We start from the raw sequence: 101,120 nt of genomic DNA on the forward strand, positions 1-101,120 counted from the left end.
AACTCATGGAGTTCATGCAATTCTGGGTGAGAGTCCTGGCTTCATCAGAGTGAGGGGACCAGTGCTTGCACCTCACTCCCGGGAGTAATCCTTCTGAAATGCTCAGTGTGCACACACCAGCAAATTAAAAACAAATGGGAATCATTCATCTGCCAACTTTCCACTTCCCCAAGTACGTTCACTTAAAAAATTGATCATGTAGAATGGCTATTTTAACACCAAAGAGATATGAAGGTCATCATTTTAGGATAAAAGGATAAAACCTTTAAATGGAACAAATTTAACTCAGTGAGCACCTGGCCATTCTGCCCATATAGTTATCGTTTCACCAGCGACAGGTGAACGCTGCGTCCAAGGTCCATGGTGTGGGCAGGTTTGTCACGTCCTGGGTGGGGGGCAGGGGCAGGACCAGGGCCACGACTTTCAGCGGGCTCTTTCTGGGCTCTCGGATCAGAGGGGGCCTGAGTGGCCCCGAGGGGGGCACACGCTTGATTAACAACATCTCTCCCGGGCAGGTGGTGAGACAGTCGGTAACACTGAGACCTCATGATTCTCAGGAGAGGAGAAAACACCTACAAAAATAGGCTGTCTGCCGACAGGCAGGGTAAGTGGAATCAGGAGTGTGAAAGTGTCACGTAGTTCCTGAGATCTGCAGACTCCTCTCTCTCCCCACCCCTCTGTGGCCACCACCAGCGCCGCCGCACCCTGAGGCCAGGGATTGACCCATCGGCCACATGCCAGAGGCCCCCTGGCCCATGCCCCAGCTCTGTGCCACCCAGCAAGAGAATTCTCTTTTTCGTCATTTTTTTTTTCAATCAACCAGCATGCCCCAAACACTGATGCATGTGTGTCAGGGACAGGCAGGTGGAAAATTAGTCCCCTGCCATGGGGAAGGCACCCACCAGGGGAACAGTTGCCTGTGGCAGAGATGCAGAAACACCCCAACGTCAGCAAGGGGCATGCTGTGAAGCGCTGAATGAGCAGTGGTAGTAGCAGCCCCTCACAGGCACAGCCCCGTACAGTTTATAAAGAGCCCTCACCTGCCTGCGACCGTAGACCCTCACAACAGCCTGGTGTAGAGGGTATGATCCAGCCCATCTTGCAGACTAGTAAACTGAGGGCCAGAAATAGCAGTGTGGTCGAGTGGGATGGGCTGAGGGCCGTGAGCAGAGCGGTTAGAGGGGAGTTTCGGCTGAGACCAGGTACTGGAGTAAGTTGTGCTGCAGACGGCCCAGCGGGACTTGCAGAAAGCAGGTGGCAGAGAACATGCTAGATGCCGTTTACACCCTCCCTCACAGAGTTGGGAGTAGGGATTGAGAGTGGATTTGGGGAGAGAACATTTAGAGGGACCTGAGCCGGTGTGCGGACAAGGAGGATGTGTTCTTGTTCACCTAAGACAAGGCAGAGAGGGTGGCTTTAAGGAGACTGCTGGGAGACATTCATACGCATGCCCTGCGTAGTGCACCTGCCAGATTCCTGAGCTGGCGAGGAGTTTTGTTGGGGGCCACTCAGGAGGGAGACCCCCAGAGATGGGGGGCATCTCCACAGAGCCTGTGAAACCCCCTTGCAGAGAAGTCAGCCCGACCCTGCCAGCCTCGGGGAGGGTGCTGCAGCTTGCAACCGCCCCAGGCGGTACACGTTCCCGCCCCTTCCTCTCCTCCCCTGTCATCCAGCTTGGAGAGGCAGAAGGCACAGGTAGCCAGCTGGGAGGAAGAGGGGAAGTGGTGGGAGAAGGGAGGGAAGCCCACCAAGCACCCTCTCACCTGCCATGTGCCTGGGCTGAGAACCGAGGTGCCCAAATCAAGTTAAACGGTACACAAGATTGGGCTGTCGAATTACTAAACCCGGGCTGTTTGTCTTGCGCGAGAGCAGGGAGAAAAGCGATGGGACTGCCCCGGTTTTGTCCTCCTGTGAGATTTACAAGAGGTAATGCCCATCTCAGATCCTAGCAACAGGGCCTGGAATGCAGGAGGCATCTGGTACTTTTAGCTTCTATTATTGTTAAGAACCTTATGGGGTAGGTACTATTATTGCTCCCATTTTGCAGATGAGGAAACTGAGTTTGGGACATTCAGCAATAGGCTGCCCCAGAGGCCAAGGCTGAGCTGCCCCCGGCAGCCAGGACTTGTCTCGTGAACGTCTCTGGGCATCACCTGCATTCACCAGGAGCCAGAAGCGGCTTTGTTTATTCACATGTTGGAGCTGCGGCCTGGGGAGTGTCACCACCCAGAAGAGAGAGGCTCTAAGGAGGGTGTTTTGGACAAAATTCACACAAGCACATCTGGTGGGGGGGCTGTACATCTGCACATCTGGGAGGAGGCAGCTTTGCTTAGCGGTTAAGCTGTAGGCGCTGTGTTAGCCTGGTAAGAATCCACCCTATTATTCCGCCTGCTGCGTGACTTTGGGTGAGTTGCTTAACCTCTCTGGACCTCAGTGTCCTCCTAGGTCAGATGGGTGGCTGTGGGTTTGGTGGGCTGCTCCAGGCTTTGAGGATGCCCCATCTACCTCCCCCACCTGTAGCTGTGCTCCCCCACCCCCTGTTTTGGGCTCCGGCAGGAATTCCCTCCTTCTGTTTAAGTCCCACCCCATGGCATCCACCGGGCTGGATGCTGCGGCCAGGAGCCCTGGCTGGGCCCCTCCAATCTCAGCCCCTCCAGGACGGCCCAGAGCTGCCCCACAGGCCTGAGAGGATGCAACAGACGCCACCACGTGGTGGAGGAGACAGGCCTCCCTGGTCCCTGCACCCTCTAGACCAGGCCACTCCTACCACCTGGCCCTCGGCAGGGTCCCCTCCACCCCACTCTGCTGCCCACTCCCTGCCGAAGGCTGGGGAGAAGGGACAGCCCTTCCCTTTCCTGAGCCTCTGTTTCCCCATCTGTAAATGAGGGGCGAGTCCATATTTGCCCCTAAGCTCCTTCTCAGTTGAGAAGCCCTGCCCGGTCCTTCTCCTCTTTCAGAGAAGGGACGGGCTGGCCGCCTCTTCTGGGTGGGGCTTGCCTTTCTGCCCGACACAGTGCTGGGAGGAGCGGGGGCCAGACTCCATTGCCCCGGGAGGGAGGTTAGGGCCCCAGGGTGTCTGGGGATGCCTGAGTCATCTCAGCCACTGGCTCTGACGACAGAAGACAGGTGGCTGTCCTTTACCACCCCCCCAATTCCCCCCGGCCAGGCCAGGGTCCCCGAGTGGCAGTTCCCTGTCAGGGGTGGCCAGGAGTTCAGACAGCCCTGGGAGCCGTCCTGTCCCTCTTGGTGCCAGGTGGGGGGCACCTGCCGGGGCGGGGGGGGGTGGTCTCTGCCACAGGGATCCAAGTGTCCCTGCCCCATTTCCCCTGTGGTGCCCGGGGGGCGGGCGGGCCGGGCTGACCTCCCCGCAGGGCATCAGGTACTCACCGGGCCGCTGTGCCGCTCAGCTGCGCCCGCCCGCTGCCTCTGCTCTCCCGTGGCCGCTGCTCCTGAGTTCACAGGTTTGCAGGTGAAAACCCCGCTGTTCGTGTGGGGCTTGGAAACCCGCTCTGCTTGCCAGCTGCCGCCTCTGGGAAGTTCTCGGGTCCCTCCCGGCTCTGAGGCCATGAGGGGGCCAGGAAGCTGCCCCAGGACCCACTGGCGTCCCGGCCACAGGGGCCCCATGAAAGCGTCCAATTCCCTTCTCTCAATCTACAGAAGGGGAAACTGAGGCCCTAAGAGGGTAGTGGCCTGCTGGGGTCCCCCCTTCAGTGTCGGAGCTGAGGTGGGGATCCACACGGGCCTTCACTCACCCCCTGCCGCTGGGGAGGGAAGCTCTGAGAGCACCCGGGGCAGCCTGTCTTCCTCCCATGGCGCTGGGCCAGCGTTGGAGGGGAGGGGCAGGGAGCGGAGCGTGTGCGCACGCACATGTGTGTGGACACGTGTGAGTGCGTGTGAGTGTGTGCATGCGTTTTTATGCACGCAGAGTGGTATGCAGGTGGTGTACGTACGTGGAAAAATTTGTACCTCAGCTTCTGGGGTCAGGTTCTCACCAAATAGCCCCGAGGCCTCCGTGCAAAGTCAGGGAGACGGCACAGGACCTGTGGGCTCAAGACGGCTTGGGGAGTCATCTGGAAGGGCACAGCCTGGGCCAGCTCTCGGCTAAGCCAGGGTTGAGGGGTTGCAGTTAGGGCTGAAGTCTCTTTTCACAAATCCTTGACGCTGGGCTGCCTTGTGACTTCCTTTGCCACCGGGCTGAGGCAGAAGTGGGCATGTGTCAGCTCTGACCCGAGGCCTCAGGGGGCCTTGCCTGCTCTGCCCCACCTTGGGGCTCTGCGGCCACGCGGACCATGCCTGGGTGCACCTGCCGGCGGGGGGTGGGGGGTGAGGAGACACGTGGAGCCCGGCCTGGCCGTCCCGGCTGTCCCCGCTGAGGCCCCACACTGCAGCCAAGGCCTGCAGCGTTAGCACGTGAATTTGTACATGGGAAGAGAAAGATTGCTCACACAAAGATTAGGATAGAAAGAAGTGAAAGGTTTTATTTTACTTTCTCCTAATGAGAAAGGGCTTGACACAAGGAAGGAAGAACGGGGTGTTGGCCCTGAAGTCAAGGGAAGGCTGTAAAGGGGCAGAGGAAATTTATTGCTGTGGGCTGATTAGCAGGAGACAGCTGCGAAACTGCTGCGTTTGCTTTTTCCCTTTTTTCTGTACCGCAGGCTGATAACACAAGCGGCTGGCGGCCATCTCTCCTATTCTCAGGGAGACCGGTTTGTCCTTGGAATGTGGTTTTTGTTGGCTTAGGGGTCTTCAAAGCTGTGAAAACAAACTCCTCTTAGACAGAAGATGTTAAGCCCCGGGTGGTGGATCAATCCAAACAAAGGGCAGTTTCGTTGTGAGTTTACCCCTCTTACTTTCTGCTAGACGGTTCATGTTTCTCTGTTAGCTAGTTAGTGAGGCTGGCCTTTCACACAGGGCCTCCTAGCTGGCCTCAGCCGAATGCAAACGCGTGGGTGAGTCCGGCCAAGCCCAGATCAGACCAGGACTGCCCAGGCCACCGATACACTCGTGAGCAAAAGCACATGCTTCTTTGTGGCGTGCCACTGAGGTTTCACAGTTGTTTCGTAGTACTTCTGTGGCCACAGCTGAGTGAAGCGATCCGTTTCTTTACGGTGGCTTTATCCTTTCTCACATCAGCCACCCCACAGGCCTGAGACCAAACAGGCCATGCTGAAATGTAAGAGCCAGGAACAGCTGGAAAAATGGGAACACCAGACTCCAAGCCCAGCTCTAGGCCCTCCCGCTCCTTGCCTGCCCCAGTGCCATCCTGTTGCCCTATTTATCCCTTTCCTTGTCTTCCCTTTTGGGAATGCTGATTCTTTCCTAGTGTTTGCCAGTTTTCAGAATCTCAGGTGTGCCCTAGCAATATCCAAAGATGATCAAAGATTTTTTTTGTTTGTTTTTGGTATTGTTACGAGGCCACCTGTTTCAATCCGTTGCAGGTGTTGATGGTGTTACGACCGTGATGTCCAAATTTGTTCCTTTTATGGCTATGATTTTGTCTTCACGAGAATATCATATAAATGGAACCATACAGTGTGCAACTCTTTGAGATTGGCTTTTTCACTTGTGATAATGCCCTTGAGGTCCAAATTGTGTGTATTGAAAGGAAACTAGAATATATCACCCCTAAATATGCCAAATTATTTTGAGCCGGAGGTAATTAAGAAGCAGCAAATGCAGGAAAATCCCCCCCTACCCCCACCGTTTTCTGCCTAAAGACAGGATGTAAATTCTCCTTAACTGGGGAAGACTCTAGACTCTGATGAGCCCAGAGAGGGCACTGGAGGAGTCTGCAAACAAGCCCTCCATTAGTTTCCTTCCATATATTTGCCTTCCCACAGTTTCCCATCCTTGGAAGCCTAAAACTATTTTCCTTTGTCCTGTCATTTCTCTACAATGTCGTTCTTTGTCGAAGCTGCTGCATAAACCAGAGTTCTAAGCCACCACTTGGAGTTACTTTTCGCTGAGGTTTCTCCTGGGTGATGTGGGCTGCCTAGTTAATAAACTGTTTTTCTCTTGTTAATCTGTCTTTCTGTCAAAGAGCCGCAGCTGAAAACCTGCGATGGGTAGAGGTACAGTCTTCCCTCCCCTACAGCATCAATAGCATGTTCCTTTTCATTGCTGAGAAGTATTCTATTTCATGGATGTAGTGCAGTTTGTTTTTATATCATTCATCCAGTGAAGGGCATTTGGGCTGTTTCCAGTTTTTGGCTAAGGACATTTGGGTACAGGTTTTGTGTTAGAGTAAGTCACATTTTCTCTAGGAGAAATACCCAGGAGCAAGATTGCTGAGTCATAGGGTAGGAACATTTTTACTTTATAATAATCTGCCAAATTGTTTTCCAGAGTGGCAGTGCCGTGGACATGCCCAAGAGCCGGGCCAGAGGCTTCCAGTTGCCCTGCATCCTCACCAGCACTTGGTATTGTCAGCACTTTTTATTTTAGCCATTCTAATAGGTGTGTAGTGATAGTTCATCATAGTTTAACAGCTAACGAACGATGTTGAACATCTTTTCATGTGTTTATTTGCAACCTTCCATTCTCTTTGCTAAAGTGTCTGTTCAAGTCTTTTGGCCATTTTGTAATTAGATTGTTTTCTTATTATTGAGTTTAGAGTGTTCTTTAAATATTCTGGAAACATGTCTTTTTCAGATATATGATTTGCAAGTATGTTCTCCCAGTCTATGACTTTTCATCTTCTTAATAGGGTCTTTCACAGAGCAAATGTTTTTTTCATTTTGATTAAGTCCAATTTATTGATTTTGTTTTCTTCTGTAAATTGTATTTTTGGTGTCATGGCTAAGATCTCTTCACCTTACTCTAGGTCACAAAGATTTTCTCCTACGTTTTCTTCTAAAAAGTTTTAAGTTCTGTTTTAAATTTAGATCTATGATTAATTTAGAGTTAATTTTTGTATAAGGTATTAGGTTTAGATTGAGATTTTATTTTTTGGCCTATGAATGCCTGATTTTAGACAACAATTGGTTAAAAAGACTATCCTTCCTCCATTGGGTTGCTTTTGCACCTTTGTCAAAAATCAGCTGGTGTACTTGTGTGGGTCTATTTCCAGACACTCTCTTTTCCACTGATTTATGCCAATACTATGCTATCTTGATCACTATAGCTATATAATGTCTTAAAATCAGATAGAGTGATTCCTCCAACTTATTTTTATTTTTCAAAATTGTTTTGGATATTTAAGTTCCTTTGCCTTTTCATATATATTTTAGAGCTAGTTTGCCTATATCTACAAGGAATCCTGCTGGTATTTTTATAAGAATTGCATTCAACCTATATACGAATTGGGGAGAATTGACGTCTTTGCTATGCCCACATGCTACATCTCTGTTATTCATGTCTCCTTTTGGTTTAGCCTTCCTTTGTTTCTATTTGAAAATATAAGCTTGTGTGTATGTATAATAGCTGTAAGAGTACACAAAATTTATATTTTTCCCTTTCTCATACAAAAGTAGCATGCTGTATATATTATTCAGTACATTGCTTTTTTTTTGTTTGTTTTTTTGCTATTTTTCATTTACAAACCTATCCTGCAGATCACTCTCAGCAGACATAGAGATCATCCTCGTTCCTCTTTATAGCTGCCCAGGACTCTGTATGCGGGTGTACCACGGCTTTAGTCAGTGCCCTAGTTCTCTACTGAGGGAAATTTTGGATGTTTCCAATTTTATTTTGTGTGCTGTCTAATTTTGTGCAGTTATTAATAATGGTGCAATCAATTAGCTGAGTGGGTCCTAATAGGATTGAATGGGAAGGTCACTGCCCTGGGGCTCCCGGAGGTGGGAGCATCAGTGTGGGGTGGGTGTGCCTAGTGAGCACCGTTTCACAGCCCTCACATGTGAGTGTGTGCACGCGTGTGCGCGCGCGTGTGTGTGCGCGTCTGTGTGTGAATGTGTGTGTGTTTATGCAAGTGTGAGAGTACGTGTGAGAGTGTGTGTGTGAACATGAGTGCGTAAGAGTGTGAGTGTGTGTGAATGAGAGTATGTGTGTGTGAGAGTGTGTGTGTGCGAGTGTAAGAGGCACTGCCACCCTCTCGCGTGGCGCCAGGCATGTGGCTCCCATCATCCCAACGATGTGGCCTGTTGTCAGCTGGAGCCAGACGTCGGAGGAGGGCAGAGGGACAGAGAGAGAGGAGGGCGGGAGATGGGGGGGTGCTCTCTGTAGCTGGCTCTGTGGGCTGAAAGGTACATGCAGGGGGCGCTGCTGGTCCGTAGGGCACCTTTGTGGGAGTGAGGACAGGTACCCTTTCCCTAAGTAATAGTATCATTTAAGTGCCATTGCACAACCTGATCAGCTCCCTGTCTGGGGCGTGGGTGGGGCACGCCTTTTGCAACCCCCACCCCACACCCAGGAATGCTGGGCCACATGCACCACCAGCCGGCACCGTGCACACTCTGCACTGCTCTCCCGCCTTCTTGGGGGGAACCGTGTCAGACTTAGAGTTGGGGGCAGGGCAGGAGTCGGACCTCCACAAATTCCACGGCCCAGGCACTGATTTAGAACTGGTTTCTCAATACTGAGCACACACTAGGAGCCACGAAACAAAAACGCACCCTGCGGTTCACCCAGGTTAAAAGAAACTGAGAGCCAAGTGGAAATTATTTATGAATTTAAAAAAAAGGCATCAATAATGAACAAAAATGAAGCTTAGTAGTGAAGGGGACGGAAATGGTTGTTCGTTTCAGCCTCGCAACAGCTGTAGCGGCATGGTCACGGGGTTTCGGGGAGTAGGAAAGGTTCTGCTGCAGTGGCTCCTCCGTGTTATCAAGGCAGGCATCGCGTGTCATCTATCTCTGGGCAAAATTAGCTCTATGTTGGTATATGGGTTGAGGGAGTACATTGTTGGTGTAGATTGGGTTGGCAGGGCTGGTGGTAGCATCAACAGGGCCAGTGGTAGTGTAGACAGGGCTGCTGGTAACATAGACAGGGCCAGTGGTAGTGTAGACAGGGCCAGTGGTAGGGTTGACAGGGCTGGCAGTAGCATTGACAGGGCTGGCGGAAGGGTTGAAGGGGCCCGTGGTAGCATTGGCTGGGTTGACACCGAACACGTTTGAAAACGCCGTTGTGTTCTGAAAGACAAAGGACATGAGGCCATCATCTTCCTCTGTAGTGAACTGCAAGAATGGCCACAAAGTCTTCCCCTTCCTGTTTCCATATCCTTGGGTAGACCCTCCCTCCCTGATGTGGGACTGGGTCAAGTGACTTTCTTTGGGCAAGGGAACGATGGCAAATGTGACACAAGCAGAGATCTGCAAAATGTTTTCCTGCTGGGGCTTGCTCTCTTGTTGTTCTTTCGAACACTGAACATAGAGAAGCCTGGGCTGGCCCCCTACATAGTGCGAGACAAGTGGCCCGGTTGTCTCTGTTGACAGCCAGCTTGCCAAAGGCCAACATGCAAGTGAGACCATCCCCGATCATCCAGCCTGGGCAACTCAGAACCAACTTCAGACTCATGGCGAGCCCAGCAGAGGTGAGCAGACCCAGAGAGTCTTGAGCTGAGTAAGTGGTCATTGTGTGAGCCGTTAAGCGCTGGGTTGTTTGATATGCACCAGAAGCTAATTGACACAGAAATTGGTAGTTAGAAGTGGGGTAACAAAAATCCAACACAGGCATTGGTTTTGGGACTGGGTAGCAGGTGGGGCTGGAGAAGCCGTGAGCAAGGCCCTAGCAAAGGCTGGAAAAATGGTCATTTCACTGCTGGAAAAGGCCAGAAAAGGGGAGAGGAAACCGCCCCGGCAGTCGGGAGCAATGGTCACCCAAGCTGTGTAGTGGGGGAGCACTGTCCCATTTGGAAGACAAAACAATCTATCTAATTGCTTTTGGATTTGGCTAAGGACATGGTCGGGCAGAATCATGGAAATGTCACTTGGGTGCTCCTAGCTGCATATGATAAAGTACTGAAAGAGAGAGAGCAGATAATGAAGGAATGAATTAGTTTTTTTAGTAGAGGGACTATAAAAGGTCCAGGACTTGATTAGTTAAAAAACAAGATTGTCTATTATTTCCAAGGTCCCCAACAGATAAATGATATTTGAAGTAAAACTAGGCCTGAGAACAAAGATCAAACCAAAGATGTGTCTATACAAACTTTTGTCAAGACTTTTTTTTTTTTTTTTTTTTTTGAGATAGAGTCTCACTCTGTTGCCTGGGCTAGAGTGCCGTGGCATCAGCCTAGCTCACAGCAACCTCAAACTCCAGGGCTCAAGGGATCCTCCTGCCTCAGCCTCCCGAGTAGCTGGGACTACAGGCATGTGCCACCATGCCCGGCTAATTTTTTCTATTTTTAGTAGAGACGTGGTCTCGCTCTTGCTCAGGTTGGTCTTGAACTCGTGAGCTCGAAGGATCCCCCACCTTAGCCTTCCAGAGTGCTAGGATTATTGGTGTGGGCCACCATACCTGGCCTTTCAAGACTTTTGAAAGCTACAAGGTAGTGCCTGTTAGATCCTGACAGCTAGACAGAAAGAATTCTGAGAATCTAATGAGTTTGATCCCATAGAAGCCTAATCCCAAAATAGGTGGTAGATTTAGAGAGAGGGGCATGTCTAGAACACAGTCTCAGGAGTGGCTTTTGTCAGATGGTGAGAGCCATAATCTGATATATTAAACACCCTCGGAGTTTTTAAGGAAATTGTATCAGCAAAAGGACTACCAACTTAGACCAAACATGACTGAAATTGCTTAAATTGCAAAAAGACTTTTGGGTCCCACTTTCTTAATACAGGAAGTAGGTTGAGAGAACTACTTATCTTTTTCAAGATGGAAAAGATGGGAAAAATTTCTTTCATTCTTCTTTTTTTTTTTTCTCTGAGAGACAGGTTTCCTCTTTGTTGCCCAGGCTGGAGTGCAGTGGTGCCATCATAGCTTACTGCAACCTAAAACTTCTGGGCTCAAGGGATCCTCCCACCTCAGTCTCCTGAGAAGCTGGGACTACTGGCATATACCACCGTGCCCAGTTAATTTTTTTTTCTCTATTTTTAGAGATGGGGGTCTCACAACATAGTCCAGGCTGGTCTTGAACTCCTGATCTCAAGCAATCTTCCCAGCTTGGCCTCCCAAGGTGCTAGGATTATAGGTGGGAGCCACCGTACCCAGCCTGATGGGACATTTCTTATGGAGAAAAAAAAGAAATAGTTCTGAGGGTGGAGACAAGAGGATAGAGTCAAGATGTTGGAGAACAATGGATTAGGGATCCCCTCCCAGGAAGCAGTGGAGAATAGTGGTCTGGGTAGACTTTTCTAGAGAGGCAGATTGACCCGTAATCAACAAATACTCCTGCCCCCAGGGTAGGACAATATTTGCCCCCTAGGATTTCAGAATTATGGAGCAGTGACTGTCCCGTGCTTCCTGTTCTTCCTCTTATTGAATGGGAGGGTGTACTGCAGTTACCCTGTTTTTGTCTCACTAAAGCATGTTGGATACATGGAGCATGGAACTTGTTTTTAGTTCATAGCTTTCTGGATCCATAAGACTCACATCCCCAAATACTCAGTCACATCTGGACCTGATTTGGGTCCTGGACGTCGAGCCTGACGCCATAATTGGATGGGATGTTTGAGCATCCTGGGATGGGGGTGAGTGTGTTTTACATGTTGGATAGGTGTGAGTACAACGATCAAAAATTGCGGTCTGGGGGAAGACCGTCATAGACTGCAGTACTGGCCAGACATCCTGATGTTCATGAGCCTTTGCTGGGTGGCTTTGTAGCTCCTCTCCTCAAGAGGTAGAGCTGTTTCTCCACTCATGGAGTCTAGGCTTGGCCATGTGACTGGCTTTGGCCAGCGAGACAATAGAAGTGTGACACAAGCAGGGACTTCAAGCTGCTGGCCTGTCAGGGCTTGCCATGTCTTGCTGCTCTCCTCCCAGCCCCGCGCGAGGAAGCTCAGGCTAGGGAACTGGAGGATATGATGACACATGGAGCAGAGGGGACCTATTCCACTAAGGCCCCTTTAGGCCACCCAAGCCCAAGCCTACTTGCGGCTGGATGCACATGCAAGAGTGAGTCCATCTGAGACCAGCAGAAGAGCTGCCCACCCGTCATAACCCCAACTGATGATGCTCAGAATCAACAGCTAAATAATTGGTTGCTGTTTTAGGTGGCTAAGTTTTGGGGTAGTTTGTTATGCAGAAAACACTGAGACACCCTCTTTCAGGCCTCACTTCTCCCCATCTGTGGGCACCTCTTGCTACAGCCCCTCAGAGCACGCTCTGATTCCTGGAACAGAGCCCAACACTTACCCCAAATTTCTTGCAGCAGACAGCCTGGCACCCAAAATGTGAGACCACACATGTGAGGATGAACTCCAGGAGGGCGAAGGGGAGGAGACCACCAGGAATTGCCTTTACATGCACCTAGAGGCAGAGAGGAATAGGAGGCTTTTTGTCCTTGGGTTTGACTGTCTGGGTGACAGTTCACATGTGGAGGGGTCCTCTTAGGCAAGCACCACATGTCTCATCTGGAAGGCCCGAGACCCTCTTGGCATGGGGCACCTTGGGGCAGATGCTAGGGGCGTCCCTCTCATACGCCCTGGCCTCACCCCCTTAGTGCACACTGGCCTGACTTCCTGCTGCCAGCACCTGCATTTCTCTGCTGTAGGGCTCTCTCTGGACTCTGGGGCACACTCCGGTGTTGGCACAACAGATTTGAAATTCCAGGGAATCAATGCCCCATGAGAGCAGCCTCTATCCATGCCTGTCAGGGTTTGGAGTGTCAATACCCCAACTCCCTTCCCTCTTAGGCTGGTGTATGCTTGCCCTCCAAAGTTAACTCCCAAAGTCTGCTTCTGGGAGGAAGCCAAACCAAGACACACCTCAACAAGCACACTAGCCAGGTAACTGTGTGTGAGGGGCTGGGTATCCTCAGCTGGGGTCAGGGGATGGCCCCCACTGGGGTCAGCATCATTGGCTCTGCCAGCCTCCTGCGATCTTGCCTGGTGCTGCCCCTTGGCAGCTTGGGAATGGGGGCCTCCAAGTGTCAGGGGCTTCTGCCATGACGGGAGCCAAGGCAGGACGGAAGGGGCCCCACAGAGCCCAGTGTGCTCCAGGCCTGGGCCCCACCCACAGTAGGCTGGGAGGTTCGGGGAGATCCCTTCCTCATCCCATATGTGCACCCTTGCTCTCTGCAGCAGAGGGTGGGGAGCGCGACGTTTGGACCAGTGCCTGTTGCAATCCAAAGCACGAATGCTACACTACACTCACATGCTCCTTCGTGACAGGGGGCCTGACTGCCGAATGACCACTTTTAGGATTTGTAGCTGTTGCTGCTCTTGATTCCCCATGACCACAATCCACCCCTTGTTGGGACACTTGGTTGCATCATGCTGGACTCCAGAGGCCAGCGCCTTGCCTGGGTTTGTGGTTTGCTGCCATGTCATCTAGACCCTGTTATACTGGGTGGATCAGGCTTCTTCTCAGGGCCTGCAGGGAGCTCTCCCCTTGGGGACAGCCCTCACCCCTGTAGACAGGTCTAAGACCCTGTGCCCTGCCAGCCTTCCCCGGCCTGCTTGGTTAGTCCTGAGCTAACGGTGGAGCAAGTTACTCTTGATCTTGTTCTTCAGGTCTCCTCAAACCTGTGTCAATGTTCCAGATGTCCTTCCCGTCTTTCCCTGCGTGCTGCCTGACTTTCAGCTGCGTCACTTTGCCTGGGGCCGCAGAAGGCTGCTTTGCCCACAAACACTGCAGACTGGGAGCTCATGCCTCTCGGGGGAGTTTTCGCTGAACGACTGAGGGAGTCGATGGACAAATACCCCAGCTCCCCTGCCCCGGCAGAGCGCAGGCTAAGGCGCGTATTGTTCACTGTCTGCCAGGGGCCAGCAGGATGAAGCTCCAGCGGTAACTTGCTTGTTGAAACCCTTTAGCATGTGGCCTCGACCCCTTGCTTGCCTGGCGTCCTCCCTCCTCTGCTGGGTCTCCTGGGATAACCTCTGAAACACGTGGCACCTGACTCCTCATCTCTGCGTCTCTTCTGGGGGCCCCAGAATAGGGAAACAACCGAGCACCAGCACCTCCTGTCTGGGTGAAAGGCTGTTCCTCCACAGTTTCCTGGGGTAGGTGATCTTGCGACTTTGAGAGTGGCGGCTGCTCAGGCTGCTGACCTGGGCGCCTGCTGCCTCCGAGCAGGAAATAGAGTAGGTATGAGGAGGGGTCAGACAGCGTCACCTCCCCGAGCCTTGGTGTCCTCACTGAGAAATGCGTTTATCATGGCTGCCTCGGAGGTCACTGGGTTTTGATAAGGGTTAAATAATTTATGGACACGGTGGTTGTCACAGGGGGATGGAATTCTGCAGCAATTCCTTCCTGCCCTGGAGCCTCATAAGCCCTCCCGGACCTTCGGAAGCATGGGGCCCTGGCAGTCGTGGATGCTCACCATCTCCAGGTGGATAGCCAGATCCGCAATGGTGAGGAGGATCCCGGCCAGGGACGTGAGCGCGCTGATGATGTTGGTGGCGATGCTGCCATTCACCTGGAGGAGACGGAGGGAGAGGAACCGGTGAGCTGAGTCTGCAACCGGCTTGTGGGGACCCCAGGAAGTCAGAGAAGAGGGACACAAGGGCAGAAAAGAGATGGTCAGGCAGGAGGAGAAGCCAGGGCAGTGAGGTGAGAAGGTAATATTTCACTCACCGTGCAGAGTCCTTTTAGGGCAGGAGCTGGATTTGTTTGAGGAAATACCTTGCTAAGCAGCGGAGGGGTAAGAAATGAGATTGAGAAGGTTGCACTGGGAAGAGACAAGGCAAGGGTGCTGAACTGCTCGGCAGAAGAAATGAGCAGGGATTCCAGGCTTGCCTTGGGAGAAGGGAGTCGGGGAGACTTGGTCCCGTGGTGGCAGGCTGGGCCCTGGGCAGGATTGGCTGGGGAAGGTTTTCAGACCCAGAATGCCTAATATTCAATTTTAAGGGATCTTTTGCTCAGTGTTGAGAGCCTGAAATCCTCCAATTACCGACTCTCCATTTCCTGCTCAAGCTGGTTCTCTTTAGGGGGGTTAAGGAGAGGGAGACAGGGAGAAAACGAAGAATAAGGGACCATGCCCCCCGTTTGGGCTGAGGCCAGGGCAGCTATAAGACACAGAGTGAGACTGAAGTTTAAGGTCCGAGCAAAAGAGGGCTAGGAGACCCCCAGGGATCGGCTGGCATCTTGCAGAGGGCATTGGACTTCCCAGAGGATGTGGAACAGGGCTTGACCCAGTCTTGTTGGGACATTAGGGACAGTGTGAGCTGAGCTGACATTGGAGTGCCAGGAGGTTTCTGCTCCTACCTAGGGGGCTGAGGTAAGGAAGACTGTGGGGCCACAGACATTTGCCTTGCAGACTGGGGATTGGTAATTGGGAACCCCTAACCCTGTCAGACAACCCAGGCCGTGGCTGACCCATGACTTTGCAATGGAAAGGCAGAAGAGAGATGAGAAGCCATGCAGAGCAGGTGCAGAGAGGGAAGAGGGACATGAGAAGGAGGGAGATGAGAGTAGGGCCACCACGGAGCTCAAAATCTATCCCAGAGCTTCTTAGAGGCTGCAGCAAAAACCAAAACATGAACACATATTAATACCATGCTGGATGTTGACACAGTGAATGACATTCCCAAGGGGCAAGAGAGCCCTGGGCCCTGTGCCCTTCACTGGGACTCTAAATTGTTCAAGGCAAATATTTCTCTCACTTTTCTAGATCTAGCCAAAGCGGAGGGTGAGAAATACCTTAAAGATGTGGCTGAAATGCAAACACATTTCTGCGTGGCCCAGGCTTGGCTTTCTGCTTAATTCAGAGCACCCATAAGTCATCGAGCTGTGGATACTCATGAGTATCCCAAAGGCTGAGTTTTTGAGTAGTAGAATGCAATAGGTAAACAGAGAACAGCTTTGGAAGCAGAGAGCTCTGGGTTCAAATCCTGGCTCTGCCATGTGCTCACTGTGTGATCTTGGGCAAGCCACCTGACCTCTCTGTTCCTCAGTGCTCTCATTTGCAGAATGGGGATAGAATTTCATAGAGTTGTGGGCACTGGATAGAATAAAGTATGTAAAAGCACTGAGCTCAGGGCCAGAGCCAGGCCACACAGCTACCTCTTTTCTCATGTTTGGTAGAGAGCCACATTCTAATATTCAGGGACCATCAAAGATGGTATTGTGACTCACCATGCAAGTGCTCTTGTCCTTTTCAGCCCATATGGAGAGGGATCCAGATATAATAAACTACATAGACAAAAACAAAACAAAACAAGAGTGAGCAGTTGTGCAGAGTGTTAAAAAAGACAACCACCTCTTCAGAGATGCATTTCTCAATCTTTAAGTTCCATACACCTTGTCTCACAAAGTGTGCAAATGTGTTTGTCTTCTCAACGTCTTTACTGTCTCGATGGTTAGGCACCCAATATACTAAATACTGTGACACTCCAACTCCTGTGTGTCTAGGCTAACACCATTCTTCCCCCTAAAAACCTGACTTTTGTTCCAGGATGCCGTAAGTCTCATTAGTATTATTTTTCGACTGACCCCTTCGAGCCCACTGCCTGGGCATATCATTGCCAGACTCACTTATGGCTGATCGGGCCTCACACTGCCCTGCGCTCCACTGTGATCACGGCAAACCAGGGCCAGGGGAGGGTGGTGGGTAGAGCCTTGGGAGGTAGGAGACCTGGGCTCCTGCTCTGCCTTTGCTGCTTGCTATGGTCCTGGACCCAGGCTGGGGGACCTAACTAGCACTTGATGCTGTGAGGCAGGTGATGGGCACGTGAACACCAGAGGCAGTAAGAACTCGGTCCTGTCATGAGAGCCCTGAGCTGAGGGGTCTGGGCATGAGACCTTCCTCCAGCACTTTCTGGCTATGAGGATGCAGTCGTAGTACCTCATCTAACCTCAGTTTGGCAAATAGGCATAGATAATGATGCCTGCCCTCTCTACCTGCAAGAGTGCCACACAGTTCAAGTGGGAGAATAAGGGTGGCATTTTCAATGGGGAGGACAGGGACACTCAGGGGTCTTACTAGCTCTCTTGAGCTGTCCCTCAAAGGAACTCATTTCCTCTGTCATTGCAGAATCCTAGAAGGCAGTAAGGCTTGGGCAGAAAGGGCAGACTTGGGGCTTGCTGGGAAGCTGCCCCAGGGCTCTTGGCAGAGGATGGGAGCAAGAGGCTGCTGTGATTGTCACACCATGTGGCTGTAGCTCAGCCCTCCAGCTGTGATTTTTTTGCCCATAGATGGGACTTGATTGTGTTCAAGGTGTCTCCCCAAGGGACAGGTATTCTTATCACTATTGTGTGGGAAAAACAATAGACCTCCAAGCCCAGGTCACCAGGGTGATAAGTTAGTTTAAGATCTGGCCAAATGTAACAAAATCTTACATTTTAAGGGCAATATTGAAAACTCCAAGTCTGTAGTCAAGGAAAAGCATATTTTATGGACCTGATCTGAATTTATCGTACTTGTGAATTTATGTTTTATATGTTAATCTTCCTAGGGCAAGATATTTGACATCTTTTGCATCTTTTTAGTCAACCAAGTATGTAGCAATCAACAGGTTTGTCAAATGAACTTCAGAAATATCAGGTCTTAAAATTACCCAATGGATTAAGGCAGTTAGTTGACATATCTGATGAACTTGTGACAGTGCTGGAGACCCAAGACATCAAAGCTGAAATTGATCTGGGGTACGTGTGGAAGGCCACCTGTCCAGGCACCGCTGCCCTGCTTTCTAGCCAGGCAATCTCCTTGAGTTACTACTATTGAAGCTGCTTCAACCTCCTCATTTGTAAAATGACCAAAGTATTAGCTCCTACTTATACTACTTTTTGTTGGGATCATTGAGATGCTGTATGAGAAATATTTGTAAATGGTGAGGTGCTTTAAAAACCTGCATTGTGATTGACCCATGTCCATTTGGAAGGGATCTTTGAACTGGATGATATGAAATCCTAAAAATGATTACCTAATCTCAGATGGCTGAGTCCAGGGGACTTAAAATTTGGCTGAAATCTATTAATGCAGGAAGTGGAGTATTAGCCAGTACGATAAGATAAGGAAACAAAATAAAAACATAGAAGGATTAAAAAGGAAGAAACGACAAGGTTATTATTAGTAGGTGATGTGATAGTCTGCACAGAAATTCCGAAAGATCCTATAAGCAAATCACTAGAATTAAGAAGAAAGATTGACAGTTTAACTAGACATAAGATCAATGTGCAAGCATTAATTGCATTTTCACACACCAGGAGTGAGCATTTTGAAAACATAATTTTGAAATATATTTACAAAAGCAAGAAGAACAAAAAAATTTAGGGAAGAATCTAAAAAAACATACATACATTGTTTATGAAGGATTTGACCGAACTTTGTTGAAAGACATTAAAGCAGACCTTAGATGGAATGACAGGCCATATTTATAGATCAGAAGAGTCAATATCACAAAGATGTGAATTCTTCCTAAATTGATATGTTGATTCAGAATGAGTTCAATCAAAACTCGATGCGATTTTTTATGGGACATGAAATTTAGATGGATGATCAAAGGCCAAGTTGAGTTTAGACACTCCTGACTGAAAAGTAAAGAATTAAAGGAAATTCTAGATACCAAGATTTGCTGTAAAGACATAGCATTTAAAACAGTGTAACATAGTTGTGGGGACAGAGAAGGAAACACATGGAACAGAATGGAGATCTTGGAAACAGACTGACACATCTACAGATCTCTGACATGTGACTGGTGGCTTTGTAGGTAAGTGGAGAAAGGACAGACCAGTTGATAAATGACACCAGGACAATTGCTTATTCACAGAGAAAAAAAACCCTGGACTTTCACTTCATAATATAAACCAGAATCAACCCCTTATAGATTAAGAATATAAATATAAAAAGAAAACTTTAAAAATTTTAGAAGAAAATATAGAAGAATATCTTTATGACTTTGAATAGGAGAAGATTTCTTAAGACACAAAAAAGATTAAACCATAACAGTTTTGACAAATTAGACTACATTAAAATTATGATTTTTCTGTTCATCAAAAAATCAAAAGATACCATAAAGAAAGTAAAAGGAGAAGTCAAAAAACTGGAAGAAGACATTTGCAGCACATAACTAACAAGGGAGAAACATGAATTATTGATGAAGAACCCCAAAGAATACAATAGAAAAAGACAAGGAACCCAATAGAAAAATGAGCAAAGAAGCAAACTGGCATTTGATAGAAAAGAAAGAGGAATGGTCAATGGATACATGAAAAGATGCTTAACTCATTGACAACCAGAGAGATGAAAGTTCAAACCACAGTGTTACACTCACCAGATTAGTGGATGTTTATAAGTTGGACAATATCAGATTTGAGGCAGCCTGTGGAGCAGTAAGAACTCATACTGCTGATGAGAATGTCGATTTCTATGAACTCTTTGGAGGACAATTGACTCTACCTAGCACAGCTGAACTGTACAAATCCCATACCCGGCCATGCTACCCTTAATGGCAGTCTAGAGAAGTACTTCTCAAACTTTAAAGCATACAAGAATCCCCTGGAGATCTTGCTAAAATTCACATTCAATGGGCAAGATTCTGCATGCCTCACAAGCTGTCAGGTGAGGCTGCTGGTCCAAGGACCACACTTTGAGTAGCGAGGGTTGGTCGACCTGTGCTTGTTTATCTTTTTCACAAATAGATTTCCTTACAGCCGCCCTCCTAGGAGCTCCAGGGAAGTCTCCATGCAGTTAGATGCAACTGACAGGGGAGTTCTGGTTTCCTCAAGCCCCACCTGGCTGTGGCATGGTATCTCAGGGCACACCTAGGGCCACGCACCGCATGCTAGCCTGGGTGGTCCTGCCCACATGGTCTAGGAAGCACACGCGAGCAGTCACAGGGGCATAGTCTGTATTGCACAAAACTACAGGCAATCCAAATGTTGGTCAACAGGAGAATGGATAAATACATTATAGTGTGATACTATATGTTAGTGAAAACGAATGAACAGCTGCTTGCAGCACAGATGAATCTCCCAAATGAAATGTCCAGTGGAGGAAAAAGCTAGCGGCATACAGATATAGCATGATTCCATTTATATGAGTTTGCAAATATGCACAACCAAGCCATGCATTGTGTAGTGTTGTATGTGGTTGGACTACAAGAAAAGGCAAGGGAATGATGAACACAAACTTGAAAATAGTGGTTGCCTCGGGGCAGGGAGAGGATACTCTTACAGATTTTATTTATATAACTGTTGGTGTTGCATTGTTTTTTAAGTTAGGTGCTGGATACTGGATGCTCATTTTTTAAAAATTTAATTTTTTATTATTTTTATTATTCATTTATTTATTTTTGAGACAGAGTCTCACTTTGTTGCCCAGGCTAGAGTGAGTGCCGGGGCATCAGCCTAGCTCACAGCAACCTCAAACTCCTGGGCTCAAGCAATCCTCCTGCCTCAGCCTCCCGAGTAGCTGGGACTACAGGCATGTGCCACCATGCCCGGCTAATTTTTTTCTATATATTTTTCTATATATATTAGTTAGCCAATTAATTTCTTTCTATTTATAGTAGAGACGGGGTCTTGCTGTTGCTCAGGCTGGTTTCGAACTCCTGACCTTGAGCAATCCACCCACCTCGGCCTCCCAGAGTGCTAGGATTACAGGCGTGAGCCACCACGCCTGGCCAATTTTTTATTATTTTTAATTGCGGTAAAATACAACATAAAACTTACCATTCACCTTCGGGTGTGCAGTGCACTGGCACCAAGCAAATTCACATTGCTCTGCGATACCACCACCATCCTCCTCCAAAATGCCTTTCATTGTCCCAGACTGAAACTCTGTCCCCATTAAACACTAACTCCCCACTACCCCCTTTCCCCAGTCCCTGGGAAAACCACCGTGCTACTTTCTGTCGCTATGAATTTGACTATTCTAGGTACCTCATCTAAGTGGCATCATACGCGTGGGTGTTCATTTTATTATTGTTATTTAAACTCTACAACATTATACACACCCAGTGGTGTGCCAACAAACATTTAACACCCACCTTGTGAGGCGGCAGGGGTTCAGGGAAAGGCCCTGATTCGGAGCATTTGTTAATTTTCACAGTGTATACATACCCAGGATGGCCAGTTTCCTGCTACCAAATGGCTTGACAGCCCTTTTACATGATGCCTGAAAATGTTATAATTAGCTCTCATGCGTGGTAGGTAGATGCTGTCTCTAGCACACAACTTTATGCACTCTGAGTTGCATACGTGCTGTTTCATAAAAAGAGAACCCAGAGAGAGTGGAATAGTTAAAGCACAGGGTTCCGAATGGGCTGGGGGGTGCAGCCAGGGCACGGGGTGGCGGTCGGGTCCTTGACCCTTTGCTACACCTGCAGAGTGAGGTGGCTCTAGGCTATGCCGGTCATATTACTGGGAATGGGATCCCATGCTCCTTATTCCTCTGCTTTCTTTGAGTCCCCTGCTGGTGCCCCAGGAAGGAGACCACATGGCCTTGTACTCACGGACAGTCCTCCCCAGACCGGGTACCCCGACATCCCAGTCATCGTTCGATTGATATACAACGCAGGGTTGATCGCAGCGAAAAAGTGCGTCAGGCCGATGAGGATCTGGACAGCCTGCCGGGGAGAAAAGTCACCGTGAGAGAACAGACGCGGGTGGGGGCCGGAGGGCTGTGCAGCTGCACTCTGCAGCCCCAGATGCACCCCAGAATCTCCCCAGGTGTGACTGGATTGGGACTGCCCGCAGACCAACTGGGTCAAAATCTCTGGGGGTGGGGTCCCTGCCTGGGTCTCTTCCTAAAGCTGCACAGGTGGCGCTGATGTGCACTCAGGGTCGACAACCACAGGCAAGTGGAAAAGGGGTGACTGTTTAGCACGCAGGAAGAAAGAAACATCTGCCCCTCAAACCGATCCCACAGGCGTGCAGAGATAGGCCGGGCTGGGGCACCAAGCCTGGGCATTGGCGGCAAACCACTTGCGTCCTGGCTGCGGCGCTGGCCGGCCGTGTGGCCTCCGGTGAACGCCCTCTCTGTGTTGTAGTCTCTCTGTTTGCAAGTTGGCGATCCCAGCATCTGGCTCGCAGGGGCGTCGCAGAGATCAGGACTGTGTGTGAAGCTTGGAGGCCAGTTCCTGGCGTGTGGCAGGTGTTTCGATGCCCTCCATGACACCACTGCTGTCCCCACACCCCATGTCCTCTTTTCTACCCTCCTTGCAATGTGCCCACAGTGCCCCTTTGCAATGGGCACAGTAGGGGGTGCTTTGTCCCCTTCAGGGCCTGTGTCCTTCCTCCTCCCTCTGTGCTTTTCCTCCACTGCTACCTGTGTCTGAAATCTACTTATTTTACTCTCATCCTGCTGAAGTCCTATTTTCCCCTTAAGGATCAGCCAAAGCCTCTTCCTGACCTCCTCCCCATTCAAGCTGAATCCCTTCCTGTTTGGAGTCCCTACAGAATTTGCTGTCCCTGAGACCTTGGGGGTGGCATTTGGATTCTCTGGGCCTCAGTTTCTTCAGGAGTCACACGACCAGAGTAGAGAAGATGAGTTCATCTCACCTGGTCTGTGAGTCCCTGAGTTGGTGACACACCTGGATTCCACACGAGCATCCCTTCCTGAGACAACGTGCTCGATTTTGTCTGCAGGCCGCTTTGTCTGTATCCTAAGAGGCAGGCATAGTTTCCTCCCCAAAATGAAATTGTAATTCACTAAAGGTGGTCTACACTTTTGGCTTTGCATTGTGTTTGACTGGACTCCCCAGGCACTTGTGACTTAAAATAGTTGTTTTGAGAAATATTCAAATCTTTCCAAAATGCCTTAAAATAATTGGGAGCCAAAGTTAACAAGCATTTACTCAGTATTAACGCCAAAGCTAGTATTCATAATAAAAAATGGTAATACGAAATTACTATGTAACATCACATACTATCCTTACCTTTTGTAGCATTTGCACACACATTTATAATCTCCCTTGATGGTTGTGACCAGGATTTCTGTGCTTGGGACTGTTTTATAGAATTTAGTCCAAGATTTGATTTTGGTCAGTTTGGGATGCAAACAATGCCTTGTTTTTTTTGTGCCATTTCCTTGTCTATTCCTGAAGGGTCACAAGGAGGGATAGGTTGGGATGTTGGTAAGTGTGCCCCATTCCTGAATCCGTTCTCATCCTCCCGCCTCTATGAGGGAGGCTCTGTAGCGTCTCAAGGAAGCTGGTCAACTTGCACTCTTTGGGCACCCACAGCGACTTGTGCATACGACTTATGGCTATTGCCAGAAGGTTTTTTTTTTTTTTTTTTTTTTTTTTGAGACAGAGTCTCACTTTGTTGCCCAGGCTAGAGTGAGTGCCGTGGCGTCAGCCTCGCTCACAGCAACCTCAAACTCCTGGGCTCGAGTGATCCTTCTGCCTCAGCCTCCCGAGTAGCTGGGACTACAGGCATGCGCCACCATGCCCGGCTAATTTTTTATATATATATCAGTTGGCCAATTAATTTCTTTTTATTTTATAGTAGAGACGGGGTCTCGCTCTTGCTCAGGCTGGTTTCGAACTCCTGACCTTGAGCAATCCGCCCGCCTCGGCCTCCCAAGAGCTAGGATTACAGGCGTGAGCCACAGCGCCCGGCCTGCCAGAAGGTTTTGTAATTATGGCAGCTGCTACAAAATGAAGAACCTCTGTGGTCTTCAGGGATGGTACCTTGGGCACTCCTGGCAGGGTGCCTGCCATGTCGGATGGTGACTGCACGTGGATCCGGCACCTGTTGCAGGCCAGTCCCCATGCTAGGGGTGGGCCGGGTGTCCGGTGGGGCACAGGGCCGATCTGGTTTCTGCCTCAAAACTGGAACTGAATTGAGCTTTGTGAGGTGCCAAATAAAACTGGAGGAGGCAGGAAAGAGGCAGGAGCCTCCTTGGCTGAAGAAGAAATGACAAGACCCCAGAGCTGGAAGCTAGAAGGAATTTAAGAAAGAGCTTGCTAGATCTTCTCATTCTGAAGAGGAGGAAATTGAGGCCCAGAGAGGGGAGGGGATGTCCCTGAAGCCATTCAGCAAGCCTCGCGGGCCCTGAGACCTGGATCACCTGACTTCCTGGTCCCTGGTCCTTTTAGTGAAACTGCTGTTGACCTCTGGCTCTGACAGCTAGGTGGGGGCGGTTTCAGGGAGTTGGCATCCATGGGGTTGAGCTAGGCCCAGCCTCCAGAAAGTGCCTTTTGTCCTTTGCCCTCTCTATCTGTTCGCTTCCTCCTCTAAGAGCACGAGAGTTGGGCTTATGAAGTAGCCCAAACTGGAGAGAAGAAGAAATCATACTCACCCCCAATGTTTTGACCTCCTCATTTATGAACTTCTTGGGATCGAATATAGGAAATGATCCAAATGACATGTTCCATTGGAATGGGTTTGAGGTGTGTGTCGGCCCAGGGAAGACGTCCGGAGGATTCTGAGGACCTCCAGGAAGGGCCTGGAGGTTCGCTGTGCCCTGTGTGTATTGCATCCCTCCAGGTGGAGGCTGCAGACCGGCCATTCCCACTGGCTTCTGGTTCACCACGAGTGGGCTCTGTAGGTTTGCTCTTCCTGTGTCACGCTGGGGCACCGGTGATGAGGCTGGGTGAGTGGTCACCCCCAAAGGCTGCTTGTGGCTTTCAGAGTCCCCAGGGTCCTTGCACTGGATGACATGGACATTACTGGGGGCAGTGATGCCAGGCACATTGTTGGCTTTAATCGCCTGTTCGGTCATGGTGTACAGCTGCTGCAAAACACAAGAGAATGTCCATTCCTTCCTCTGACGAAACAAATCATCCATCTTATCTCACTCTTATTTTTAGTTTCATCTTCCTGAAAATAAAAACCACCTACCATGATACCATACAAAATAAGCTTCTTGCCTTCCTTGTGGTCCATGTCCTTGGGACATGCTGTTTTCTTCTTATGGGTTTGGATTTGCAAGACTAGGTTTCCTGAGGCTACTTAGCTCCTTGTAGAGCCTTTGCTGACTATCTGGGTAGTGACTTTCTTTAGGCCCCTGCAGCTGGCATTTCAATCCGCCCGCCTTGAGTTTGCTGAGTGGGCGCAGGCTACCTCCCCTCCCTGCTCCCTGTCCTGGCCATGGCTGATGGGTTTGTGGCTGGACAATTGAGCCCAGGTGGGCTGGTAGACTTTTCTTCCTGGGCATTGGAACTGGACCCAAGGACTATTGTGGGATGGGAGGCTGTGCAGAGCTGGAGGGGTCATATTTATATCGTGGGCAGGGGAATAGAGAAAACCAGTTGAAAGGGTGAAAGGAAGAAGGCTGATGAGAGTTGGGGGGGTGAGAGAAATAAAGAGGAGGAGAGAGAAAGAGAGGGAGAGGGAGAGAAGGAGGGAGAGGGGAGGGCCAGTGAGGGAGGGAGAGGGAGAGAGAGAGCCACCTTGGTTCTTGATGCTGTTTTGATTCTTGGTTCCAGGTTCTCATTAGCCCTGGCTATACTTCTGCCCTTGAAGTCTATAACTAGTTAACTAGCTTATGGATTTAATTTAATTAAGCTAGTGTGTGTGTGTGTGTGTGTGTGTGTGACTTTTCAACATTAATTGGTTTCAGAGAGAAAAAAGACTCAGCATTGCCTTTCCCAGGTTACGTGGGTACCTGTGAGATCGCAGGGGGACCGTGAACCCAGTGGACTGGGAATGACTTTCGTTTCTGACCTCTTTATAAGTCTTGTCCGTGTTGGTGTTGGGATCAGGACCAGTAGGAATTTTGCTGAATTCTGTGTGTTCATGCTTAAACCATTGTGGTTCAAGGTACTGGAGATTATGATAGTGATGAAACCCTTAAGAGCATGTGGAGTCTACGGAATCTGGAACGTTAGAGACCATTAGTAAGGGCATCACTTGGAGTAAGACCTGGGAAGTGGTCCTGATTTGACCTCTGATAAGCTGGACTTGGAGAATATCTTAATTTTTCTGTGCTGTCGAGCAAGGATGCAAGGGAGGAGGTAGATATGTAGCCTCCTCAGAAAACTGAGGACATTGTGGAAAGAGATCCCACCCAGACAAGAGGACAGATTACTTGTTAATTATTATGGCTGGTGGTCTCATCTCTCCACCTGCATTATACTTACTGGCAGGAAACCAAATCCTATGGCACAAAATAACACGGACTGGATTCCAGAAGGATGCTGTAGGAGGCTCTCTGCCCCCTCTAAGTCACAGGTATAAAGTGGACCCGTCACATTGCCCGCACTGTCCCACCTGCTTCCGGAATGAGAGAAACACCCTGAACTGTCAACAGCCAGCTTGGGTTTGGTGCTGGCTGATGCATCGGCACTAGTTAGCATTAATCATCTAGAAAATAAACTCAAAAGCGAGACAGTGTCAGGGCTAAGAGATTAGGCAGCCCTGAGTCTGTTTCTCAGTTTCATTTATTAGTCGTACGACCTTGACCAAGTTGCTCGAGCTCTCAGTTTCCTGTCTATAGAAGGCAGATGATAACAGCACCTTCCCCAAAGGGTGTTCGGCAGATTAAGTGAGAAAACTTGCACAAAGTCTGGCACAGAGGAAGCACTCAGTTAACATTTGCTCTTTGTTGAAGGGTAGAGACCATCCCTAAGAGAAGGGCCATTTGTTTTGAACATATTTCTTAGTTGGCCCCCAACTATTTTGTTTGTAGTATTAACACTAACAGCAATGGCTCTCAAAGCATGATCTCTAGACCAAGTACTGATATCACACAGAACTTGTCGGAAAAGCAAATTCTTGGTTCCCCTCCCCAGACACTTACTGAATCGGAAATGCTGGGGGTGGGAGTTTTAACCTGTTTTCCAGGTGATTCTGATGCTGCTAAACTTTGAGAACCGCTGCTGTCCAGAAATGCCCTATACTTCTCCTTGGTGGTTTCACTTTCCTTTCCTTGGACCCCAACAGTTAAAAATATTGGCTATACAGAACTTCCAGAAATTCCTAGGCTTCTCTTTCTTTTAAAAATATAGTTGGTCTCCAAGTCGCCTTTCTGAAGGTGGAATGACTTGCCTATGATTATGCAAATCACAGTGGTATCTCTGAGACTCGGGTTTATCTTCTGACTGCTCTTTGTATTTCTCTGTGTTTTCTTTTCCCAGAAGGAATGTTCTATCTGCCAGTGACATGAATGGCAGAATGTTCAGCAGCGTAAACAGAGACTGTAGCAGGCAGCAGGAGTCACTTCTGCCTTAGACCTTGAGCATTCCTTGCTTTCTCAGAGGAACAGCAGGTCTCTAGGGGGATGGTTTACAATAACAGCTACAGAGACCATGGATGCTCATGCCTCACAGCCTGGTAGATATAAGGCAATTCCTTCAGTGACATACGATTATTATTTTTCCAGTGATATGTTATTGCCATTGCCATGAGCATTTTGCAAAAGGAACTGAGGCTCAGAGAGGTTAAGCAACTTTACTGTAGTCACACAGCTAGGAAATGCTGAAGCTAAGACTTGAATTACAAGAATCGAAAGTCTGTCTGCCTTCAATTTCCATAATGAATGCTGGGCTAAATGTTACATCCTGCTTCATGATACAAAAAATGGATTATTTCTATTTTCCTTTTTTCAGAGCAGGCTTCCTTCTGTGTGTGAAAACAATACAACTATAGACCCGACAACAGGCACAGACAGCTGGATCTTGTGATGGTGCTCTTGAGACCCCGTGAGTTCTACCTCCTACCAGAAAAATGTCAGCAACAAAGAAGGCGGTTTGGTCAGAAGCCTTTCTACCTACCGGTTCTAGGTTGAGGTCCTAAATAAACTAATCACAGCATGCCTATTGCTAGACTCAGGGACAGCGTCAGACAGAAGATGCCCTGCAGAGTCCCCAGCCTTCTGTGTTAAGATTGCTGTGCCCATGCAGAGGAGTGAGCTAGTTTCCGAAATCTTCAGTTACCTCCCAGCTGGCCAAACTGTGCATTTGCGAGGGTGGGTTGCTGCAAACCCTGTCTTGCTGAAGTGCAAGTCTGCATACGGACCCCTGACTCCCTGCTGTGCCCAAGGGACACTTCCCAAGGCCTGTCTAGGTCCCACATCTCTCTGGGGTGAACTGGTCACTATCAGTCTTGCAGAGGAATTCACAGAAGCCTTACCTTACAGTCCTGGCCAGCCTTTGGATGCTCTTTCTTTAGGCTCTGTAGGTTTCTGCAGCCTGGTGTAGAAATTTCCAATGAGGTACGAAAAATTAGGTTTCTCTTTCAAGCTCCAAAGTCCTCCTTGCAGTTTCATCTAGAGTTCGTTAGTGAATCTATTGTCTTGCTCCCACACGGAGCTTGTTTGCCCCTCAGAGTATTTATGGCCCTGGTTAAAATAGGCTTTCACAGGACTCCTTCCAAAGCCATTAGTGAATGTTTCTTATCCCGTGTGTGCTGGTTAGTATGCTGGAATACCAGGCGCTTTAGACTTTACAGTGAGTTGGCAAGACACAATATGACCATTGTTGGATAATTTTAGCACAGATATGGCCAGTGACAAACAGCCCCCCCGTGATGACATAGTTGGGGAGATGTGTCACAGAGCTGGGAAGTCGAGGTGGACATCCACTCAGGTTGAACATTGAGAGGAGGATCGGATTCAAGCTGCGTACTCGGCACAGCACGTTCCATAGCAACCCATCCTTCACCCATCCGTGAGGACGCCCTAGAACTTTCCATTGAAAACAATCTCTTTGAAACCCATTGTCTCAAATGTGAGCCACCAGGGGTTGGGTGGGGGACATGTGTGTCCCCAGTTCTCCCAGCCTTACAGGACTGATCACCCTTTCCTGTAGTTTCTCTTGGACTATTTAACGCCCTCGTCCTACACACAGTGGCCCTACTCCCAGCAGCCCAGAGGATTTTTGGTTGTGAATTGTGCTTTCTCAGTCATCTCTTGCTCCAATTTCCTGCTTCCTGTGCATTCCTGCCTCACTCACATCTCACCTGTCACGGCTGTTTGTTCCCCAACATGGGCTCGGTCACGGAACGTAACTCCCACAATGGGTTGACTTATCGGTCCCTCCCCAGAAAGACATGTTGGAGTCCCAGCCTCTTAGCCAGTACCTCAGAATGGGATCTTATTTGGAGATAGGGTCATTACAAAAGTAAATAAGTTAAAATGAGGTTATTAGGATGGGCCTGAATTCAATAAAAAGGGGGAAATTTGGACACAGAAACAAACGCGGAGAGCCAGCATGATGCAGCTACAAGCCAAGGAGCGCCACAGATTGCCATAAACCACTGGAAGCTAAGAGGGGACAGGGAACAGATTCTCCGTCATGGCCCTCACAAGGTCCCAACCCCGCCCACACCTCCACCTCACACTTCCAGCCTCCAAAACTGTGAGATGGTAAATTAAGTTAACAAGCCACTCAGTTTGTGGCACTTTGTCATGGCAGCCCTAGAAGACTAACAAAGCTCCCTTCCTGGATTTTCCTAAAACTTCGCTCACACAAAGCAATTCTGAGTAGTGGAATTTTACTAAAAGTAGGGGTCACAGGTGTTGGCGAAGGTGGCAGGGCAGCAAAGCAGAGGGAGTCACTGAAAATTGAGTATTGGATGTCTCTGATCTTAGCTCCTTGCCCACTCCTGCCACAGAGAGCTTAAGCCTGGCACTATCTTTTCCTGGACCCTGGTTCTCCTCCCCTCACTTTCCTTTTCTTCCCATTCCACAGCCTCCTCCTTGGCCTCTGCAGGGATACCACCCCCTCATCCCCCCCAATTTACAGACTCTTCCCACATTATATGCAGAGCACTTAGCTTTCTCTGTTTTAGCTGCCCCATCCTGGCCAGTCCTTGGGGTGGGAGGAGGGCTTCATTTTCCATGCTCCTAAAGATCCAAAGATCGTAGTCCACTAAGGAAATCTTCTGCCACTTGAAAAAAAATAAATGTTTGCTCCCTTTGCGGCATCCTTTTCCAAACTCCCCTAGCATTTTATTTGGACTGCTCTTGTGTTCTTACAGCGATGTTATCTGTGCACTTGTGCATCCTTCCTTATGAGTCTCTGAGCCCCTAAGGGTTGGGATCCAGGTTCTTACCTGCAGGGGCAGGTTCTTGGCGTTTGATGAACGAATGAAGCCTGAAGTTGGTGAGCTCAAGGCAGGAGTCACTGACAGACTGGCTGGAGGACTGGGATTTGGACACGGTGGGAAGAGGGATTGAAGTGGGAACAGGCTGTGAATGCTATGATCAGGAATTTAACCTTATTCTGTCAGTGCTGGGAGCTCTCTCGGGGCTTTGAGAAGGGAAATTTTCACTTGAAAGCTCACATTTTTATCATTGATAACAAAAACTGTCAATTGTCTTTCTTGAAGTGACATGCTCACTTTGTTCATTTTCAAGAAAACACCTGCCAAATATCTAAGTCTGAATAACCATAGTTTATCTGTCAGTCATTCTTTCCAATAAAAATGGTGTTGCTTGAAAAAAATGGTGAGTTCAGTTGCACGAGTGCTTTTTCTTAGGACCGCCATTGATCGTATTTCAACATGTGGCAGAAGTGCTTTGCAAGCACGTCCCATTTCATCACACAGAAGATTAAGGTGAGTACTTAAGAGTCAAGATTTACTACAACAAACAACTTTTATTGCTTGATCAAGGACATTGCTAAGTGAAACTGCATTCCACCCCCCTGCCCAGTCCCGTGCCTGCATAGTGGTGAAGAGTATAACGACTATGGGTATAGTTTGGTGGCAAAGCCTTGGTTCTCACTCAAGTCCCAGCAGTTTTCTCCACCACTGCTTTTGTACCATCAGTGCAAATGTCAACACACTGAAAAAGGCAAAAAGCGTCTTAGTATTATTATGAAAATAGTCTTGATCTGTGGATCTCCGGATAGGTCAAGGACTCTCAGGGATTGTGTCAACCACACTTTGAGAAGTTCTGGTGTAGACACAGGTGCTTCCCCCTGTAGAAGAACTGTTTGTACGGGGAGCCCAGCACATTTGCTCTGCACCAGAGGAAAGTGGTGCCACTCTCTTCTTGTAGCACAGTAGTCAGGTGGCCCTTTAAATAGCCAACTCGTTTGGTTCATTATGATACTTCTCTGGTTAATCGAAAATGTGTTCATGCCTCTTTTTGGGGACTGGTTCAATATATGACCTTAGTTCTTGAGCTTCCAAGTTCCTCCGGGAAATGGCATGACCAGTCTAGACTCCCTGACCTCCATCCGAGGCACGGGTGACAGATGTGGGGGAACATTGGACCCAGGGGACCTGGATCCAGTCTGTGTCTCTTTAATAATCTTGCTTTTTAGTATCCCAATGTGGAGGTGAGATTAGATTCATTTTTTAATCATCAACAAATATGAATTGAGTGCTTACTGTGTGGTGAAGATCACTCTAGATTCTGGGACTGTATTAGTGAACAAAATTGGAAAAACGTAGCCTTGCCTTTGTGGAGTTTTTACTTTAGCTAGGGGAGACAGATAACAAATGAGTAAATAAAAAATATGCAGTATCTCAGATGTTAAAAAAAAAAATACTACGGAGAAAAACAAAACTAGGAAGGAGGGCAGTAGTGCATGGATAGCTGTGGTGGTGGTGGTGGTTTGCAGTTTTAAAAAGGTGGCCAGGGAAGGCCCCGAAAAGAAAGTCACATTGGACCAGGGACAGAGGATGGTGAGGGAGGGAGCCTTGTGGCACAGGGGAGGAGACTCCCGGAGAAGGAGCTGGGAGTGGAAAGGCCTCCCTGGGGGCAGCGGGAACAGCCAGCCAGGGGCCAGGGTCAGGTTATGCAGGAGAGCAGCAGGGGAAGAGGTCAGAGATCTGGCGCTGTAGGGACTTATGCAGCATTTGAAGGTCTTTGCATTTTACTTGGAATGAATGGGGAGATTTTAGCAGAGGCTGTTGAGGAGAGGAGTGATATGGTTCGACTTAGGTTAGATAAAGATTGAATCTGGCTGATGGATTTAATGTGGGAGGGGCAAAACAGGGGGCTATTGCAATAATCCAGGAGGTGAAAGCAGTGGCTGGGGCCAGGGTGGTAGGTGTGAAGTGGCTGTTCTGAAAATATGTTGAAGGTAGAGCCCATGAAATTTCTTGGCCAATTGGATGGGAGAAAGAGATGAGTCCGAAATGATGCCAGTGCCTTTGGTTGGAGCACCTGGCAGGATGGGGTTGCCTGGAAGAGCGGGAAGACCATGGCAGGATTTACAGCCAATTTGCTCCCCCCTGGAGTGAGCAGCTTGTAACCTCATGGTACACAAAGGATGACTTTGTCATCATCACCACCATCATGTGCTTTCTTTTTGTCCTGTGGCCAGCATTGTGGACATCACAGGATGCGATGGCAAAGAACATGGGTTTTGGAGGGAAGGGACATGGATTAAAATCCATCTCCCCCAAATACTAGCAGTGTGGATGTGGGCAAATTACTTATCCTCTCTGAGCCCCAGATTTTCCCTGTTTCTTGTTCTCAAAGCATAGATAATTCCACTCTGTGTTGTGAGAATATGAGATGAGACCATACGGGTGAAAAGGCATTGAACAGAATAACTAGGTAGATCTTGAGGACTCAATAAATGTTAATTACTTCTTTTTTTCAGAAGATTGTGTTCATTCAACAGGCCTGTGTGAAGCACCTGCAGCTCCCTGCCAAGCTCACTGAGTGTTCAATAGTGGAGGGTGGGAAGTGTTCCTCGACCACATGAAGCCCCCTGGCAGTCTTTGGACCGGCCCAGTGGTTTATCTGTCATGGTGTTTTATTGCCCTTCTACCTGACTGAAGTGTAATTTTGCTGCTCTCGCCTTTATTGCCCTCTGTATCTGCACAGCCTCTATTTGCTCCTGGTTGTTGATTTAACTTTATGAGGCACACAGAGTGTGCTTGGTAACAGCCTTACCTGAGTGGGAAGAGGGAGATGCATTGGCCAAAGGGGAGGGCAGGGGAGGGACTTGGCCCATTAGAGCCTGGCAGGAAGTAGATGGGCTGGGGCTGAGTCTTCTTTGATACTCTGATTCCTGAAGTCTGAAGGAGAAGGGTCTTTGTTATCTCCCACATCCTAACTTCAGGGGTGTCTTATCTGCATTTTCACTTTTACTTAGTTCACTCTCAGGAGGAGCTCAGTAGAGTCATCTAATGATGGCGTCGGCTGTCTTGAGCAACACCATCATGATATGCACCCTATTAGAAGGTGCTCAAAATGTGAAAAAGCAGTCATTTGAAAAGATACTGTTGCACAACAGAATCACCTGGCAGGCTTGTTAAAACAGAGATTGCTAGACCCAGCCCCACAGTTTCTAATTCAGTGAGTCTGGGATGGGGCCGAAGAATGTGCATGGTTAACAGGCTCCCAGGTCTTGATTTTTCCTCCTGGGAATTTGGAACTGGACCCAAGGACTGTTGTGGGATGGGAGGCTATGCAGAACTGGAGGGGTCTGATCTCTTGATCTCTACAAGATCTCCCTGATCTTGTAAGTCCAGGGGAATTATAGAGGATACCCAAGCACTAGGTGCAGGTTAGACTATATTTTCTTTCAGCTTTTGGCCACCTCTGAAATTCTATGCTTCTATAAGTTCTTGAGCCATATGTTACTAAAATCTTGGGTTTTGTCTTGGAAACATTTTCTACTCCAGCTTTCTCCATCTCAGTAAATGATTGTCACCCAGTTACTTGACCCAGAAACCTTGGCATTGTCCTCAATTTCTGCCTCTTCCTTAGCTCCTCCTTCACAATTCAATCCATTCCCTAGAGATCACACCTCCAAACCAGGTCCCAAACCTGCCCCTCTGTTGCCACCATCACCACCTAGTTCAGGCATCCAACAGCTCTGGGCTGGGCTCCTACATCCCTATGCACTTCCCCAACCATGACCGTGTTTTTGCAGAAATTGGTTTCACCAGGGAGCTTCTGATTATCACACAGCCACCTCGGCAACACAAACACAAATACCACACTCTGTGGGCAGTGGTGGCCTGGGAAGGGAAGTCAGGGTGGTGTGGGTCACAGCATGGGTCTGGGGTGGGGCCCTGGGAAGCTTGTGTCTTTCCTTGACAGAGTGTGCCGCCTGACATTGTAATGCCCCGTTCAAAGACTAACCACACCTTCCCAATGTAACCAAGGATCTGAGGGAGGGCAGCAGGAGCTGTAATGCTCAAGTGTGAATTAGCTGCTGTGAAACATAAAGTCACAGCTTTATTTATTTATTTTTTTAGCCACAGCGCAAAAACTAGAATTTTTTTCAGTCAATAAAAAAAATAGAAAGTCCTCCAAGTAAAACTCAGTGCTGTCCCTGCTGGGTCACACTGTGCCCCCTCCCTTGCTTCCAGCACAGGCCTCCTTCTCCCTGGATGCCTCTGGCTGTGAAAATCTGCAACATAATAAAAATACCTATTTGGTCTCTGTCTTCTGTTCCTGTCACAGAGCTCCTAAAACCCCTGCCATTTCCTGAGCAGTAGGCGTGCTGGAAGAATATTTTGTGCTAATATTGGTTGTTTGACCCTGGCACCTGCTGCACAGCTCCTAACCCTTTGGAATTTCCTGTCTTCTGTCCTAATGAGGTGTGAGCCTTGGTGGCTCCTAGAGAGGGGGCTGGTCACTTGAAGGATCAAGCCATGGTTAGAAGTTTGGAAATTTCAGCGCCACTCCCCATCCCCAGGGAAGGGGAGAGGGGCTGGAGATTGAGTTAATATAATAATTGATCATGCTTATGTCATGAATCCTCCATAAACCTCCTGAACTACAGGATTCAAAGAGCTTCTGGGCTGCTGAGCAGGTGCAGGGTGGTGTGTCTGGAGAAGGCATGGAAGCCCCCAGCCCTTCCACATACCTGGCTCTGTGCATCTCATCTATATGGCTATTCACCTGAACCCTTTGTCATTTTCTTTATGATGAACCAGAAAATGAAATTAACCCTTTCCTAAGTTCTGTGACCACCAGAGGAGGGAGTGTGGGAACCTCTGATTTATAGCCAGTTGGCCAGGAGTTCCAGGGACCCAGCCTTGTCATTGGCATTTGAAGTAGGGACAGTGTTGTGAGACTCAACTCTTAACCTGTGGGATCGAATGGCAACCCCAGGTAGAGAGTGGCTGAATTGAATGGTATCATAGGGCACCCAGTTGGTGTCCACCAGAACATTGGTCAATGTGGGAAAAATCCCCACACATTTAGGTGGCCAGAACATTGAGAGAGTAGGAAAAGTTTGTTTTTTCCCATCTCATGCAGAGCCTCAGACAGTGGCTGGAACTTGTGCTGTGGGAGCAGGTAGCAGGCATAACCACCCAGGAAACAGCATGGCTCCTTTCACGAGGAATATCTAATTGGAGGAGGGTGAGTCTGGGACCCAGAATCTGATTGGTATAAACACTTTGCAGCACACCCATGCCCTGATGAGCACAATGGAACCTCACAGCTGCTCCCTCCAAGATGCCACCTGAGCTGCTCACACAGAAGGAGGAAGCCTCTGGAGCAGCTGGAGCACAACCAGGAGACAGTGTCTGAGGGAGAATAGTTTGTTGGGTCAAATTCTGCAGATGACCAGTAAGATAAGGTCAGACAGAAGCACTGGGCTTGGTGACATGCAGAGCATGGAGGACTTTGGTGAGAGCAGCACCTTCAGTGGGTGGGGACCTGGGGGAGAAAACTAGTTGAGAGTAGTGGGCGCTAAGGAAGTAGAGACAGTGTCTCCTGCCCTTACCCACCTACCCTTTCTGCCACGTGGCTCTGCCTCTGCAGGGAGCCCTGACTGGCTGTCAGGATTTCTGGTTCTGGTCCTGGCTGTGCCCCAGCTGGGCCGAAGGCCTTGGGCAAATTTCTGCCCTCTTTACCTATCTTAGTATGTTTTCTATTGCTATAACAGAGTAACAGAGACTGGGTGATTTATAAAGAAAGGAAATTTATTATCCACAGTTCTGGAGGCTGGGAAGTCCAGCAGCATGGTGATGGCATCTGTCAATGGCCTTCTCTCTGCATCAAGTAAATACAAGGCAGAGAGGAGACAGACGAGAGATGCCAGATGCCAAAACTTAATCCTTTTATCGGAAGCCCATTTCTGAGATAACTAGCCCACTGCCTACATAAAGTATTAATCCATTCATGAGGGAATGGAATAACGTGGCGGCGGTGAGTTCGCTGGTTCTGGGATGAACACTGGGATTGTTGTATAGACATTTGGGTAGACACGCTCACCTAGAAAACAAGTACACAGAAGGGGGCTAATAAGGGCGAAGGAAGGGCTGAAGGAACCAAGGCCCTGTACCGCGGGAGCGAGAACCATGAAGAGCCCTGCTGTCTCCACCCTTTGGGGGAGCGTCTTTCCATGTTCTGAAGAGCCAACGACTCCATTTGTGGTGCTGACAGCCGACCCGTGGGCAGCCGAAGTGCGCAGGCGCGAGACCGGTGAGAAGCCGAGGTGCGCAGGCGCGAGACCGGTGAGAAGCCGAGGTGCGCAACCGCGTAATCTGTGAGAAGCCGAAGTGCGCAGGCGCGAGACCGGTCGGCTGCCGAAGTGCGCAGCCGCGCGCGCAATGCCAACAGCCGCATGCAGGAGACCAGCGGCGCCCGAGACCGAGACTGCAGTTCTGCAGACCCGGAGTAGAGCTGGGCCACAGGGGACGGGAGCTCGGAGTGTGGCTTGCGAAGGAAGGACCAACTCTGGCTTTGGGCAGTTGGGGTCCTCTGTCCTCTGTCAGCCTCATGGGGAGAATGTCCCACCTGGTGTCTGAGGATCACGTGTGGGCGTGAAAGGCTATTTCAACTCTCCCTGCCAGCACTCTTCTGAGGGAGAGGGTCATCCTGTTTAGGGAAACACCTTGACAGGTGGCTTCAGGTGCAGGGAGGCCTGAGATGTGGTCTGGAGTCACACAGGGAAAGTGGAGCTGTTCTGTGGAGGACGGGAATAGGAATTTGAGGGTTCAGACAGGCCGCAGAGCGAAAAGCGAGATGGCGGCAGGGGACAGATGGTCCCGAGCGCCGTGGCGGGAGGTGCGGCCTGTAGGGAGAGGCTCCTGCCCGAGATGCAGACTCGCCAAGCAGGGCTGGCGACGCCCCAGGCATCAGTGGTTTGCGGGGCTCTGATGTGAACCTCTGCCCTCCCTCTGACCCTCTGGGGAGAGCCGGCCGCTGAGAGGACCTTCTTGGCTCGTGACAGTGACATTTTGTGGAGGGGAGGAATGGGGACTATCCCTTTGGCTTGGGAAAAAGTCAGTGAAATGATCTTCGAATTGAACTAATTCAGCAGCAGGAGGGACCCAGGAGAAATGCAGGCCTCTGCTTGTTGTCCCCCCCGAGAACACCCAGGGGTGCAAGGTCTCCCAGAGCATCTGGGAGGAGAGTTTGAGGAGAACCCGTCTGCATCTGAGAGATCAAGGGAGGACCCCAACAGCCATTTGGTTTCCAATTATGTAAGATGATAAACATGACAGTTTTAATCATATCAATATTAATAAGGTACACAGTACTTGGTAGGTAACAAAAGTTTCTCAGTTATCATTGTAAAAAATGGCCTTGGGGGGAGCCAGCTGCTCAGAGAATTCTCCTCTTTGGAGAGGTGTCGCCTTAGCTCTTTCCTTCTCCCCCCTCAATTTAGCAAGGAGTTGTTAAATATCCATTTGGTACAAGTGCTGAGAGCAGCATCCTGACAGGCACAGTCTAGTGACAGGGACAGATCCAGATGTAGATCAGTATAATTCACTTGTGCATTTGACATTTAGACACAGCAAGAACTAGAAGAGAGCAACAAAAGTGCCCAGAGCACTGAAAGATTTGATTGTTATCAGGGGATTTAGAGAGGGTGGGGTAGGAGTGCTGTGTCAGGCAAAGGGAAGGCAGGATGAAGGTGTCTGAGTAATGAATCCCAGAAGCTTAGAGTGGAAGGGCCTTTACAGAGTATGCTGGTCCTTTTCCAATGTTTTCTTGTTTTTTAAACAAAGTTCTTTTATACATAAAATCTTCCAAGGAAAAAGGGTCCCTCAAGCAGCTGAGATATATGTTATTTGACTGACAATAATTCTGCTTTCCAACCCTGGAGCCCCTGCATTCTGAGGTCATTATGTGCAAAGCTCGGACACAGTCTGGCCCTCCATGGTCACATGGGGTGGCTGAGGCCTGAAGGTGGTGTGTTGGTGGGCATGTGGGGGGAGGTCTCTGCCCGGGATGAGATGTTGGTAGAACTGAGATTAGAAGCCAAGTTTTATGACTCAAAAACTACTGCTCTCTCTGTTCCAGGGTATTGGCTGTGCTGGTGGGGTTAACTCCTCCCTGAACTCTCCTCTCCCTCAGCCCCTCCCCCAGCATTTGCTTCTGAGCCTGCTTGGTTGCTTGGTAGGTTCTTTCCTAGCAGGAAAAGACCCAAGTATTCTTCAGTCCTCCCTCTCCCAGTGGATGGGAGTAGCTGGAGTTCAGGGCGAGTGAGAAACTCTAAGATTCGTAGGGCACAGTGAGATAGAGGCAGATTCTTGGGAGGACAAATACTTGGCTGAGGAATTTGGACTTTCATCCTGAAGCATATGGGAGCCATAAAATGTTTCTGCAAGGTGAGAAACTCAAGGTACTTTCAATAAATGACATGGCCTTGACCTCTCTGGGGAGAGACTTCTTAGAATGTTGGAGAGAGAAGTCGTCGAGTCTTTTGGAGAGTAGAGGAATTTCTGATTGAATACAAACAACATTTGATGGCCACCGTTAGTAATACTGAGTATATATCACAGTTGGCACAAATGCTTATGGAATGTCAACTACATGCAGGGCATGTATTCTAGGTATTTGAGGTATGACAGTGAATGAAACAGAAAAACATCTTTGCCTTTAAGAAAGCTTATATTGGCCGGGCGTGGTGGCTCACGCCTGTAATCCTAGCACTTTGGGAGGCCGAGGCGGGCGGATTGCTCAAGGTCAGGAGTTCAAAACCAGCCTGAGCGAGACCCCGTCTCTACCAAAAATAGAAATAAATTAATTGACCAACTAAAAATATATATACAAAAAATTAGCCGGGCATGGAGGCACATGCCTGTAGTCCCAGCTACTCGGGAGGCTGAGGCAGTAGGATCGCTGAGCCCCGGAGATTGAGGTTGCTGTGAGCCAGGCTGACGCCACGGCACTCACTCTAGCCTGGGCAACAAAGTGAGACTCTGTCTCAAAAAAAAAAAAAAAAAAAAAAAAAAAGAAAGCATATATTGTCATGGGAGGAGGCAGGCAGTAAGTCTACAGAGGGTGTTAGAAGATGCTTAGGCTAGGGAAGATAGATTAAGGAAAGGGAAGAGGGGTGCTGGGATAGCATGAGTGTTGGGTTGTTCAGGTGGCCTCACTGGGAAGGTGGCTACTGAGCATTGACCTGAAGGAGGTGGGGAAGGGAGGGAGGGAGCCATGGGGATGTCTGTGGGAATAGTGTCCCAGCCAGAGGGAACATTTCAGGCCTGGAGGTGGAACCATGCCTGGTGTGTTTGAGAAAACACTGGGGAGGTTGGGGTGGCCCATTGGGAAGAGCCAGAAGCTTGTAGCAGAGCCTGGGGTTGGGAGCACAAGAGCCAGCATCTTCAGGCTGCTGGAAGGTTGTTAGCTTTTTTCCTGAGTAAAATTACAGCAGTGGAAGGTTTTGAGCAGAGAAGTGATGTGATCTTACAATTCCAGGGGATCCCTCTGCCTGCTGTGTGAACAACAGCTGCATGGAGGCCAGTGTGGGAGAGGGTGAGCAGTCAGGAAGCTGTTGCCGCGACCAAGAGGAGAGGCGTGGTGGCTCAGGCCAGCATGGGAATGGAGCAACTCGGGGAAATGGCTGGATTCTGGATGCATTTTGAAAGTGGCACCAACAGGACTGCCTGAGGAGTTGGCAGAGGGGTGGGAGAGGAAGAGAGGGGTCCATGATGACCTCAGGGTTTTGTCCCAAGCACATGGAACGATGGAGGCGCCATCAGTCGGAATCAGGAAAACTGAGTAGAGAAGGTTTGGGAAGTGAAATCTGGAGAGGGGACTTGGATGTGTGGATTTCGAGCTGTCGCGTAAACTACTGGACATGCCATTCTGGCGTGTAGGAGATAGGACTTGCTGGAGCTCCAGCCAATGGCTGTGCATTCGGGAGTCGTCTGAGAGAAGGTGTTTCAAGTTACCAGGCTGGATGAGATTGACAAGGCAGAGGATAGAGAGAAAACAAGAGAAATGACGGTTGAGCCTAAGATATTGGGAAAAAGAGAAGAACCAGCAAAGGTGACAGAAAAGGGAGCAACCAGCAAGGGTGGAGCCTGGAAGCCACGCGGAGTCCCTCAGAAGGGATGATCAGGGTTGGGGGGCAGAGCAGGCTTTTGGAGAAGTGAGGCTGCAAGTGACTGCAGTGGGTCCAGAGGGGATCCGAGAAGAGAGCAGTGGAGGGAGTGAGTGTAGACTGTTATTCTAGAGATTTGTCCAGAAAGAGGATGAAGGAAATAGGTGGCAGCTGATGGGGGAAGTAGGACCAAGAGAAGGTTGGTTTGTTTTTTAAGATGGAAGAAACAAAAACATGTTTAATGCTGATGGAAAAGCTCCAGTGAAGGGGGGAAGGTTGATGATGTAGAAGAGAGATGGGGCGAGGGAGGGGGCAGAGAACTTTAGCAGGTGGGAAAGGAGGAGGGGTTGAATTTACACGAGACACAGGCAGCTCATCCATAGCCGATCTGTTCAATGCAGTAACTCCATGTGGCTCTTGAGCTGTGGCTAGTCACAAATTCAAATGTGCTGTAAGTGATAAATACACACTGGATTTCAAAGACTTAGTACCCCACATGCAAAATATTAAGTTTTTATACTGATTACATGTTGAAACGACATTTCTCTAAATCTTTATTTCCTCATCTGAAAAATGGGAAAATTTACAGCTTTTCCTAAGTATCATGTCATGAGATGAATTTGTGTCCTGCACCTGGCATTTAGTATATCTTGCACATAGTAGATGGTTAATAAATGTTAGCTTCTGTCCTTGTCTTTTATTTTCCCACCTGGACACCTGTGGCTTTCCAGTCTTTTTATCAGGGTTCAGTTAGGCTTGGGGCTTCTGCAGGGAAGAAGGAAAGGGTTACCAGCGTCTTCTCTGCTGCTTTGAGATGGAAGCCCAACACTAGTCCTTGTCTGTCTGCATATCTGGACAAGTACCTTTCATAACTGGGATAAATATTGGTCCCTACAATGCAGAACATCAAATATGAGGATGAGGACAGACTGTGTGCATTCGCTTCAATGCTGGTAGCCTGTAGGCATTGTGCCTGATGGGCTTACTTGCCATCTTTTGCCCAATGCAGTAGCAACAGTGGTCTGAGAGGGCATGACTGTAATTTAAGAAAAGCTACCATTAGCTAAGCACTATGGGAAGTATTTTTTTAAAGGCTTCATTGAAATATGATTTACATACCATACAATTTACCCAAAGGTGTGCAATGCAATTATTTTAGTATATTTATAGAGTTATGCAACCATCACCATAATCTAAGTTTAGGACATTTTCATCACCCCCAAAAGAAACCCCATACCCATTGGCAATCACTCCTCATCACTGCCCTGCCCCTACCACATGAAGGGCTTGTTTAACCTTGCCTTGTCTGACTGCATGATGGCCCATCAAACACCATTATTCTTCCCATTTCATAGATAGGCAGACTGAGGCTTAGAGATTAAAAAAAATCTCACCTGGTATCATCCAGCAGGTAGTAGAGTAGGAATCAAATCCAGGCAGCTTGACTTTATTTGTTTATTTTTTTCCTTTTCTTTTTAATTTCAGCATATTATGGGGGTTCAAATATTAAGGTTACATATATTGCCTTTGCCCCCCTTTCCCTCTCGAGTCAGAACTTTAAGCATGACCATCCCCCACACGGTGTGCCTCGTACTCATTATGTATGTATATATCCATCCTCTCCTCCCCCTCCCACCTGCCCGACACCTGATAAATGTTATCCCTATATGTCCACTTAGGTGTTGATCAGTTAATACCAATTTGCTGGTGAGTACATGTGGTGCTTGTTTTTCCATTCTTGGGATACTTCACTTAGTAGAATGGGTTCCAGCTCTATCCAGGAAAATACAAGAAGTGCTATATCACCAGTGTTTCTTAGAGCTGAATAGTACTCCATGGTATACATATACCAGATTTTATTAATCCACTCATATATTGATGGGCACTTGGGTTGTTTCCACAACTTTGCAATTGTGAATTGTGCTGCTATAAACATTCAAGTGCAGGTGTCTTTTTTATAGATTGTCTTTTGTTCTTTTGGGTAGATGCTCAGTAATGGGATTGCTGGATAAATGGTAGATCTACTTGTATTGTTTTAAGGTATCTCCATATTGCTTTCCACAAAGGTTGAATTAGTTTGCAGTCCCACCAGCAGTGTAGGAATGTTCCTATCTCTCTGCATCCATGCCAACATTTATTGTTTTGGCACTTTTTGATAAATTCTTACTGGAGATAAGTGATATCTCATTGCAGTTTTGATTTGCATTTCCCAGATGATTAGAGATGTTGAGCATTTTTCATGTTTGTTGGCCATTATTCTGTCTTCTTTTGAAAAATTTCTGTTCATGTCCTTTGCCCATTTTTTGATAGGGTTGTTTGATTTTTTTCTTGCTGATTTTCCTGAGTTCTAGATAGATTCTAGTTATTAGCCCCTTACTGGATGTGTAGCATGCAAAATTTTTCTTGCATTCTGTAGGTTGTCTGTTTGCTATCGTGACTGTTTCATTGGCTGTGCAGAAGCTTTTTAGTTTGATCAGGCCCCATTTATTTATTGTTGTTGCTGTGATTGCCTTTGGAGTCTTCTTCATAAATTCTTTGCCTAGGCCAGTGTCTAGAAGAGTATTTCCAACATTTTCCTCTAGAATTCTAATAGTTTCATACCTTAGGTTTAAGTCTGTTACCCAGCGTGAATTGATTTTTGTGAGAGGTGAAAGGTGTGGATCCTGCTTCCATCTTCTACATGTGGCTATCCAGTTTTCCCAGCACCATTTATTGAATAAGGATTCTTTTCCCCAGTGTATGTTTTTGTCTGCTTTGTCAAAGATTAGATGCCTATATGAGGATGGTTTTATATCTGGGTTCTCAGTTCTGTTCCACTGGTCAATGTCCCTATTTTTGTGCCAGTACCAAGCTGATTTAATTACCACAGCTTTGTAGTCAGGCAGCTTGACGTTAGACTCCATGTTCTTCACCCTGACCCTACACTCCCACTCAGGGCCGAGGTATGTGCCATGGAACAGAAATAGTTATTTACAATGGAAATGTATTCTAGCTGCTCTGCCTTCCAAGGGTATGCCATATTTTCCTATAAGTGGAAAAACAAACCTCAATTTCACACACTTCTGTTTATAGAGACTTGGTGGGAGGGAAGGAAAGAAAGGGCTGGACTTTTGATGTCTCTGTCAGTCCTTCTGAGGTGCCAGAGAAGATGGGCCTTTGTTTCTGAAAAGGACATTGTGATCTTTGGGAAATAGAAAGGTAGTTCTGGAGTCGAGAAGGCAGCAAGGAACACAATTGCCCTGCAGAAGAAAGGGAGGAAGGCCACGAGGGCTGAACGGAACTGAGTGGCTTGGAGGAAGGAGTTGCAGAGGCTTTTGAAATGCCAGGGCAGAGATACTGGACAGGTGAGACTGTTTTTATATTCTTGTATTATACATAACATTGAGATAAATGTCCTTCTATGTAAATCTTTGCCCTCACATCTTATTTCTTTAGGATATTGTTATGGGTTGACTTATGTTCTCCTCCCCTGCCTGCCATCAAATTCATATGTTGATGTTCTAACCCCCAGTACTTCAAAATATGACCTTTTTGGAAATAAGGTTGTTGCATATGTCATTAGCTAAGATGAGATCACACTGGAGTGGTGTGGGCTCTTAATCCAGTATGACTGGTGTCCTTATAAAAAGAAGGCCACATGAAGATTGGAGTGATGTTGCCACAAGCCCAGGAACTAGCAGAAGCTGGGAGAAAGGCCTGGAACAGTTTCTTTTCTAGTGCTATCAGAGAGAGCATGGCCCTACTGACCTTGCTCTCAGACTTCTAGTCTCCAGAACTGTGACACAATACGGCTCTTAAGCCACTCAGTTTATGGTACTTTGTTATGGCAACCCTAGTAAACCAATGCAGATAAACTCTTGCACACTTGTCATCTAGACAGACATATATTTGTACAGGCAGTGCCTGACTTATGATGGTTTGACTTGAGATTTTTTGACTTTCCTATGGTGTGAAAGCAATATGCATTCAGTAGAAACCGTTATAAAATAGGCTTTGTGTTAGTTGGTTTTTACCAACTACAGGCTAATGTGTAATTGTTTTGAGCACGTTGAGGCTAGGGTAGGCTATGATGTTTGATAGGTTCGGTGTATTAAATGCATTTTTGACATGATATTTTAAATTTACTATGGTTATATCAGGAAATAACCCTATTGTAAGTCTAGAGGTATCTGTATGTGTATGTATACTACAAACATGCTGGCAAATACAAATATGTTATTTCCTTAAATTTGCACAAATGGTGGCAAATTATATGGAATGTCAGCCCCTTTTCCGTTAATGCTCTATCTTGGGGTAAGTCCATATTATTACACAGAGAGCTTCCTTGTTCTTTTTCATAGCTCCACTACATTGCATTCTTTGGATGTGCAAAATATTGACTTAACTGGTATTATATTGATGGATATTTTGCTTGTTTCCATTCTCTTGTTATGAACCACGCTGCCATGAGTAAGCTCATATATATCACATTTCTTGTGAGTGCAGGTCTATCTGGAGGATTAAGTTTCAGACATGGAATTATTGGGTATTTTGTAAATTTGGCAAATACAAATTGCCCTCCATTCAGTTTATATCAATTTACACTCCCATGAGCAATAATTGAGGGTGGCGCTAGGACTGGGCTCACCGCCATCAGGATCAGAATTCATGTTTGTCATCATTCAGTTACACAATGAGATGGGCCTCCCCTTGTCCTACCCAGGACAGCCTTTCAGGGTTTGTTGGTTGTTGTGAACTCTTTTTGTGCCAGTTGTCTACCCTGCTTTTTTCCTTACTGGGTAAAGATTTGATTCAATCACATTGGGTTTTGACTCCACCTTGTGGCCTCCTTGGGCCTTGCTGGACCCACTTTCTTCCAGATGCCACATGGATTGACATGGATGCTGGCAACAGGATCAACATTCAAGATTACCATTTTTTTTGTTGCTTTTGTTTCTCTTTCCTAAAATGCCTAAATCAGAAAATACAAGGCCCCATTCGGAGGCCTCTGGTGATGCTGCACAGCTGAGCTTTCTAATAGACCCAAGTTGGGCAAGGCAGGGTCAGCTGCAACCCCACTTTCTGATGTGGAGGAGTTCCTGTATTTCCCAAGCCTGTTCCTCTTCTCCTTATGGCGTCGTGATCGCTGGCCTGCAAAGTGAAATCCCACTCACCCCTAAGGCTTTGCCTTCTCTTAAGCCTTTCTGGGCAGGCTGCTCATTTACATTCGACACCAAACCAGTAGGGTTCCCAGGAATTGGGTGGATCTGGGGCTGGTCGTTTGGATACAGGGGCACCTGCAACATGACTCCCGAGATCACAGGCTAACCCTGTGGGATGCCCACAAACACAGAATTGGCCATGGGGCCTGCTGAAGTCATCAAATTCATGCTCCCCCCAAAATAAATGCAACAGAATGGTCTCTCACGTATGCACTTGCATTTATATTTAGAAAGGACTTTTGCTTCTTTTAACTCATTTGAGCATCTTAACCCCTACGAGATTATTAATCCTGTTTTAGAGATAATATTAGATACCAGTTATAGGGCACATAAGAGGTGCCAGGCAGTCAATGCTTCACAAATACATCTCCTTTAATTCTCACACCTGCTCAGTTTTACAGACGAGCAACTTAAGGGTCAAAGAGGTTGGGCACTACCAGAAGGCAAGGGCTGTGTCCTTTCCATCTTTGTATCTCTTGCCGTGTTTAGCATTGTGCTCTACATATATTCGTACTATCTGAAAACAAAATTTCAGAACTGGAAAGTCTCTTGGTGAACACTGAGTTCAAGTCTCGCATTTTCTGGAACAGGAAAGAGATGATGGGAGAGTAGATGTGAATTCTTCGAGGTCCCAGTTGTGTAAATCTTAGCTAAGTGGAGACCATCCCCCTCAAGGGCAGCCCCCTTGCAGGGTATATCCATTGGGTGGCTTATGTTGCTCAATTTTCTAGTACATTCTGGTGTGGTTTTCAACATTTCTTTTTTTTTTTCTTGTTTCCCTGCCATGTCCTCCACCGACACTTAGATTTACCAAAAGTCTCATTTGGCAGAAAAACCTTATCGCCATCCCTCAGTTATCCGTACAAACCACCAGATTAAGCAAACTCACCTTGCTCTGCCAGCAGCCAAGTATCTCTTGCTCCTGTTCCCAGTTCTTTGCTGTGCGGAACTTGTTGTTCCTGAGAGAATGAATGCACTTGGCCCAGGTGTGTGACAATGTTTAGAAGGATCCAAAGTCCTCCCCACAATTGCCAGGTCATCAGCTGCTTAGAGCTCTGATTCCCCACTCATATTTACTTCCTGTTTTGGCCAATGAGCTGATTTAGTATGGTTCAATCTGACAAATGTTTAATGGGATCTGTGTGGAAAAAAAAGGTTTCTGGCTGCTCTGAAAGACATAGTACTGAACCGTATGCTGGGTATGCTGTACACAGCCGTAGTGCCAGACGGAAGGACATCACCCACAGCAGAGAGATGGGTGTCTCCCACAGGAGAAGAGGAGAAACTGATTTGTTGGACTTGAAGAGATTAGGGAAGACTTCACACAGAAGATGCCATTTGAAAACAATAAACTGCAATGAGAAAAGGCATGGAGTCACAGCAAATGAAATGAGACTTCTAATCAACTTTGATTTGTTTTGTTTTGTATCTAAGTCAGAGGCAATAGAAGGTCAGAAACACCAGTGCGAGGGCATCTAACATATCTCTGACATATGTCATGTGAACCGCAGAGGCAAAATTGGTAAGAGCTGCTGCTGTAGGCAATGAGCATCTTATTGGAATAGTCCCTGACACATTTACCTTTCTATGCCTACTGGCATATAATGGGCACTCAATATGATGACTGATTTAATAAATGAAGCTGATGGGATGGCAAAATTTTTTAAGGTGGTCAAGAGAAAGAGCATTACAGGCAGAGGGTATGGAACAGGGCAAAGTCTTGGAGGAGAGACAGTGTAGGACATATTTGTGTTATGGCTCATAGTGAAGGGTATTAAACATGAAAAGGACGAAAAGGTGGCTGCAGTCTCAGATTGCTGGACCTTTGCTTCTCAATTATTTTTATTTTTTAAAATTTTATTTCAATATATTTAGGGTATATTAATTTTTTTTGTCATATGGATGAATTCTGGGCTTTTAGTGTACCTGTCACATGAATAGTATACATTGTACCCAATAGGTCATCTTTCATCCCTTGCCTCTCCCCTTTCCAAGTCTCCAGTGTCCTTTATACCACTCTGTATGACCAGGCATACCCCTAGCTTAGCTCCTACTTTTTAGCGAGAACATGCAGTATTTGTCTTTTCCTTCCTGAAATACTTCACTTAGAACAGTGGCCTCCAGTTCCATCCATGTTGCTGCAAAAGACATTGTTTCATTCTTTTTTTATGACTGAGTAGTTAGTATTCTGTGGTATATCCATACCACATGTTCTTTATCCACTTATTAGTTTATGCACATTTAGGTTGATTGCATATCTTTGTAATTATGAATTGTGCTGTGATAGACATACATGTACAGGTGTCCCTTGTATATAATGACTTCTTTTCCTTTGAGTAGACACCCAGTAGTGAGATTGCTGAATCCAATGGCAGGTCTACTTTTAGTTCTTTTGTGGAGAAAAATCTAACCCGCCGTTCTGCTTCTGTAAAATCCGCTCGCTCAACCCTACTCCCTTCCCCCGCTGGCATCCCTCCGCTCGCTCAACCCTACTCCCTTCCCCTGCTGGCGTCCCTCCGCTCGCTCAACCCTATTCCCTCCCCCGCTGGCGCCGGCGCCACTCTGTAACTCCCCGAAAACCGCTTGCCGTTAGTCCTTGGAGTTTATTGACCAAGATTAGAAGTTCCTGATATTAGCCCATCTGGTACATGTTTGTGCAAGGTCAAAGCCCATGGAATTTCCCCCCACCCTGTGATCCCTAGCCACCTGCGTGTGGTTTCTGCCTATAAAATCCTAAGGAAAAAAAGGTCGGTGCGGCAGCTTCCCTAGCTCACTTGCCCCTGCGCTGCGCTGGAAATAAATCCTCATGCTTTTGCATCAAGTCTCTGGACTCTGAGTCTTTTTTTAGGCAGTCGTCTCTCCCCCACATGGGCTGTACATTTCTGCGGCCTAACACTTTGAGGAATCTCCATACTGTTTTCTATAGAGGTTGTATTAATTTATATTGCCACCAACAACATATAAGCGGTTCCTTTTCACCACATCTGTGCCAACATCTATTTTTTGACTTTTTAATAATGGCCATTCTGACAGGAGTAAGGTGTTATCTCATTGTGGTTTTAATTTGCATGTTTCTGATGATTAGTGATGTTGAGTATTTTTTCATATATCTGTTGGCCATTTGTATGGGCTCCAGCTCCTAGAGCATATAAGATGCAAATATAAACTATTTTTAAAACAACTGTTGTTGTTTCTTAAAAATTCAGTGAAATTAAATGAGCTCCTATGTCAGAATATCATCTTTCTGTGGATTAGATCCCTCACCAAGGCAGGTACATGGAGGTGTCTACTGGCCACAGAAAAGAGCCACTCAGTTCCGGGTGGTTCTCCTGGGCATTAGTGGCCTCTTTTGTAATTTGGCTGCATCTTCAGACTGACCCCCAACTGGCAGCACTTTGCTGCAATGCTTCGATATGCATTGCTCTCCATGCTGCAGCAATGCTTGGGGAACCTGAGGCTTCTGGTCTCATCTCCCTCTAGGGTTCTAATGTTTGGGCCTGCAGTCAGTGGTGAGATCTTATCTCTTGCAAGCTCTGGCCTGCAGGGGTGGTCCATCGTCCCTTTCTGCATGACCATATAGCCATGTCTTCTCCTAACATTGCTGGCTTTTGTCCTAGTTGTTCTAGAGCATGTCAGCAAGTCCTATCTTGGTCCCAAAGATTACCAGTGGGGAACAGGATTGTTCCTGTAGATACCCACAAACTTTACAGCAGCTTCTCCTCTCCCCTCCAGCGTCAGAGAGTAGAAAAATCAAACGCCACACTCCTACTCCTAGGTGTGAGGATAACCTCCCTTCATAAACAACTAACACCCTCCAGGGAGCTGGAGAAATATAGTGCTCATTATAGTGAAAAGGCACCTGCGTCACTTTCCTAGGGCTGCTATAACCAAGTATCACAAACTGAGTAGCTTAGAACAGCAGGAATTTGCTGTCTCACTGCTTTGGAGGCTGGGAGTCCAAATCCAAGGTATTGGCAGGGTCATGCTGCCTCTGAAACCTGTAGAAGAAAAATCCTTCCTTACCTTTTCCCAGCTTCTGGTGGTTTGCTGGCAATCTCTGGCATTTCTTGGCTTGTAGATACACCACTCTAATCCTTCATCTGCACATGATATTCTCCCACTGTGTCTTCATATCATCATCCCTCTGTACATGCCTGTGTCTGTGTCCAAATTTCCCTCTTTTATAAGGACACCAGCGATACTGGATTAGGGTCCACCCTAGAGACCTCATTTTAACTTGACTGGCTCTATAAAGACCGTATTTCTAAATAAGGTCACATTCTGAGGTACTGGGGGTTAGCGCTTTGACATGTCTTATGTGGGGGACCCAATTCAATCCATAACAGCCCCTTTCAGCAAGCTCACAAGTGGTTTTCTGGACTTAAAATATTAAGTACATCTTGTGCTTTCATAGGTGGGCTCTAGTTGACAATTCTTGGAAAATAGAAAAAATTCAATCTAGCTTCCTATATCATCCTGCTATTGATACAATGATAGGGCTAATAAATGATAAATAATAATTCTTTGAGGGATTACTATGCGTTAGGAGCTAATCTAAGCTTTTAAAATGATACATTGTCATTTAATTCTCCCATCTACTCTGTGGGCCAGGGACTGTTATTTCTGTTTTGCAGGAGAGGCAACACAAGCACGATAAATCGAGAGTGTTGCTATTGCTCGTTGACATCGTGCCTCCTTCCAAAGCTAGAATTTCTTCTCTTGAATGAAGGAGCCCCTTCATTCGGGCCAGTCTCTTCCAATCTGAGATACAGTGGGCATGCAACTCCCACAGGGGTAGGAGAGGCTGTATTTACCCCTGCTAACCCATAATGGCTTTTAGATGAAGGGAACCCACAATGGCTTTTATATTAAATGGCTTTAATAAGGAGGGAAGAGTCAACTATGATCACACTGCATCCTTTATTGACGAACTAAGAAAAAGGAGTACTGGGAAGGACTTCATTAGAAGATATTTTCCATGAGGCCTCTTGAAAAAAAAATTACAGAGTTCTTCACTGATTCACAACGTTTCTTTCATCCTTGACTGGAGTCTCTGTGGCTGTTTTCAAATTCTGAGGGTTGGATTCTGGTGGTGGGGCTTCCGTGGGTTCTAGTGTTGAAATTTCCGAGGTTAAGGAGCCTGAGGTGAATTGAGTAATAGCAAATTGGTCATTATTGTATTCTAAAATAAGAGCCTTTCCCTGAACCACTGAGTCAAAACAAGGCACACACACACACACACACACACACACACCCCAAAAACAACAAACAAACAAATACGTAAACCTAGAATGTGATCAGTTAAAACCATACTGAGAAGACAGCACCTACTTGTCCTGGGGACCCAGGCATTGGCACGTCCAACCTATGGCCTGCCAGATACCAGAGGTTTCAACGAACTACAGCAACCATATTAAATTATTATTCTTCTCAGTATGACTTTAACCTTCAGCTGGAGTCTGGAGAGTCTAAGATTCCCCTTGGGTCCTCAACTTCATGTTTTAGGTCAGAAGAGAAAAATCTGAACAACCAATCGAGTGAAGAGCCGTCTGGCTCAGACTACAGACTTCCGGGAGTCGTTGCAGAAGGCGTTCTAATGAAAACAGTGTCATTCTTTCCCGGAGCAAAACTCTATTTTGTTTTCTGTGCTTTGTTTTTATGCAGAATATGATGCTATGTAAGCACTCGTACACACAAAAATGAAAATACGTGAACATTATGAAATGTTTCCTTATCAAATGAAATACAGGTCAGTATGTAAAGCTATGTTCAACAGTTATTGAGCAGTATGGGAATTAGAAATAAAAGATAAGTGTTTTAGGAAACTAAGTTTGGGAATTAGAAATAAAAGATAAGCGTTTTAGGAAACTAAGTTTGGTTAATATAAGATCTTAGTTATCTAGCAAAATTGAGTATGAAACTAACTAATGTCCAAAACATTTATAAACTTTCTAAATACCTTTCGAATTTATCCTCTTCTCCTTACTTATCAGTGTTTGAGTTTAGGTACCTGGATGGCCTGTTGGAGCAACCATCTAATTATCTCTATGTCTAGACTTGCACTTCTCCCATTCTGTCTCTATTCTCCTGCCAGAAAGACTGGGAACACTATGGTTGACTCCCTCAAAATCATCCTGCTACCCATGGTTTGTCTAAATCCTTCACGGATATTTCATTCCCTTTGCTATTATTCAGTTCAGAGATAAACCTGAGGCAATTGGGCCAACGTGCAGACAAGAGAGGCTTCCTCGTGGCTTCTGAGAAAGAGAAGCTAGTTTCTCCTGTTGGATATGAACCAAGTCATCTTACGATTACAAGGTGATTTCTGATTGATTTAGCAGTTTGAGTTGGGGGAAGGGGATGTCTGTAATTTGCTGCAGAGAATATTCTAACGGAAATAATTATGTAAATGAAAAATTTCATCAAGAAATACTGCTGTGAAAAAAGCACTTCAAGAGCACCCTGGTACCTACAGACTAAATTCAAAAATTTTTACTAAGGTAGTGAAGCCTCATTGGGATCTGGTCTCAGTTTACCACTCCAGCCTCATTTTCCACTACTTTCCTGTCCCACAGGAATTCCATCAATATGTCATTCTTTGGCTCCAGGCAGAGTTTTAAGTTGACATGAAACTGCAGATTTTTGGGGGGAACTTATCTATTTTGAAAGGATTTAGGCAAACTGATTAGGGAAGGAAATAAAATTGTCAGCCATTACAATCTACTTCCTTCCATCACCATTCAGTGACTGTGCTTCTGTCCATTATTATATCAACGCAGTGTATGATATTGCCTGAGTTTTGTATGTTAAACTAACTTTGAATTCCTACGGTGGATCCTACTCCGACATGGTGTGTAGTCCTTTTCACACGTTGCCGGATTTGGTTTGCTAGTTTGTTGTTGTTGTTGGGAATTTTTGTATCTATATTGACCAGGGATGTTGAGCTGTAGCTTTCTTTCCTTAGCCAATTTATCTATTTTTTTCTTTTGTTGATTGTGCTTTTGATGTCATATCGAATACATGGTTACCTAACCCAGGTCACAAAGAATTATACCTATATTTTCTTCTAAGAGTTTTATAGTGTTAGCTCTTAAATCCAGGTCCATGTGCATTTTGAGTTAATTTGTGTATATTATGTGAGGTAGTGGTCTAACTTCATTGTTTTGTACATGGATATCCAGTTGTCCCAGCCCCATCTGTGGGGAGAGACTGTTATTTCCTCATTGAATTGTCTTGACATTCTAGTCAAAAATCAATGAGCCATGTAAGGATTTATATGTAAAGACTTATTTTTGGACTCTTGACTCTATTCTAGTCTTTATTGTTTTCACTTTAGGTTTATTTTTCTCTTCTTTTCCTGATTCCCTAAGGTGGAAGGGTCAGCTTTTTGATTTGAGACATTCATTCTTCTTAAAGTATAGTATTTACAGCTATGAATTTCCCAATATTGCTTCAAAAAGTCATCGTGCCACTTTCCCTTTCCCTCTCTGTCCTCTCCTTGTGTGATGACCAGATGCACATTTTGGTGTGCTGGGTGGTGTTGCAAAGGAGTCTGAAACCCTGTTCATTTTTTTGTTCATTTGTTTTCATTCGGTTCCACAGACTAGATGATTTTAATTGAACTGCCTTCAAGTTTGTGGATTATTTCTTCTGCCAGCTCAAGTTTTCTGTTGAGCCCCCTGAATAAATTTTCATTTTAGTTTTTGTACTTTTCTGCTATAGAATATCTATTTGGTTCTTTGAAAAAATAGTTTCTAGGTCTTTACTGGTATTCTCTTTTTGGTGAGACACTGCTGTCATACTTTCCTTTAGTCTTTTTAGACTCTTTTTTTTTAGTTCTTTGAGCATGATTTAAAGTTCTTTTTTTTTTTTTTCTAGTAACTTCAACATTTAGATTTCCTCAGAGGAAAGTTTTTTATTGACTGTGTTTTCCCTTGTGTTTAGGCTATACTTTTCTGTTTCTTTGTATATATTTCATATTTTGTCTTGTTTAAAAGTACACATTTAAAATAATATAGTACGGCAGCATTGGAAATGATAGCCCTTCAGGGGTGGATCTTTGTTGTCATTTTTGTTTTTCTGCTTTGCTAACTAAGTGGCCAGCTAATGATTGGACATAGATTTTCTCAATTCCTTTGAATCAATACATTTCCCAGTCTTTGCTGAGAGGCTGTGTGTGTGTGTGTGTGTGTGTGTGTGTGTGTGTGTGTGTGTGTTGGGCCAAGCCTTTACAGCTCTGGGAGGCAGTTTGCAACTCTGCCTTAGCCATCACTTCCTGCTTGCAGGGATCTTCAGGTCAGCCAGAGGTGGGGGATTAGGGCATTCTAAGGCGTTTTCTTGGCATGCACACATCCTTGCATATATATGTGGCCTTTTATATTTCCATGTACTGTCACAGTTTCAAAATCTTCTATGGATGTATTACTCCTCAGGGCTTTTATTTTTTTTTCTTTTTCTTTTTTAATTTGACTTGTTTTCCTCAAACTGTTATCTCTGCCTCACACAGCTGTGATGTTTAATGCCACTGATTGTTCTGATAAACATTCCAGGGAGAAAAGCTGTTGGCAATGATCAAGCTCTGAGTGAGGTCAAATTAAGAAGAGCCTTGCTAGTGGGGATTTCTGGGGCGACGCCAGACAAGTCAGTAACAATTCTCTGAGAATGGGGCTTTTCAGAGGACCTCTAATCTTATTTTGCCCCTTCCTGTGTTTGCTAGGCTGGTGTTTTTCACAGGTACTGTGGTTGCAAGGTTGTTACTTTTAAAGGCTATTGTGGAGATGGGCTAGGGGGCTGGGAATAGGGCAAGGCATGGCAGCATGAGGGTCACTGTTCTTACCAAGATTCAGCCATTTTACTTGAGTAAATGCATGCAGTGTTCCCATATCACCGGCATGACCCCTGAGACCTCTTTGGTCTCTGTGTTTTCTCTATTAATCTTACGGGGGATGTAAGTCTAAAAGACTTCTCCCGCATGGTTTGCCAGGGCAAGTTGTTTGACTGTAATTTCACGCACTGTCAAGCAGGAGGTATTTCAGCAGGTTTTGAGTAGCTCTTTGCCTTACTTGAGAGCAATCCTTCTGTTCCCCAACTTTAAACTTCAGACTCTCAGGAAAGGCTCCTAAAAGAAACTGTTTTATCTTGATTTGACAGCCAGAAACAAAATTACTCACTTTCTTCAGTGGGTTGTTCCTTGCGTAATGCTAGTCTAAGCCAGTCGATACTTATGACTGCAATGACCATCTCTGCGATGGTGCAGAATAATAAATATTGTAAAAGCATCAAACAAGTCATCTGAATGAAAAAAGAGAAATATACCTCATATTAATCAACCATTTAAAGGCTATACAAGATCAAAGTTTAGAAAATAGAGAATAAATATTCATCCTAGCAGTCTCACACACCTACAATTACTGTGGGGTATTTTTCGTAGCAACTATATATGTTTTAAATTTATTGAGTACCAAGTATTATGTTAAGCACTTATTTCTAGCAACAACCTTACAAGTTACACACTTTTGTTTCTATTTTATATATGGTGAGACTTAAAAATAGATAACTGATGGTACCGTGGTCTGCTGGAGTTTTTCAAGGTTTGACACGGAGTGCCCGTCTTTTCTCTTTATACTTTTTTTTTGTTGTTTTGGTGAGACTGATTGGATGATCTGTGCTGCATGCTGTTCCCTTCAGTGCATATATAATTTCATGTTTTATGTTCTTTTAATTTATGTGTTATAAGCACTATTTCATGAATTAAGTGGAACCATTCTCTCTCTCTTTCCAAATTCTTACCATAGCCCAAAGAAGGAGTTTCTTCTCTCTTAGAAATAAGGGGAAATGGCTTCTGGTGTTTCTCAGTGCTCTTCACTTACAATTTCCTTGTGAAGAAAAGAGACTTATCTAATTGGTGATTTTGAGAGAAGGGACCTAGTGCCTTCTGGGTTCTCTTTTTTCAGAATGAGCTGTGTTTATAACCACAAGACTTTCTTCCCAACTTCTGATAATTGACTCCAGTATAGGGAGGCCTATATAGGCTGTGGTCTATCTGTAATTAGGTGAACGAGTTTAATTTATGAAAGGAGGTATTAATTAGTAAGCTTATTTGGTTAAAGATTTAAAACTTGTTCTCCAAGTATAATAATCAATAATAAAGCCAACAGTTTTGTCTACATCTACTTGATTCTTGTGTCTTATCTCAGTAGGTTCAGAACACAAGAGAAGAAGATTAGGTGGTTATTTATTGGCCACCTATATTTGTTTCCTAGGGCTGTTGTAATAAAGTAACACAAATAGGGTGGCTTAACACAACAAACATTTATTGTCTCACAGTCGCAGGAGCTAAAAGTCAAAAATCAATGTGTTGGCAGGACCATGCTCCCTCTGGAGCCTCCAGAAGAGAATCTTTCCTTGCCTCTTCCAGATTCTGGTAGCCCCAGGTGTTCCTTCGCTTGTAGCAGCATAACTCCTATCTCTGCCTCTATGTTCACATGGCCTTCTTCTTTATGTGCCTGTATCAGAATTTCCCTCTTATAGGAACACCAGTCATATTGGATTAACGGCCTACCTTACTCCAGTATGACCTCATTTTAACTAATTACACATGCAATAATCTCATTTCCCCAAAGTGTCACATTCTGAGGTCCTGTGGGTTGGGACTTCAACATATCTTTTTCGGGGACACAATTCAACCCATAATAGTCTGCCTCTAGTACCCTCCAATTCATGCCCTTCCCATGTGCAAAATATATTCACCTGACCCCAACATCTCCAAAAGTTTTAAACCAATTCCAACATCAACAATGAAGTCCAAAATCTGTCTGAAATACCATAAAATCAAAAAGTCCCAAATCTCATCAGCGGAATCAGTTATGGGTGAAACTTATATGAATAATATGGTTCATTCTGGGGCAAAATTCCTCTCCGTCTATGGACTTGTGAAACCAGAGAAAAATTTGTCTGCTTCTAAGATACAATGGTGACACAAGCCTAGGATGTGTACTTCCATTCCAAAAGGAAGAAATAAGAAGGAAAAAAAAGGGGTCATGGTCCCTAAGCAAGTTCAAAACCCAACAGGGCAAATTTTGTTAGATTTCAAGGCCCAGGAATAATCCTCTGTGGCTCATCCTCTGGGCCTGCTGGGGAGACAGCCCTACTTTTTGACCCATTAGAGTGGTGGCCCGACTCTCTTAGCCCACTGGGGCAGTGTTCTTACTCTTTAGTTTATTGCTGTCCCAGCCTGTATTATGTAAAAAGTGAAAATATTTGTAGCCTGAAATGTGTCTCTTTTTCACTTTTACTTCTCGTTTTCTCTCTTGCTTGTGTAACTAATATAATGATTCTACATTTTATGTTGATTTTTATAGTACTTATGCTTATACACTTAATTTGTGATTTATTTCCATACATAATGTAAAGTAGATGTCATTATTATTTTCTTTGAAATGGACAGCTTATTGATTTAACACTATTTAAGTTTCATCTTTATTGACTGGTAATGTTATCTCCCACAAAATAATATGTATTTACCTATACTTGGATTTGTTTCTCCACTCTCTATTCTATTCTTTGTTCAGTTTTTTTAGTGTGTAAATGTTATATCATTTTTATTGTCATAGCCTAATAACAAGTTTTAACATCTGGTACAGCAAGTTCTTTGGCCCTCCCCCTTATTGTGTAACTTCTAGACTTTCTTGGCAATTTTCATGTAATTATTCTTCTGTCCATATCATCTTAGAGTCATTTATTGCATTACTCCCAAATGCTGTTGCGATTCTAAATGAAATTGGAGCACAATTATGTATTCATTTACAGAAGCTGGCAATTTTATGATATTGCGAATTTGTATTCAAGAACATAGTTTTTCAAAGTATTCAGTTCTTTTTTGCGTCCCTCATTACATTTTTATAGTTTTGCTGCTATTTTGATTGGGTTATTTATTATATTTTCCATTTCAACAACTATTTCTAAAGTAAATAAAATTTATTAATTTTGTCGGTTTTTCTTTTATCCAACCACCTTATTAACTGTTTTTACTTCTGCAGTAGCTTTTTCAGGTAAGTCTTCAGGATTTTCTAAGTCTTCTATAATTTTATCTTCAAATAATGATAATTTTTATCTTTCTTTAAGGTTTCTGGTGTTTCCAAATTTTTTAGAAAAACTGATTTTTTAATATGCCTATGGCAAAAATTTGAAGGAAATGCAGTTTATTTTTATATTTCTATGCCAAAGATGGTTGACAAATTTGGTTGCCTTTTCTATACTTTTCTCACTTCAACATACTCACACCATTCACCCTAGTTTTTTCATTTATATATAAAATTTTGATCTAGTTACACTTAAAATTGGTACTTACGTTCTGCCAAGTGTATGCAGTTGCTTCTGCTTCATAAAATGAAATCTCAACGCATAAGAAAACAATCCCAATTACAGTCACAGCTGTACTTATGCTGTTCATTACAATTGCTGAAATAATCTGTAATAGACAAAGAAAAATTTGCCAGAGACAGCATAAGCAGATTTTGATGAAGCAATCAGGCTGTCATACTGACTAGAATATTTAGGATGAAGTCCTTAAAAATCTGACTTTCTGAAATCATAACAGTGGTTGGTATCAGGACTCTGCTTCAAATTTGTTTAGAAGCCAATAGGATAATTTGTTTCTCAGAAGAGGCTTTTATTTATTCCTTCAACAAGTAATCACACAGTGCCTGCAATGTGCTAAACATTGTGCTAGGGATAGCACCAGGTTTCTACTCAAGGAGCTTACAATCTAATGGGAGAGAAAAGTTATAAACACTCTAATTTCATTTAATAAAACTTAATAAATGATGGATAAGCTTCAAGTTTGGGATTTGTCCTTATCATTCCTCCAGTAATGCCACTTTACTACTTAAAACCTTTCAGTGGTCCTCAACTTCCTTCAAGACAGCGTCCACACTCTTTGAACCTGAGGGCCTGACATGAGCTGTGAAAAAAGGCTGTGCTCCTTTGAGAAGGGGCTGCGTGTATTCTATATGTATGTGTGAGGGATAGTTACAGGTTAAAAGGAGTTTTTTCTTCTTGTCATTTGTTTGTTTTGTAATCACGGGAAGAAGGGTAGGATTTGATGCTAGTCAACAAAAGAAAAACGACTTAAGTGAACGCATACATTTTTGGTTGGCTGGCAGACAGCCCTCTTATCCTATTTTGAGGGCTCTCCTTATTGAGTTAGTTTTTATGAAAGAAGTTTATCCAACTTCTGCTATGAAAGCCTGAAGAGGGAGGTCCTTCCTCTATCCAGTCTTTTATAGCCATGGCCAAAAAAATTTTCCTCTCAAAAATTGTGGGTGTTAAGCAAGTGACTTAAAGGTGAAGAAAATACTGACATTCATTTTTAGCAGAGACATCTGTGATGTTATGCAGTGGGGGCAATAGTGACCTTGAGTGCCAGAGGACAGCTATGATATCTTGTGACGATATAAGCCTGGCATCTTCCCAGTAGATCCTGTCTTTGCTTAATCTAGCCAGATTCAGTAAGCAATAATGGGAAAAATTGGGAGAGTGTATTATGGAATAGAGAGTAGTGTGTACAAAATTTCAGAAGCATGGAAAAGCAGGTATTCATGGAAATATCTTCACTAAGCTTAATCATTTCTAGCTTTTGATTGAAAGTGACAGATGTGTGACTATTCTTTTCACTTGAACAGTGAGGAGCTGCTGTTGGGTTATCATCTGGCCTAATTTCAGTTGTGTCTTGGGGAATAGGGAAGCTCAAGGAGAGTGAGAGAGATGGAGGAACAGCTGGTTGGTGGAACAGTCATAATACACGCAACCTTGATCAGCTCAGTTTACCATCTTGTATGGGCACGGTTTGTAGTACCCCAAAGCAATTACAATGGCAACATCTAAGATCACTGATCACAAATCACCATAACAAATATAATAATTATGAAAAAGTTTGAAATATTGTAAGAATTACCAAAATGTGACAGAGGCATGAAGTGAGCACATGGTGTTGAAGAAATGGTGCCAATAGACTTGCTTGATGCACAGTTGCCACAAACCTTCAATTTGTAAAAAATGCATTATCTGTGAAGTGTAATAAAGTGAAGCACAATAAAACAAGTTATGCCTATATACCATAGCCAAGTGAGATCTATTCCACAAATGCAAGGTTGGTTTAATTTTCCAAAATAAATTAATGTAATATGTCATATCAATAAAATAGGAAAAAAACCCACATGTGATCATCTCAATAGATGTAGACAAAGCATTTGGTGACAATCCAGCATCCTTTCGTGATAAAATCATTTCAAAAACTAGGACTAGATGGGATATTTCTCAACCTGATAATGGGTATCTAATAAAAACCCACACTTAACATACCTATTGGTGACAGACTGGATGCTTTTTTCCTAAGACAAAGAACAAGGATCAAGACAACAATATACCCTCTCATCACTTCTATTCAACCTCATATTAGAGGTTCTAGCCAGGGCAGCTAAGCAATGAAAAGAAACAAAAGGCTTGCTCAAGGAACAAGTAAAACTATATTATTGATAAATTACATGTTCTTGTATATAGAATATACTAAGGAATCCACTAAAAACCACTAGACATAGTAAATGAGTTTTGCAAGATTACCAGATACAAGACCAATATACAAAAGTCAATTGTATATCTATATACTTGTAATTAACCATCCAAAAATAAAATTAAAGAAGCAATTCCATTTACAATAGCATCTAAAAGAATAAATACTTAGGAATGAATTTAACAAAGGAAGTGCAAAACTTACTCTGAAAACTAAAAAGCATTATTGAAAGACAAGTGGAAAACATGAAGACTTAATATTGTTAAGGGCAATATTCCCAAAATTGATATACAGATTCAATTCAATCTCTTTCAAAACCCAAGTTTGTTTTTCTTGCAGAAATTGACAAGTTGATCCTAACATTCATATGGCATATCAAGGGACCCAGAATATCCAAAAAAATCTTATAAAAGAATAAAGTTGAAGAGCTCAGTTTCCTGATTTCAAAACTTACTTACAAAGCAACAGTAATCAAGACATGTGGTACTGGCATAAAGATAGACATAAAGATCAATGGAATAGAATTCAAAGTCCAGAAATAAACTTACAAAGGTGGCAAGATAATTTAATGGGGCAAAGAACAGTCTTTTCAACAAATGGTGCTTAGACAACTGGAAATTCACAAAAATTCACACACACACACGCATACACACACACACACACGCAAAAGAATGAAATTGGACCATTTTATCATACCATTAATAAGTATTAACTCAAATATCTAAGAGCTGAAACTATAAACTGTCTGTAAGGAAACAGGAATGAATTTTCATATCCTCAGTTTTTGAAACAGACTATTAAATATAACACCAGAAACACAAACAACAAAAGAAAAATAGATAAGTTGGAGTTCATCAAAATTACATACATAATGAGTGAGATGTGCACCATCTGGGGGATGGTCATGATGGAGACTCAGACTTGTGGGGGGGGGGAATGGGCATTTATTGAAACCTTAAAATCTGTACCCCCATAATATGCTGAAATAAAAAAAAATTAAAAACTCCTATGTTTCAAAGGAAACCTCAGAATGGGAAAATATTTGCAAATCATATATCTGATAAAGGCTTGTGTCTAGAACTTATAAAAACTCTTAAAACTCAATAATAAAAAGGTAAATAACCCAGTTTAAAAGTGGACAAAGGACTCGAATAGACATTTCTCCAAAGAAAATATACAAATGGCCAATAAACATATGAAAACATGCTTGATATCACTGGTCATTGGGGATATGCAGATTCATACCACAATGAATTACCACTTCAAACCTATTGGGATGGCTATAACCAATGGTAAGGTGATAAGTGTTGGCAAGGTTATGGAGAAATAGGAATCCTTACATACTACTGGTGGAAATGTAAAATGGTGTTGTCACTTTGGAAAATAGTCTGGCTTTTCCTCCAATGGTTAAACAGAGTTGTCATATGACCTAGCCATTTTCTTCCTAGTTACATATACCAAAGTATTGAAAGCTTATGCTCAAACAAAAAATTTTACACAAATGTTGATAGTAGCATTATTCATGATTATTCATTATTCATAATAGCCAAAAGGTGGAATCAACTCAGATGTCCATCAACTGATGAATGCATAAACAAAATGTGGTATACCCACATAATGAAATATTATTTGGCCATAAAAAGAATAAAGTATTGATATATGCTACAATATGGATGAAATTTTAAAATATCATGTTAAATGAAAGGAGTTGCAAAAAATTGCATATTTATAATTCTTTTTATAAATTAAATGCCTAGAATAGGCAAATCTATGGAAACAGAAAGTAGATTAGTGTTTGTTTAGGGCTGGGAAGAATTGGGGGTTGGGGATGAGAGTGATAGCCAAGGGGTACCGGGTTGCTTTTTGAGATGAGAAAATGTTTTAAAATGGATTGTGCTGATAATTGCACATATCTATAAAATAATAAAAACCATTAAATTGTATACTTAAAACTCAATTAAGATAATAAATACTTAACTATATAGCTAGAGATTTTTCCAGGTTAACATTAAAATAAATACATATGTTTTCAGAAAGAAAGAGTTGTTGAACTCAAATATCTGCACCTTAAAAGGGTGTATGTTAATGTATGTTAAACATAATTTTAAAATTTTGGGTGCAGAAGAAATACTTTACATTTATTTTCTGCTTTAATTTGAAAACATACACATGAATAAATATAAATATTGTACTCCTTAGAACATGATAAACTAAGAACTTTACAATTAAAAATATTTATTACTTCCTCCTCTTCTTCCTATTTTTCATGTTGGAGTACCCTAGGGCTCAGTTCTTATTTCTCCTTTCCTCTTTGCTATGCTCACTCCATTGAAGATCTAAGCAACTCTTGTGGCTTCAAATATTACCTTCATGTCTAAGATTCCCAATTCAATCCATCCAATTCCTCAAGACAAAAACTTAATTTTAATCCCTACTTTCTTTTTCTCGCATTCTTCCCCCATTAGGAATTCTTCTTGGTGTTACCTTCAAATATATCCAGAATCCAAGCACTTAACATCCCCCTCTACTATGTCTGTCCTGGTCTGAACCACCATCATTTTAAAGCTCACGACAATAGCCTTGTAACTGGTTTCCCTGCTTCTTACCTGAACTCCTTTATACACAATTCTCAGAGCATTTCAGCCAGATTGATATTTTCAAAACACTCTCTGCATCATTTCACCCCTCAAAATACTCCAATCTCTCTACATGAGCTGTGAGCTCTGGCACCTTTAGCACACTGACCTCATGTTCTGCCACCCTTCCCCAGCTACACTGCCACTGCCACTGACCTCCCTGCATGCCATGGCTTTTCCAGTGGTTCATCTCTTTTCTTGGAGTGCTGTTCACTCTGATATTGGCATTGCTAATTTTCTTACCTTCCTCAAATGCTGCCTTCTCAGTAAGACTTATCTGGATCATTTCTCTTAAAAACACAACCCCCCACACGTCAGTCTGCCAGACTTCAATCTTTACTAAAAGGCTATAGGAACCAAAACAGCATAGTACAGGTGCAAGAACAGAGATATAGACCTTTGGAATAGGACAGAGATCCCAGATATAAAACGATCCTCATATTGTCATCTAATCTTCGACAAAGCAGACAAAAGTATACATTGGGGAAAAGACTATCTATTCAATAAGTGGTGCTGGGAAAACTCGATATCCACATGCAGAAGACTGAAATTGGATCCCCACCTCTCACCTCTTACAAAAATCAACTCATGTTGGATAACAGACTTAAACCTAAGGTGCGAAACCTTAAGAATTCTGGAAGAAAATGTTGGGAAGACTCTTTTAGACATTGGCCTAGGTATAGAATTTATGAAGAAGACCTCCAAAGCAATGAGAGCAGCAACATCAATAAACAAATGAGATCTTATCAAATTAAAAAGCTTATGCACAGCCAAGGAAACTATCACTAGAGCAAATAGACAACCTACAGAATGGGAGAAAATATTTGCTTTCTACACATCCAATAAAGGACTGATAATAAGAAACTATATAGAACTTAAGAAAATCAACAAGAAAAAATCAAACCACCTCATAAATAAATGGGAAAAGGGCATGAACAAAAACTTTTCAAAAGAAGACAGACTAATGGCCAGGAAACATATAAAAAAGTGCTCAACATCTCTAATCGTTAGGGAAATGCAAATCAAAACTATGATGGGGTATCACCTAACTCCAGTGAGAATGGCCTCTATCAAAAAGTCCCAAAATAACAAATGCTGGCATGGATGTGGAGAGCTCGGAACACTCTTCCACTGCTGCTGGGACTGCAAATTAGTACAATCCCTGTGGAAAGTAATTTGGAGATGTCTCAAAGAGCTAAAAATAGAAATGCCATTTGATCCAGCAATCCCACTACTAGGCATCTATCCAAAGGGAAAAAAAAGACATTCTGTAATAAAGACATCTGCACTCGAATATTTATAGCAGCACAATTTACAATTGCAAAGATGTGGAAACAACCCAAATGCCCATAAATACATGAGTGGATTAATAAAATGTAGTATATGTATACCACGGAATACTACTCAATTACAAAAAACAATGGTGATCTAGCACCATAATATACTGAATTAAAAAAAAAAATTGAAAAAAAACCCAGCCCCCCAATGGCAGCCCCTAGTATGTTTTCTTTTTCTCATCATACCTATCACCTTCTATTTTGTCATGTTTATTGTTTATTATAGTTCCTAGTTTGTCATGTTTATTGTTTATTGCCTTTATCCCGCTATTAGAATGTAAGCTCCATGAGGGCAATAAATCTTCACCTGTTTGTTCCCTGATGCATCCTACATACATAGAACATGCCTGACACTCAATAAATATTTTTAAAATTGAATTATTGGGATTTAGGTGCATTATATTAGGGACATCACAGTATCTAAGTATAATAGAATATTATGGGGCCACTAGAATAATTTTTCCAAAGCATATTTTCATGACTTGATAAACAATTACAATTGATTTCCTCTTGTGATATTAAGTCACTTTGGTTTAGAAAATGTCTGAACAACCATCCTTGAGGCTCACAGATGAGTCTCTGTGTTTCTGTGAGGAATAATGTCATTGCTTCTAGAGAAGGAAATAGAATTGCTCTATATGAGGCAGGAAGAGAAGTTTAATTTTGCTTCTTCATGTGGAGTGGGGGAGAAGGAAAAAGAAGGGCAGAAGATAGGGTGATGGTGGGAGTAAGGGGGAGAGCTACAAAGGGATCCAGGTCATGAACAGAACTTGGAAATTGCAACTGTAATCTCGCCCCACCATCCCTCAAGTGAAAAACCAAACATTTTTTGTGAGTTTTTGTGGAAATCAGTCAAGGGGCCATACTTATTCATACCTTGGGTGATGTGGAGCAACTTTGGGACAATACGCACAAATGCAGAAACTGAACTATGAGAAGGCCAGTCCCAGGAATTTGCAAAATCACAATGGGGCTTCATGGGCTTTGATGTCATCTGTACACCTATCTCTGGGGAAAAGCATACCAGATGACCTCTAGGCCACACACACACTCTACTTGCAAACACATTAGAAAAACAAGCTTAGACTAACGAAAAGCAGAAAAGAAAAATCTCTAATAAGCTCCATCAGGAACAATAAAGGAGAAATTACAACTGATGCCACAGAGATACAAGATATAATTTATGAATACTACAAAAACCTCTATGCACACAAACTGGAAAATGTGGAGGAAATGGACAATTTCTTAGAAACACACAGCTCCCTAGGCTCAACCAGGAAAAAATTAGAATTCCTGAACAGACCACTATCAAGTGCTGAAATTGAAATAGCAATAAAAAACCTTCCTAAAAATAAAAGTCCTGGACCAGATGGTTTCACACCTGAATATTACCACACCTACAAAGAAGAACTGGTGCCTATCCTGCAGAAATTATTCCACAACATTGAGAAGGATGGAATCCTCCCAACACATTTTATGACGTGAACATAACCCTGATACCAAAACCAGGAAAGGATGCAATAAAAAAAGAAAACTACAGACCAATATCCATTATGAATATAGATGCAAATATTCTCAACAAAATCCTAGCCAATTGAATCCAGGTGCTTGTCAAGAAAATAATTCATCACAACCAAGTGGGCTTCATCCCAGGGATGCAGGGATGGTTCAACATATGCAAATCTATAAATGTAATTCACCATATAAACAGAAGCAAAAACAAAGACCATATGATACTCTCAACAGATGCAGAGAAAGCATGTGACAAAATTCAACACCCTTTTATGATAAGAACGCTCAACAAAATAGGCATAGATGGGGCTTACCTAAAAATGATACAAGCCATATATGACAAACCCACAGCCAATATCATACTGAATGGGGAAAATTGAAAGCATTCCCACTTAGAACTGGAGCAAGACAAGGTTGCCCACTATCTCCACTTCTGTTCAACACAGTGCTAGAAGTCCTCGCTACAGCAATCAGACAAGAGAGCAGAATTAAGGGTGTCCAAATGGGAGCAGAAGAGATCAAATTCTCACTCTTCACTGATGACATGATATTATACCTAGAAAACCCCAAGGATTCAACCAAGAGACTCCTTGATCTGATAAATGAATTTGGTAAAGTCTCAGGATACAAAAATCAATACACAGAAATCAGAAGCATTCATATATGCCAACAACAGTCAAAGTGAGAACCAACTCAAAGACTCAATTCCCTTCAAAATAGCAACAAAGAAAATAAAGTACCTTGGAATATATTTAACTAAGGAGGTAAAAGACCTCTACAGGGATAACTATGAAACACTGAAGAAGGAAATAGCAGAGGACGTAAACAGATGGAAGAATATACCGTGCTCATGGATTGGCAGAATCAATATTGTTAAAATGTCTATATTACCCAAAGTGACCTACAGAGTCAACACAATCCCTATCAAAATACCATCATCATTTTTCACAGATATAGAAAAAATAATTTTATGCTTCGTATGGAACCAGGGAAGACCCTGTATAGCAAAATCAATCCTAGGCAATAAAAACAAAATAGGAGGTATAAATTTACCAGACTTCAAACTATACTACAAGGCTATAGTCATTAAAACAACTTTTTATTGGCACAATAACAGGGACATTGACCAGTGGAGCAGAACAGAGAACTCAGATATAAAACCATCCTCATATAGCCAGCTAATCTTCGACAAAGCAGACAAAAACATACACTGGGGAAAAGAATCCTTATTCAATAAATGGTGCTGCGAAAACTGGATAGCCACATGTAGAAGACTGAAACAAGACCCACACCTTTCACCTCTCACAGAAATCAACTCATGTTGGGTAACAGACTTGAACCTTAGATGTGAAACTATTAGAATGCTAGAGGAAAATGTTGGAAATACTCTTCTAGACATTGGCCTGGGTAAAGAATTTATGAAGACCCCAAAGGCAATCACAACAGCAACAAAAATAAACAAATGAGACCTAATGAAATTTAAAAGCTTCTGCACAGACAAAGAAACTGTCAAGAGAGCAAACAGACAACCCACAGAATGGGAGAAAATTTTTGCAAGCTACACATCTAATAAGGGCTGATAACTAGAATCTATTTAGAACTCAGGAAAATCAGCAAGAAAAAAATCAAACAACCCTATCAAAAAATGGGCAAAGGACATGAACAGAAACTTCTCAAAAGAAGACAGAATAATGGCCAACAAAGATATGAAAAAATGTTCAACATCTCTAATCATCAGGGAAATGCAAATCAAAACCACAATGAGATATCACTGAACTCCAGTGAGAATGGCCTTTATCAAAAAGTCTCCAAACAATAAATGCTGGCATAGTTGCGGAGAGAGAGGAACACTCCTACACTGCTGGTGGAACTGCAAACTAGTTCAACCTCTGTGGAAAGCAATATGGAGATACCTCAAAGCAATATGAGTAGATCTACCATTTGATCCAGCAATTCCACTACTGGGCATCTACCCAAAAGATCAAAAGTCACTTTATGAAAAAGACACCTGCACTCGAATGTTTATAGCAGCACAATTGACAATTGCAAAGCTATGGAAACAACCCAAGTGCCCATCAATTCATGAGTGGATTAATAAAATGTGGTATATGTATACCATCGAATATTACTCAGCTTTAAGAAACAAGGGTGATATAGCACCTCTTGTATATTCCTGGATACAGCTAGAACCCATTCTACTAAGTGAAGTATCTCAAGAATGGAAACCATCACCACATGTACTCACCAGCAAATTGGTATTAACGGATCAACACCTAAGTGGCCATATAGGAGTAACATTTATTGGGTGTTGGGACGGTGGGAGGGGAGGAGTATATACAACTACAACGAGTAAGATGTGCAACATTTGGGGGGTGGACATGCTTGAAGCTCTTACTCGAAGGGTAGGGGGGCATGGGCAATATAAGTAACCTTAACACTTGTACCCCTATAATACGCTAAAATAAAAAAAAAAAAGAAAAAAAAGAAAAAAAAAAAAGAAAAACAAGCTTAGATGAAGGACTACTAGAATTGACAATGATGGTAACAGTGGCTACCTAGGTGATCGTAGAAGTTAAAAAAAATATATAAAAACTTACAGCCCATAGTTAAGAGTTGCCAAGCTGCTGCTGAGCAAAATGGCCTCTCATATCTCTTTGACTCCATCTGATTGAAAAAAACAAATAGATGAACCTTTTGCTGAAATATGAAACAAAGTTTCAGTTTCTTCTTTCACTAGTCCTTGAAAGCACCCTGTTTTCCGCCAGAGGTCTTGGTAAGCATAGTGCTGTATGTATGCCAGGCACTGTTCTTTATGCTTGTTTACTGGCTTAATCCTCGCAATAATCTTTGAGGTAGGTGCTATTATTATTATTATTTTTCAGATGAGGAGAGTGAAGCACAGAGTACTTTGCCCAAGTTTACACAGCCTGTGATAGGGTAGTCAGAATTTGAATTCAGGCCATCTAACTCCAGAGCTGTGGTCCTAATACAAGAGGGCTGTGGGAGGAAGGATGTTCGTTCTAAAAGAGAAAGGGGCTGTCGTGTGTTGATTGTGTTGTAATGATACCTGGTTTGTATCCTAATGGTATTTCCTAGACCTGGGTTTGCTGAAGGCAATTATCTTTTCATACATTATTTTGTTTCATCCCTTTCCCTAACTAAGCACTGATCTTCTAAGCTTACCCTGACTATGTTTCCTCCCTTCCTAATGCTTTGACTTTCAGGTCAGAGTTTTGTTTGGTTTTATATACTCCTTTAGCTAGCTTAAAACGATTTATTTCCTGGTTAGAGCTGGAACCCATACTACTAAGTGAAGTATCCCAAGAATGGAGAAACAAGCACCAGATATATTCTCCAACAAACTGGTATTAACTGAGTAGCACCTAAGTGGACACATAGGTACTACAGTAATAGGGTATTGGGCAGGTGGGAGGGGGGAGGGGGGCGGGTATATACATACATAATGAGTGAGATGTGCACCATCTGGGGATGGTCATGATGGAGACTCAGACTTTTGGGGGGAGGGGGGGAAATGGGCATTTATTGAAACCTTAAAATCTGTACCCCCACAATATGCCGAAATAAAAAAAAACAAAAACAAAAAACAAAACGATTTATTCCATGGAAACTTTACACCTATCTCTTTATACAATCTTACTGCTCACACTGCATCCTCCTCCAACAGGCCCCCAAACAAAAGAGGCATCGGAGCACAGCCTTATAAAAATTAAATGATTTTTTTTCATCTCAACATTTGGAAAAGTTTTTTGTTTCCCCCAAAATTTGGCTCTGAAGTAACACTTTCTCCTTTGCCAGGTAGCATTTTTCTTTGGAGCTGTCCCAAACATACTGACATACCTTACATAGTATGTGAGGCTTCTGTATTGTACTGCAGGATCCTGAGATGATGAACTGGGGATAGAAACAGGCATTTATAAACACCCATGCCTTCTGACAAGTTCTTTTCCTAATGCCACTGTTATCCCTGATATCTGAATTATCACTGAATTCTCTGAAGAGAGTGGTTTTAACATGAAAAAACCCATTTCAGTTCTAAAGTGATCACTAGTAGAATCTCTAAGGAATAGATTCACTATTTCTCTGTTACAGAGATGAAAAGGTATTTTAAAGTTTCTGGTAATTAACAAGATCTTTGTATAGGTGATGGAACTTAGGGATCTCACAGTGATTTTTTTTATGAGGGACTAATAGGCACTTCACTTGTTTTGATTGTCATTTATTGATACTGTGACCCGAATTATTAGCAAATAAGCCATAGTGGCTAGTGTGGTAGCTCTCACTTCCAAGAAGCACCTTCCCCCTATAATGTTGTAGAAAAAATATTTCATCAATGGAAAATAGTTTCTGAAAGCATTTGATCTGAAGATTTACAGGTTGCTTTCTACCAACACCATGCCCCAAGTGCTATCATCACCTGCTGTCACTAGTTTGAAAGGATGGCTGTTTCTGATACATAAAGAATTTAATTTTTGTCCAATAGCATATCTAAACCTGCCTTAATTCTGCCTGAAGGACTCACAAAAGATGACTCAAATATTACCAAGAAAGGGATCGGGAATCCTCCAGTCCAGGAAAATGAAATCCTGTCATGGAAGTAGAAGCACCTTAGCTTGACTTTCTTTTGTTTTTTCTTTTTTTTTAAATCGGTGACACTTTATTTCTGTGTTACTCTGTAAGAGTTAGTGAAGTTCTTTAAGCTTTGGTTTCCCCATTTGTAAAATGGGAATTAATGACAGCTATCTCATAGCGTTGTTGGGACATTTAGGTAAAAACGATCCTGAAGTGCCTTTGGAAGGTGTCTAATACACAATAGACACAAAAGTGAATAATTATTATTTGTGGCTAATTTCTGCCATAAGCTCCCCTTTCTACATCTTTGGATTAGGATCCTTTCTAGATACTTTGTAATAGGTGATTCATTACATAACTTCCATTTAAATATTTTCTCTTTATTACATACAGCACTTTCTAGAAAGTTCTCAGTGTGGGTAAACGCCTTCGACTTGAGGTCTCCCACTATAAGAAAGCCTCTGAGGAAATACTGTCTTTCCTCCAGAGCAGGGATTGCCACGCCCTTTGCAGGGGGAAGTGACCATACTTGCGTGGCTCAGAGGCCTTTTCACAAAACACAGGGACAACTCACATCTTCTCTCCCTTGAATCCCTGTTCTTGGTTGAAAAGTGCAAAGGGGTGGGTAAGGAAGTAATGCAACCCTTTCTGCTCTATGCAGAAATCTAACCTGGGGTTAACTTTCTACTCCTGTTCAGTTAAAAACTTCACACAGTCCGGATGTCCGTTGTGTGACTAGGTCACATTGCTTGTGTGTAAAATGATCTCTGCCTGAATAATTGCTTCTGGACTGAACGTAACCGTGAACTAAAAACCAGTTGTGGGAAGCCAGAGCTTTGGGCTTCCCTGGGTGTAATGCCTTGTAACCGGGCATGTCCTTGGTGGGAACTTTGGCAACTACGGCCATGGGATTATTGTGATATCTTATTCAAACATCTACTTTAGAAATCTCTGTTTAATTTCCCCAAATTCCTCTTGGGCACCTGGGTCTCTTTGTTTTTTCTTTCTTCATATGGCCTCTCTAAAAAGTGGCTCTATAGCCCCAAACATTAAGCTAAGGCCTTTGGATTCTCAGTCTGCAAAAAATAAGCCTTAGAGCCACTCCCTTTATTATTCTTCAAGCAAATCCCTTGGAGATCTTTTCCCCATGTACACCCCACCCTTTCAAGAAACTTACCAAAACATGCAACAAACATGAAAAAGGTGTTTCCATGCCTGTTTCCACACTAAGATGGGCTGCTTTAAGTCAGAGGTTGGGTCTTTAGCCCACTGCTTAACCACCTGAGTCATTCACTTGATTCAGCAGAAAAACAATAAATGAATTTAAATCGATAATATGAGAGTTTACTCACAAAAACTCCTGACAAAGCTGAGTAAATTACTATGACAATTACAGAGATGGGACCGGCAGAACTTTCTTTCTCTTCTAGGAGATACATATGTATCCAGAGAATCCCCAGGGCACCCTGAATCAGGCCGATCATTATTTGCGCGGCCTGTGAGAAGAGAGAGGCAGCGTTATTACTCAAGTCACATCTGTCACAGACAATCACAGCTGGGGTGACCGGGAGGCCATGAGAATGTCCAGGTTACCCTGGTGCTTCTGAAGGAGTGCGGAAAGGAGTGTGTGTCAGGGGGGAACGGAGTCTGACAGAGATGTGGCAGTCGCGGTTGGGTGTTGGGGTCTCCTCGTTCGTTTAAACAGGGAGTATTTGCTTTTGTTTCATAGTGGCCTTCAGAGATAACCAATATTTCATTTTCTAGTCGATTCTATTTAAGTAGAAACCAGAGGCCTCTGCGTTTGGTTCAGGAAGGCATCAGCTAGAAGCGGAGCTGCCGGCTCTGAGCGTCTCCAGGGCTCCATGCCCTTCTCCCTCCTACAGGTGCTTCTCTGAGGCCAACTCCAGCCTGAAAGTTTTCTCTGCCACGAGCCCCAGATAGGAGCTTTTTACCTTATTTTACTTTTCTCCTCCTCTCTTGTCTGGAACTTGCACTTTGGTTTTCATCGGCTCTGCCGACTTCCACACCCAGCGCCGACCGACCCTTGTAACCAGTCTGGACCACAGCCCTGGGGGCCTGTTCAGAAAAGCCTGCAGGAAGGGTCTCCAGTGACCCCTGGTTTTCCATAACTCTTACGTGAAGTGGTTCTCACGGGCCGGGCTCGGAGATGGGCCTCTTTTCCCAGATGGAGTCTAGCCACTCACGCACACCAGTGACCAGGATGCCTGCAGCCATGGAAGGAGCTGGACTGGAGATTAGAACCCAGCGTCCCTTGCCCTGCAGCTGCTTTACTTCCTAATGCCCATTCTTTCTCTCTCAGATCCATTTAGGTAGTTTTAAGTGGATGTAAGTTATTTAAATCAGATTACCTTAAAAATTTATGTTCATAGGGAACAAACAGGTTTCTGTTTTGGAATTGAGGTTATGGGAAAGTGTATTAGAGTTCTCCAGATAAACAGAACCAATAGTATATGTCAATATCTATGTCTATACCTATATCTAATCTATGTCGAATCTCTATCATCTATCTATCTATCTATCTATCTATCTATCTATCTATCTATCTATCCATCTATCTACATATATATAAAATGAAGACTGGCATGTCCAAAATCTTCAGTGTGGGCCTGCAGACTTGAGATCCAGGAGGGCTGATGGTGCCGATGAAGTCTGAAGGCAGTCTTCTGGAGGATGTCTCCTGCTCCATGGTGGGGCAGGAGATGAGGAAAGGAGAGTGGGGAAGGAACAATCTTTTGTTCTAGTCAGACCTTCAACTGATTGGATGAGCTCTATCTACATTATGGAAGGCACTCTGTATTTGCAATGCATATGCAATGTTGGTTTGATGATGAAGTGTTGCTGTGCATACCCACTTTTTCATGATGGCATGGTAGCTTGGTAGCATGGTAGCTTTCAGGTTGCATGGTAGCTTGGTGGCCCATGGTTAATCATTCAGTCTCTGCTAAGGCCCAGTAGCAGGCCAAGACCTGTTTCTCAAAAAGAGAGTAGTTATCCACAGATGATGGCAGGGTTTGGCTCCAAAATCCTATGGTCTGTGCTATGATTTACCTGGAGAAGCCTGCCAGAGGTGTTAAAAAACAACCCTATCTGCCACTGATACTTTTAGAACCATTGGATCTGCTGCATCATATGTCCCAAGGGAAGAGCAGCTTGCACCAGTCTAAACCTATTGCAGAAACTTCTCTTATTCTGGACCCCACTAGCAGCTTTTTGAGTTGCTTGGTAAATGGGTTGGAATAACACACCCAAATGAGGAATGTTTTGCCTCCAAAATCCAGAGGTCCACTAGATGTTGTTCCTATTTTTGATAGTAAGAGAGGTCAGATGCAACAATTTATCCTTCACCTTAAAAGGGATAGCTGGAGGTGACCTTTATAAATTTCACTGAGGTAGAAGACTCTTGAAATTTGTTGGTTTTGTTGCCCATCCTGACACATAAATGTCTTACTCATAAGTCTAGTGTAGTTGATATTTCTTGCTCATTAGGTCTAATCAACATAATTTCGTCAATGTAATGGACCAGGGTGATACCTTGCGGAGGACAAAAGTAATCAAGATCCCCGTGGAGTAAATGATGACACACGGCTGAAGAGGTGATATACCCCTCAGGTAGGGCAGTGCAGGTGTACTGCTGTCCTTGCCAGCTGAAAGAAAACTGCTTCTGGTGATCTTTATCAACAGGGATGAAGAAGAAGCATATACCAGCTCAATAGCTGCACACCTGGTAACAGAGGATGTGTTAATTTCATATGCAATTAAACAGATGCAATTAGAATCACAATTTGATTAAGCTTACAACAATCCACTGTCATTCTCCAAGATCCATATGTCTTTTGCACAGGCCAAATATGCAAGTTGAATGAGGTGGGAATCACCTCCCATGTATCTTTCACATCCTTGATGGTGGCACTAATCTTTAGGATTATAGTATTGCTTTTAGTTTATTATCATTCTAGGTAGAGGGTGTTCTATGTGCTTTCACTTTAGTCTTCTTCACCATAATATGTTTCACTCCACAGGTTTATGGAACCAACATGGGGATTCTGCTAGTTACTGAATATAAGTATTGCAAGCATGCATTCCAGAACTGGTGAAATAAACACAGGATGGGTTCAAGCATCCGCTGAGACTATTGTGAGATGGACCTGAGCTGAAACTCCATTGATCACCTGACCTCTATAAGCTCCTATTCTGGACTGTATAAGCTCCTATCCGGTACTGCTTTGTTTTTTGTTTTTTTTTTTGAGACAGAGTCTCACTTTGTTGCCCAGGCTAGAGTGAGTGCCATGGCGTCAGCCTCGCTCACAGCAACCTCAATCTCCTGGGCTCAAGCGATCCTCCTGCCTCAGCCTCCCCAAGTAGCTGGGACTACAGGCATGCGCCACCATGCCCGGCCAATTTTTTGTATATATATTTTTAGTTGGTCAATTAATTTCTTTCTATTTTTGGTAGAGACGGGGTCTTGCTCAGGCTGGTTTCGAACTCCTTACCTTGAGCAATCCGCCCGCCTCGGCCTCCCAAAGTGCTAGGATTACAGGCGTGAGCCACCGCGCCCGGCCCGGTACTGCTTTGGATTTCCTGAAATTAGCATCAATTCACAACCAGTGTCCAGCAATCTCTGGAAAGTCTGATTATTTCCTTTTATCCAATGCAAGTTCAGTCCTGTGGCTACAGGAGAGAAGATTCTGACCAGGGCACACATAAAAACTGTTAGGTCATTTATGCAATGCTGGAGCCAAGACATAAAATCCCTCAGCTTATCCTTTTCTTTCATCACTTTGGCCAGCGATGCTAAGAACAATCAATTAATGTCATTATATTCCTTGGTTTTCCATAAATGCTCAAAGGTATCATGTATAAAGTCACTAAATTCCTTGTCTCTTTTAAGTGGTGAATTAGGAGTGTCAAATGCATTTATTTTATGTATCTTTATAAACAGTTCTCTGTATATTATTAGAAGTGTAGCTCTTTGCATTTTTAGGTATAATCAGATTAGGGAGCTGATTCCAGAAACCCCCAAATCAATTAAGGAAACTCATTCTTAAAATTCAGCTCCTCTAGAATCACTCCTGATACCAAAATCTGTATTAGTCAGTCCTCCAGAGAGATAGAACCAATAGGAGATATACATATATGTGTGTGTGTGTGTGTGTGTGTGTGTGTGTGTATGTGTATGTGTATATATATGGATTTATTAGAGAAATTGGCTCACACAATAATTATGGAGGCCGAGAAGTTCCACAGCAGCTTGCCTGCAAGCTAGAGACCCCGGGATGCTGGTAGCATGCTTCAGTCCAAGTCCGAAGGCCTCAGACCCAGGGAAGCTGATGGTATAACCCTCAGTCCAGGGCCAGGGGCCTGAGAACCCTGGGGGACCACTGGTATAAGTTCTGGAGTCCAAAGGTCAGGGAGCCTGGAGTTGTTGTCCAAGAACAGGAGAGGAAGAGTATATCCTGGCTCCTGCATATGGAGTGACATATTTGCCTTCTCTCTATTTTTGTTCTCTTTGGCCCCCCAGCAGATTAGATGGTGCCTGTCCACATTGAGGGCAAATCTTCCCCATCTAGTATACTCAGGTCCACATGCTAATCTCCTCTGGAAACACCCTTATAGACACACATTAAAAAATAATGCTTTCCCAGGTTTCTAGGTGTTCCTTAATCCAGTCAAGTTGACACCTAAAATGAACTTTTACCGATCCTAAGCCCTTCATCCTCTCTGAGGCAGTGGATTTCACTGGTAGGTCAGTGGTGGCCAGTGACAGGCCTATACCTTCTCAAACATTTTGCCACTAACCCCCACCAGAACAGACAGATAAGGAGTGAGCAATCTAGACCAAAAACACCATGGGATTGGGGATAGGGCACAGAGATGACCATCCTCTGACCCTACTAGATATGGGACTTCACTGCATGTAGGTGTGCCCCGCATTCTGATAGTGTCCCAGGTAGATTCCAACTAGCAGGAGATAATCATGGACTTGATATGTTGGGGATTTTCTTGGTGCAAACTTGAATGTTGCTGAATTAGATGCAAATGTGATTCAATGTCCCACAAATGTTGGTGGATAATGCAAAAGGGCATAGCATTCTAATGGTAAGAAGAGGTAAGAGGGAGACTACTGTTGCAGAATATGACCCCTTTGAGCTGAATATACAGGGGAGCATGTTGATAGTACAGTGCCCCTGTAGCTTTTTCTGGTTTTCAGCCCATTACCTGACCATTTTAGTTATGATCTATAAGCTTTGATTCAAACTATTTTCAAACAAAGGCAGAAAGGGGACCGCTCAGACATCAGCATGTGCTAGAACCCCGAGTAAGTTGTGACGATGTCGAACTATTCAGGAATGGTTTGTGAATCCATAATTTGTGTCTAATTAGCTCTAGTCTGATTGTCATCACCTCAGAGCACTTTCATCAATTTTCTTTCCCTTGGGCAGTTCATTGCAGATATGGTCAATGTCTCTTCCCTTTTATATTAGGAAGAAGCAGCACTAGTCATTTATTAACCCAAGTAGCACTTAGTCCTTACCCCCATTGCTTTGGTGTCCTCTCTTAGCTTATATCTTCTTGGCATTTTAGCTAAGATATGTGGTATAGAAATTATAGAGGATGAATAGACTCCTTTTCTGCAGAGAAATACAGAGAAAAAGTAACACTTATTTTTAGATAAGACACTTAAAATGGCAGCCTCTGATTTTCTACTACTTCACAATTCCTTGAAAAATGCTTTTTTGCATCAACCCACTGATACTGATTTCTGCTAAACAGTGATAACTCCCTAGCAAAACCCAAGAGCTACCTTTCAGATTTTATTCTTTTTTCATGGCCTTTAAATAAGACTGAGTAGATACCTTTTGATGTAGTTACCTCACTGTCCTTATTTTCACCTTTTCTAGGAGTTACCTGCTCCCCTAACTCCATGGGGTCACTCAGATTTGGATTCCTGATTGCTGTGTTTGCTCTCCACACGAACGTCCCCTAATCTAGCCATAGCTAATTGGACAAGTGGTGTGTATCCAACTCGAATTGAGCCAATAACGGTTCCCTATCCAGAAAACTCCCAGGTAATACAGTCCGGTTCTCGGTGTGTCTCCTAAGCAAGAAGTAGCAGCACTACCATGTTCCACCTTACAAAAAGAAGAGTGGAGAGACATCAGAGTAAGGAGATGGGGGGAAGGAATTCCCTAAATATTCTGATGGCTCTCATTTCCCAGATTCCAGTTGCTTTTAAAGGCCTGCTTATGAGATATACCTGCATTTTAAAAATAAATTATCTTTGTTTTGTTAAAACTAGTGTAAGAGGATATACATCAAGTGAGAATGTTTATAGTGTTCCAGAATAAAGGCTGAGTCTCAAAGGTTGACACAAGGGCAGTATTTTCCAGTTCAAATTCATAAAATTGCCAGAGGTTGTGCCTAGTAGCCTTCTCCAAGGACTTATCGGTAGGTGATGGTTCAGAAAGGTGGCTATGGTCAACTGAAAAACTGTCCCCAATTATTCTTTCCTCTTTCCCTGTTAGAGGGTTCTATACCTTTCCATGTGGCCTTTGACCTGCAGTGTCCCCCTTCTGTCCATGGGAGGAGCATGCTCTCTACCTCCTCGATATTGGAGTTGACCTTGTGACCTGCTTTGACTGATGGAACGTCACAGGCCACCTCTGAGTCAAAGCCTTAAAAGATGTTATAAGTTTCTAGCAGATTTCTTTCTCATTTACCTCTGATGTGAGACTATCGCTTTCCAGCCACCCTTTACTGTGGATACCAGAATGAAGACGCAGGGAGCTGGCCCACAGCTACCCACACAGCACTGAACAAAGCTCCAGGAAGTGAAAAATAAATGTTTTTTTCTTGTAAGTCAGAGGTTTTGTGGTTGTTACACCAGCAACACTGACTAATACCCTGGCACTAACCAATGCCCACAAGCAATGTGGAAGGAGGACAGGGAGAGAGAAAATAGCATTTTAGGAAACATCATATTGGGGAAACTATGGGAGATTAGAATAATAACACTTAGAGAATAGAAAGGTCCTTCAAGAATGTGTGACTAACTTTTACCTCCCTCTTGGTGTCTTTTTGCTGGCAGATAGGGTGGTCTGCTCTTGTGTTGACTAAGCAGAGGAAGAGAGAATGGGGGCGAAATCATTTGGAAGGAGTGACCCTCACAATGAGAGAAGGCCAGTACTACACCGCCCCTTCAAGTTGTAGATGCAGGCAGAAAGTTTTTGGAGAAAGATCCCAGTGACAGTCCTGGGATGGTAGATGAGATCAGAGGCTATAATTTTGCGGAAAATACTATTAGTATCAGAGGAAGGTGGCAAAGACAGCAAAAGAGAGGCTCACTTCCAAGGAATATAGCTGGATTCCACTAATTTGGGTGTGGTAGTAAAGAGTTTTGGTAGTCAATAAAGTCCCAATGTAAATAATGTAAAATCAGATCCCTAAAAATAAATATTTTTTCTCTAGCTCAGTTCCCTAAATTTGCCCAAGAGAAGCAGCTCTTTTGCTCACTATTAAATCTCATGTGTAACCCTAGTTGGTTCTTTATCTTTTCCTCCAAGAGAAATCAAGAGGGCTCTGCTACAGAAAAACAATAACGTGTATAGGACATCATTTTCTTAAAAGAAAGCAAGTATGCTGTTGAGAATGTCAGAGACACTGCACAAAGGACAAAGAAATCAGATTAATGGGGCTCCCACTGGCAAACTTGTGACAATTTAAATAATGAAAAATATTATTATGAACTGATTTGTCTGTTGAATGGCCATAAGTTCATTATGATACACAAAAAAGAAGATTTAAAGTGTTAACGAAATAGTATGCATTTCATTTTTCATTGGTTTGAAGTGGTAGGGGAATGCAAACATGCATATGTGTATTTTGTTTCTTCCTTTAAGTATGCATCCATTTTTAAAGCAAGAATAAATATATAAATACAAAGATATATGTGTAAGTATGAAAGAGGGAATCAAAAATTGTGAGTGGGCCGTGTGGTCCACTGGCAGTTATTCCCAGTATTAGGGGCACCAACGAGCTGATCAGCACCACGGGTGTCCTGCATTTCCCAGGTAGAAGTGGAGGGCAGCGATTGACACTGTATGTCATTTATAAACAATCACTAATTTGAGGACAGGTCTGGCACTGCATTTCAAGATGATGAATTAGCCAACTGTCCTGCATAAGAGAATTGCGCATACTTAGTCTGCCATCATTTATTCAGTATAAGCCCTAGATGATTCTAAATATTATAATGAAGGCTTAAAAGAGCATTCACATGGTTCCAATCATTCTAATTAACCAGGTCAACATATTGTAATGGCGGGACAAAGTAATAAGCAGGCAGTGATGGCCAGTCAAAACTGAAAGCCTATAGTATTGATATAAGAGGTAAGGAACTAAATATCCTGTGGTGTAACAGAGGCTTAGTATAAAAAGAGACTCAGTCTACAAACAGACTCTGTCTGACGACCAGTGGGCAGGTTTGAGTAACTTCGGGTTGCAGAACCAGGTCCCATGATTTAACCAATGATCAATGAATCTGATGACCCAGATACTGTAACCTTGCTTGGCTCAAAGAACCTTCTTCAAAATCTTTTGGGTCTGGTAAGATTATTTGCAACCACAGTATGTTTAACAATACTGTCTGTTAAAACTGCTGGTACCCTAGGGGTTATAAAGAGAAAGAGAAGTTAAAATTTATCGCGTGCTTACTCTGCCAGGTGCTATTCTAAGTCCTGTACACGTATTCACCCATATAGATTTCTTAAGAACCGTATTTTGACAATTTCCAGATGAAAAATAGAGACACAGAGAAGCTCTGTAATGGGTTCAAGGTTACACAGCAACAAGTAGAAGAGCTGGGATTTGAATTCACAGCCTGGCTCTATAATCATCTTCTGCTATTCTACCATGCAACAAACATTCACAGTATGAAAAGACAGAATGAAGAAACAAATTTAAATCCATGATTATAATTATTTTGTAAGAAATTTACATATTGGTTATATCATTAGTTGTAACCAATGTGATATTTTGCCTGTGGTTTCATAGTAGTAGCAGATATATTAGCTTTGATTTTAATGAAATGTGTAGAAGAATTTCATTATTTTTATATTAACTTGTGTTAAATAGTTGAATTTAATAAATCTATATATTTTATTGTACTACTTTGAAAGTTGTATGTGAATATTTAGTAGAATGATGGTTGTTTAATTTTAAAGGAAGGCTAATTGTTCCATAAACTTATGAAATTGAGTAAGTCAGGCATTCAACAAAAGCCTCTTCAGAACAGTGGGGATTAGTAGCCAAATCCTACAAAAGGACACTTGTGCCTAGAGAAGCTACTCTTGGGTGAGCTGTTCTCCCGGAGCATGTCAGAGCTGCCACCCACTTGCATGAGGCCTACAGACTGTGATCTAGAATAACCGACCCCGAGAAGCAGAGACTGATCCCTTGCTCAATTAAATAAGGAGATGTTTGCTTTTTTATTTTTCCTTAAATGCTTTCTTTTTGTCTTGTATTTCTGTACATGTTTTCCTGTTATTTTCAGAAGACTTTCACCCTTCATGGTTCTCCAATACCCAGCCATTCAGCGTTCTGAGATTTTCATGAGCTCAGCTTATATATCACTGCTATGGTTTGGATATTTGTCCCCTCCAAAACTCATGATGAAACTTAATCCCCAATGTGGCAGTATTGAGCAGTGGGGCTGTTAAGAGGTGATTGGGTCATAAGGGCTCATGGATTGATGGGCTAATGAGTTAAAGAATTAATGGGTTGTCATGGGATTGTGACTAGTGGCTTTAATAGAAGCGGAAGAGATACTTGAGCTAGCATGCTCAGCTCCCTCTCCACGTGATGCCCGGAGTCATCTCTGGACTCTGCAGAGAGTCCCCACCAGTAAGAAGGCCCTCCCCAGGTGCAAGCCTCAACCTTCAAAAGTATAAGAAATAAATTCTTTTTCTTTATAAATTACTCAGTTTCAGGTGTTCTGCTATCAACAGCACAAAATGAAGTAAGACAATTCCCATTTCTGATTTCTTAGTTCTTGGCTCCAACTTCCTTATTTACATGCATTTTTTTAAAAAAGTAATTGAAAATCAAAATATTGATCCTGTTTTAAAATATCAGTTGTATGTTCTTTTGAGAGTTGAGGGGGACTTAAGTTTGGACCCTATTTGGAGACAGAATCAGGAGTAAGACAGATGGAGATCAGCTTTACTAGTAATAAAATAGGTGGGAGCACATGGCGAGGGCATGTGACAAAATGGTTTTGTTGTTTGGAGTACACGGCCAGTGTATGTGACAACATGGTTTTGCTCATTAGTCTCTGCCCTCCCTTCCAGGTTAGCTTTTGGGGAGTAAGTTTTGGGGGAAAAATGAACTCTGTGGAATAGGAGCATTCATACAGAGTCACTGCCCCACATTGGTCCAGGGCAGAAAGGAAAGAAAAGAAATTTAATTTCTAATGCTTCAAATATTTTTGATATCTTACTCAAACTAAAAAGGAAAGATACAGAGCAATGGCCATCACTCATCACTCAGGTCCCTAGTTCCCTGCCTGTGGACTGTTAAAACAATTAAGAAGGAAGTCACTAGCCTCAGCATGCCTCTGTATCTGGAGCTCTTACGTAAGCAAATTGGAACTTGGAGGCATTTCTTCCAAATGACTTAAAGAAAACCAGCTTCATCCAATCACAAACAGCCAACCAGCTGATTGGGTATATAACTGGGGATCTACCATTAGAACAAACCCGAATAAGACAACCACTTAGCTGTGTCCAATAAGATGATCCTTTTGCTGCTGTGTTCTGCCTACGAAAGCTTGCTGCTGGAGAGGGCCCGTAATCTCTTTTTCATTTTGGTGATTCCTGATTAGTGAATCATTCTTTTGCTCAAATAAACTGCTACATTAATTTTGTCTACATTTCTTCTTTCAACAGGACTTTGTGGAGAGTTGTGAAAAAGAGATGAGGCAAGAGACCAGGAATATTTGCTACTGGGAATCATTCCACATGGGACTACAACAAGTGCAGGGTCTGTCCTTGAAACTTAGAGAATCGAGCATAAGTATAATGGAAGGAGAAAAAAATAAAGTGGGTCCAAATCCTGTTTCTACCAAAAAGTGATGTCAGCATTATGGAGGAATAGGAGATTCAGCCTTCTTTTTCCCCACAAAGAGAAGCAATTTGGCATAACTCGGGAAGAGCTTCAGAGTCCACTTAAGGAGCCTCAGCAATATGATGGAAGAAAAAAACTAACAAGAACTACACATTCTTAGAAAGAACAGTTTCATTTTTCCTGCATCACCCCATCCCCCAAGCTGGCATTGTTTAGCATAGAGGGGGACTCCCTGGCTCCACATTACCTTGAAGGGAAAAGGAAAGCAGGGTGTACCACCGATTTCCCTATCCTTCCAGAACCCTGCTATAAGAGCTAGCTTCAGTTTTACTCCACCCAGATCTCTGTGGGGACTGGAAAAGCTGAGATGTCTGGAGACAGTGGGGAACAAAGACGGGAGACTTGCTCTGTCAATGTCAGCCATGCAGCTGGAGTCACAGTAACCCACAGTGGCCTGCTCAGCACAGGACACCAGCAGAATTCCCTGCTGAGGACTTCAGCGGCCCTGACAGATGCAGCTCTTCTACAGAACCCACTTCTGTGATAATGAACCCACTCCTGTGACAATAGCATTAATTCATTCGTAAGGAAAGAGACCCCCCTGGCCTAATTGCCTCTTGAAGGTCCTACCTCTTTTTATTTATTTATTTATTTTTATTTTAGCGTATTATGGGGGTACAAGAGTTAAGGTTACTTATATTGCCCATGCCCTCCTCCCCCCTCGAGTAAGAGCTTCAAGCATGTCCATCCATCTTACTCGTTCTACCTCTTAATACTGTTAAATGTCGATTAAATTTCAACATGATTTGGGGAGGGGACAAACTTTGAAACCATAGAATTGCCCCTCTGCTTTCCTAAAACTTGAGTCCTTCTCCCATACAAAATACACTCTTTCTATCCCAATGACCACCCCCCCAATCCCCGCTCCCATAACCCATTCCAACATTCACTCAAAAGTCCAAAGTCTAGAGTCCTGTCTAAATCATGTATAGGTGAGAGTCAAGGCACAATTCATCCTTAGGCAAATTTGCCTCCAACTGTGAGCCTATGAAATTAAACAGGTTTTTTTTTTGTTTGTTTGTTTTTTTTTTTTTTTGAGACAGAGTCTCGCTTTGTTGCCCAGGCTAGAGTGAGTGCCGTGGCATCAGCCTAGCTCACAGCAACCTCAAACTCCTGGGCTCAAGCAATCCTGCTGCCTCAGCCTCCCAAGTAGCTGGGACTACAGGCATGCGCCACCATGCACAGGTAATTTTTTCTATATATATTAGTTGGCCAATTAATTTCTTTCTATTTATAGTAGAGACGGGGTCTCGCTCTTGCTCAGGGTGGTTTCGAACTCCTGACCTCGAGCAATCCACCCGCCTCTGCCTCCCAGAGTGCTAGGATTACAGGCGTGAGCTACCACGCCCAGCCTAATTAAACAGGTTTTGTGCTTCCACAATACAGTGGTGGGACAGGAATAGGATAGACATTTTCATTCCAAAAGGCAGAAACAGTAAAGAAGAAAGGAGTACCAGGTCCCAAGCCAGACCAAATCTCAAAAGGGTAAACAATATTAAATATTAAGGCTTCATAATAATCGTGCTTGACTCCATGTCCCTCCTCCTTGACACAACGAGGTAGGAGTTGGGTCCCCAAAACCTTGGTAGGCCCAGCTCCTGTGGCTTTGCTGGACTCAGAATATGCAGCAGCTCTCACAGGTTGGAATCTCTTGCACCAGCTCTTCCAAGCTGGGGTTGCATGCTGGTTGCTCTACAGTTCTCGGGTGTCAGGGTTGGCCCCATCCCTGTGGCTCCACTAGTGGGAACTATGGTGGCTCTGCCCCTGGTGTAGGTTTCTACTTGGGTCCCAAAGCTGTCTGATACATTACTTGAACTTTAGATGAGGCCACCAAGGCCCCACAGCCCACACACTCTGTGCCTGCAGAATTAGCTTCACTAATTAAGCTAATTAAGGTTTGGCCTGAGCATCCCCTGGGCCCACTTCAGCTGCAAGTTTTGATTAGTTTTCAGAGTTGTGAGAAAGTTGATTCTGACAGCTTTGCCAGTGTGTGTTCATTGATCGGTGTTCTCTACTCTGCCATTTTCACTGATGTTATTTCTAACCACACCTTCTTGGATTAGTCTCACTGACGTGAGTCTTGTATCTCAGAAACGAGCCTGATGAGTTCTCACATGCTCACCTCACTGCAGCTTTCCTCTAACCTCCTCTGAGCTCACCATCTTCTGGACTTGGCTTTTGTCCCATTCCTGATTTAAACTGCTATTCATCAGTGGAATTGAAATGATTTCCAGAAACCCAACTGAAGTGTTATTAAACTTGGATATGCTCACTTTTCCCTCCAACTTCCTTCCCTCACCCTTCCTCCCTCAAAGTCAACCCAACCCAACCCAATAAATCAACCAATTAAACTGTGGAAAAACAAAAAGCCAAATCTATTACTATGTTGAGGTGTGGGTGCAGAAGTAGAATGGGGAGACAAAGATCAGTGGCTGAGTTCACCTGGGACTGATTTTTTTTGCTTGGGTTATTATCAAGACCTCTTATTTGGTCTTATTTCCTTTGATATTTCATCATTATTCTTCTTGCCCTTTCAGTTTATTCCCATCTCAGTCACAGCAATACTTCCAATCTCATCATATCAGTTAAGAGCCCCCCTTCCCCCATTGTCTTCAGAATGTTACTAAGCAAAAGGGGCTCACTGCCTCAGGCACACAGAAGCCAATACTATGGCACTGGGTTTTTGAGAAAAGAAAAGCTTTTAATGTGAGTAAACTAACAAGGAGACAGGAGTCCAGCTCAAATCTGTCTCCCTGTGCTGATTTAAAGGCAGCATTTTTATTAGAAAAAATTTAGGGGATGGATTCTGGGATTAGTAGGTGATTGGTGGAAGGAAAGGGAGGTCTGGAAAGTCCTGCGGCATATGCATTTATCCCTTTGTGCCTCCTCGCAGGTCACCTGTGCAATTTTGGGGGGAGTTTGTATGAAACACGTGGTGGAAATTTGGGCTACAATGTCAGCAAGCTTGTTTTGCACGTACTCCAGTTGGCTATATTGGTTCCAACTGATTTCAGCCTGTTTTGGTATTTGATATCTGTTTTCTTAAAGATATTATATTAACTTCTATACATATCAGACAACAAGCCCCTTTTGCTCAGTAACAAGAATCGTGTGCAAACATAAAAGAGCCATTTGGTTTCCTTACTAGCCTAATCTCTTAAACCACACTCCAGCCATTTCTGATCAGTTTCAGTTTCACCAAGAGCTCATCTTTTCTTGGTATGTTGTGTCATATTCATCTTTGTAACTGTAGACTATAAGCCCCGTGTATGGCACATTTTTGGAGCTCAATGATTGTCCAATAAATATGTAAGTACAACGAAGTTTCTATGTGTTCCTGCAGTCTGCAAACATAAATGAACTGGCTTTCATTTCATGGTATTTGGGATCTTAGTATATGGGCTCATGAAATTAGTATCAGTAGGGAAAGAAATTAGAGAAGTGTCTGATAGATGGTATGTGTGCAATACTTGTAGCCATATTGTATTAGTGTTACTACTGTCCTAAAAAGCAAGCTGAAACTCCAGATTACTTTTCATCAAATTTGGGTGATAAGTCTGGAATGGCATGACTTGAAATCTAGGCTACGTGACTACACAAAATTCACCTTAGCGACCGCGGAGAAACATCTCAAGGCGATAAAACAGCCATCTTACAAAACAGCAGACGCTCAGGCTCAAGAGGATAACCACAGCGATCCAAAACATGAGGACGAGAAGAGGAAACAAACACTGGTTTCAAACAGGAGCTGGGGCGGACGCTGAGAACTGCAGGCCTCGATTTGTAACGGTGCTGCAGCTCAAAGGCCAGCTCCCCCGCCCGTGTTTACTTACTTAAAATGATGGAAAATTCTCCCAGGCGATGCCAGGTAAGCCACCTGGACGTCTGAATCCTCCTGAAATGCGTAAGACGAGCATGGGTCCTCTCAGCTCGACTACTGTTACTAGTAAAACATTCCTGGCTATGGGAGAACCCAAGACGAGGGAGTCCCAGGGTGCCTGGGCCTGGCAACCTTTGACTTCAGTTGAATCCGGTTTGAGTCTTCGTGGGAACCCGGCCAAGGCTGTCTACACCCGCGGCATGCCCCAGCACAGGGCCGGGGGGTGGGGGTGGGGCGGGATCACACAGGCAGCGCCCTCAGTTTGGGCCCCCCAGCCCGGGGGTGGGCGCTGCTTCCTCGGTCATGCCCCTCATCCCGCCCTCGCGGGGTCCCAACGCCCGGTGGGGCCAAGAGCACTGCTGTGTAAGGAGGCCCGCGCGCACGCCTGACGCGTGGCCAAATTCCGGCGGTTCCGCGGAGAAAAAGGTGGGGCAGTGGGCTGGGAAAGATGCCGCCCTTTCCTGGCCGTGTGTTGTCAGCATCACACTCTGTCCTTGGACCTGGGCACACCCAGGGGGAGGAGGATGCGTTTGACTCTGCCCGCGGGCTGCGCACGTGGCACCTGCGCCGCTGACTACAGAGACACCCCCCTTGGAGGAAGTGTCATTAACACAAGCTCCCGCAGCCAAGAATCTTCTACAAGATGTGGTGAGTACAGCACTACAACGTCACTTCTTTGGGCCTCGGTTTATTCTTTTGTAGAGTGCAGAGAATACCTGCTCAGGTGCTATACATGCTCCTGCTACAGAACTTCTGAGATCAATGTGGTTTTACAAACATACTCCTCTGCTACAACCGGGTATATATGCGTCCCTCATGCTGAGTCTGACAGTTAACTTTTTATACCCAGTGTTTAACTGTGCCCAACGCATGGTAGACATGAATGATTGCCAGGTCCGGTCTAAATTGTAAAAGTGTTTGTATCAGGTGGCTAATTATGAGATGGGAATAATGTCTGTTGACTTCCTTTATGTTTGGTGTTTTGCCAGTTAATTAATTCAGTAAATTTTCATTGAGTGCCAGTATGTGCCAAACACTGTTCTCAATTCTGGGGATATAGCAGTGAAGAAAACAGATGAAAGACCCTGCTCTCTTGGGGGCTTATATTAAGAAGGGGGAAACCAATAATCAACAAGATCCATAAGGAGAATTTATAGTATGTTGAGAGCAATAGGCGCTAAGGAGAAAAACAAAGTATGGAAGGGAGATAGGGTGGATGGGAATTTAAATGAGAACAGTCAGAAAAGTCCTCGCTGCAAAAAGGACATGTGATCAAAGGCCCAGAAAGGTAAAGGAGAGAACCTTGTAGATACCTGGGAAGAGATGATGTCTGGCATAAGAAATGGCAGCAGGACAGTATCTGAGGGTGTTCAAGGAGGAGGGTGTGGCTGGCAGGGAGCGAGAAGAGGGAGTGAGAGGTGATGGGATGCCAGATCATGCAGGGCTTTGTTAGGACTTTGGCTTTACCTGTGAGGGAGATGAGACATAAAGGAAGATTGTTCCGTTTAACTTTTTATCACAGAAAGTGTCTAACATGCAGAATATAATATAGCAAGTAGCCACCATCCAACCTCAACAATCATACTTTGCAACCTAGTTTCATCTCCTTATTGTCTATTTATTTTTTTCTGGACCTGGCAACATATCATAACATTCAAATATTTTAGTATGTGTCCTAACAGGTAAGAGAAGATATATATATTTTTTTATTTCGGCATATGATGGGGGTACAGATTTTAAGGTTTCAATAAATGCCCTTTCCCCCCTCCGCCCACAAGTCTGAATCTCCAGCATGACCATCCCCCAGATGGTGCACATCTCACTCATTATGTAAGTATATACCCACCCCCTGGGGGTGGAGCAAGATGCCGGACGAATAACACTGCCAGACAGAGTGTCTCTGCAGAAAAGACAGATTCTAGCAGAAATTAGAGGAAAGAAGCAAGAAGACGAGCATACAGCGGACGAGGGTCGGAAGGAGGGGTACCTGAGACCCCGGGAGACTCCACGGGAGGAGACTGCGGAGGAGAACGGGAGGCTGAGACCACTGGAGCAGCCCTGAGACCAGCGGCAAGGGTAGGTGGATTTGCTGTTTCCCCTCCCCTGCATTTGGGATTGCTGGTGGGCTCCCCAGCGGGTGGAGAGACCTGCGGACACCAGCCCAGAGACTGCCGCCGCCAGCCAGTGGTGAGCCTGTAGCAGACGTGGCACCAGGTCCCCAACTTCCTCCGGGCACCTCCATGTGCACAGACCCGAGCCGCGCGGCAGGCACCATATTGCCTCCTCCTCCCCTCCGCCGAACCTACCCGAGGCTGCCCAGAGAGACAATACAGCCACCAGCCAGAGGCACCTCCAGGGAACCGGACCTTCCCTTTTGGGACCCTACAGCTGACTCAGGGGAACTCAGACTGTGAGCTCCCTACCCGCCCGCCCTCCCAGGTGCTGCTGGCACCGTGTTCGCAGGAGATCGGTGCCGACTCAGAGGCTGAGAGACATAGACCCAGCTTGGGCTCCCTGTGGGTGAATTGGGACCGGAAATCCTCTCCCTGGTGGGGATACAGTTTGAACTCTGGGACCCAGAGGTTGGACCTGCAGACCAGATCCCCTGCACCAAGGGCTAGCATTGCCCGGGACACAGAAGGGTTATACGTGAACAGCCTACTGAGGTGTGTGTGCCTCCAGGGACGGATCGGCATCCTAGAGGGCAACCCTCCTCCCAGGAGGAGGCCGTGCACCCAACCCAGTTGGCGTTCCTGTGCAGGGAACCACCCCGCCGGCATCACAGTCCAGGGAGGTCTAGTGGCTTGTGGTCTGGCCTGCTGGCAGAGGCCCAGGAGTAGCTGCGGACTTGGGGAGGGTGGAAAGAAGCGAGGCCCGCTCCAGACTGCAGGTCTCAGACAGACCCACCCCCACAAGCAGACTTTTTGGCTGAGCGGGACCATTCCAGCCCCACCCTGACAGCTTTCCCTGGAAGCGGAGAACGGAACTTTGACCCCTGCTAACTGCCTGAGGGCAGGCTTACCCAACCCAGCTCCGTCCAGAACAAGAGCTGATAACAGGACACAAAATCAACAGCATAGCCTGTTCCTCCAAGCAAATGCCACCTACTGACAGGGAGGGCATCTTGCATAGCCTTTCCACGGCACCCACTGACTCATTATACAGGGAGTGGTCCAATTTCACCCACAGACACCACCTAACGCTCAGAAACTAAACAAGGTGTGTGAATACCCAAACAATAACCTAAGGAAAGAAACAACAACTGATTGACATGGGAAGAAATCAGCGAAAGAACTTAGGAAATATGAAGAACCAAACGGAAAACACACCCACAAAGAGGAGCAGCAGCCCCCTAGAAACGGACACCAACCAAAATCAGGCAACCAATATGACAGAAGAGGAATTTCGTATGTGGATCATAAGAACACTCACCCAGCTGCAACAACAACTCAATAACCAACACAAAGAAACCACAAAAAGCCTCCAGGATATGGGAAAAGAAATAGACACAATGAAGAAAAGTGTAACCGAACTCCTGGAAATGAAGAATCAATTCAAGGAACTACAAAATACAGTGGAAAGTCTCAAGAACAGGGTAGATAAAACAGAAGAATCTCAGAGCTTGAAGATAACACCCTCCAATTAAATAAATCAGTCACAGAAATAGATCAGAGAAACAAGAGAAAAGAGCAAAGCCTACAAGAGCTGTGGGATTATGTGAAGAAACCTAATGTGAGGGTCATAGGGTTACCAGAAGGGGAAGAAGACAACACTCAAGGGTTGGACAAGCTTTTTGAAGATATAATAGAGGAAAATTTCCCAGGCCTTGCTCAAAATCTTGATATACAAGTTCAAGAAGCTCAGAGGACCCCTGGGAGATTCAATGCAAACAGGAAGAGGCCACGTAATGCAGTCATCAGACTGACCAAAGTATCAACTAAAGAGGCCCTTCTAAGAGCTGTAAGACAAAAGAAGCAAGTAACATACAAGGGAAAGCCAATTCGAATAACATTGGACTTCTCTAATGAGACTTTACAAGCAAGGAGAGACTGGGGCCCCATTCTCACTCTTCTGAAACAAAACAATGCCCAGCCTAGAATATTATTCCCTACAAAACTAAGCTTCGTATGTGAAGGAGAAATAAAAACATTCTCAGACAAGCAAAGGCTCAGAGAATTCACCAAGACAAGACCAGCCCTACAAGAAGTACTTAAAACAGCGTTATGCATGGAACATCATAATAATAACCCACGAATATAAAAACAACCAAAACCCAATGATATTAAAGGCCAGATATTACAATGGCTCAAGACAGAAATCATAGCAACAACATCCAACCCAACCAGAATGATCAGTAATCTACCTTACCTATCAGTTCTCTCAATAAATGTGAATGGCTTAAACTCTCCACTGAAGAGACATAGGCTGGCTGAATGGATAAGAAAATACAGGCCAAGTATATGCTGTCTTCAGGAAACACATCTAACCTGCATGGATACATCTAGACTAAAAATAAAAGGGTGGAGAGCAATATTCCAAGCAAATAGAAGCCAAAAGAAGGCTGGTGTGGCAGTTCTAATTTCAGACGATTTAGTTTTTAAACCAACAAAAGTAGTAAAAGACAAAGAGGGTCATTATATAATGGTGAAGGGCACAGTTCAACAAGAAGAGATAACAATTTTAAATATATATGCACCCAACTTAGGTGCACCCAGATTCATAAAGCAAACCTTACTGGAGCTAAGCAAATGGATTAATAGCTACTCCATAATCGCCGGAGATTTCAACACCCCACTGACGGCACAAGACAGATCCTCCAAACAGAAAATTAATAAAGAAATAATTGACTTAAACAAAACTCTAGAATAATTGGGTCTGACAGACATCTACAGAACATTCTACCCAAAATCCACTGAATATATGTTCTTCTCATCAGCTCACGGGACATTTTCTAAGATTGACCATATCCTAGGACACAAAGGAAATCTCAAGAAATTTAAAAAAATAGAAATCGTACTATGTACCTTCTCAGATCACAGTGGAATAAAACTAGAAATCAACCCTAACAGAAACTCACATTTCTACACAAAAACGTGGAAATTAAACAACCTCCTACTAAATGATTACTTCATAAATGAAGAAATCAAGATGGAAATAAAAAAATTCTATGAAGAAAACGACAATGGAGAGACAAATTATCAACTCCTCTGGGACACAGCTAAAGCAGTTTTGAGAGGAAAGTTTATCTCCATAAATGCCTATAACCAAAAGTCAAAAACATCACAAATAGACAATCTAATGAAACGACTCAAAGAGCTGGAAAAAGAAGAACAGACCAACCCCAAACCCCGCAGAAGAAGAGAAATCAACAAGATCAAATCAGAACTAAATGAAATTGAAAACAGGGAAGCTATTCAAGAGATTAATAAAACAAAAAGTTGGTTCTTTGAAAAAATAAACAAAATTGACACACCATTGGCTAAGCTAACAAAAAGCAGAAAAGAGAAATCTCTAATAAGCTCCATCAGGAACAAAAATGAGATATCACAACTGATCCCAAAGAGATACAAGATACAATTTATGAATACTACAAAAATCTTTATGCACACAAACTGGAAAATGTGGAGGAAACGGACAAATTTCTAGAAACACACAGCCTCCCTAGGCTCAACCAGGAAGAAATAGATTTTCTGAACAGACCAATCTCAACAGCTGAAATAGAAACAGCAATTAAAAATCTCCTTAAAAAGAAAAGTCCCGGTCCAGAGGGCTTCACACCTGAATTTTACCACACTTACAAAGAAGAACTAGTACCTATCTTGCAGAAACTATTCCACAACATCGAGAAGAACAGAAACCTCCCCGACACCTTTTATGAAGCGAATATTACTCTGATACCCAAACCAGGAAAGGATGCAACAAAAAAAGAATACTACAGACCAATAACCCTAATGAATATAGATGCAAAAATTTTCAACAAAATCTTAGCTAACCGAATCCAGACACTTATCAAAAAAATAATCCACCACGACCAAGTGGGCTTCATACCCACCCCCCGCCCCCCTACCCAATACTCTATTACTGTAGTACCTATGTGTCCACTTAGGTGCTTTTCAGTTAATACCAGTTTGCTGGTGAGTATATGTAGTGCTTGTTTTTCCATTCTTGGGATATTTCACTTAGTAGTATGGGTTCCAGCTCTAACCAGGAAAATATAAGATGTGCTATATCACTGTCGTTTCTTAGAGCTGAATAGTACTCCATGGTATACATGTACCACATTTTATTAATCCATTCTTGGATTGATGGGCACTTGGGCTGTTTCCACAGCCTTGCGATTATGAATTATGCTGCTATAAACATTCGAGTGCAGGTGTCTTTTTTGTAGAGTGTCATTGAATCTTTTGGGTAAATGCCCAGCAATGGGATTGCTGGGTCAAATGGTAGATTCACTTGTATCGCTTTAAGGTATCTCCATATTGCTTTCCACAGAGGTTGAACTAGTTTGCAGTCCCACCAGCAGTGTAGGAGTGTTCCGCTCTCTCCGCATCCACGCCAGCATTTGTTGTTCAGGGTCTTTTTGATAAAGGCCATTCTCACTGGAGTTAAGTGATATCTCATTGTGGTTTTGATTTGCATTTCCCTGATGATTAGAGATGTGGAGCATTTTTTCATATGTTTGTTGGCCATTCCTCTGTCTTCTTTAGAAAAGTTTCTGTTCAAGTCCTTTGCCCACTTTTGAATAGGGTTATTTGATTTTTGCTTGCTGATTTTCGTGGGTTCTAAGTATATTCTAGTTATCAACCCTTTATCAGATGCGTAGGATGCAAAAATTTTTTCCCACTCTGTAGGTTGTCTGTTTACTCTCATGACTGTTTCTTTGGCTGTGCAGAAGCTTTTTAGTTTGATCATGTCCCATTTATTTATTTTTGTTGCTGCAGTGATTGCCTTTGGGGACTTCTTCATAAACTCTTTGCCTAGGCTGATGTCTAGGAGAGTGTTTCCAACATTTTCCTCTAGAATTCTAATAGTTTCGTACCTTAGGTTTAAGTCTATTTTCCAGCGTGAGTTGATTTCTGTGAGAGGTGAAAGGTGTAGGTCCTGCTTTAGCCTTCTACAAGTGGCTATCCAGTTTCCCCAGCACCTTTTATTGAAAAGGGATTCTTTTCCGTAGCATATGTTTTTGTCTGCTTTGTCAAAGATTAGGTGGCTATATGAGGATGGTTTTATATCAGGATTGTCAGATCTGTTCCATTGGTCAATATTCCTATTTTTTGCCAATACCAGGTTGTTTTAATTACTACAGCTTTGTAGTGTAGTTTGATATTTGGCATATTAATGCCTCCCATTTTGTTTTTGTTGCCTAGAATTGCTGTTGATATTCGGGGTCTTCTTTGGTTCCATACGAAGGATAAAATTATTTTCTCTATATCTGTGAAGAATGCTGATGGGATTTTAATAGGTCTTGCATTGAATCTGTAGATCAGTTTGGGTAGTATAGACATTTTAATGATGTTGAGTCTGCCGATCCACCAGCATGGAATGGATTTCCATCTGTTTACATCCTCTGCTATTTCCTTCCTCAGTGTTTTATAGTTCTCCCTGTAGAGGTCTTTTACCTCCTTGGTTAAGTATATTCCTAGGTACTTTAATTTCTTTGTTGCTATTGTGAAGGGAATTGAGTCTTTGATTTGGTTCTTGATTTGATTGTTGTTGGCGTATATGAATGCCTCTGATTTCTGTGTATTGATTTTGTATCCTGAGACTTTACTAAATTCATTGATCAGTTCCAGGAGTTTCTTGGTTGAATCTTTAGGATTTTTTAAATATAATATCATATCATCAGCAAAGAGTGAAAGTTTGATCTCTTCTGCCCCTATTTGGATACCTTTAATTCCACTTTCCTGTCTGATTGCTGTAGCCAGGACTTCAAGTACTATGTTGAATAGAAGTGGAGATAGTGGGCAGCCTTGTCTGGATCCAGTTCTAAGTGGGAATGCTTTCAATTTTTCCCCATTCAGTATGATGTTGGCTATGGGCCTGTCATATATGGCTTGTATCAGTTTTAGGTATGTTCCTTCTATGCCTATTTTATTAAGGGTTCTTATCATGAAAGGGTGTTGAATTTTGTCAAAAGCTTTTTCTGCATCTATTGAAACAATCATGTGGTCTTTGTTTTTGTTTCTGTTTATGTGGCGAATTGCATTTATAGATTTACGTATGTTGAACCATCCCTGCATCCCTGGGATGAAGCCTACTTGGTCGTGGTGGATTATTTTTTTGATAAGTGTCTGGATTCGGTTAGCTAAGATTTTGTTGAAAATTTTTGCATCTATATTCATTAGCGATATTGGTCTGTAGTTTTCTTTTTTTGTTGCATCCTTTCCTGGTTTGGGTATCAGAGTAATATTCGCTTCATAAAAGGTGTCGGGGAGGTTTCCGTTCTTCTCGATGTTGTGGAATAGTTTCTGCAAGATAGGTACTAGTTCTTCTTTGTAAGTGTGGTAAAATTCGGGTGTGAAGCCATCTGGACCGGGACTTTTCTTTTTAGGGAGATTTTTAATTGCTGTTTCTATTTCAGCTGTTGAGATTGGTCTGTTCAGGGAATCTATTTCTTCCTGGTTGAGCCTAGGGAGGCTGTGTGTTTCTAGAAATTTGTCCGTTTCCTCCACATTTTCCAGTTTGTGTGCATAAAGATTTTTGTAGTACTCATAAATTATATCTTGTATCTCTTTGGGATCAGTTGTGATATCTCATTTTTGTTCCTGATGGAGCTTATTAGAGATTTCTCTTTTCTGCTTTTCGTTAGCTTAGCCAATGGCATGTCAATTTTGTTTATTTTTTCAAAGAACCAACTTTTTGTTTTATTAATCTCTTGAATAGCTTCCCTGTTTTCAATTTCATTTAGTTCTGATTTGATCTTGTTGGTTTCACTCCTTCTTCTGGGTTTGGGGCTGGTCTGTTCTTCTCTTTCCAGTTCTTTGAGTCATTTCATTAGATTGTCTATTTGTGATCTTTTTGACTTTTGGTTATAGGCATTTATGGAGATAAACTTTCCTCTCAGAACTGCTTTAGCTGTGCCCCAGAGGATTTGATAACTTGTCTCTCCATTGTCATTTTCTTCATAGAATTTTTTTATTTCCATCTTGATTTCTTCATTTATGAAGTAATCATTTAGTAGGAGGTTGTTTAATTTCCACGTTTTTGTGTAGAAATGTGAGTTTCTGTTAGGGTTGATTTCTACTTTTATTCCACTGTGATCTGAGAAGATACATGGCACGATTTCTACTTTTTTAAATTTCTTGAGGATTACTTTGTGTCCTAGGATATGGTCAATCTTAGAGAATGTCCCATGAGCTGATGAGAAGAACGTATATTCAGTGGATTTTGGGTAGAATGTCCTGTAAAGACAGTCCTGTCTTAAAGAATGTCCTGTCAGTCAGTCCCAATTGTTCTTGAGTTTTGTTTAAATCCATTATTTCTCTGTTAATTTTCTGTTTGGAGGATCTGTCTCGTGCCATCAGTGTGGTGTTGAAATTTCCAGTGATTATGGTGTTGCTATTAATCCATTTGCTTAGCTCCAGTAAGGTTTGCTTTATGAATCTGGGTGCACTTAAGTTGGGTGCATATATATTTAAAGTTGTTATCTCTTCTTGTTGAAGTGTGCCCTTCACCATTATATAATGACCCTCTTTGTCTTTCACTACGTTTTTTGGTTTAAAAACTAAAGCTTCTGAATTTAGAACTGCCACACCAGCCTTCTTTTGGCTTCCACTTTCTTGGAATACTGATCTCCTCCCTTTTACGTTTAGTCTATACGCATCCTTGCAGGTTAGATGTGTTTCCTGAAGACAGCATATACTTGGCCTGTATTTTCTTATCCATTCAGCCAGCCTATGTCTCTTGAGTGGAGAATTTAAGCCATTCACATTTATTGAGAGATATGATAGGTAAGGTAAATTATTGTTCATTCTATTGGGTTGGATGTTGTTGCTTTGATTTCTCTCTTTAGCCATGGTAATATTTGTCCTTTAATCTCTGGGTTTTGGTTGTTTTTATATTCGTGAGTTTTTATTATGGTGTTCCATGTGTAACACTGTTTTGAGTACTTCTTGTATGGCTGGTCTTGTCTTGGTGATTTCTCTGAGGCTTTACTTGTCTGAGAATGTCTTCATTTCTCCTTCATATATGAAGCTTAGTTTTGCAGGGAATAAGATTCTAGGCTGGGCATTGTTTTGTTTCAGAAGAGTGAGAATGGGGCCCCAGTCTCTCCTTGCTTGTAAAGTCTCATTCGAGAAGTCTGGTGTTATTCGAATTGGCTTTCCCTTGTAAGTTACTTGCTTCTTTCGTCTTACAGCTCTTAGAAGGGCCTCTTTAGTTGCTATTTTGGTCAGTATATTGACTGCATGACGTGACATCTTCCTGTTTGCATTGAATCCTCCAGGGGTCCTCTGACCTTCTTGAACTTGTTTATCGAGATTTTGAGCAAGGCCTGGGAAATTTTCCTCTATTATATCTTCAAAAAGCTTGTCCAACCCTTGAGTGATGTCTTCTTCCCCTTCTGTTAACCCTATAACCCTCATGTTAGGTTTCTTCACATAATCCCACAGCTCTTGTAGGCTTTGCTCTTTTCTCTTGTTTCTCTGCCCTCTCTCTGTGACTGATTTATTTAATTGGAAGGTGTTATCTTCAATCTCTGAGATTGTTTCTTCTGTTTGATCTACCCTGTTCTTGAGACTTTCCACTGTATTTTGTAGTTCCCTGAGTTGATTCTTCATCTCAGAAATTGTGTTAATGTTTTCTTCACTGTGTCTATCTCTTTAGTGAACTTTTGTTCCATATCCTGGAGGCTTTTTGTGGTTTCTTTGTGTTGGTTAGTGAGTTGTTCTTGCAGGAAGGTGAGTGTTCTTATGATCCACATACGAAATTCCTCTTCTGTCATTTTGGTTGCCAGGTTTTGGTTGTTGTCTGTTTCCTAGGGGCTGGTGCTCCTTTTTGGGGGTATGTTTTCCATTTGTTTCTTCATATTTACAGAGTTCCTTCGCTGATTTCTTCCCATGTCGCTCAGTTGTTGTTTCCTTCCTTTAGGTTTTCGTTTGGGTATTCACACTTCTTGTTTAGTTTCTGAGCCGGTAGGTGGTGTTGCTCAGTGGCGGCGGCAGAGATTTTGTTTTTGTTTTGAAAACAATGCCATTATTATACCTAATGAAATTAATAATACTTTCTTAATCTTATCTAATACCTAATCCATATTCAAGTTTCCTGATTGTCTGAAAATATCTTTTTGTCGTTAGTTTGTTGAATTACAATTCAAATAAGGTCCACTTACTGCCTTTGGTTGCTGTGTCTCTTATTAACTTATTAATAGTTTCCTTACTTCTAAAATGCTATATTTTACTGGAAAAACTAGGTCAATTGTCCCTAATAATTCCACACTCTGAATTTATCTAGTTGCTTCTGTATGTATCATTTAAATTGTCTCCCTATCCCCCATATTTCTTGTAAACTGATGGTCATATATACAGAGGCTCAAATAGGTTCATATTTTCTGGCAAAATGCTTCATGGTTGGAGCTGTTTTAGAGATATTAAAGTTGTTCAGTAGAATTTAAATTTTGTTATGGTCCATTCATTACACATTTTCTCCTAAGGAATTTTAAAACCAATTGGTGATCTTTACCTAGATCCATACCATTAAGAATTGCACAGTGGCAGTTTTATTTTTTTTTAATTTCAGCATATTATAGGGGTACAAATTTTTAGGTTTGTATATTGCCTGTGCCCCCCCGCCTGGAGTCAGAGCTTCAAGCGTGTCCATCCCTAAGATTGTGCGCATCGTGCTTATTATGTATGTATATACCCATCCCCTCCTCCTCCCTCCCATCTGCCCGATACCTGATAAATGTTATTCCTATATGTGCACTAGGTGTTGATCAGTTAAAACCAATTTGATGGTGAGCACCAACATGTGGTGCTTGTTTTTCCATTCTTGGGATATTTCACTTAGTAGAATGGGTTCCAACTCTATCCAGGATAATACAAGAGGTGCTTTATCACCATTGCTTCTTGTATTTGAATAGTACTCCATGGTATATATATACCACATTTTATTAATCCACTCATGTATTGATAGGCACTTGGGTTGTTTCCACATCTTTGAAATTGTGAATTGTGTTGCTATAAACATTTGAGTGCAGATGTCTTTTTTTATAGAATGTCTTTTGTTCTTTTGGTTAGATGCCCAGTAATGGAATTGCTGGATCAAATGGTAGACCTACTTGTATCTCTTTGAGGTATCTCCATATTGCTTTCCATAGAGATTGTACTAGTTTGCAGGCCCACCAGCAGTGTATGAGTGTTCCTATCTATCTGCACCTACACCAACATTTATTGTTTTGGAACTTTTTGATAAAGGCCATTCTCACTGGGGATAAGTCGTATCTCATTGTGGTTTTGAATTTATGAAGAAGTCCCCAAAGGCAATCATAGCAACAAAAAAAATAAATAAATGCGACCTGATCAAATTAAAAAGCTTCTGCACTGCCAAAGAGACTATCATGAGAGCAAACAGACAACCTGTAGAATGCGAGAAAATATTCCCATGTTACACAGCAGATAAAGGGCTGATAACTAGAATCTATTTAGAACTCAGGAAAATGAGCAAGAAAAAAAAATCAAACAACCCTATCAAAAAGTGGGCAAAGGGCATGAACAGAAACTTTTCAAAAGAAGACAGAATAATGGCCAATGAACATGAAAAAATGTTCAACATCTCTAATCATCAGGGAAAGGCAGTTTTCTTAATTCAATCATTGCTTCTTAATTTCTTGTCTGGTAGTCTTCTGAAAAGAAAAAAACTTTCTTTGAGGAATTATACTTACTATGAAAATAGTTTGTGTAAGGAAGGCAAAGGGGAAGCACATCCCGAATGGCACAATAAGAACTTTTGAGAATATGCTCCTCCATAAAAGCAATGAGAACTTTGGAAAAAAACCAACTTTTCAGAAGAGTATTTATTAAATAAGGGAGTGTTTGTTCAGGAAAAATGACTGACTTTTGGTAACAACAGTGAACTCTGTGGTGTTTTAACTTACCCTATTCCCATCCCCCTCTTTCACCTTCCTGGTAGCCTTTGAAATCAACAGCCTCAGATTGATGGTAACTCTGAAAACAAGCAGCCCAGCATCCACCAGGGGGGCAAAACAGGTTTAGAACTCATCCAGATAAAAAATCAACCACGAAACATTGTACTTAACTTGCACCATAGAGAGAATGGACCTGTAAATAGATATTTACAGAGTGTTTCATCCAACAGCTGTAGAATTCATGTTCTCCTCAGCTCATAGATTATTCTCAAGGATAGACCACATGGAAGTCTCAAAAAATACAAAAAAATTGAAATCATACCAAGTATTTTCTGTGATCACAATGTAATAAAACTAGAAATTAATAACAAGAGGAAAATTGGAAAATATATAAACACATGGAAATTAATATGCTCCTGAATGATCAGTGGGTAAATGAAGAGATCAAGGAGGAAATTAAAAAATTTCTTGAAACAAATGAAAATGAAAACACAACCTATTAAAACCTATGGGATATAGCAAAAGCAGTAATAAGAAGAAAGTTTATGGCAATAAATGCCTAGATCAAAAAAGTAGAAAAGATTCAAATAAACAACCTAGTGATGCATCTAAAAAAACTAGAAAAATGACAGCAAACCAAACTCCAAATTAGTAGAAGAGTAGAAATAATAAAATTCAGAGCAGAAATAAATGAAATTAAAGCCAAAAAAATAAAAAGATCAACAAAACAAAAATTGGCTTTTTAAAAAGATAAACAAAATACACACACCTTTAGCCAGACTAATAAAAAAGAGAGATGACAGAAATAAATAAAATCACAGATGAAAAAGGAGACATTACAATTGATACTACAGAAATTCAAAGGATCATTAGACTACTATGAACAACTATATGCCAATAAATTGTAAAACCTGGAAGAAATAAATTCCTAGGTACATACAACCTACCAAGATTGAACCAGGAAGAATTCCAAAACCTGAATAAACCAATAAGTAATGAGATAGAAGCAGTAAAAAAGAAATCTCCCATCAAAGAGCAGCCCAGGACCTGATGGCTTCACTGCTGAATTCCACCAACTATTCAAAGAAAAACACCAAGTCCTACTTAAACTACTTCAAAAAATTGAAGAAGAAGGGATACTCCCAAAGTGATTCTACAAGTCTGTATTAGCCTAATACCACAACCAGACAAAGACTCAACAAAAAAAGATAACTATAGGCTAACATCTCTGATGAACATAGATGCAAAAATTCTCAACAAAATGCTAGCAAAGTGAATTCAGCAACACATTAAAAAGATTATTCATCATGATTAAGTAGGATTCATCCCAGGGATACAAGAATTGTTTAACATATGCAAATTAATGTGATACATCATATCAACAGAACAAAGGACAAAAACCATATGATCATTTCAACTGATGCTGAAAAAGCATCTGATAAAATTCAACATCCCTTTATGATAAAAACTCCCCCAAAACTGAGTATAGAAGGAACTTACCTCAACACAATAAAAGACTGACAGCTAGTATCATATGGGAAAAAGCTGAGAACCTTTCCTCTAAGATCTGGAACAAGACAAGGATGTCTGCTTTCACCATGTTATTCAACATAGTACTGGAAGTTCTGGCTAGAGCAGTCAGACAAGGGAAAGAAATAAAATGCATCCACACTGGAAAGGAAGAAGTCAAATTATCCTTGTTTGAGGATGATATGATCTTATATCTAGAGAAACCTAAAGACTCCACCTAAAAACTTTTAGAACTAATAAGCAAGTTCAGTAAAGTTGCAGGATACAAAATCAACATACAAAAATCAGTAGCATTTCTGTATGCCAACAATAAACAATCTTAAAAAGAAACCAAGAAAGTAAATCCCATTTACAATAGCTACAGATAAAATAAAATATGTAGGAATATACTTAACCAAAGAAGTGAAAGATCTCTGTAATTAAAACTATAAAACAATGATGAAAGAAGTTGAAGAGGACACAAAAAATGGAAAGATATTCCATGCA

The 101,120-nt window shown here is 43.6% G+C and overlaps 2 protein-coding genes across 3 annotated transcripts; both read right to left on the reverse strand.

Moving 5' to 3' along the window:
* Positions 1 to 325: 325 nt before the first annotated feature.
* Positions 326 to 24,667, reverse strand: MS4A18 (membrane spanning 4-domains A18). The gene is made up of 11 exons (XM_076001358.1): positions 24,245 to 24,667; positions 21,453 to 21,566; positions 16,135 to 16,191; positions 14,381 to 14,476; positions 12,253 to 12,366; positions 8,856 to 9,131; positions 4,250 to 4,303; positions 3,388 to 3,651; positions 3,142 to 3,264; positions 2,585 to 2,682; positions 326 to 461 (listed from the first exon to the last, which is right to left on the reverse strand). Exons 1-11 carry the CDS (start codon positions 24,665 to 24,667, stop codon positions 326 to 328), a joined length of 1,755 nt encoding a protein of 584 aa, XP_075857473.1.
* Positions 24,668 to 50,198: 25,531 nt separating this feature from the next.
* Positions 50,199 to 86,379, reverse strand: LOC105867204 (uncharacterized). 2 transcript variants are annotated; one of them, XM_012757014.3, is made up of 7 exons: positions 85,974 to 86,379; positions 76,493 to 76,589; positions 71,292 to 71,435; positions 69,208 to 69,261; positions 57,645 to 57,764; positions 54,466 to 54,586; positions 50,199 to 50,435 (listed from the first exon to the last, which is right to left on the reverse strand). In XM_012757014.3, exons 2-7 carry the CDS (start codon positions 76,535 to 76,537, stop codon positions 50,308 to 50,310), a joined length of 612 nt encoding a protein of 203 aa, XP_012612468.2. In that variant the 5' UTR covers positions 76,538 to 76,589; positions 85,974 to 86,379; the 3' UTR covers positions 50,199 to 50,307. The 2 variants fall into 2 exon arrangements, with proteins under 2 accessions (XP_012612468.2, XP_012612469.2); XM_012757015.2 differs by lacking the exon at positions 76,493 to 76,589.
* Positions 86,380 to 101,120: the final 14,741 nt, after the last annotated feature.

The sequence above is a fragment of the Microcebus murinus genome, chromosome 4, assembly GCF_040939455.1.
Source record: "Microcebus murinus isolate Inina chromosome 4, M.murinus_Inina_mat1.0, whole genome shotgun sequence".
In the NCBI taxonomy this organism is placed as follows: Eukaryota; Metazoa; Chordata; class Mammalia; order Primates; family Cheirogaleidae; genus Microcebus; species Microcebus murinus.

Bases quoted from the DNA above. Each gene is read 5' to 3' on its own strand.
- LOC105867204 (XM_012757014.3), bottom strand. From the start codon at position 76,537: ATGCCAAGAAGATATAAGCTAAGAGAGGACACCAAAGCAATGGGG. The intron at 54,587-57,644 runs GTAAGTACCAAT...TTTTTCATTCAG, and splicing joins CTGCATACACTTGGCAGAAC to ATGACTTGTTTGATGCTTTT. The intron at 50,436-54,465 runs GTGAGTAATTTT...AATTCACCTCAG, and splicing joins GGAACAACCCACTGAAGAAA to GCTCCTTAACCTCGGAAATT.
- MS4A18 (XM_076001358.1), bottom strand. From the start codon at position 24,667: ATGACCGAACAGGCGATTAAAGCCAACAATGTGCCTGGCATCACTGCC. The intron at 21,567-24,244 runs GTGAGTATGATT...TCTCCCCGGCAG, and splicing joins AGGAGGTCAAAACATTGGGG to GCTGTCCAGATCCTCATCGG. The intron at 4,304-8,855 runs GTACTCCCTCAA...CCCCGCCGGCAG, and splicing joins ACCCAATCTACACCAACAAT to GTGCACCCAGGCATGGTCCG.